The 144179-nt window shown below is 45.8% G+C and overlaps 1 protein-coding gene across 1 annotated transcript; it reads left to right on the top strand.

Moving 5' to 3' along the window:
- Window positions 1-54979: 54979 nt before the first annotated feature.
- On the top strand, window positions 54980-124960 carry TBC1D22B (TBC1 domain family member 22B). Its single transcript, XM_040424067.1, has 13 exons — window positions 54980-55173; window positions 56030-56074; window positions 62546-62820; window positions 66278-66457; window positions 68354-68424; window positions 89284-89412; window positions 89726-89791; window positions 91781-91895; window positions 94604-94710; window positions 101175-101250; window positions 111301-111428; window positions 112261-112356; window positions 124097-124960. The coding sequence occupies exons 1-13, from the start codon at window positions 55121-55123 to the stop codon at window positions 124223-124225; spliced, it is 1470 nt and encodes a 489-aa protein (XP_040280001.1). The 5' UTR covers window positions 54980-55120; the 3' UTR covers window positions 124226-124960.
- Window positions 124961-144179: the final 19219 nt, after the last annotated feature.

The following is a 144179-nucleotide window of genomic DNA, read 5'->3' as shown; positions in this document are numbered from 1 at the left end:
CTCTTCCTCAGAAATCCTGTGCACTATTCCTCAGAACAACTGGCTGTCTTTATCCCTAGGCCCGTATGCCCTAATGCTGGCTTTATCCTTGGTAGCAAACTTCCTCAGGTATATATCCTTGCTTTAGGTAAAATACTTCTGCCCTTCGGCTTACTTGTCTAGCTGGAATACTGGCTCTGCTCTGCTTATGGGAACTTGGTTTCTCAGGAGGCAACTCTTCGCCTGGTGACAAAACTTCTGAGCTAACTCTGGCTCAATCTCCATAGGCTGGCTGGTCTGCACTTGCTAACCACCTGGATGACACTACCCTCTCCTGTCTGGGCCTAACTATATATATTAGGGGTTCCCTAGCTCCCTCTAATGTCTAGGAGGAGGAACTACACCCTAACAGGCCTGATACCCAGATAACACAGGGAAAATACACATAACACATCATATCAATTATAATGATAATATTAACCCTTGTGTAGTGCCCACATTTACCTAGTGGGACACTACATACCCTGTTGCTGTGACGTTGCCCGTTTGTTGTTCAGCAGAGATAGGGTAAAGCCGGAATAAGGCCAGGATCTGGTCTCTAAAGTCCTTCAATTTACGGGCCTCCCCGGAATATCGCGGGAACCAGGGGGCCCCTTAATAATATGGAATGGTCAGTGGCATCAGGCTTGATGTTGCCGCAGCGGCAGGGGCCCTATTATCAGCTGCGTGCACTTCAGAAGGCACATCGGGGGAAGCCTGCCCCGCTTCTTCAGGTGCGGACATAGCGTTGCTAAGGAGGCTATGGAGTGGGTATTGCCCTTTAAGAAACAACGGAGCAGACCGGATCTAAGGTGGATGTACTTCCCCCCGGGTTAAGTCTCTTATCACTAGTGGGGGACTTCCCCCGTCTCTTTGCAAGGATCGGGACCTCCCCGGTTGCGGGTATATGAAGGGGCCGATGAATACGAAAGTTTTTACTTTTTACTCCGGCGATGTTCGGTCCAAATCTAGCGAGATGCGTGGTTACGTCGGATGGGAGTCCCATGCGCAGCGTCAGAAGGTAGGCGCGGCCTCTTGGAGCTCCGGGATTCAAGGTAGGCGGTACCTTCTTTACAGACAGGGCGGCGTTTTTCCTTCTTGCAAGCTGGGCGGTACCTTCTCTTTGTCTTTTTCACGCAAAACGGACACAACAAGGCGCACAAATAATCCAGTCCAACTTAGGCGGCCATCTTTGAGTGTAACGCTCTCTATTCACTGACAGCAAGCGGTGGCTTAAATAAACGGCAAACAGTCCACAGCAATACAATCTTCGCACCGCGATTATTACAGTTCTTTGGCCCAGCGATTTTTTAAATAACAAGTAGGGCTTAGTCACTTTATGGGCAAATAACGGCACACAGTTTATATTCCACAATGGCGCAGGAATGATCAGATCCTGTTCGTGACGCCAAAATATGCAGTACGCAGCCCTGCAGGGTATTGCGATGTGAGGTCATGGTTACTTAGGCAAACGAGGGTTGCTGTGGGTTACTCACAGTTTGTAGGAAGACCCTGGGCAGGCGTACAGCAGTGATGGAGAGGCTGGCACAGAAGTCCTCTGGGGCACTCTCTGTATATAGGGACCAGGTCGGATGGTGGGTGAGGTGCCCTGGATGTTGCAAATATTTAATGTGTTTAGGGCAAGGTCCCTTGAAGGTTTGTGACGCCAGTGCCTGTAACGGTGGCACACCGATTGATAGTGGTAATAAGTGAGGAACACGCTGTTATAGTTAACCAAAACTTCCTTTACTGGAAAACTGTTAACTTTATACAGTCTTTTGTAAGTTCCAGGTAATGCAGCAGGCTTTCACATCAATGGCAGGTACAATGCTCTTTGCAAGATACTCAGAGGGTAAAAACAACACCTACAGACCAGGCTGCACTCTTCCTCAGAACTCCTGGCTGTCTTTATCCCAAGGCCCATATGCCCTTATGCTGGCTTTATCCTTGGTAGCAAACTTCCTCAGATATAGATCCTTGCTTTAGGTAAAATACTTCTGCCCTTCAGCTTACTTGTCTAGCTGGAATACTGGCTCTGCTCTGCTTATGGGAACTTGGTTTCTCAGGAGGCAACTCTTCCCCTGGTGACAAATCTCTGGCTCAATCTCCACAGGCTGGCTGGTCTTCACTTGCTAGTCACCTGGATTACACTACCCTCTCCTGTCTGGGCCTAACTATATATATTACACTACCCTCTCCTGTCTGGGCCTAGACATTAGAGGGAGCTAGGGAACCCCTAACATGTCTGATACCCAGATAACACAGGGAAAATACACATAACACATCATATCAACTATAATGATCATATTAACCCTTGTGTAGTGCCCACATTTACCTAGTGGGACACTACACATGCACATTAACAGGTATGGGTGCCAATCAACAGGTAAGGGTGCGTTTTTGTGTGTGTCAAACAAAGGTCTCAGTTTATGGAAATATTTGTTTGAGGAAAAATTGGCGCTTCTGTGCAAAATGGAATACTGTCCAGCGATTATTAGCAGGCCCAGAACACAAAAGCCTTCTTATATGTTTCTGACAGTATGGCCATATAAACTCCAAGAGTACCCCTCTTTACCCTCTGTCGCAACTTGGGGGAAAGAAGCGGCCACCGACGGAGCTATGCCTTTTTTCTGGTTTTTGCTTTTTGGCCACTGCAATGCAGGCGCAGATCAGTTTATCATCTGCAACTCACCACCTATCATGAGATACCATACCTTTTATGGATTTTTGTAGCTGGCAGAATGAGAATTCGCCTGTTGTCCAATCAAAGTTCTGTGCTATTATGGAATGTACTTAGCACCTCTGCAATTGCTCTACCTGCTCCAGGAATTCAAAAGCAATTTCTAACGCAGAATTTCATTGTAGCTATAAACAATAGTGCTCAGAGACTAGAATACATCCATGCTGACTTCTGTGGCTACAATCCTAACCCTTCCCAGCATTTCTTATCCATTAAAATGACAGCTCTGTTTAACTGCAAAACAAAATGTCTGCCTCCAGAAAATCAATATGGCAGCCTCCATGAAAATTTCAAAAGATGGAACACTGAGCGTGTCACAATGGAATCCTTCAGCATCCATGGATGATGACATCACAATGGACCCTTGCTGTTTTCCTTCCTGGCAGCAGCCATGATCCTTCATTCTTCAGTCAGGTGTGGATCCATGCACATCAACAGGTATGGGTGCCTATCAACAGGTAAGGGTGCGTTTTTGTGTGTGTCAAACAAAGATGTCAGTTTATGGAAATGGCGCTTCTGTGCAAAATGGAATACTGTCCAGACCACAAAAGTCTTCTTATCTGTTTCTGACGGTATGGCCATATAAACTCCAAGAGTACCGATCTATATCCTCTGTCTCAACTTGGGGGAAAGAAGCGGCCACCGACGGAGCTATGCCTTTTCTGGTTTTGCTTTTTGGCCACTGCAATGTAGGTGCAGATCAGTTTATCGTCTGCAACTCACCACCTATCATGAGATACCATACCTTTTATGGATTTTTATAGCTGGCAGAATGAGAATGCGCCTGTTGTCCAATCAAAGTTCTGTGCTATTATGGAATGTACTTAGCACCTCTGCAATTGCTCTACCTGCTCCAGGAATCCAAAAGCAGGTTCTAACGCAGAATTTCATTGTAGCTATAAACAATAGTGCTCAGAGACTAGAATATATCCATGCTGCCTTCTGTGGCTGCAATCCTAACCCTTCCCAGCATTTCTTATCCATTGAAATGACAGCTCTGTTTAACTGCAAAACAAAATGGCTACCTCCAGAAAATCAATATGGCAGCCTCCATGAAAATTTCAAAAGATGGAACACTGAGCGTGTCACAATAGAACCTTTCAGAATCCATGGATGATGACATCACAATGGACCCTTGCTGTTTTCCTTCCTGGCAGCAGCCATGATCCTTCATTCTTCAGTCAGGTGTGGATCCATGCACATCAATAGTGATGAGCGGCAGGGGCAATATTCGAATTCGCGATATTTTGCGAATATTCGCCATATATTCGAGAATTTGCGAATTCATGATATCTAAGCATTATTTTCTTGATTGCGAAAATTCGCATAAAATTTGCCTAAAGAATTCACATATAAATTCGCATGAACTGGTATTTTAAAAAAATTTAATATTCGCATATTCGAATATATTTTGCGATATTCTAAATATTCGCGAATTCTCGAAGTGCTGATATTCGCGATTAAAATTCGCAATTCGAATATTCGTGATCAACACTAGTCACATGTGGTCTCCCCTACGTAAAGCATTTTACACGGGCACCACAGTACATATACTACCCAAAATGAATTACATGTGAGATAGTGTTTGATGTGAAACGTCTCTCCTGTATCAGGATGTGTGAATGTTGACCCTTTCGCCATAAGTTTACAATTCACACATCGCAAACAAGGGAAGCTCTCTGTACGTTTAGTTTTCAAAAAAGTCTGTCTTGCCTGTCCCTTTTGTGGTACCCTTGAGCGCACAATTATATATACATACATATATATATATATATATATATATATATATATATATATATATATATATAACTCTCAAGTTAGAGTACCGTTTATCTCTACCTACACTGAGGGTAGCTATCAGATAGCAGGTGTCATCAAGAAATATTGGCCTATATTGAATAGTAACTTTGGCAATGTGAAAGAATTTGCTGTACCTCCCCTAATGTCATATAGGAGAACTGACAGCCTGAGAGACAAATTGGTCAGAGCAGAGGTAGCTGGAGACAGGACCTCTGTCCAGACCTACATAGGTCGCAGGAAGTATGGATGTTATCCATGCTTAAACTGCGTGAATTGCAGTTATATGCTGAAAGGGGAGAAATTTACGCACCCAATATCAAACACATTGTTTGAAATACGACACTTCCTAACATGTGATAGTTCATTTGTCGTCTATCTTCTGTCTTGTCCCTGCAACCTCCTATACGTTGGGGAAACTACCTGTGACGTGAAGACGAGAACGAACTACCATAGCTACTCCATCCGCCAAAAACGGAGGGACCTTCCTGTGCCTAAGCATTTTGTTGAAGCTGGGCACAGAGAAAAGGACCTTAAGTTCAGGGTGATAGATCACATTCCTCCACTTAAAAGGGGAGGTAACAGGGAGAGATTGTTGAAGCAGCGTGAGATTATGTGGATACACAAGTTACGCTCACTTAAGCCTGACAGCCTTAATGCAGAATGTAGATGGGAATTATGTGGATAGAGAATGTGTTATTTGCTCACCAAGCATGGGGGGTTGTGAATCGTCTTGTCTGGTGGGGAGGATATACAACAGTGCTATTTGGAACCTATTGTATGTTCAGTATTTTTTACACTTTTTCTGTTTGTTTCAAAGATTTTTTGGACAAGCTTAATGACCCTTTGTCTAACATTTGGATGGTGCCGTGTGTGGACCCCCTGAGTACGCTAACAAAGCAGTGACCATCGTATGAAGAACTGGCTGATGCGGCGGGTGTGCTTTTGGACGAGTCACATGGTGCATATTATGATATTTTGACCTGATTTGCACTAACATGAAGGTGGTATTGGAAGCCATGGTATTGGCCTCGAACCAGGATGCCAGATGGCATTGTTTTGGAATACCACATTTTAAGTGCATGTAGATGGGAAGGGTTTGTCCCATTGGAGAAGCACTTGTTTTTCTCTTGGTGTGGGGGATGGCTTAAGGGGGCGCCACTGGTATGTCTGGTTATGGAACCGGGCGCTGGATGTGGCCGTCCCTTGGCCCCCTCACACACCAAGATGAAGGTTGACATGACTACTGTGCACGGTGTGGTCGTCTTGATGCCCCCGCCGTAAGCCGCACTGGGATATTTACCCTGTGTTACCATGGCCACTGACACGCCCCCTTGACGCTGTGCTAGTGCGGGAGTGTCACATGTCCTTTCCCTCCTCCCACCGCCGCTGCGACTGCGGTGCGCTCCACTGGGTGACGGTGCATTCCAGGGAGCATGCGTGGTGACGCGGCTGCGTGCGGAGGTGGGTGAGAGACGTCTGGCGCATGCGCATAGCAGATGGGGGGACGCCAGCGCTGGCTGACTCGGCGGGTCCAAGGGCGGTAAGCTCCATCAGTTTTTAATGTCTGATATTTTAACTCTTAATGTACAGAGCACGTCTGCACTTGACTTATAATATTGGGTGTTGTACTTAAGGGACACTGTTTGTGCATATTAAATTGTAATGTACAAATGAATTGTATATAGATTGTACGATGCTCACTGTCGATTTGTTTTATAGATCATGTATATGAGAAATATTGTTTTGACACTAACATGTAGTATACACAGAATGTCATGTGATGATGCGGTGTATGATGATCATGTGACCCTATTGTTAACATGTGTTTTCACTGATTGCACTGAGTCTGTAATGAATTGTGGGTATATATACCCAATAGTAAGCACTGTTGTATAGCTTGACAAAGGCCTCATTGAGTAGGCCGAAACGTTGCTGGGAATAAAGTTTTGGGGTCGTCACCCTGTCACCAAAAGCTGGAAGTGCTGCCTCGTCATTTGTTGAGTACTTATCGTGGAGGAGAAGCCTACCTCTGTGAGGAATTGCACCCAGTGCACATGGTCTGACTGTGCTGCTGCGGTATTTGTGATTTTATATATATATATTTCAACCCTTCCTCAACAATCCCCCTGTTGTCGGAAATACGACAATATTTCGGGGGGAAGGGTTGAGACATATTTTCCCCCCTCAACCCCATTCTTAGTGATAGTTCGGGAAGAACTGGAGTACACACTGATCCTTAGGTACCTAGACATCACCCATCCTGACTGACTTTTCTCCGACCTGCTCTTCACCATAACCAACTCCTCCATCCACAGGATAACCGTTGTCTCCTTCTCGCGGGAACTTTCTGGACATCTTTTGCTTTGATCGTTTCGGTATCAGCCCCTCCTACTGTACTTCCGGAGCGGCTTGACCCTCGCAGTCTTCAACTTGCCTTTCTTTCAGGTAACAGTCCTCCGGTGTCGGTCACCCCTGATGAGTTTGGAGTGACCACACCCCTCACCATCTCTCGGTATTGCTGCCGATCTTCAGGTGTCGTCGTCGTCCCCCCAAGGAATCTGGAGCGGGTTCACCCTCACAATTTGAGTATCTGACTGCGCCAACTTTCTTTAAGCAAGACCTCCGACATCTCTTGTTTCATATTGATTGAAGGATGGGTGCGGTTCTCCCATGGACAGATAAGTAGGTCTTTACAAGGCAGGTCAGATTTTTCATTAAGTGAGGTGATGTCATGGTACCTAAATTCTAACTGCGGGAAATACCTCCGCCACACTACACATCCAGCCCTTCCCTCATGAACTTCACCTTTCCAGGGTTCAAAGTGGCAAATGGCGAACAGAGGGGGCCTGTCCCTAATCTTATCCCCATTCACACAACATACATCCTATTAACACAGTTCCCCTCCCCCAACCCACCTAGACCAAAGGACATTTATATAAAAAAAGAGAAAATATATATACAATACTATGAAATCTCAGGAAGGCATAGGACGTACCTCCCAAAACCTGAAAATTTTTCTTTTCCGGTTCAATCAATCATGTTCTTTGGATCTTAGGCTTCAGGACTTTGGTAAAATTAAGTCCTGAGCCTCCGGCGGTTGAGTTTGTGAAGTCTCGTCTGGTTCTGGCTTAGTTGGTCCGCTAGTCTCTTGACCCTCCGGTACATCCACCACAGTCCTAGGTACATAAGTCCAACCAGAATCACTATCACCGGGTGTATCAATAAATTAAAGAAAGAGGTTGCCTTAGGGCTGTATCCAAAAAGACTCTCCCACCACAAAATCTTTGAGTCCTTGTCCAAAGCTGTGGCAACCGCAGTAATTTTTGTTCGGTCATGGGTTAGTTGTATGGTGGCCTGTTTCTCCGTCTCCCGAAGATGTTGGATAATTTCTTCCTCTTGGCTGAAATCCAGCAGGAGATGTTTAAGTTCTTTGCCGAAGCCAAGAGGAATCTTTTGGAGCCTCACAGGAACATCGGGGCAAATGTAGAGTCTCTTTTCCAGGGTAATCTGGGTTCTTCCCTGCTGCTCTGCGACGTCCAGACCTAGAACGGGATACAGTACAGTACGCTCTGGGGAGGAGTTCTCCTCTCTCTGTGCAATTAAGTCCATAAATTGCAAACGATCAGTTACCCCCTTGGTACCAACACCAATACCCCTGTCCCAAGTATTTTAAAGAGGATGAGGGTATTGTATTGACCTTCATCTTATAGGTCCCCTCGATGTTCCAACACTGGTGCCCAAGCACCCGATCTCGACTACCCTGACAGAGGATGGCATCCTCTCTCAACCAACATCCGTCAGTGTCAAACAAAGAAGGATGGCCTTCTTCATATGTTAGAACGCTCAAGGGGAGCTGGGGATGAAGTACCATCTGGTTGTACATCATCGTTCCTAGATTGATGGCACTGTATCGCTGTCTGAGGTGACCAGACACGGGTGCCAAGGACGAAGCAGTGCAGGTTAAATTCCGACATCCATGCCACTGAACTACCCACCAGTTGGTATGATTGATGGCAAAAGGAGAGATCAGTGGACTTATCCGCTGACGTAGGTTGAATGGGAAGTGGCCGCTGTGTAAAGTTGAAACAATATGTTTAAGGTTGTCCAAGAGTTCGCTTTGGACCTGCGTACACGCCAGAGAAAGCTGAGCTTGATCCTGCTCCTCCAAGAGACCCACAACTAACCTCCTAAACTTCTCACGTATAGCAGAAGATAGAGAGGTAGTGGCATCTATGTGTGAATACTGCAAACCCTCTAGGACGTGGTTTACATCCAGCTGGGTCTTGAATCCTTCCCCGGCGTGTCGCGCAACCTCTCCAAGCTTACTTCTCAGGACTTCCATATCCATAGTGTTCAGGGCGCCCACTCCCAAAGCACCTCCGCCAAGTACCATAGCCACTAGATCTCTCCTCCCCCTGTTCTTCCTATGTCTGGAGTCATCTTTCCCTACCTCTTGCCCCGCCTCTATCCAGCCTCTCACCATGTCAATTTGGTTCCTAACAAACTCCTCACACCTGTGATCCCAATGGTCAACTCGGAAGTCATCTACGGAAATTATCCAGGTAAACAGGATGAATTTGGCATCCGTGATGATTTTCCAGGGGGATGACAGTTGAGGAGCTATGGGATCTTCCAATTGATGGATGGGGGCGGTGCAAGAGTCCGAATGCGGTTTTACCGGTTAGAGACCTTCTGTATCGTAGGGGACCCTTACCACTATCCCTTGAACGGATACCACTGTTCGTTTTCTCCAGCCTTTAACACTAGCTTCCCTACAGGTTTGGATTTGGACAGATAGACCCACTGAGTAAAGGTCCAACACCCTTAGTCTACTGCCTCGCAAAAAGGCCACTTAAACGAACCATCTATATTGATGTTAATGTCCCGGCCCCGGGGTCTTTCCAATCGGAAGACACATATCTAACCTGGTATTCTTCAGTCATAGCGGTACCATCCATCCACCGTAGGGGTATCCACCCCGTTGCACACCAAATCCCACCTCCAGGGATTAGTGTCCAACATCACCATCTGGGTTTCCTGCTCACAGTGGGCATAGGTGACAAAATAGTATCCTGTCACCTCAGGAACACAGTTGTCTCATGATCATGATCGACCGTATGGATGGAGATCCCTTTAACTGAACATACCTAGGGTCCTTGGCATCGGTCCGTACCTTTAAAACTGTGGCTCGGTATAAGCCTTCCAGTTTTACCGGACCACTCTGATCATTCCAAATGGCCTGACCAGAGTCACTGCAGTTTAACTTTAACATCATTATACTGGTTTGCAGATAATCTGTGGACACATTTTCCTGAACATAACTGGATTCCCTGGTGATAATCATCCTGGAATCCCTCTACATACAATAAGCCTTCAGGGTGCCTTTTACTGGAATGGGCCTATCAAAATATGTCCTCATCCTTAACCTGTCTTGGCTATCCTTCCCCAGGAAGGTAGCTTTCAGGATGTACCAACCGCTGTACTCTGCCCCAGTGACATCTTCGGGACTCAGCATTCCCTCCTTGGTGCACAACACCGTGGTAGTGTTGGTTCTCACTTGCTGGTAAGGGTGCAAGTGTGGGTCCCTAGACACCCATCTTGAGGATTTGATAGGTGTAGGGTCCTGAAAATGTCTGAATTCCTTGAGACAGAGGGCTTGTAAATCATGTTGTATGGCAGACACATTCTCCACCGGGGTATAATGCTGAATTACACCGTTGGCAAAACCCTCTCTCTGGAAACCATATAGATACCACTGGCCCGGTGTAAAGGTGAAATTCTCGTATGGTTCCCGGATTTTGCCACCCAAACATTCCACCATTAAAAGGCCAGGTCCATTAAGTGATATGTTGGCCATACCAATGTTAGTCCCCAGGCCGTCCCCTGAAGAGGCCGATCCTGCCATCAACATGCTTACCATCAGTGTCACAAGCTGGAGACTTATCCCGTTTAGAGGACGCCTAGCTCTTCCCTGGCAATGTGGTCCCATGGCATATCTCCCTCTTGTGTTCTGTAATTAGATGGAGTGTGATAAGTGTAATGGATCCACCATCGACCCACCAAGCCCTCTCCCCCCCCCTTCACCCAACTCTGAATGGAATGCGTTATTGAGTTGGGGAGGCTCGGATGGCCTTGGCCTGGTCGATGTGAATCCACAAGACTTCCTGCTGTCTACGGGATCTCTTTTTGTTGGTTATTGGCCTTAGTACTTTCAGCATAGTGTCTCCCATTACTTCAAGGACCTTGTAGGGTACTTCCCAGTTTGTGTCCCATGGACCAACCCGACGGAAGACTTTCACCATCACCATTTCTCCTACAGCAGGCATTGGTGTTTCCCCCTTTAGATACAGTTTGTGCAACCGTATCGCTGCATGCAGCAGTAACTCCTTCAGGTTTTGTTGAACCTGTTGGAGAAACATGTCTCTGGCGATGGCGTTCTTCGTGGGCTCCGACACTTGGGGTTCGTTAGGCAGACATAAGGGCATCTTACGTCCGGTCATCAGTTCAAACGGGGAGATACCGATAGTGGAGGCCTCGGTGGCTCGAATACCCATTAGCACGGCGGGGAGAGAGATTACCCAAGAGGAACCTCTCTCCAGCAGTGCCTTGGAAAGCCGGGTTTTGATGGTCCGGTTCATCCGCTCCACGATGCCCGCAGACTGAGGGTGGTAAGCCACATGAAACCTTTGCTTTATGTCTAGGATTCCACAAAGCGCTTTCATTACCTTACCCGTGAAATGGGTCCCTCTGTCTGATTCTATCACTCTGGGGATACCCCATCGTGACAGAACCTGTTCCCAGAGAACACGGGCAGTGGTGGCAGCCGAATCGTTGACAGTGGGGATGGCTTCTACCCATTTTGAGAAGACATCCACTATTACCAGTGCGTAACGGCAGTTACGACTTCCGGTTGGCAACGGTCCGATAAAATCAATTTGTATCGCGGACCATGGACCATCAGCAGGAGGAACTCGCTGCAACACCGGCTTCAGGGCTGACGCCCTTGGGTTGACTTGAGCACACACCAGGCACTGTTGAGTAACCTCCTTCACTGTATTGGACATTCCTGGCCAGAACAATTTGTCTCTCAGGAGAGGCAAGAGTTTATTCCGGGCGAGGTGTCCAAACAGTTGGTGGTTCTGCTTGCAGATGCTGCGCGACCACCGGAAGAGGAAGCTGCTGAGTACCGGTATCGTAACACAGGATCCCTTGTTGTACCGACCAGGGATGCTGTGGTGATTTGATGTGTCATTAGAAAAGGATCTTTGGCTTGTTCCTCCTCAAATGACACCGGGCCGTCACTCAGATGGGTTTGCGCTGCAATCCGGTACGTTGGTAGTGGCTCAGTGCCTGGTTCCCGGAGGGTACCAGACACTGCTGCTAGTTTTGCCAGCTCGTCGGCCTTGTTATTACCCGTTATCAAAGGTTTGTTCCCTTTTTGATGCGCCAGGATTTTGATAATGGCTGCTTCCCCCATGTGTGCCATGCCCCACTCCCACAGCTCCTTCAGGACTGACACATGAGCCAGAGGTTTGTTGTGGCTGTCCACAAATCCTCTCCTCTTCCATATGTCAAGGTGCAGGGTGAGGGAGCGAACTACATATGAGCTTTCGCTATATATAGCTCGTTTCCCTGGGGGCTGAAGAAGCAGAGCTTCTTTGACAGCCTCTAGCTCTGCCCACTGTGCTGACATGTGACCCGGTAACCTGACAAGACTCTGGGTACCAGTGGTCTCATCCAGCACAGCAAAACCTGTGACATATTCCCCATCCAGATAGAATCGAGAGCCATCAACAAAGATGACTGTCATCTGGACGCCTGTCAGTCCTGAACATCTGTGGCGAGTCGTCCAGTTCTGGTTGGCCACAGTCATGTTCGGTTCCAGTCATGTTCATCAACTGGGACAGAACATACTTGGCCTTGTAGTCCACCTGCAGATTCCGGTCACTGAGATCCATGATCCATCCCCCGAATCTTTGTTGGGAGACTCCACGGAGAGTATCACAGAGCAAGAGGGCTAACGGAGAATGTGGAGTCTGCATGGTGAGGGGCCGGGAGCCTACAATATGCTCGGTGGTCTTGACGGCATAGTGTAAGGCTGCCAGTTGCTTGGCACATTCATCGAACCCTCATTCGACGGGCGAAAGTAGCCTGGAGAAATATCCCAGCGGTCTGGTCTCATACACTACCTTCTGTAGAAGGACCGCTGAGATAGACTCCATCCCTGCATGAGCCTGTATGGCCATTTCCCCATCCGGATGTGGAGTGGCCAACACAGGCGCCGAGGAGAGATCTCTTTTCAAGGTAGAAAAGGCCTCTTCCTGCGCATCAGACCAACCTTTGATTGACGGTTCTTCTCCTCGGAGGAGCTCATAGAGAGGTTTCGCTTTAGCAGCGAAATCCTCTATGAACTCCGTCATGAAGTTGGCCACCCTAGGAATGACCCGTTGCCAGTCTCATGAGTATGGAGAGACGTCCCTCCTTATCATGAAACTGTCCATTTATTGGTTGCATTCTCCCAGTTACCTCATACCTTTAGTTAAGGTGTGTGGGTAACCACAATTTGAACAACTCCATGCGATATTCCGGAGCCACTGAATATTTGTTACAGTGACCCTCAAAAACATCGCACAAAGTAAACGGATCTACATTGGGATCGTATTTTGGATCTCCTTGCAGATCCGTAACAAGAAGTTTATCCTTTCCATACTGGAATGGTTAGGATAAACCTCTTCCTGTTTTTCCGGACGTGTTGGCGGATTGGAAGTGGAAAATAGCCAACCACTTTCCTCACCCAAACTGTTGTCCTGTTCCTGGAAACGGCTACTATACGTATTGTCCCTGTCTCCTAGTATCTACCACTTCGGATGTATGATCCGCGGGAGACCTTGGCGCAGTCACCGTTGTCTCCCCCTGTGCCGTTCCCGAAACGCAAATCTGTTTCGTGGGCACCATGCAGTTAGTACTAGGCCGTGACAGACTGGAGATCACCTGCCGCAAATCCGCAATGGTTTCTGTTTTTTGCAGCCAGGTCCTCCCCCATCTGAACAATCATGGCATCCGTAGATGCCACATTGTTCCTATACTGATTAATCTCAGTGTACAGTCTGAGTAGCTCTCTGTCCATGTCAGAGCAGAAACTCTCCTTGTCTGAGAGTCTCGAATCTAACACGCAGATTTCTCTGCCCCTCTCGACTGTACACTGGGCCCTCTCTTGCAGTTGAACTTCTAGTGTGTGTAACCTTTTAATGTTATCAATACAACAATTGCAGTGGAAGTTTGCCTTGTCGGACACTTCCTCTGCCTTTCCCGTGTTGACGAGTGTCTCTGTGTGTTATGCCTTCAGGTGTTTGTTAGTCTTGTTAAAGACATTCCTACTGATACAAATCCGGTCGTGAGCGTATGCCTGGTCCAGCAAAGCAGACCATAGCAGCTCAGCGGATTTGTATGTAGTGAGGATAATTGGAATAAAAGTGCTGTGTTTGCTCAAGTGTTGCAGTGTAGAGAAGTTCATACTCACTTTTTGCTAAGCGTCCATCTTCTCGTTGGTGCTGTATTTTGTCCTACGCAGCTGCTTGGAAGAAGTCCTTTTTCTCCCGGATCGCCTCTTCCTGAACAGCCGGACTTATACGCAGCTCCAATGAAGATGGATCTCTTCCAGTGACGTGTCCTCTTCTCCCTTGCAACACTCAAGCGGTGCAGTGACTGTGTAAAGCAAATAGAAAGATATTAGTAATCAGACAGATTATAGAGATTCTCTGCTAGAGATTTTGATCTGCGTTTGGTTCTGTAAGGAAGAATCGCGCTACCTGTCCGAACTATCAGGTCCTAGACGCTCAGAAACCGCTGACCGCGTCTCTCTTGCCTGATAATTCACAGTATAAGCAATCCCTAGCCTCCAGACCAAATACTGATGCAAAATCTACGCAGTGAACCTGGCTCGCCAATGTTAAGGGGGAATATTAATTACCAATATTATGCAAATATCAATAATTAATATTCATAAATAGGAAGAATCGTCTACTGATGACTCCACCTATTTATACCTTAAATAAAGATATCACTATTACTTTCCCTTACACTAATCAAAAAATTCACAGCTAAGACAATATCCCTTCAGAGGGAGTAATAACCACAGGTGGTATATATGTATAATTATTGTAATCACAGGGTTCCTCCTGTTATAAAACGTAGCCTTTATTATAAATCACATGTAAAATAACAAACTCCCACAAACAAAAACACAGAAAAAGAAAAAATACACAAAAACGGCACATCAGGGATATGTACTGTAATGCTCAATGGCAATGAGTCTATTCCTCCGTTGTGATTGAGGACAGAGATATAGGAAGGGTATTGGTTGTTGGTTTGGGCCTATCGCTATATATAGCCCTCTACTTAACAACCCTGCCTATAAATGGAATGGCCGCCCTGATAAGGGTGATCCCGTATTCTGGAACCTCCTGATAGGCCCTAGGCTGACCCTATAATGCTGTTGAGTCCTTAGGTAGTGGCCTATTCTAGGTACACAGAAAAAAAATAAAAAAGAGATTTTTGTGAACTCACCTGTAAAATCTCTTTCTCGCTTTATTCATTGGGGGACACAGGACCGTGGGTATAGCTTGCTGCTGCCACTAGGAGGCGACACTAGGCTGAAAGCTGTTAGCTCCTCCCCTGCAGGCTATACCCCCTCCAGCCTGTAGAGAGCATATCAGTTTGTGCTTCAGCAGTAGGAGAAACAGTACCGAAACAAAAACACAACCAGTAAGGACCACTGCCCAACAAAAAGGACCCACTGGCCCACTGGCCTCATAACAAAAGAAAAAATGGGTGGGTGCTGTGTCCCCCAATGAATAAAGCGAGAAAGAGATTTTACAGGTGAGTTCACAAAAATCTTGTTTTCTCGCTCATATCATTGGGGGACACAGGACCGTGGGACGTCCTAAAGCAGTCCCCGGGGCGGGAAACAACCACTGGCCCAGAAAAAAAACAACTCCCTCATGTAAGACACTACACTGCGGCCTGCAAAACTCTGCGGCCAAGAGCAGCATCCGCCGAGGCGAAAGAATGCACTCGGTAAAATTTTGTGAAGGTGTGTAAAGAGGACCAAGTCGCTGCCTTACACAATTGAGACGCCGAAGCGTGGTGAAGGTGAGCCCAAGAAGCCCCGACCGCCCTGGTAGAGTGAGCCGTGATACCGGGAGGCGGAACCTTGTCCTTGGAGCGGTAGGCCTCGGCAATGGCCGATCTAATCCACCGAGCAATCGTCACCTTGGAGGCTGCCAAACCTTTACGAGGACCTTCCGAGATTACGAACAGGGAGTCCGTGCGTCTAAAGGGGGCCAGCACTGCCAGGTAGATCCGCAAAGCCCGTACCACATCCAGACGGTGGAGGGCCACCTCCCTAGGATGAGAAGGCTCAGGGCACAAAGAGGGCAGAACAATGTCCTCATTAACATGAAACGCCGACACCACCTTCGGAAGGAAGGACGGCACTGTCCGAAGTACTACCTTGTCTTGATGAAACACCAAGAAGGGCTCTTTGCACGAGAGAGCCGCCAGTTCCGACACCCGCCGGATGGAGGTAATTGCCACCAGAAACGCGACCTTCCATGAAAGCATGCGAAGGGAGACTGTTCGCAGAGGTTCAAATGGCTCGGACTGGAGCGCTACCAACACCAGATTCAGGTCCCAGGCATGTAACGGTGGCCGATAAGGGACTGCGGTGTGAGCCACTCCCTGTATGAAGGTCTTGACTGGACCCAACACCGCCAGTGTACGCTGGAAAAAAATGGAAAGAGCAGAAACCTGACCTTTCAGCGAACTCAGAGCTAGTCCCAGCTCTAAACCCGCCTGAAGGAAAGCCAGGGAGGGAAAACTGCCTGGGAGGAAGATCCCTGTCCTCACAGAATTTAAGGAAAGACTTCCACGTCCGATAATAGATTTTGGCGGAGGAGGGCTTCCTAGCCCTAATCATCGTGCGAATGACCGCATCAGAGAAACCTCTTTGCTTCAACAGGAATGTTTCAATAGCCACGCCGTTAAACGAAGCGTATTTAAACCCTGGTGGAAGACTGGGCCCTGTGAGAGCAGGTCGGGCCTGAGTGGAAGTGGCCACGGTACGTCTCCCAGAAGAAGAATGAGCTCTGAGTACCAAGCTCGACGCGGCCAGTCTGGGGCGATCAGAAGCGTCTGAATGCCCTCCATCCTGATTCTGCGTAGGATCCGAGGCAGGAGCGGTAACGGAGGGAACACGTACAGAAACGTAAAGTTGTCCCACGGAGCCACGAGGGCGTCCACGTTGTACGCCATCGGATCTCTTGCGCGAGACAGAAAGCACGGGAGTTTGTGATTTAGCCTGGACCAGATCCACTTCCGGGCGCCCCCACCGGAGACAAAGGTCCTCGAACACCTCCGGATGGAGAGACCACTCCCCGAGTCCACAGTCGTTCGGCTGAGGAAGTCCGCTGTCCAATTGTCCACACCCGGGATGAATATTGCTGAGATCACCGGAACGTGGGCTTCCGCCCACTGCAGAATCCTTGCGGCCTCGTTCATCACCGTCCCGCTGCGAGTCCCCCCTTGGTGGTTGATATAGGCAACTGCTGTGGCGTTGTCCGACTGTATCCTGACCGGACGGCCCTGCAAGTAGGGGGTCCAATGGCAAAGGGAGAGGTAGATGGCCCGGAGCTCCAGTATATTGATAGGCAGTTTGGACTCCGACGGAGACCAAACGCCTTGGGCTGTCCGGATACCAAAGACCCCTCCCCAGCCGCGGAGGCTGGCGTCGGTCGTGACCACCGTCCATGATACTGGGAGGGAGGACTTCCCCGAGGACAGGTGGTCCGGCACCATCCACCAGCCAAGAGCTGCGCGCACGGGCTGAGACAACGAGATCCTGAGGTCCAGAGAATCCCGGGACTTGTCCCAGGAGGACAAAATGAGCCACTGAAAGTCCCTGGTGTGAAATTGGGTGAATGGAATCGCCTCGAAGGAGGCCACCATCAAGCCCAGTACTCGCATGCAGCTGCGAATCGACACCCTGCGGCGCTGGATGAGCAGACGCACCGCCTTCTGAATGTCTGACCTCTTGTCCAGTGGTAGACGCACCACGGCAGCCTCGGAGTCCAGTGTCATGCCCAAGAATCTGATCTGAGTGGTGGGAGACAGGCATGACTTCCTCAGATTGATTATCCACCCGAAGCGAGTGAGGGTGCTCATCGTAATCCGAAGACTCTCTTCGCATTGAGCCGCTGTAGGTGCCTTGACCAAGATGTCGTCCAGATACGGGAGAAGGGTAATGCCTCTGGACCGCAGAATCCCCAGGAGAGGGGCAAGAACCTTTGTAAATACTCGCGGAGCCGTCGCCAGACCGAACGGCAGAGCGACAAACTGGTAATGAGTTGTCTGGATGGCAAATCGAAGGAATCGTTGGTGGGCTGTGGTGATGGGGATGTGGAGATATGCATCCTGGATGTCCAAGGACACCATGTGCTCCCCTTTCACCAGTGAAGCAACCACGGAACGGAGGGACTCCATTCTGAACCTTTGAACCCGCAGATAACGGTTCAACAGTTTGAGGTCCAGCACTGGCCTCACATCGCCCTCCTTCTTGGGGACCACAAACAGGTTGGAATAAAAACCTGTAAACCGCTCCTCCAAGGGAACAGGGGAAATCACCCCCCGTGAGAGAAGTGACTGGACTGCGTGCAAAAGAGCCGCGGCCCGGGTGGGATCCCTGGAGGGCTGGGAGAGGAAGAAGCGGTTGGGAGGAAGAGACCTGAACTCTATTTTGTAGCCCGAGGAGACAACCTCGAGCGCCCATGCGTCCGGAATATGGGCGTGCCAAATCTCCTGAAATAGAAGAAGACGCCCCCCCACCTGTGAGGGTGGGGACAAACCTTCATGCTGAAGGCTGCTTACCTGGGGCTGTGCGAGGCTGCTGAGCCCGCGGACGCCAGGCCTGTTGGGGCTTAAAGGATGGTCCTTTCCGTCGATCCTGATTGGGCGGCCCCGCCGCTGAGGGTGCTGGACGGGTGCCCGAAAACCGGCGAAAGGACTGGTAGCGAGAAGATGAAGTTCTGGACTGAAAAGGCCGCTTTGCCCTGGGTTGGGGCAGATGGGTGCTTTTTCCACCCGTAGCCTCAGAAATAATCTCATCTAGTTTGGACCCAAATAGCCGAGACCCAGAGAACGAGAGCCTCAACAGGGAGCGCTTAGATGAAGAATCAGCTTTCCAGGCCTTGAGCCACAACTCCATGCGGATTGAAGTGGCGAGAGCCGAGGAACGGGCGACCATAGTCCCAGCATCCAGAGCCGCTTCACAGAGATATTTCCCTGCCTGAGAAATTTGGAGTGCTGACGATTGAAGTTCCGCGGGAGGAAGGTCGGACTCTATGTCCTGGTTCAAACGGAGGGACCACTCCGAAACTGCCTTGGCTATCCAGGCAGAGGCGAAAATCGGCCGCAATGCCGAACCGCTCGCTCCTGGAGGGAAGAGCCATCCGCCACCGGTATGGTAGTGAATTTTGCCAAGCGAGCAACCGGTGGGTCCACCTTCGGTGGGGAGGACCATTTGTCCACGGACTCGCGTGGAAAAGGGTAAAGTAGGTCTAGGCGTTTCGGAATAACGAAACGCAAACCTGGCTGGTCCCAAGCCTTCGTGACAACGACAGAAAAATCGTTGTGTAATGGGAACGTTTTGGGGGTCTGTTTCGTACGCAGAAATGACACCCCTTGTTGGCTAGTGGAGGGAAGGTCCTCCTGAACCTGGAAGGTGTCCCTTATTGACGATATCAGGCTATCCACCATGGATGCAATCTGAGAAGAGTGCTCCAGATCCATATCTGCATCCGAATCCCCAAGCTCTCCTTCTGACAGTACGTCGCCTAAAAGGGAGGACGCCTGTGAATGGGAACCAGGAGCAGGGGGGGATGCTGAGGCGTCAGAGGAGGAACGGGTGCCTGCTCTGGGATGCTTACTAGGAAGTCTGCCTCTGGTTTGTGCGCTATGCGACTGTGCGGATTGCGCCGGTGTAGATTTCTCTACCAAACGACCCAGCAATGAAAGGGTGGAATGGGAGATTTTTGAGAGGTCTTCCACTGCCCGTGACAGGGACCTTGCCCAGTCTGGTTCCCCCTGGACAGGCCGCTCCAGGGCTTCTGTGGGCTGTTGTGCCCTAGGGGGATGGCTCTGTGCAGGTTTCTGACATGCAGAGCACAGTGATAGTGACTGACCGCGGGGGAACTTTTCTGAACACAAGGAGCAGGCATAGTAAGTGGTCCTACAGGGTGCCTGGTGAGGGTCAGTGGCCGGGTCAGACATGGTCAAATCTCCTGCTGGATGGGGGTATCGCTTGCCTACCAGTATGGAGGTCCCAGGTCCTGTGTCCTACCCACGCAGCGCCGAGGAAGAATCAGGAAGTTGAACCAGGGCGGGAAAATAAGCCACGCCCCCTTCCAGCCCGGGAAACGGCAGCCTAATGCTGAAGTGGGGAGGCCACGCCCCCCGCTCTGTGAACGGCCCGGGGAGCGCACGTGACCGCTGATGCTGCGGTCAGAATGCCTAATATTCCCCATGTCCCGGCCCTGACCGCAGCAGTACTGGAACCGCTGCGGCTGAAAGGTAATGCCCGGCGCCCTGATACTTCAATTCGATCTCCCCGGTGCATAAGCGCGCTATGCAGCCGCCTCTAATAAATAGACCCGATATGCCGCAGAGCGGGCCGTGCGGCGAGAGAAGTGAGGTTGGAGATCGGGCTGACGGGCTGACATGGCCGAGGAGGGGGGGGGTGGAAGATGGAGGAGGCTCTTCTGCAGCTAGGGGGATGAAGCGGATTACTTACCTGTCTTCATCTGTGTTCTTCACCCTATAATGCATCACCCTCTTGCTGAGGGGAAGCAGGGGAGCGAGGCTGCCCTGGTCCACTTTGTCTTCTTGGGGGAGGCAAGGCGGTGAATTAGGTACACCGGCCAGCCTCCCGGGGATACAGGGACGCAGGCGACCCTGTGCCCCCTTCCAGTATTCTGTGGATTAAAGATAAAAAATAATAAAATCAAAATAAAAAATAAAAAATGCCACCCTGCAAAGGTGAGGTCTGCCTCCTACGACACTAAGCTAAAAACTGATATGCTCTCTCCAGGCTGGAGGGGGTATAGCCTGCAGGGGAGGAGCTAACAGCTTTCAGCCTAGTGTCGCCTCCTAGTGGCAGCAGCACGGTCCTGTGTCCCCCAATGATATGAGCAAGAAAAAAAACTTACAGTACACAGAGCAATGGACCACCACAGCCGTGGATACCATATGTGAAAGTAGACAATTGCTCAAGATGTCTCGTGTTTAGCGATACACCAAAGTTTAATCACATGTGTGATTATCTATATGTACCGTATATGCCGGCGTATAAGACGACTGGGCGTATAAGACGACCCCCAACTTTTACACTGAAAATATAGAGTTTGGGATATACTCGCCGTATAAGACTACCCATTTTTCAACACACAGCAGTACATTACTGCATCCCACCACCATCCCTGGGTACCTCTGCCATCCCTGAATCCCACCACCATCCCTGGGTACCACTGCCATCCCTGCATCCCACCACCATCCCTGCATCCCACCACCATCCCTAGATACCACTGCCATCCCTGCATCCCACCACCATCCCTAGGTACCACCGCCATCCCATGGTATCACCACCATCCCTGCATCCCACCACCTTCCTTGTCCTCCCTCCCTGCCTCCCAGACCCTAAACATGTGCCACCTATACCCTGAACATGTTTTTGTTATGTTATTCTTCATATTCACATTCACATATGCACATCTGCGCCGCACTTAGATACGCCGCACGGAGATCTCGCACATGCGCAGGAGCGAGATGCGAGCGGGCGTGAGGATCCCGTGTATCCACGCTCGCCGCATGAAATCTCGCACATGCGTAGGAGCGAGATGCGAGCGGCCGGGAGGATGGCGGTACAAGGAGCATACAAGGTACAGAGCAGGGGGGAGGCATACAAGGTACAGAGCAGGGGGCGGTATACAAGGTACAGCGCGGGGGGGCATATGCCGTGGGTTACATCGCAGCTCTCAGCTGCTGGGGATACAAGGCAATAGCCCGGGCTCTCTCTGTTGATAATTCGGGCGTCCCGGCACTGCAGCGCCCGCCATACCCGGCGTATAAGACGACCCCCGACTTTTGAGAAGATTTTCATGTGTTAAAAAGTAGTCTTATACGCAGGAATATACAGTATATCATCACATACAAATATCTATGTACATAGTTATATACTACGATGCCAGACACATTTATTAATATAGATGTGATCTTAATATATACACACTTAGCACCTGAATTTGCTGCCTAAAAAATGGTGGCAAACAATCGAGCGCCTAAGTCCCTAAGCGTTTCACCCATATTGATAGCCGGGCTCCTCAGGGGACATTTAGTTTAATATTGTATTCGGCATCAATACTCAATTCAGGATGGCAGAGCAGTCAGCAAGGCCATCGATTATGATAATACAGTTTCAGCTATTTGTAATAAGTAGCCTAGTAGGTCTAATGTATTAGAATAGCTTGTCCTGTCAGACACAAGAGCCGCACATGACGCCTACATGTTAGTTTCTTTTAACTGGGAATACAGTGCATGGAACAGTGACCACCTGGGGTCAAGATACCGGACAACTACCAAGCCATGTCAAAATAAGTAGTCCCAATCAATGCTATTGGTGTAGAGACCTCTAGGAATGGTCACACATATAGTAGTCCCAATCAATGCTATTGGTGTAGAGACCTCTAGGAATGGTCACACATATATAATAGCATGTGTCATTTCATACAAGTAAGGTGATACTACTTGCGTGCCCGGACCACGCTTGGACGATCCCAAACTGTCACTAGGATTTGCAGCGATGCCCCTGCTCATCCATCAATGGCCCATGGGAAGTCTGTAGGGAGCCAAGAGAAAAATAGATAATGTTAGCCAGAGCCTTAATCAAAGTAACTGACCTTTTTCCTATGGAGTCTGCCTCCTACTCGCTTGAGGAACTCACAGTTATTGGTGCCTCACTGGTCCTGTGTGTGAGGTCGCCATCCATAGCATGAGGCCTGATTTAAATAGCCCGCGTTACTTCCTGGTGGGAGGAGCCAGTATCGGCGCTATCACCAGCGTCCGTATCTGTAACTCCCCAAATGGGCGTGAGCCTGTGACGCACGCAGTCCTAAGTCAGCCTGTGCCTTGGTAACAATGCTGTGGCGCCGATCACGTGACCTAGTCGCGTCACTAACTGGAGTCAGAGCGTCCCGTGATGACGTCGCCGGCAACATGCGATCACATGACCTAGCCGCGTCACTATGTGGAATAACCCTGTGGAGTCAGGGCGCCCCGTGATGACGTCGCCGCCGTCATGCAAAGGTGAGGCGGTATTTAGTGACGTGATTCTCATCAGTAGATCCAAGATCCAGTCTGGACGTGCTGTCATACTTATGTATAATAAACAAATATAATCAATAGTCATCCGGGGACATTGCGCTTGCCTCAGTTAATCAGAGCATATAATAATATTCTGTCGGCCGCAATTGTTTAAAGGCATATAATATACTTAGTAGATTAACCCCTCGGCCAGCCAAAGTTCAGTATATAGTAATCTGGCCATAATTACATTAAGGTACACAGTTACAGAGTAGGGAGCCACTGCTAGTAGGGTCAGGCGTTCTGCAGGAGTATTTTAGCTTTTATTTCGATTTCTATGCCATATTACTATGGGCAGAAATATTTTTTCATATTTACATATAAGGAATGGTGAGGACGTACAGTCCAGGAGACGGCTACAGACCCCCCCCCCCCCCCTTCCCAGATTGGCACTGTACTATGGTTTACACCTGTTCCTTTATAGATAATTATATGGTCAGCTATAAAAAGCAGGAGTAATCGATGTTTTCGTTTAGTCCTGATGGTGACATAGTATTTAACATGTGAATCCACTTGGACTCTTTTTGTCTCAAGATGATATCTATGTCCCCTCCCCTAATAGAGTGTTTGATTGTTTCTATCATGGAGAAGCGTATTATTTTCGGATCTGCTCAATGTTGGAGTACAACATGTCTAGACAGTGGTTTATCGCGTTTATTGCGAATGTCACCCACATGTTCAAGTATTCTCTTTTTGAAGGCCCTACACGTTTTCCCAACATATCTCAAACCGCATTTGCATTGGGCCATATAAACCAAGCCAGTTGTGTTACAATTGGCAAAGCTTCGGGCCCTATACACATAATTTTGCTCGGCATTTGTGAATGAATCTCCTACCTCGATGAAAGAACAAGCCTTACATTTTCCACATTTATGGGTGCCTTTTCTCCTATCCGCAAGCCAGGTACTGGGAACCGGGGATGCCTCGAAGTGGCTATGTACTAGTTGATCACCTATGCTGCGTCCATGTCTAAAAGTAATGGAAGGATGTTCCGGGAGAAGGTCTGTCAGATCCGGATCAGACTTTATTAATGACCACTAACGTCCTATTATCTCACGGACCTGATTGGATTCTGTGTCGTATGTACCAATAATCCTTATGACATCTTGTAATGTTCTACTTCTTCCTACAGAATGAATTAATGCTGATCTATCCATGGACCCAGCATGATTCCAGGCCTCATACAGACAGTCATCAGAGTACCCCCTCTGTTTAAAGCGATGAAACAGTACAGAGGCTTGTCTGCTGAATTTGGTTTGATCAGAACAGTTTCTGCGTATTCGCAGAAACTGTCCTTTGGGGATACCCCGTTTCAATGGCTTGGGATGGAAGCTTTCCCATCTGAGTAAGCTGTTTGTTGAAGTTTGCTTACGAAATAATGTGGTTGTTAAGGTATTATTAGTGTTCTTGCTAATATGTAGATCCAGGAAGTTTATGGACCTATATTGTAGCTCACATGTAAAAAAAATAGACCAATATGGTTTACATTTAAGTCCCTCATGAACCCTTTGAAGTCTTCCAGGGTCCCGGACCAAAATAACAGAATGTCGTCGATGAATCTCGACCAGAATGTTATATAGCGGGTCCATTTAGTCATCTCATCCGTGAATACAATGGTGTCCTCCCACCAGCCCAGGAGCAAATTTGCGTAGGTTGGGGCACAAGGGCTCCCCATCGCTGTGCCCCTGAGCTGGTGGTAGAAGCGACCATTGAACACAAAGTAATTGTGGTTCAAAGCAAAATCTAGAAGCCTAATCACAAAGTGGTTGTGGTTCTTAAGATCGGTAGATCTTGTATCTAGAAAATACTTTGTTGCTGCCAGACCTTTGTTGTGTGGAATCGAGGTATATAGGGCTTCCACGTCGATGGAGGCCAGCCATACCCCTGGATCCAAGGTGATACCTTCAATCCGTTTTAACAGGTCGGTTGTGTCACGAAGATACGAAGGTAAGGACATAACAAATGGGCGTAATATCTTGTCAATATAGGTCCCCACGTGTTCCGTTAGACCCCCTATCCCAGATACAATAGGACGACCCTTGAGGGGGACAGTACCTTTGTGGACCTTAGGGAGACAGTAAAAGGTGGCCACCCTAGGATTTGGTGGTCCGAGATAGTCACGTTCCTGTCGATCAATCAGTCTCCCCTCAAGGGCCTCCTGTAGGATCTGGGATAGTCTTTGTATATACATCTGAGTTGGGTCCTGCTTCAGTGGTTCATAACTGGATTTATCACACAAAATGGATAAACACATGTCACAGTACTGTTGGCTGGACATCACCACAACATTTCCCCCCTTATCTGATGGTTTAAAGATAAGTTGCTTGTTAATACTCCAGTTATGTAGAGTTTCCATCTCCTTGGGTGTGTAGTTCTTTTTTCCCACCGTTGGCATGGGTGTGATATTTCCTAGGTCCCGGGTAACTGACATCAGGAATAGATCTATATAAGCCTCACCTAACGTTTTCGGAGGCATTCTGGTGCTTTTATTTTTAAGATTAGTAAATGGACCTTGACCCAGAGGATGGTCATTATCATCCAATAGATCTAGTAGGGCATCAAAGCCCATTAGATCACTTGGTTCTAATCCGAGTTCAAGGCTCCTCTTTTTGTCAGAGGCAAAAAAATCTTGCGCCATCTTAATTTCCTAACAAACAGATGAAGATCTTTTATCCATTCAAATAGTCTAAAACGTGTAGTCGGTACAAATGATAATCCCTTAGTGAGTAATTTTTGTTCCACATCAGATCTATTCCTAACAGATTTAGAATCACAGGTTGAGCTTCCTGTGTGGTTAATATTTTTTGACCAGCTGGGTCTGTGATTGGGTCCGGTCCCTCAGAATATATGTGTTGGAGGGAGGTGGGCCTAAAAAAGGGGGGTGATTGACAGTAGCTGAGGCAGCAGATGATGAGGAAACATCTAGCGAGGTGGCCCCTATTGAGGTCAGTGTTGACCTCTCTGTTTGTTCTGGACCGACAGGTTTCTCTACCCTTGCGGTTGGCAGGGAGGGGGCCTGTGTGCCCCATGATGGCCCAAATTATCGCCAAACTAGCTGCATGCGCCTTACTGAACTAGCTACCGCTAATAAAACACACTACACAGTAGGTACAAATAACACAATATTTATTGCTACCTACGGTACACTAAATAGTGACGCATACAATACACTAACAGTATAGCACTAAAAATACAGTACTAACTACACTACACAATCCCAAACTCCACCCACAAACTTTAACTAACATACACACATACAAGAGCAGCCCACCCTTACTATCACTGGACTATCCCTAGGGGAAAATAAGAAACACACACCTGCAGCAATGAGGGGGTTATTGTACTGCTGCAGTGGCAATAGGGGGGTCAATACAAGGTGCAGGGGACTATGGGTAGCAGGGATTACTGGGATCTGCAAGGGTTAATGCAGGCCACAGATACACCGGGCTGAAGGCTGCTGCAGGGGTACAGCAGGGCAGGGGTACAGGGTTGGCAAGGTAGGGATGAACGCAGGGATAATGGGGTGGAAGGTCAGGGGTTAATAGTTGGTGGGATATTAGGTGGTGGTAATATGGGCAGATAGGGGTTAATAGTTGGTGGGATAGTGGAGTTGAGGTAAGGGAATATGGGAGTGAGTTGAGGTAGGGGAATATGGGCAAGTAGGGGTTAATAGCGTTGGTGGGATAGTGGGGTTGAATACTCAGCCCTCCAGGGGTATGCTCGTTGTGCAGGGGATGATTCTCAGGATGCTCGTCGTCCTGAGGATGATTCTCATGGGGGGGGCGGCTCGGCTCTGCTCCCTGAGTGCAGGGGCCACCGGATATTTATATCCGGTAGCCCGCACTCCCGGGCCGCGCGCGCCACAGGCAAGAACACGTGGGCCGGCACTGTGATATCTTTATTTTCATATAGTACTAGACTACTGGTTGCCTACTCTTGACATGTGTGTACTGATTTATGGCATTAAAATATAACTTTTATTAGTCACTTATTAAATCATAATTAACACTATCTAACCTACTATTAAAACTATCTATTAGAACCTCCAGAGTGCTATATAGCTTGCTAGCTGTACTGTTGTTTTGGTAGCCTGGTAGCGGCACGCTTGCTCCAGTCACTACCTGTTTGTTATTGTATATCAGTATCTGATTTCTCACATACGGAGGTCTATAGAGTCTAAAATCTGTGGGTACTGTGATATGACGTCACCGTGCCAGCCCGTGCGTCCCTGCACGCGCTCTGCCTGGTTGCGCCGCTCGCTGCCAGGCGGGAGAAGCCTTTGATCTCCCGCCTGTAGCTATTTGCATTCCAGGCAGCGCGATAGTAGTCGCGCTCCCGGAATGCGCATAATAGAAGGAGGGGAGGTTTCTCCCTTCTTTCTGTTATGCGTAATTATCTCCAGCAGCGCTGGAGATAATTAAAACAAAGGACTCCGATTCTGTTGAATCAGAGTCCTTTGTAGTCATCAGGATGACCTGACCTTTGTAGTCATCAGTGTGAATGCTTGGGGCACATTCACACCGATGCACCTGGTTCCAGTAATTATAAAGGGGCCTATGGATATGTAGTAAGGGGGCATATAAAGGGGGACAATTCTATAAGGGGACACATATGTATAAAAGGGGGCATTATAAATAAGGGGACACATTCCCCACAGCGCCTGCAATGAGCCCCTGGGGGACACTAAGGACAGATGTGCGCAGAAGCTGGGCACATCTGCGCACATCATCTTATATTAGCGTATGCACATATATTATATATGCATGTACGTGTTCGTATATATATATATATATATATATACACACACACACATATTTTTCAACTATTCACATAAATAATATAGACTGTTAATCGGAGACAGCATAAATATTCAGACGCCCCGTAGTTATAATGTCCTCCTGTAAGCCCCCATTAACTAAAATATCCCTTTGTAGTTACAATACCCCCCTTGTAGAGCCCCAAGTAGTTACAATACCCCCTTGTAGAGCCCAACGTAGTTATAATGCCCCCTCTAGTATCAAAATAGATATAATGCCCCCAATAATTATAATGGCCCTCTGTAGTGCCCCGGTAGTAATTGTAGCTGGCCAGCTAAGACCTGTCCTAGGTTGCTAATATAGCTTGCATGTTTATGCAGCTGGACCTGCCAATAACCTTAATACAGTTCCTATGTTTATGTGTTAGAGACAAAAGCAGAGTTATTTACAGTGACTTCATGTTTTGGATGTCATAACTGTTATATTTTGTGTTCACAGAAGCAGAAAAAGATACTATGCCTTTAAGATTCATTTTATAGTGTAAGGTAAGCTCAGTGACACAGCAGAAACAACAGCATGCATAGTGTTAATCTGTTGTTGCTGGGCAGAAGTCTAGACCAATAACAGCCAGCCTCACACAGGCTGTCTGGGAATTCCCCTAGCAGAAGCTGCTAGAATCATTATTCACCAGAGACAGGATCTAAAGAGACATTTACTCCACTGAGAGCTGTATTTTTATGGGAACAAGAGGCCAAAATTGATATTTAGAACAGTTATATAATGTTCATATTGTAAGTATTGTGATTAGAACTGTATACTGAACCAGTTATATGTGTGTTTACTTACAGTTCCATCAAATTCAATTGCAAATCAAGTTGCAAATACAATTTCAACCATACAATTGCAAATACAAATTGCAAGCATTCAGATTCCATATTGCAATCCAAATTGCATACAACCATACCAGATCATACTCAACCAATCTGCAAATAGTCACTGCTAACTGCATACTGTAAGTAGAACTATTAGTTAGACCTCAGCTATACCTCTCAGAGAGATCATAAAGTGCTTAAATAACTTAAAGTGAGAGTACAGATACTGAAGAAAGAAATATATCCACCATTTTATGTTGAATGACAAGAATGAACAGTTGAACCACCATCTTATGCATTCCGCCATTTTGTGATATCTTTTCAACGCGTGTTTTGTACATGGACTATCTGCTGCGGAGGCGGCAGTGTTATATATGAAGAAAAGTTGAAGTTAATAAAGAAGTTATTTGAAGCATTTGGTGTGCACTTTAAACCTGCTGTTTCCATAGAACGGCGCTAGAGGAATTACAGAGTAATAGACAGTCTGGTTAGACTAAAAATCATAGATATCAAAATTCTTCTAATGCCACAGCGCAAAAGGCACTTCATAATGCTGCGCCTGCCACAGTAATAATAGCCCCCAGTAGTTATAATGACCCTCTGTAGTGCCCCGGTAGTTATAATGACCCACTCTAGGTATTATACCCCCAATCCAGCCTGAGTAGTTATAATGCCACCTGTAGTTATAATTCCCCCTGTACATATAATGCTTCCATATAGTGCATCTAATAATTATAATAGCCCCTATAGTGCTCCCAGTAAATATTTTGGCCCCTACAGTGCCCTAGTAGTTGTAGTGCCCTATCAGTTATAATGGCCCTGTGTACAGCCCCCAGTAGTAATAAATCCCCCTATAGTGCTCCCAATAGACATAATGCCCCATGTAGTGCCCCCAATAATTATAATAGCCCCCTGTTGTTCCCCACTAGTTATAATGCCCCCTGCAATACCTTGAGTAGGTATAATGCCTGCTATAGTGCCCTCATTAGTTATAATGCCCCCTTCTAGTACCCCCAGTAGTTTTAGTGCCCCAATAAGTATAATGTCCCATGATGTGCCACCAATAGGTATAATGCCCCACATAGTACCACCAGTAGGAACAATGCCCCTCTGTAGTGTCCCCAATATTATAGTGCACCCAAGTAGTTACCCAAATACTGTGCCTCCCTATAGTTATAATTCTCCCCAGGTAATGCCCTGTGCCCCAGTAAGCATAATATCCCATTAGGGTCCACAGTATTTATAGAGCCTCCTTGTAGTCATAATGTGCCCCCAGTATCATATTTCCCCAATTCCAGTTTGAGATAAAAAAAAAAAAAAATATATATATATATATATATATATAATACTCACCTGATTGAACACCATGAACAGCCAGCGCAAGTGTACGTGATGCAGTCATCACATTGCTATTGCCTGCGCCATTCTACTCTCTCATAGGCGTCAGCCCTAGTGACCTATTAGAATGAGCGGCAGGGCAGAGAGCCATGTGCACTCCCACATTTCCGTCCATCAGAAGAGCCAACTTCTTTTCCTATAGCACGGATTAGCAACCTTCGGCACTCCAATTGTTCTGAAACTACAATTCCCAGAATTCTCCTTTCACTTCTATAGGAGTTACAAATACAGTCATGTAAGTGTGCATGTTGGGAGTTGTAGATTCACAGCAGCTGGAATGCCAAATGTTGCTGACCCCTGCCCTATAGTGTGCAAGCACAGCCAACACAGCCACCGCTGCTGGATTGCAGGGCATTGCCTCCATGGAAAATTAGCAGTGTATGATGCAATGAAAAAATGTACCCAGCCAGCAAAGGAAGCAATATGGGTAATAACAATACATTAGTAAGTGCCTTGTATTAACTTTCTCTACATAATAAATGCCATTTGCTGAACTGAGACAACCCCTTTAAAGTTTTGGAATGGAAGATGCTGAAAGCAAAGGTTCACATACTTTTGCCACACAGAGACGTGATATTCGATCATTTTCTTCAATAAATGAATGTCCAAATCAAATTTTTTTGACTCATTTGTTTGATTTGGTTGATTTTTATCTACTTTTAGGACTTGTGTGAAAATCTGATGTAGGCCTCTTGCACACGACCGTATGGCTTTTTCAGTATTTTGCGGTCCACAAAAAAAGAATCCGCAAAAAGTACGGATGACGTCCGTGTGCATTCCGTTTTTTGTGGAACGGAACAGCACTATCCTTGTCCGTTATGCGGACAATAATAGGACATGTTCTATCTTTGAACGGAACGGAAAAGCGGAAATATACGGAAAACCTTCAGTTTTTTGGGCGGATCCATTGAAATGAATGGTTCCGTATAAGGAACTTAAACTGACAAAAAAAAAACGTTTGTGTGCAAGAGGCCGTAGTCTTAGGTCAAATTTATGCAGAAATTCTGAAGAGTTCACAAACTTTCAAACATCAATATACTTTATGATGTATATGACTACCGCACATGAATGTTGAGGCCAGTGACTGGCTGCGGTGATGATGTGCAGTAGTCGGTGACATTACTGCGGCAGTGAGTATTGCTTTTTAGTTTTAAAACATTCCATCCAGGTAATTTTTTTTGTGGGTCCCTTTAAATAAGGCTACTTTCACACTTGCGGCAGGACGGATCCGACATGCTGTTCACCATGTCGGATCCGTCCTGCAGCTATTTCGCCGTGCCGCCGCTCCGTCCCCATTGACTATAATGGGGACGGGGGCGGAGCTCCGGCGCAGCACGGCGAAAGCCGCCGGACTAAAAAGCCTGACATGCAGTAATTTTAGTCCGGCGGCCTTTCGCCGTGCACCGCCGTGCTGCGCCGGAGCTCCGCCCCCGTCCCCATTATAGTCAATGGGGACGGAGCGGCGGTCCGGCGAAATAGCCGCAGGACGGATCCGACATGGTGAACAGCCTGTCGGATCCGTCCTGCCGCAAGTGTGAAAGTACCCTAAACAGTGTCAGAAAATTGTGCTAATTCAGCTGTAACACACTTATAAGCGCAATTTAAGGGGTATTTTCATCTCATCTATTCATGGCAGTGAATATAAGGCTACATTCACATGAAAAAATTTGCATTAAAAAGAGACACACTCAGTTTTTTATTGCCATTTTGCATCAGTGTGCATCCATTTTCAGGCAGTGTATCAATTTTTAATGTACATTTTGCAGCAGTTTTTTAACAGTCATTAAAAACAACCATTAAAGGGAATGGGTCACCACATGATCTGCTGTTTAATCCTTTCAGGACCGGGCCATTTTTTCACCTTTCTACCCAGGCCATTTTTTTGCAAATCTGACGTGTCACTTTACCATGTAAAGTGACACATGTCAGATTTTGCATCCAGAGGATAGATCATCAGTTTAAAAAAACTGCAGAACCCCTTTAAGTCACGTCAAGAGATGACATACATGTACGTCATCGGGCGTTAAATCACTTCTTTATGTTTATCTTCATCCTTCAACTTCCTCTTCAAAGAGGGACCAGGAAAAGGGGGTTGTTTAATATAATCATTATAAAACTGGCGGAGGTATATAAGACGCGTAAGAAGACGTGTACCATAACTCCCATCTTTGCGACACTTGGAAACGAGCCCAATGTGTATATACATTCATGCTGCATATATTGATTTACTTTTAATTCCGAGATATTTGGGGTGACAGGCAGTCTCCAAGAGGTAGCAATAAGTTTCCGTGCCACCGTTAAGACCCCCGCCACTACCCAGCGATAAGTGTGCGAAAGGGCCCCCAACCCGAAAGTAAAGATAGTGATGAGGAAGAGGAGAGAGGAAACCCAGCGACCGTAGATAGAAGTTTGAAGACTTCCTTCCAGAAAGGAGATAACATGGGGCAATTCCATCACATGTAGATCGGAGTACCGCTCTCTCTACAAGCCCACCAACAATAGGGGATGTATATAGGATCCATATGTGCTATACAGGCCAGGGTTAGGTACAAACGGAGTTGGATTTTCCAGTTTTGCTCAGCGGAATTGATACAATTGGAGCCAGCCACCGCCCAGTGAAAGGCATCTTGCCATTCTCCAATCGTCCTTTCACAGCCCAGCTTCTCTTCCTATTTCACCATAACACCAGATTTTCTATCCAGAGTGGAGCCTAGGGTTTGATATGCAGTAGAGAGGCCCTTCCCCGGGCTCCTCTGCCTACTAAAGGACCTACAGATCTTAGTGCTCCTAGATGACTGGTCCCACACCTATCTCCTAAACAGAGCCCAGCAAAGTGGTGGCCGGAGGACACCGGTCTGGCCACCACCAAGCGGTCTCCCCATAGAAGTGAATGGGAGCGCACCGCGCATTACCGGCCACCGCTCCCATTTACTTCTATGGGCCCGACAGAAAAAAAGCACTGGCTTGGCTATTTTCGGCGGCCCCATAGAAATGAATGGAGGGCGGCTGCACATGCGCAGTGCACCGTCCACCACTTTTGGGCTCTGTTCTCGATATAGGTGCAGGTCCCAGCCGCCATTTGTTGCCTTTGCAAGACTGCCTATGTCTAGGGTCTGTTCATAATAACTGTCCTATTTGTTTCTCCTAAAAAAATGTTTAATACGCTACTGATCTCTCTATGGTAATGACCACATGGTGACATCTCATAGTCCAGATATTAACAAGTGTGCAACTTTAACCTCTTCAGCCACCATGATGTACCAGTTTGTCACAGTGGCTGAGGTAATGTATGGAGCTGGCTGCTGTAGGGAGCCTACTCGGTAGATACCGGCTTTATCATACAGCAGGCACCCGGCCGCAATGACAGGGAACAGCAATAAAGCTGTCGGTATGACTCTGTAGAAGTAAGGCCTTATTCACAAGTCAGTTATTTGGTCAGTGATTTCCATCAGTGATTTTGAGCTATAACCAGGTGCGGCTCTAAACACAGAACAGGTGCAGATCTTTCCCTTATACCTTATCTCTGTGCAGTCTCCAATCCTGGTTTTGTCCCATAATCACTGATGGAAATCACTGACGTGTGAATAAGGCCTAAGGTGAAGCAGAGGCACACAGCATTATAAATCACAATAATACTGTGCTCTCCTGCAAGTCCAGAACAAAGGGTCACGCTCACACACGGAGTGTGATTTCTGCAATGAACTTTCTTGTGTGAAACAGCCCAAATAGATCTCTATTAGGCCTCTTTCACATGAACATGTGCGCTCCGTGACCGTATTGCGGACCGAATGGGTCCGCAAATCCGGACATGCAGAATCGTGTGGAACCACACCCTACGGAAGCACTGCGGAGTGCTTCCGTGGGGTTTCTTCCCGTACTTCCGTTCTGCAAAAAGATAGAACATGCAACTTGCGGTCCGCAGCAAGGCCACGGGGCGTACATGTTCATGTGCAAGAGGCCTTAGGGTGAATGGGACAAAAAAGATTCCCAAAATTATAGCCCCTTTAAGGGGTTAAAAGTTAAAAATAAGTTTTTACATATAAAACAAAAATCAGGTATTGCCTGTGCAGTGAATGCCGTCATGGAAAAAATTGATACACGATTTGCCATTTTTTACAGATCTTTTCTCCCCCCCCAAAAAAACTGAACAGTGATCAAAAAGTAGTACGTACCACTAAAAACTACAGTTCGTCCAACAAAAAACAAGCCCTCATACAGTTCTGTGGACAGAAATATAAAAAAGTTATGGCTGTCAGAAAATGGCGATGCAAAGATAATTTAGATTTTTTTTCAAAGGTTTTAGTTTTTAAAAAGTAGTAAAACAATAAAACTATACAAATTTGGTATTGTAGGGAAACTGCGAGTTCACAGTTTTTGGTAAACTGCCTGTCTGCTACAGCAGAACATGCTATCTGGAGAGGAGAGAATATTTAAAAGAAGAAAAACTGCTACAAGAGGACATATGGTAGTTTTTAATACAGTGAAGGAGTTTAAGCATGCATGGGATAGGCATAAGGCCATCCTTCATATAAGATAGGGCCAGGGACTATTCATAGGATTCAGATATATTGGGCAGACTAGATGGGCCAAATGGTTCTTATCTGCCGACACATTCTATGTTTCTATGCTGGGTTGGATCTAGCAGAGTCACAATAGCTGTGTAACCCCAGCCCGACGACATAATACATTCAAAAGTGACTGCGCAAGAAAGGAGCTCCGGGCCACTCTCCTTGAGATACTTGACCTATACGTTAGAATATGCAAACATATCATTTACATCGAGCAGTGTCACATAGTGCAAGGAATGTGGTCAGGCTTGTTCTGTGCGAGGTGCATGGTCTACACTTCATGAAAGACATGACGGGACTGTTGCTAGCTGTACACAATATGGGAGTCAGCGCACACCCGGACATCGGAAATACGGGGATGTCACTATGTCTCTGTGTGTACTCTGCACACATACATGTGTCAACACCTGCGCAAACAGCAAATTCTCCAATGTGGCCGTGAATGTGAACCTGGGGCGAGCGGAAAGGGAGGCACAGACTGGTCCGTAGGGACAGTAAAGCTGCTTATTGACGACCACAATATGCCACATATCGTGTATCAAGAATAAGATTCCATCCCATCAGAATAAGGGCTCACGCACATGACTGCTGCCTGTTTTCGGTCTGCAAAACATGGATAACCAGGCGTGTACACTTCGGGCAGAACAGTCCTGTCCTTGTCTGTAATGCGGACAATAATAGGACATGTTCTATTTTTTCTATAAGAAAAAGGAATGTACACTGAGTAAATTCCCTTTTTTATGCGGACTCATTGAAGTGAATGGATCCACATAAAACCTGCAAAAAAAAAAAGTCACGGAATCAAAATACAACTAATACATTTGTGTGCATGAGCCCGCCCGAAAGAAGACAAACGTATAGCAATCAAAACCTTTGTGGAGGATTTCATGGCCTTGTTTGAATGCGGGGGGCATCCCCCCCCCCTCAGGCTTGGTACTAGTTATCCAGCTCCTGTACATAGCCATATTACACCCATCAGAGGTGGAAGTGCCAGTGGAAAAAAGGACAAACCACTACTGAGAGCAATGGTATCTGGTTCAGCAGGATGCTCAAATCAATGCAACAATGTAATAACTACCTTATTTTTCGCCCTATAAGAGCCAGTGGGGGGAAAATGTCCATGCGTCTTATGAGGCGAATGCTAATGAGCGCTTCAATTATGGAAGCACTCATTAGCACCGGGAAGCAGTGAAGGCTCTGTACTCACCGCTTCCTTGTCCTCCGCTCGGCTGTGCAGTGGCTGCGCACAGCGTGCAGGCACTCTGTGACCTCACGCTGTGCGAGCCAGTTTACAGCACAGCCGACAGCAGGAGGATGAAGAGCGCAGGTGGCGAGGAGCGGCGGCGTCCAGGAGCAGGAAGGGTAAGTGGTTTCTTTATTTTATATGTTTTGAGGCTGCTGGGGTCTGAACTGAGAGGCATGGGGGCCGACATTAGAGGCATGGGGCTCTTATCTGAGATCTGATTAGGGGTCATTCACATTGGGGTCTGATCTGAGGTCTGATTAACATTGGAAGTCTGATTGGTGGTCTGACCTGAGGTCTAATGAAAAATATTTTTTTCTTATTTTCCTCCTGTAAAACCTAGGTGCATCTAATGGGCCGGTGCGTCTTAAAGGGCGAAAAATACAGTAGCTCACTCCATTACAAGATTGATGGAGCTGTGTAGTTCCAGTGACAGAGCTACGCCCAAACAGGGGTGCAGGGTATCTGACCACCAGCGAGCAACTAGTGGTGGTCCATCCAGAGGACAGCAGGCCATCACTTGGTAAAAGCTGTATAATCCCATTTGCAAAAAAAAAAAAAAAAGACAAAATCAAGACAAGAGACATTGAGAAAACATTTTACTTTCTACGTTCAACTGAATTACAGGTAATCTTGCTTATATAAAGGAGCTGAAGAGTATATCTGTATGGGAGGGCACTGAGACTTTAAAGCCTATGTACACCTTAGGGGGCAATTTTTATTATTGCATTTTACTCATTTTGGGCTAAAAATTATTTTCTTAAATTGGTTCAGCCATTTCTGAGATGCAAGAGTTAAAGGGAACCTGTCACCATGAAAATGCAAAATAATCCACAGGCAGCACATTATACAGTAGCAGGAGCTGAGCAGTTTGATGTATAATTTTTGGGGGAAAGATTCAGTACAATCTGTATTTCATGCATGTAAACTGTAACTACCATTCTATTTTTATTTGTGTAATGATACTAACCATTTTTGTAATATACTTTAATTACTGAAATTGTACATTTCTATTAGATAAATAGCTCTAAAGTGGCCCATTTTGAGCCTTAGCAATGCCCCTGTCTTCTGTTTACATAACTGTGGAGACTTGCTAGCACTGAATGTGCTATGTAAACAGAAGACAGAGAAGCGTTGCTAAGGCTACTTTCACACTAGCGTTTTTCTTTTCCGGCGCTGAGTTCCGTCCTAGGGGCTCAAATCCGGAAAAGAACTGATCAGTTTTATCCTAATGCATTCTGAATGCATTGTTCAGGATGCATCAGGATATCTTCAGTTCAGTCTTTTTGACTGATCAGGCTTTTCAGAAAACCGTAGCATGTTGTATTTTTACCTCCGGCCAAAAGTCCTGAACTCCGGATCCGGTCTTTTTCCCATTGACTTGCATTAACGCCGTATCCGGCGCCGTCTGTTCAGTCAAACCAGATCCGGCTTTTGCATGTTAAACCTGAAAAATGTGAAAAAAAAGTTAAAGTCCATAAATGGCGGATCCGTTTTTTCCAATGCATTTTTTCATTGTGATCAAAATCCTGATCAGGATTCAAATGTAATCCGTTTTCACAAGTTTTTCCGGATCCGGCGGGCAGTTCCGGTGTCGGAATTGAATGCCGGATTTAAACAACGCTAGTGTGAAAGTAGCCTAAGGCTCAAAATTGGCCACTTTAGAGCTATATATCTAATAGAAATGTGCAATTTCAGTAATTAAAGTATATTACAAAAATGGTTAGAATCACGTGCCCTATACATTACAAAAATAAAAATAGAATGGTAGTTACACTTTAAAGGGAACCTGTCACCTCCAAGCCGCCAGCAGTACCTGCGTGTAGCCAGCAGCGTGTTTACGACGATAATTTTCTTCCTGAAAGGGCAATGCGGCTAAAGCTCAGAAAACGTTCTTTTATCCCCTGCACTTCTCTAGTCATGCTTAAAGTCAAGGGGAGAGGAAGAAAGAAAGAAGCTCAAGGTACCAAAATAATAATTATTAATTAAATAAGTGTTTATTAAATCGAGGACATGATTAAAAACACACATACAGCTGATGCCAAGGACAGGGTGGGTGGAACAGGGAAGGAGAAAACAAGCGCCACCCTGGATGAACACACTGGTCACAAAATACATACAGTAATAACAGTAAAGTCATGAGAGAAGTGTGTATATGAAGTACAATGACCAACTCATGAATCAGGTGTAACAAAGTAAATATTAGATGGTATAAGGTAAGTGAAGATCAGTGAGAAAACCACCCATGGCTATGGTGCATAGTGTGCTGACCGAAATGATAATACAAAAATTATATGGGATCGGCAAAACAATGAATAAAAGCCAAGTGAGAGATCTCAACATCGGCAGCACAAAGCCATGGGAGGGAGACTGTGATCTGAGACTTACCTAGAGTGGACCAAGTGTGGACAGAAAAACCAGGATGGCGCTACCCCAACGCGCGTTTCGGCGTGCCTTCGTCAGGGGGTAACGCCATCACTGTGAACCGGATATTTAAGGTCTCCTTGGACCAATGAGAGAGGCAGCACTTACTCGTCCCCAGGTGTGTTGATGGACTGGCGCGTGCAAATCGACTACTGAAACATCCAGCAACCCCACGGCCGTCGTCCCGTCGACACGCCCACATCACATGACCAAGTCACCTGATCGGGCGGCAATGACGTCAGGACGCTCGGGCGTGAGGCGCCGGAGGCAGCATCGAATGACGCGCGCACGCATCACAGAAGGGGAGGAGGAGCAGGACGTCAGTATAACAAAAAGTGATTCTCGGCAATAAGGTACATAATTACAAACGAAAACAAAATAATACAAGTAGTACCCCAGAAAATGCATCCATGCTATAAAAGCCGAACATCTACTCATCATACAATATAATATCAAGTTCTTATAATTACTCAGCCTATAAATAAGGACATTTTAAAATAAATACATGTGGGCAATAACTCAACGAAATAATAGAAACATAATTGAGATGGACGACAGATCATGATTCAAAAAGTAATAATAATGAAAATAAATATAAAAATAATGATAATAATGATGTAAAAAATAATAATAAATAGGAGCCGAAATACAATTACAATCCATGAGCGAGATAATTACAGTCCATGATAGGGTATAATTGGAAACAAAGGCAAATCATGATTGGAAATATAAATAAATCCAAACCATGATCATGACAGTTAACAAATCAATTATTATATAAAAAGAAAAATCAATGGAGTGACAGACCGCATAATATACATGCCATAACTCAATGTAAACAGTATGCCCTAAGTATGACCATACATGAAAAAGTGCATATATATGGATCTGGAGGAGTTTTTAATACTACATATTTCCTCCAAAGTACAAAAAACACAAGTCCATAGTCAAGTGGAGGATGAATGGAGAATAAAACAAATCTACCCTCCATCGTACATATAAACCAATAGATCTGTAGATCTATAATTGTGAATAAGAACCATGTGAAAATACAAAAAATCAAACTAGTGATAAAGACATGATAATAATGTAAATAAAAATAATAATAAAAAATGAATAGTAGAAAAAATAAAAAAAATAATAATAATAAATGAAATAATAATAAAATAAAAAATGACCTTAGAAAGATCAATAATGCATAATTGACATGATAGACACCATTGCATTACGCAGAATGCAATAGTGAACAAATAATGATGTAAAGCCCTGGGATACGAGCATCAGAGAATCATAATGGTGAATTTAAATACACAATCAATGCCCAAAAGATGTGTATTAGTGTTACTGACAATAGTGAACACCATAAAAATATGTGTATAATATATATAATATAATGAAAATAAACTAAAATGAGGTGACGTGGGGTAAAGTACCCTGAAATAGTGCATGATAAGTGATAGTGAAAACAAGAAAAAAGGAGAAAAGAAAAAGAAAAATAATTAATGGTACGTCAGGCACACTGTAGCAATCTGTCACCATACATAATGGCAATATGATGTCAAAGAAATCCATCAATGCATTTGACAACAGCATAACCAAGACTCCAATGGTGGTAAGGGGCCAAGAAAGGAAAATCCAGTACTATCTTGAATCAAATGAAAAAATGAAGAAAATGACGTCCCTGCAGGGGAATAATAAAGTGCTGAAAAAGGAGACAAGAATACAAAAGGTCAATAAAAATTGTATATTAGTAACACACATGCTGTTAAAAGAAATGATGGGATCCACAGTTGTGGGCCCAGCGGTTACAGAAAAGCAGAAAATCCCAGATTATCATTAAGGCCCCCGGGACGTAGCGTCCCCAGGGTCCAAATCCAGCGGCTCTCACGTTGAGCCAGCCTCTTGGATACACTTCCCGCACGTAAGTCCACCTGGATACAATCAATCCCCTTCACCCTAAGGAGCTTCGGGTTGCACGAATGAAACTCCTTAAAGTGTCTCGCAATAGGTTTGAGGACTTCAGATTCCTTCAATTCCTGTGCATTCAAGATATCCCTCACGTGCTCCCTCACACGGACCCTAAGTTCTCGTGTTGTTAGACCTACATAGATCTTAGGACAGGGACACTGGGCATAATATACCACTCGTGTGCTGGAGCACGTGAGGGATTGGTTAATCTTGAACGTCCTAGTACCAGCAGAATCCACGAAATCAAAAGCACGCTCCATATTGGGACATGCAGCACATCTGCCGCATGGTCTAAAACCAGTCTTGGGATTGCCCTGTCCTGGAAAAAGAGGGGAAAGAGCTGGTTGAAGATAGCCTCTGACCAGATTGTCCCGTAGGGTATTAGCCCTACGTGCTGTGACTAGAGGTCGTGGTGGTAAAAGTTTTTCCAAAACTGGATCAGTCAATAAAATCGACCAATGTGAGCCTAAGCAATTCCTCATTTCATCCCAGTGAGAATGATACTTGCTTATGAATCGGATCTTATTATCGGATATCCTGTCTCCCTTAGTTTGTAAAAGTTGGATCTGTCCCTGGGTCTTGGCCCGCCAGTAGGCCTTTTTGATGGATCGGTGACTGTAGCCTCTCTTGAGGAAACGATCCTCAACACTGAAGATGAGCAACGTGCTCTCCGTGTGTTGGAGGACCTATTAGCAGAACAAGAAGGACCGGCCACCAATGTTACTAATGTAATACCATCAGAGATAAAAAAAAAAGACCTACCTAGGGATTTTTCCTCATTCTTATTACAACTTTTGAAATTTGTACTTACACAGAATTTTTTCTCCTTTAATGGGTCCTTTTTTTTTTGCAGCTCCAGGGAACAGCAATGGGGGCGGCCTGTGCGCCTGCGTACGCCAACCTGTTCCTGGGGTTGTGGGAAAGGTTCCTATTCCTGTCAGACAGACACGTCGTCATGGACCGCGCCATTTTATGGGCGCGGTACATAGACGACGTCTTTATGATCTGGCAGGGAACGGAGGAACAACTTCATGGTTTTTTCAAGCTACTTAACACCAATTCCAGAAATATAAAATTAACCTATACACATCATAGGTATAGGGTGGACTTTCTGGATGTATCTATATTTAGGGACAATGGTGGATATCTTAGGACTGATGTTTTCCGCAAGGAGACATCTGTTAATGCCTACCTGCATGCAACCTCTTTACATACTAAGAATACCATTTCCGCAATTCCCATTGGCCAATTCTTACGCATTCGTCGGATATGTTCCGACGATGCGACTTTTGAAAAACAAGCCAGTGACCTGAGGGATCGTTTCCTCAAGAGAGGCTACAGTCACCGATCCATCAAAAAGGCCTACTGGCAGGCCAAGACCCAGTTCAAGATTAACCAATCCCTCACGTGCTCCAGCACACGAGTGGTATATTATGCCCAGTGTCCCTGTCCTAAGATCTATGTAGGTCTAACAACACGAGAACTTAGGGTCCGTGTGAGGGAGCACGTGAGGGATATCTTGAATGCACAGGAATTGAAGGAATCTGAAGTCCTCAAACCTATTGCGAGACACTTTAAGGAGTTTCATTCGTGCAACCCGAAGCTCCTTAGGGTGAAGGGGATTGATTGTATCCAGGTGGACTTACGTGCGGGAAGTGTATCCAAGAGGCTGGCTCAACGTGAGAGCCGCTGGATTTGGACCCTGGGGACGCTACGTCCCGGGGGCCTTAATGATAATCTGGGATTTTCTGCTTTTCTGTAACCGCTGGGCCCACAACTGTGGATCCCATCATTTCTTTTAACAGCATGTGTGTTACTAATATACAATTTTTATTGACCTTTTGTATTCTTGTCTCCTTTTTCAGCACTTTATTATTCCCCTGCAGGGACGTCATTTTCTTCATTTTTTCATTTGATTCAAGATAGTACTGGATTTTCCTTTCTTGGCCGCTTACCACCATTGGAGTCTTGGTTATGCTGTTGTCAAATGCATTGATGGATTTCTTTGACATCATATTGCCATTATGTATGGTGACAGATTGCTACAGTGTGCCTGACGTACCATTAATTATTTTTCTTTTTCTTTTCTCCTTTTTTCTTGTTTTCACTATCACTTATCATGCACTATTTCAGGGTACTTTACCCCACGTCACCTCATTTTAGTTTATTTTCATTATATTATATATATTATACACATATTTTTATGGTGTTCACTATTGTCAGTAACACTAATACACATCTTTTGGGCATTGATTGTGTATTTAAATTCACCATTATGATTCTCTGATGCTCGTATCCCAGGGCTTTACATCATTATTTGTTCACTATTGCATTCTGCGTAATGCAATGGTGTCTATCATGTCAATTATGCATTATTGATCTTTCTAAGGTCATTTTTTATTTTATTATTATTTCATTTATTATTATAATTTTTTTTATTTTTTCTACTATTCATTTTTTATTATTTTTATTTACATTATTATCATGTCTTTATCGCTAGTTTGATTTTTTGTATTTTTACATGGTTCTTATTCACAATCATAGATCTACGGATCTATTGGTTTATATGTACGATGGAGGGTAGATTTGTTTTATTCTCCATTTATCCTCCACTTGACTATGCACTTGTGTTTTTTGTACTTTGGAGGAAATATGTAGTATTAAAAACTCCTCCAGATCCATATATATGCACTTTTTCATGTATGGTCATACCTAGGGCATACTGTTTACATTGAGTTATGGCATGTATATTATGCGGTCTGTCACTCCATTGATTTTTCTTTTTATATAATAATTGATTTGTTAACTGTCATGATCATGGTTTGGATTTATTTATATTTCCAATCATGATTTGCCTTTGTTTCCAATTATACCCTATCATGGACTGTAATTATCTCGCTCATGGATTGTAATTGTATTTCGGCTCCTATTTATTATTATTTTTTACATCATTATTTTTATATTTATTTTCATTATTATTACTTTTTGAATCATGATCTGTCGTCCATCTCAATTATGTTTCTATTATTTCGTTGAGTTATTGCCCACATGTATTTATTTTAAAATGTCCTTATTTATAGGCTGAGTAATTATAAGAACTTGATATTATATTGTATGATGAGTAGATGTTCGGCTTTTATAGCATGGATGCATTTGCTGGGGTACTACTTGTATTATTTTGTTTTCGTTTGTAATTATATACCTTATTGCCGAGAATCACTTTTTGTTATACTGACGTCCTGCTCCTCCTCCCCTTCTGTGATGCGTGCGCGCGTCATTCGATGCTGCCTCCGGCGCCTCACGCCTGAGCGTCCTGACGTCATTGCCGCCCAATCAGGTGACTTGGTCATGTGATGTGGGCGTGTCGACGGGACGACGGCCGTGGGGTTGCCGGATGTTTCAGTAGTCGATTTGCACGCGCCAGTCCATCAACACACCTGGCGACGACGAGTAAGTGCTGCCTCTCTCATTGGTCCAAGGAGACCTTAAATATCCGGTTCACAGTGATGGCGTTACCCCCTGACGAAGGCACGCCGAAACGCGCGTTGGGGTAGCGCCATCCTGGTTTTTCTGTCCACACTTGGTCCACTCTAGGTAAGTCTCAGATCACAGTCTCCCTCCCATGGCTTTGTGCTGCCGATGTTGAGATCTCTCACTTGGCTTTTATTCATTGTTTTGCCGATCCCATATAATTTTTGTATTATCATTTCGGTCAGCACACTATGCACCATAACCATGGCTGGTTTTCTCACTGATCTTCACTTACCTTATACCATCTAATATTTATTTTGTTACACCTGATTCATGAGTTGGTCATTGTACTTCATATACACACTTCTCTCATGACTTTACTATTATTACTGTATGTATTTTGTGACCAGTGTGTTCATCCAGGGTGGCGCTTGTTTTCTCCTTCCCTGTTCCACCCACCCTGTCCTTGGCATCAGCTGTATGTGTGTTTTTAATCATGTCCTCGATTTAATAAACACTTATTTAATTAATAATTATTATTTTGGTACCTTGAGCTTCTTTCTTTCTTCCTCTGTTATTGTACTCAGAGCTTGTACCGAGTTATCTATATTCGGATATCCCAGCACATTTATACTGTGTAGGCATTGTCCTCCTTGTGTTTCTGGGATATCCGGGGTCTTTTCTCTTTTTCTTCTGATTAAAGTCAAGGGGGCAGCGGCCTCCTTTCTTCAAGTCAAGATAACCATGCCGTATGCATGAGGCCTTATGTGCCCGCATTGCTGGGAAAGATTAAGTTTTACTATATGAAATTACCTTTTAGGAGCAATGGAGCAGTTGCCGATACACCAGTTCTAGAAGCTCTGCTCTCTCTGCAACTATCACACCCTTTCCACTGACAGGACCAGGCAGCGAAAATGTCATCACACCTTCTTACCTATTAAAAGTGCATAAAGCACAGCAGCTGCAGAGAGAGCTGAGCCTCTAGGTGTAATCTTCAGTTGCTCCTAAAGGGTAATTTGCATATATTAAAACTTCATTTTTCTCAGCAATATGGATACACATGAACACGGGACCAACACAGATGCCTTCAGCTGCCAAGTGCGCATGTAACAGGTCAGCCAGTTTCATAGGTACAAAATATGGATACACATGAACACGGGACCAACACAGATGCCTTCAGCTGCCAAGTGCGCATGTAACAGGTCAGCCAGTTTCATAGGTACAAATCTGCTGACAGATGCCCTTTAAATTCCTGCTCATTCTGGGCTTTGAAGTCAAGGGGGTCCTATCAGTGATTGACAGCCTTCCCTCTATGACTGTGTATACCAGTGGTCAGCACTCCAACTGTTGTGAAACTACAATTCCCAGCATGCTCCATCCATTTCTGTGGGAGTTCTGAGAAGAGCACAGCAAATATGCATGCTGGGAGTTGCAGTTTCACAACAGCTGGAGTGCCAGAGGTTGCCTACCCCTGGTGTATACAGAGATAGCTGTCAATCACTGATAGGACGGCCTCCTTGACTTAAAAGCCCAGAATGAGGACAGATATAAAAGTATAAATGACAAGTTATACTAAATCTTTTCCCATTAAACTTTATAGAAATCTGCTCAGCTCCTCTTGCTCAAATAACGTGCTGCCTGCAGATCAGATACCATGTTCAATGTGACAGGTTCCCTGTAAAACACCAGCCTGATTGCAGGCAGTCCCTTCTGTTTTCTGTGAATATGATGGCTCCTGTAGGCTCTTATCTCTGACCTCCTAAACATTATAGCTCAATCCAATATCAAACTGATAAGAGTATGTCTTAATTGTGTTTATGAGGTCAGGGGGGTCAGAGATAAGAGCCACAGAAAGCAGAACGGACTGCCTGCAATCAGACTGGTGTTTTAAAGGGCTTCTGTCAGCCCACTAAACCGTTTTTTTTTTTTTTGTTTACTAATAATCCCTATACTGCGAGCTCTGCATACATAAGTTAAATAATCATTTTGGTTCAGTAGAATTTGATAAAAAGCTATTTTTACTATATGCAAATTACCTTGCTACCAGCAAGTAGGGCGGCTACTTGCTGGTAGCAGCCGCATCCTCCGATCCTAAAGACACCCCCTCCGCATTGTGATTGACAGGGCCAGGGAACGGAATCGTTCTCTGCTGGCCCTGCCTGTTTGCATTCAAAATCTGGCGCCTGCGCCGCGGCCGTACCTATCTTCAATCTGCACAGGCGCACTGAGAGGCGGCCACTCGCTCGGCCGCTCCATCCTCAATGCTCCTGCGCCGATGACGTCACATCTATACCCGGCGCAGGCGCATTGAGGAGCGAGCGGCCGCCTCTGCGCAGATTGAAGATAGGTACGGCCGCGGCGCAGGCGCCAGATATTGAATGCAAACAGGCAGGGCCAGCAGAGAACGATTCCGTTCCCTGGCCCTGTCAATCACAATGCGGAGGGGGCGTCATTAGGATCGGAGGATGCGGCTGCTACCAGCAAGTAGCCGCCCTACTTGCTGGTAGCAAGGTAATTTGCATATTTTAAAAATAGCTTTTTATCAAATTCTACTGAACCAAAATGATTATTTAACCACTTAAGGACCACAGGTTTATACCCCCCTAGTGACCAGGCCCTTTTTTACAAATCGGCACTCCACAACTTTAGCGGTTTATTGCTCGGTCATGCAACTTACCACCCAAATGAATTTTACCTCCTTTTTTTCTCAGTAATAGAGCTTTCATTTGGTGGTATTTCATTGCTGCTGACATTTTTACTTTTTTTGTTATTAATCGAAATTTACTGATTTTTTTGCAAAAAAATGAAATTTTTCACTTTCAGTTGTAAAATTTTGCAAAAAAAAGACATCCATATATAAATTTTTCTCTAAATTTATTATTCTACATGTCTTTGATAAAAAAAAAAAATGTTTGGGTAAAAAAAAAAATGGTTTGGGTAAAAGCTATAGCGTTTACAAACTATGGTACAAAAATGTGCTTTTTGAAGCAGCTCTGACTTTCTGAGCAACTGTCATGTTTCCTGAGGTTCTACAATGCCCAGACAGTAGAAAAACGCCACAAATGACCCCATTTCGGAAAGTAGACACCCTAAGGTATTCGCTGATGGGCATAGTGAGTTCATAGAACTTTTTATTTTTTGTCACAAGTTAGCGGAAAATGATGATTTATTTTTTTCCTTACAAAGTCTCATATTCCACTAACTTGTGACAAAAAATAAAAACTTCCATGAACTCACTATGCCCATCACGAAATACCTTGGGGTGTCTTCTTTCCAAAATGGGGTCACTTGTGGGGTAGTTATACTGCCCTGGCATTCTAGGGGCCCTTATGTGTGGTAAGTAGTTTGAGATCAAAATCTGTAAAAAATGGCCGGTGAAATCCTAAAGGTGCTCTTTGGAATGTGGGCCCCTTTGCCCACCTAGGCTGCAAAAAAGTGTCACACATCTGGTATCGCCGTACTCAGGAGAAGTTGGGCAATGTGTTTTGGGGTGTCTTTTTACATATACTCATGCTGGGTGAGAGAAATATTTTGCCAAAGACAACTTTTCCCATTTTTTTATACAAAGTTGGCATTTGACCGAGATATTTCTCTCACCCAGCATGGGATTGTGTAAAATGACATCCCAAAACACATTCCCCAACTTCTCCTGAGTACGGCGATACCAGATGTGTGACACTTTTTTGCAGCCTAGATGCGCAAAGGGGCCCACATTCCTTTTAGGAGGGCATTTTTAGACATTTGGATCCCAGACTTCTTCTCACGCTTTAGGGCCCCTAAAATGCCAGGGCAGTATAAATACCCCACATGTGACCCCATTTTGGAAAGAAGACACCCCAAGGTATTCAATGAGGGGCATGGCGAGTTCATAGAAATTAAATTTTTTTGCCACAAGTTAGTGGAAATTTATTATTATTTTTTTCCTCACAAAGTCTCCCTTTCCGCTAACTTGGGACAAAAATTTCAATCTTTCATGGACTCAATATGCCCCTCAGCGAATACCTTGGGGTGTCTACTTTCCGAAATGGGATCACATGTGGGGTATTTATACTGCCCTGGCATTTTAGGGGCCCTAAAGCGTGAGAAGAAGTCTGGAATATAAATGTCTAAAAAATTTTACGCATTTGGATTCCGTGAGGGGTATGGTGAGTTCATGTGAGATTTTATTTTTTGACACAAGTTAGTGGAATATGAGACTTTGTAAGAAAAAATTTAAAATTTCCGCTAACTTGGGCCAAAAAAATGTCTGAATGGAGCCTTACAGGGGGGTGATCAATGACAGGGGGGTGATCAGGGAGTCTATATGGGGTGATCACCCCCCTGTCATTGATCACCCCCCCCTGTAAGGCTCCATTCAGACGTCCGTATGTTTTTTACGGATCGGATCCGCAAAACACATACGGACATCTGAATGGAGCCTTACAGGGGGGTGATCAATGACAGGGGGGTGATCAGGGAGTCTATATGGGGTGATCACCCCTGTAAGGCTCCATTCAGATGTCCGTATGTGTTTTGCGGATCCGATCCATGTATCAGTGGATCCATAAAAATCATACGGACGTCTGAATGGAGCCTTACAGGGGGGTGATGAATGACAGGGGGGTGATCAGGGAGTCTATATGGGGTGATCACCCCCCTGTCATTGATCACCCCTCCCTGTAAGGCTCCATTCAGACGTCCGTATGTTTTTTACGGATCCACGGATCGGATCCGCAATACACATACGGACATCTGAATGGAGCCTTACAGGGGGGTGATCAATGACAGGGGGGTGATCAGGGAGTCTATATGGGGTGATCACCCCCCTGTCATTGATCACCCCCCTGTAAGGCTCCATTCAGACGTCCGTATGTGTTTTGCGGATCCACGGATACATGGATCGGATCCGCAAAACACATACGGACATCTGAATGGAGCCTTACAGGGGGGGGTGATCAATGACAGGGGGGTGATCAGGGAGTCTATATGGGGTGATCACCCCTGTAAGGCTCCATTCAGATGTCCGTATGTGTTTTGCGGATCCGATCCATGTATCAGTGGATCCGTAAAAATCATACGGACGTCTGAATGGAGCCTTACAGGGGGGTGATCAATGACAGGGGGGTGATCAGGGAGTCTATATGGGGTGATCACCCCCGTCATTGATCACCCCCCTGTAAGGCTCCATTCAGACGTCCGTATGTGTTTTGCGGATCCGATCCATATATCAGTGGATCCGTAAAAATCATACGGACGTCTGAATGGAGCCTTACAAGGGGGTGATCAATGACAGGGGGGGTGATCAATGACAGGGGGGTGATCAGGGAGTCTATATGGGGTGATCAGGGGTTAATAAGGGGTTAATAAGTGACAGGGGGGGTGTAGTGTAGTGTGGTGCTTGGTGCTACATATTACTGAGCTACCTGTGTCCTCTGGTGGTCGATCCAAACAAAAGGGACCACCAGAGGACCAGGTAGCAGGTATATTAGACGCTGTTATCAAAACAGCGTCTAATATACCTGTTAGGGGTTAAAAAAATCGCATCTCCAGCCTGCCAGCGAACGATCGCCGCTGGCCAGCTGAAGATCCACTCGCTTACCTTCCGATCCTGTGAACGCGCGCGCCTGTGTGCGCGCGTTCACAGGAAATCTCAGCTCACGCGAGATGACGCCAATCGGCGTTAGTGTAGCCTGGGAGCGCCGCAGCAATGACGCCTTTCGGCGTTACGTGTGCGGCAAGAGGTTAACTTATGTATGCAGAGCTCGCAGTATAGGGATTATTAGTAAACAAAAAAAAAAAAAAAACGGTTTAGTGGGGTGACAGAAGCCCTTTAAGGCTACTTTCACACTGGCGTTTTGATTTCCGTTCAGGGCTCTCACAAGCGGTCCAAAACGGATCAGTTTTGCCCTAATGCATTCTGAATAGATAAGGATCTGCTCAGAATGCATCAGTTTGCCTCCGTTCCGTCTCCATTCCACTTTGGAGGCGGACACCAAAACACTGCCTGCAGCGTTTTGATGTCCGTCTGACGAAACTGAGCCAAACTGATCCATCCTGACACACAATGTAAGTCAACGGGGACGGATCCGTTTTAACTGACACAATCTGGCACAATAGAAAACGGATCTGTCCCCCATTGACTTTCAATAGTGTTCAAGACAGATCCGTCTTGGCTAAGAGTTACAGATAATACAAACGGATCCGTTCTAAACAGATGCATGCGGCGGCATGCAGCCTAAGGCCCCTTTCACACAGGCGAGAATTCAGTGCGGGTGCAATGCATGAGGTGAACGTTTTGCACTCGCACTGAATGCAGACCCATTCACTCCAATGGGGCTGTGCACATTAGCGGTGATTTTCACGCATCACTTGTGCGTTGCGTGAAAATCGCAGCATGCTCCTCTTTGTGCGTTTTTCACGCAACGCAGGCCCCATAGAAGTGAATGGGGCTGCGTCAAAATCGCAAGCATCCGCAAGCAAGTGCGGATGCGGTGCGATTTTCATGCATGGTTGCTAGGAGATGATCGGGATTCGGACCCGATCATTATATTATTTTCCCTTATAACATGGTTATAAGAGAAAATAATAGCATTCTTAATACAGAATGCTAAGTAAATTAGGGATGGAGGGGTTAAAAAATTAAACTCGCCTCATCCACTTGTTCGCGAAGCCCGGCTCGTCGTCTTCTTCTTTGAGGACCTGGGAGGAAAAGGACCTTTGGTGACATCACCATGTTGATGGACCATGTGATGAGTGCAGTGACATCACCAAAGGTCCTTTTCCTCCCAGGTCCTCAAAGAAGAAGAAAGAAGGGAAGCCGGGGTTCGCGAACAAGTGGATGAGGCGAGTTTAATTTTTGAACCCCTCCATCCCTAATTTACTTAGCATTCGGTATTAAGAATGCTATTATTTTCCCTTATAACCATGTTATAAGGGAAAATAATAAAATGTACACAACACCGATTCCCAAACCCGAACTCGAGTTCGGGTCTGGGTACCAAACATGCCGATTTTTTTTTTAGACACGCGTGCAAAATGCATTAAAACGCTTTGCACTCACGCAGAAAAGTCACACATTTTCCCGCAACGCCCGTGTGAAAGAGGCCTTAACCTTGCATCACAGAAATAAAAACCAGATGCAAAAACGATTTTCGGCCAACATGAACGAAATGCAATCTTAGGATCAATCAATATCAGATTGGCGGGATTTGCAGCAGCTGCAGTGCGCCGGAAACAGGCACAGATCCTTTCACACCGGAGCTATCGAGTTCCATTGCTCTTCTCTATTGTTGAGCAAAGCGGGTTTGGACTGCTCTATCCGAACCCGATTCATTCCTAATATGAGCTCTGTACAGCATTACAATGTATGGGCTCCGCTGAGGCAATCTTATTATCGCCACCAGTAACGCAAGCAAGACTTGCTTAGTCTAGTGCCTGGACCGCTACAGTTAGGCCACTTGCAGATTAGCATGTGCGGATTTGGTCCGCATGCGTTGTGAATGAAAAATGCGCGATTTCACAAACAAAGCCCTCATCCACACGAACGTTTCGTTTTTTGCGGTCTGCAAATTGCGGATCTGCAAAAAACGGAAGCCACCCATGTGCCTTCCGCTATTTGCGGAACGGAACAGGCGGCCCATTGTAGAAATTCTTATTCTTGTCCGCAAAACGGACAAGAATAGGACAGGTTATATTTTTTTATGCGGGGCTACCTAAAGGAGCAACGGATGCGGACAGCACACGGAGTGCTGTCCGCATCTTTAGCGGCCCCATTGAAGTGAATGGGTCCACACCCGAGCCGCTCAAACTGCGGCTCGGATGTGGACCAGAACAACGGTCGTGTGCGTGAGGTCAAAGTCATTCAGTTTTGTCTGCGATTGCGTTCAGTTTTTATCACATGGGTGCAATGCGATTTAATGCGTTTTGCACACGCGTGATAAAAAAAACTGAAAGTATACAAACATCTCCTAGCAACCATCCGTGAAAAACACATGGCATCCGCACTTGCTTGCAAATGCGATGCAATTTTCACGCAGCTCCATTCACTTCTATGGGGCCAACGTTTCATGAAAATGACAGAATATAGAACATGCTGCGATTTTCACGCAATGCACAAGTGATGCGTGAAAACCAACACACATGTACCATTGAAATGAATGGGTCCGGATTCCGTGCGGGCGCAATCCATTCGCATCACGCATTGCACCCGAGCAGAATACTCACATGTGAAAGGGGCCTTAGTTACTGTGCACACATTAAAGGGGGTTTCCCATCACAGAAAGTGGGGGCATGTCGCTAGGAGAGAGAACGGAATGGGTAAAGGTGGTGGAGGGCACACTGCGCTTGCGCAGCCGCCCTCCATTCATTTCTATGGGGCCGCCGAAAATAGCCAAGTGCTGGCTTGGCTATTTCCGCCAGCCCCATAGAAAGTAATGGGAACGGTGGCGGAGCAAGCGCGGTGTGCTCCCATTCACTTGTATGGGGAGAGCACTTGGCGGTGGCTGGACCCTAAGACCTCCAGCCACCACTCCGCTCTCAGCATAAGGGCTCGTTCACACGACCGTATGTCTTTTTCAGTGTTTTGCGGGCAGTTTTTCCTGGAGCTGTTTCTTTTTTTCAGTAGTGTTTACATTCCGTTTTTCCATACGGCATATACAGTAATTACATAGAAAGAATTGGGCTGGGCATAACATTTTTAATAGATGGTTCAACAAAAACAGAACGGATACAGAAGACATTCCGTATGTGTCCCGTTTTTTTGCGGACCCATTGACTTGAATGGAGCCACGGAATGTGATTTGCAGGCAATAATAGGACATGTTCTATCTTTCAACGGAACGGAAAGCATACGGAGTACATTCCGTTTTTTTTTTGCGGAACCATTGAAATTAATGGTTCCGTATACGGAACGCAAAAAACGGTTGTGTGAACAAGCCCTGAGCCCCGTACCTATCTGACAATGGGGGCATATCCTAGTGATATGCCCCCATTGTCTGTGATGGGAAAACCTCTTTAATGTTTCAAAATCGGAAATTCAGATTTTGAAACATTAATGTATGCGCAGAAACTAACTGTAACGGCCCAGGCACGAGACTAAGCAAGTCTCACTTTACTGGGGGCAATAAGAAGATTGCCTCAGCGGAGCCCATACATTGTAATGCTGTACGGAAAGCATATTAGGATGAATTGGGTCGGACGGAGCAGTCTGAACCTGCTTCGCTCAACACTACTCTTCTCCATTAACGCAGCAGAACAATGAAAATAACGAAAGTGGCGGATTCAGCAAAGCCAATCAGAACTTCCTGACTACGGGGGTCCATTCGGTTTCCATTCATGCATGCAGAACTTTTTTGTCCTGGTTTTGGAGGCCCTAAGCCGAATCTCTAAGGCTGATGTGAACAGGCCTTTACTGCAGCTCTCACCCACGAATAAGACCCCATTCACACAACCATATTTTTGCTTAAAAAAAAATTCGGATCAGACATGGGACCATTCATTTTTATAGGGCCGCAAAAATGCAGACAGCACACCGTGTACTGTCCGCATCCGTAAGTCCTTCTGCAGTCCCACAAAAAAGATAGAACATGTCCTATTAGTGTCCGTTTAGCGGACAACAGGCATAGTTACTAGGCTTGATCATAGATCCAAAATGGATTCGCTCCCATACTTTGGTTTTAATGCTGTATCAGTACAGTATTAAAATGTATTGGCTCCATGGAGCCATTGAAGTTCACTTGGCCCAAGATGTTGGTGAATTCCTACAATATTCATATCTGCATATTAAAAAAATAACGGTTTAAAATAGCAATCTGAAGTGGGTTGTGGTACTGGCTGGTACCTCGGTACCAAAGCCCACTTCAGATTGCCATTTTAAATAGTTTTTTTTAATATGCAGATAAGAACACAATAGGAATTTACTGTAGTCTTGTGCGGGCGAGAACTTTGGCTCCACGGAGCCAATGCGATTTAATGCTGTACAGAAACAGAAGTAATTGAACGAAGCGACTTTGGAGCTAAGATCTGAAGGTCGATTCTCTCATGCCTAATTGTTACAATGGATCAGCAAAATAATAAAAAAAGACCCAACACGGAAAGGGACGTAACACGGACGTCATCTGGATTTTTTGCGGATCTTCAACATACATACGGTCTCAGAATGCACCCTATGAGGGCTGTGACCAGGCACTGATATGGATACCACAGTGTGTATGGGACTGTGCCTGGACGTGGACCGCCCCAGATCTGACATTGATGTATATATAGGCCTGTTAACCCCTAAACATCTTCCACAGCATCCCCCTCACCTCATACATCGTCCGCGGCATCCCCCTCACCTCATACATCTTCCGCGGCATCCCCCTCACCTCATACATCTTCCGCGGCATCCCCCTCACCTCATACATCTTCCGCGGCATCCCCCTCACCTCATACATCTTCCGCGGCATCCCCCTCACCTCATACATCTTCCGCGGCATCCCCCTCACCTCATACATCTTCCGCGGCATCCCCCCCACCTCATACATCTTCCGCGGCATCCCCCTCACCTCATACATCTTCCGCGGCATCCCCCTCACCTCATACATCTTCCGCGGCATCCCCCTCACCTCATACATCTTCCGCGGCATCCCCCTCACCTCATACATCTTCCGCGGCATCCCCCTCACCTCATACATCTTCCGCGGCATCCTCCCCACCTCATACATCTTCCGCGGCATCCTCCACACCTCATACATCTTCCACGGCATCCCCCTCACCTCATACATCTTCCACGGCATCCCCCTCACCTCATACATCTTCCACAGCATCCTCCCCACCTCATACACATCGGGCCACATTTTGATATGTGAGCCTACCACTATACCCTGCTCCCAATGTGTGCCCACTTCCTAGTGCCATCCCATCTGAAAGTCCATTCCAAATGGCAGTGACAAACACAGGCTTGGGGCACTGTATAGCTGATGCCCACACTTTTAAGGGTCTTTTCATCCTCACAACCTCTGTCCACATGGCCTAAGAGGAGGACTCTGTACATCGATATGAATGGCAGCTTCTCTCCGCAATAGCAGCCCTGCCACAGAAGACATTTGAGCTGCTTCCAGAAGGACCGTTTACACTTGGCGATAATGACATACGGGAACCGGTGTTGCATATTTCGAATCTCCCACTCGGCGTGTGTGAAAACGCTCTCCAGCGCCCGGTCACGTGGTGCGCTGGCATCACGGTCATGTGACCAGGACGTCATCAAGGTCCTAGTAGAGGATAGGAACTAGCCGCTACCCTTCTCGTTGGAAGTGACCCGCTAGCATTGCTACTGCTGATTGGCTGCGTCTGGAAGGCGCTGCTGAATTAACCAAGCTGCTGTGGTGGAAGTGGATGAGAGTTTATAACAGGGAGGATCTGACAAGGCCACCGGGATGGCAGAGAATAGGCGGCAGTTCTGGAAGAGAAGTTCCAAACTACCGGGCAGGTTGGTGGAGGCGCAATGGAAAAGTGCTTGTGTAGTGCACACCATGATGCCAGCTGCATGGCACTGACCCTTAATGGTCACCTGGTAAAACCCAGTCTATTGCTGCCTGTCATCGGCCACCTCAGGCTGGGGGAGCTCCATAGAACTGCTGACAAGTCCAAAACATGTCTGCCTCATGACCTCAGCTGTGTGTCCCATATCTACAGAGCTGAGGTTATCAGCTTTCATGAGAAGCAGCGTGCCACTCAGGTCCTGCCCACCTAGTGTTAAGGGGGTACTCCCACCTTAATCATTTTAGCAATATCAACAGGTGCGTGTCCCACCTATGTCCAGAGCGGGGGTCTCCCAACCCCTGCCCCCTGGGGGAGACAGTCACAGGCCACCACAACCAGGCGGAGAATGAATGGCGAGGCGGCCGCACATATGATCCTATCTCTCCATTCACTTCTATGGGAGTCATGGGGAAGAAAAACGCACTTGGTCCCCTCTGTATTCATATTCTCCACCTGGATGTTGTGGCCTGCGGCCACCCACCAGGTAGGTCCCTGTAATTAGTCCATAGATGTATAATGAGGTATACCCCTTTAAGCTAGTTGGTTCTCAAGGTGCCAGCCATGGTGCCCTTGTCTCTATGATAACTGCTCGTTGAATGGACAGCCAGGAGGAGCTTCCTGAAGGGGGCCGGTCAGTCAGTGACCCCCTCCCGTCACCAGACTGATAGAGCCTTCCTGATCAGTGGCCAGCATCCCCAGGCTCGTCTGAACCTCTTCGTTCTCAATATAATAAAATAAGAAGATTTAGCAAAGTACTGAGAATACAATAGTTAATTCTATTTTCTTGCTTTTGGTTTCCTCAGTATCCAACCTGTATATGGAGCCCAGCAGCCACCACTGGAGAAGAGGTGAGATCTCTTGTATTCATGGTCTCATGCTGAGACAGCAGGTTTACTAATCCTGTAGATGGTGTACATTTAAAGGGGGTCTCTGCCTTTTTCTTAGTGATGATCTATCCTTTGGATAGGTCATCAGCATCTGATTGGCAGGACCCCCACTAATCAGCTGTTTGAGAAGGCAGTAGCGTCACGACGTTGGATCACGTAGCCTGGGCGCAGATCAACCCCATTCATGTCATCGTCGTGATGTCACTGGTCTGCGGGAAGCAACTAGTAGGCCACGGCACTACCGCAAGCGCCACTGACTTCTCAAGCAGCTGATCGGCAGGGGTTCCAGGTGTCGGACCCTACCGATCAGATGCTGATGACCTATCCAAAGGATAGATCATCAGTAAGAAAAAGGCCTAGACCCCCTTTAGACTGCCCAATGTTCCAGCAGATTATCGCTAACGAGTGTTCATACGAATGGCAGTGTAAAGGTGCCGCCGATTACCTGATGAATAAGGGAAACGCTTGTTCATCAGGTAATAGGATCGTTTGTGCTGACACCTAAATTGTTGTTTCTCTAGTATCATGGGTTTAGTATAAGTATAAGACCATGGGTTTAGCTGCTGCCACTAGGAGGAGACACCAAGCAAAAAAAGTGTTAGCTCCTCCTCTCAGCTATATCCCTCCTGCAGACACTGAGCTAATCAGTTTTAGCTTAGTGTCTGTAAGAGGCAGACCTCCCTGCTTTGTAGGTCTGCTGATTTTGTTTCTTTTTTCACTGGATCCTGGACAGACTGTCACATTACCCTCCTTCCTTAGGCGGAGTATCGCTCTTCCACCGGATACCATACGTCCGGTTGCATTAACCCCTCAACAGGCAGAGTAATTACTCTACTCTCATACTGGATATTATCTGTCCTGTCAGCTTTCCCCCTTAGTTGCACCGCAATTGCATGTTAAAGATACTGTAGCATTACCCTCTCCCCATTGACGGAGTAGTTGCACAACCAGTAGTGCTTGCACTACCACTGGACACTGTACATCTTTTCGGTTCCCCTCTTTCCGTCAGCGGAGTAATTCCACTACCACTGGAAACTGTTCCTTCTATTACATTATCCGTCTTTCTTGGGTACAGTAATTGCTTCAACATTGTCTACCGCGACTACTCTCATTTGTTCCTTGTTGCATGGCATCCCGTTCCATGGGTGGCCTATTGGCTAGACACGGTACCTACAATCACCTTATCCCCCGTCATAGGTGATATTTTGGCACTACTGCTGGATACTGTGCCTGCTTCACACTACCCCCTTCCTCAGGTAATCTTAGTTTGGATTGGTGTCTTCCAGATCGGCCTGTAACGCTAACAGGCCGTTGGTATACCTCATACCTTTCCTCGTGCCTTGTGTCCCTGTGTGGGGCGATCTCATTTGGTTGATTGTCATTGGCACGCCCTTCGTCCACACTCTTTCCGTAGGTGGAACGTCTGCTCTGATTGCCAGTTTTCTTCCTTCTCAGGTGGAGTGTTGCGCTAGCACCAACTCTTGGCGGCTATTGCTGTTGTCCTCATTTTCAGGGGGGCTCTCTCCTCTGACCCTAGAGGCCATAGTTGTTGCTATCGCCTCCCCCTGTGAGGCAGTCTTTGCGCTGCTCATAGATATTCTGGCTACTCCGGTTCTGTGGCTACTGTGTGAATCTTTCCCAGGGGGAATTTTTGCGTTCCTCCTTCAACTGCAGCTTACATGACGCATGGGCGGGGGACACTACATTTATGGAGTATCGGCCCTGGCATTCCGGCGGTATCTACACAGCATTCCTCCTTCTAGGCATGGTGCCTTCTCGGTAGTTGTAGTTGGGATCGCGTCTACATTTCCTTCTTCCACAGGGGGCACTTTGCTTATGTTCTGCCATGACACGCTGCGGTTGAGGGGTTTTCTCACTTCTGCTGGGCGTTAGTACGTTTTCTGTACCTGGTATACCCTACCAATTTCTATAATGCTATCTTCGCTCCTTGTTCCCTTTACATGTACCGCATTACTACAGTGACAGCATCAGTGTTCCCTCCTTGAAGAGTTTGGGTATGCACTTATTCATTTTGCATATGTGAATTGTCTACATGGCTCCCCTCACCGGGTCGAGCGGTCGTATTGCGCTTGTTGTGACCTCTAAGTGCTGGTTTTCTACTAAGCCGCATCGGCTGCTTCTACTTCTCCCCTTCCGCAGGGCGAGTAGTTGCGCTCCCCCACATACAGTTACTGCCTGCTTGGCCAGTGTTCATAACCATTGGGTTCTTGTATGCCCCCTTTCTGCTGTGGGGTTCCTGTGCAGGTGGTGTTGGTCCTGTTACCAGTTTTTTTTCTGGGACTTTGTGGCGTTCGGGGTCCACACTCCCTGGTTCCTGTCTGCAGCTTCCGATTAGGTCTGCCAGTTTTGGCAGCCTTCCGTGGAGTATCAGACTGCTTCTCTCCTCTCTTGTTCTGGAATTTTTTCTTGTGGGCCATTCTCATGCCTGACTTCCAGGTTCTCTAGCCCTGACTTGTTCGTCATGGTCCCGCTGGAGTGTTCTTCTCTTCTGGCAGTCCGGTATGGTGTGTGGGGCCTTTGCCTTCGGGCATCCCTACTTCTTCCCCCATGGGGGGCAAGTTTTGTCACATCTCATGTTGATTGTAAGCCCTCACGGGCAGGGCCCTCTCTCCTTCTATACCAGTCTGTAACTCGTCTTGTTCATGCTTAGTGCAATTGTCTGTGTTATGTATGTATACCACTTATCATATGTACAGTGCTATGGAATGAATGGCGCTATAATAATAATAATCTGCAGTTCTTTTGGCCCTTGATATCCAGATGCCATTTTCAGTTCGTCTTCTTCCTCTGGATCCAGGCTACGTATTTCTCTCCTGTATCTTCCGCAATTGCTCCGTTGTTTTGGTGACTGTCTTGTCTTCATTCTTGTCCACCTTGTGGATATTCTGTGTGCGCTCCACTTCTTCTGAAGTCTCCTAAGCCATGACTTATATTTCCTGGGCTGTTCTTTCTTCTGCCCAGCAGGAGCCTCTGCGTATTCAGCCGCTCTCTGGCTGGCCTTCCGGGGAATGGGTCTTCCTGTCTCTTTTCAGGGTTCCAGGTGTGTCTTTTCCCCGCATTTTTATGCGGGGCCTTATGACCTGCCTTGGATTTGTTCTGTTCTTGTTCCCTCCCATGGTACTGCTCTTTAACGTCCCCATGGTCTTGTGTGTCCCCCAATGATACAAGCGAGAAAATAGGATTTTTATGTGCTTACCTGTAAAATCCTTTTCTCGCTGAATTCATTAGGGGACACTGCTCCCACCCTGTATGTACATTGCTGGTTCTCCTAGATGGGTCCTTCTGGTTCTTGATGATGACCCATCTCCGGTTTTCTTCCTTTTTATTGTGTTTTGTTGGCTTCTCCTCGCTGCTCGTACGGCTTTTGTACAAACTGATTTAGCTCAGTGTCTGCAGGAGGGATATAGCTGAGGAGGAGGAGCTAACACTTTTATTTGCTTAGTGTCGCCTCCTAGTGGCAGCAGCTATAACCATGGTCTTCTGTGTCTCCCAATGAATTCAGCGAGAAAAGGATTTTACAGGTAAGCACAAAAAATCCTATTTTCCTGGCTGCAGAGACGAGCAATGGGATTAGTGATCGCTGCTCCCCATATTGTCACCCCACTAAACTGTTTTTTTTTTTTTTTGGTTACTTATAATCCCTATACTGCGATTTATGCATACATACTGTAATTAATCATTTTGGTTCAGCAGATTCTGTTAAAAACGTACTTTTAAAATATGCAAATTACCTTGCTACCAGCAAGTAGGGCGGCTACTTGCTGGTAGCAGCCGCATCCTCCTATCCTAAAGACGCCCCCTCCGCATGTTGATTGACAGGGCCAGCGGACGGCATCTTTCTCTGCTGGCCCTGTTTGCATTCAAAATCTGGCGCCTGCGCCGTACCTGTCTTCAGTCGGCGCAGGCGCACTGAGAGGCGGACGCTCCTTCGGCCGCTCCATCCTCAATGCGCCTGCACCGATGAAGTCACATCTACACCCGGCGCAGGCGCATTGAGGAAGGAGCGGCCGAGCGAGCGTCCTCCTCTCAGTGCGCCTGCGCCGACTGAAGACAGGTACGGCGCAGGCGCCAGATTTTGAATGCAAACAGGGCCAGCAGAGAAAGATGCCGTCCGCTGACCCTGTCAATCAACATGCGGAGGGGGCGTCTTTAGGATAGGAGGATGCGGCTGCTACCAGCAAGTAGCCGCCCTACTTGCTGGTAGCAAGGTAATTTGCATATTTTAAAAGTACGTTTTTAACAGAATCTGCTGAACCAAAATGATTAATTACAGTATGTATGCATAAATTGCAGTATAGGGATTATAAGTAACAAAAAAAAAAAAACAGTTTAGTGGGGTGACAGAAGCCCTTTAAGTCAGACTCTGGTCAGGTTATATATAATTTCTCTAAACCTGTATGTACCAAATTGCAGCACACATCTAGGTGCGCTCACATTAGTGAATGGGGCCAATGAACTCAACTCTCTAAGGGCAATTTACAATTTCCACATTTAATCGGCTCCTCTGTATGGTTGGGCGATATCAAAAATATTCCCATGGTAGCGATATTAAGAAAATTATTGCGATAAATGCATATTTAGAAGATAAAACACTCAAACCATGTACTTGTGTTTCAGGTCTTTAATTGTAAAGTATAAAACATTTTACAATTATGCCTGTTACAAGCAGGAATAGGATTTAAAGAAAAAAACTATGGGGGTCATTTATCAGACTAGTGTAAAGTAGAACTGGCTTAGTTGTCCATAGCAACCAATCAGATTCCACCTTTTATTTTGGACAGCTCCTTTGGAAAATGAAAGGTGGAATCTTGATTGGTTGCTATGAACAACTAAGCCAGTTCTACTTTACACCAGTTTGATAAATGACCCCCTATATTTACATAACTTGTTCCTGATGATGGACACTTCCACTGTCCTGTCTTGTCCTCTGGCAGCCAACAACCCTCCAGCCCAGGCATGCTGTCCTATAAAGGCTACAAGGAGACATTATACTGTATGGGGGCTACAAGGAGACATTATACTGTATGGGGGCCACAAGGAGACACTATACTGTATGGGGGCCACAAGGAGACACTATACTGTATGGGGTCCACAAGGAGACACTATACTGTATGGGGTCCACAAGGAGACACTATACTGTATGGGGTCCACAAGGAGACATTATACTGTATGGGGTCTACAAGGAGACCTTATACTGTATGGGGGCCACAAGGAGATATACATTACTATAACGTCTCCTTGTGGCTGCACTGTCCCACACCATGTAATGAGGCCAGGGAGCGAATGGTGAACAGGGCTTTCACTCACCAGCGTCACCCCTCTTAGGGTCCATTCACACGTCTGCAACTGTTTTGCGGTCCTCAAAATGCGGATCCGCAAAACACGGACATCGGCCATGTGCGTTCCGCATTTTGCGTACCGCACATGGCCGGCACTATAATAGAAATTCCTTTTCTTGTCCGTGGCTGCGGACAAGAATAGGACATGTTCTATTTTTTTGCGGGGCCACAGAATGGAAGTGCGGAATGGAATCTGCAAACCAAGGCCTGTCTTATTACAACTTATTTCATGCAAAATAATCTCTTTCCACACATTTTGCTATCTGCAAATCCACCTGTAATGCTGCATTTACATTCAGCGATCGAGCACACAATTGTCGAGAAGGAAGCAGCAATCGGTGCTTGTTAGTGGAGGTGAAGTTGGCATTTACACACGGCGATCGCCTCCGCAGTATGAGGAGGAGCAATGGATACTGCTATCACTCATGTCCGTACAGAATTGTGGTTTCTGGGCAGCAGTCTGCTGATCACACAATCTGCTGCCCAGAAATGATGATTGAGGTATCCGCACCTCACTCGGGTGATCTGCGGCACCCTTCATTCTAGCCATATACAAAATCCTTGTGATGAGGTTCCCCTTTCTCATTCTAGCAGCTTACAGTATCCTCCTGCTTTAAAGCATGTTTTCTAAGTTACAACTATGCTGCCTCCGATGGTGAACATCCCCTTCAAGAGGTGAAACGTTATTACTAATAGTCTCTGCGATTGACTCTCTCTTTAAAAGGGAAATGTCAGATTGAGCATGATATCTGACCTGTGGACCAAATGTTCTAGATGGAGCAGGAGTAGCAGAGCAGATTGATCTCTAGTTTTGTGGGACCAGATTCAGTATGACCTTTAATTGGCTCTCTCTGCTCATTCTGGGTTTAGGAGACCAGTGGGCAGTCCTACGAAGTGATTGACAGCCTTCCCTGTATATGTGTACATACAGAGAGAGCTGTCAATCACTAAGTAGGACCGCCCACTGGACTCCTATGCGGACTCCACCGCATAGAGTAAACCTAACCTTTCTGAATGGTGCCTCTTTACAGGTGATTCAGTGAATTAATTTTATGTTTTTTTTCCCCTGCAGTTTCTCATCCAGTCACCCACGAATACACTTAAGTCATCCGAAAAATAGAAAAGCCTCCAGTTTCCATGAGTTTGCAAGAAGCACAAGTGACGCATGGGATATCGATGATGATGAGAGTGAAGACATTTTACATTCGGTATCCTACCAGGCCCTCAGCCCGAAGATTATTGATACAGAGGTAGAAATCACACCTAACTTTAAAAGGCCTGAAGAAAATTCCAGCCAGACCATTGTGACATCTGCCAGTGAAGACCAGCTACACCGGGTCACTACAGGTGGGAATGGCTGTGCTTTTTTTTTTATATGTTTGAGGTTCTCCCCAAAAAAAAGTCTTTCAACGCCAGATTTGTATATGGATTTCCTGATGGTAACATGTTTTTCCAGTTCTTGTTCTCTGTAGTAAGCAACCTTGAGTCAGGAGTTTTATCCAACCAGATGGTTACAGACACATGCTAGGTTAGAGGAGATCAGGTCATGCAGCAAAGCAACGAAGCTTATATACAATGCTGATTCTTCGTACATATGGTCATTCTTAAGACAAGCATGGAGGTATACCCAGAGACGCTGCGATTCCTCTCTTCTCCTAACTGACTCAATTTGCTGGACTAGGTGTCCTAAGAAATGTTGAAGTGAAGATGTCCTTTCTCATATTGTGGCAAATCCACTCTGCCAGATAGCATTGCATCCCCCACACCCCGTGGTGGAAGGTAGACATGTATACACAGTCTGCACCATGACAGCGGATATTAATATCGACCTGCAGTTGTCAGACCGTGCTTTATACTTATTATGTATTGATGGTGTTTGTGCTGGAGTGCGGTCATTTGGCACAATGTATACAGGGGGCATGTGTATGGGGAAAAACCCCCTCAACAATCCAATTTAAAGGGATTCTGTCACCTGCTTTTACCATTTTAAGCTGGCACCATCGCTATGTTCACTAAAGTACCTTATTTCCAGCAGTCTTCTTTTTACTTATTTTCGTTTTGTAGTTTTGATATAAAAGCGATTTTTATGTTATGCTAATGAGGCTCCAAGGTGCCCAGAGGGGCGTTTTTTCCCTCTCTGGTGCCCAGTGACGCCCCCCTGCAGTGCCCAGCCCGCCTTAATTTGAATTCCAAGGACGCCTCCTGATCCTCAAATAACCTCCCACAGCCCCGGCAAACTGTTCCGCCCCCTCCCCACGTCATAGTCTACCTTATAGAAATGCCCCGTCCTTCTTCCTGTCTGCGGCCAGAAAACTCGCGCAGGCGCAGTACTGCCAGCGGCCTGCGCCTGCGCGATCATCAACCTCCTGAGGGCAACAGCCTCAAAAGTCTCACTGGGCATGCGTCGAGCCCAGTGATGTGACCTGAGCGCTGTTGCCCTCTGGACGTTGATGATCGTGCAGGCCGCAGGCGGTACTGCGCCTGCGCTAGTTTTCTGGCTGCAGACAGGAAGAAGGACAGGGCATTTCTATAAGGTAGACAGACTATGACGTGGGGAGGGGGCGGAACCATTTGCCGGGGCTGTGGGAGGTTATTTGATGATCAGGAGGCGTCCTTGGAATTCAAATTAAGGCGGGCTGGGCACTGCAGGGGGGCGTCACTGGGCTCCGGAGAGTGAAAAAAACGCCCCTCTGGGCACCTTGGACCCTAATTAGCATAACACAAAAATCGCTTTTATATCAAAACTACAAAACGAAAATAAGTAAAAAGAAGACTGCTGGAAATAAGGTACTTTAGTCAACATAGCGATAGTGCCAGCTTAAAATGGTAAAAGCAGGTGACAGAATCCCTTTAAACTATTGTTAGTGCATAAGAACAAAAAATTTCATACTTGCAGTACATAAAGACGTTTTCTAACCCCATGACATTTTTTTGCGAACAGCTGACAATGGTATAACAAAAGGAGGAATACTAACCATACCCTCCCCCTGCCTTTTCCATGCTGACACTTCCCTGGTTCCTGTTCAGTCTCTGTTTGCTAGGCTGCAGTGATGGAGTGTTGACACATGGCCACTGCAGTCAGTAACTGGCTGCAGCAGTGATGTGTTGACACCGCTGAAGTCATAGCTGCAGTTGGCTGCATGTCATTGACACCACATTGCTGGAGCCAGGTGAATATAGACTAGCGAAGGATCAGGGAAACCTTGGCATGAAAGCAGCAGATGGCTGGTTAGGTGAGAGTTTTTTTTTTTATTACTTGTACATTGCCAAATATTGAAAAAGAAATGTCATTGGGTTGGAAAACCACTTTATTTTTTAAAATCCTGTACTGCAATAAAATGTTATTTACGACTCTTTGAAAAAAAGAAGTTTCCAGTTGTATTCTTTATAATAAATTACTTGTATCTTGAGTTCTCAACTTTTCCTAGGCCAGTGACGTCACGTTCATCGGTCACATGGCCTAGATGCAGCTCAGCCCCGTTCATGTGAATGAGGCTGAGCGCGATGCCAAGCACAGTCACTGTACAGTGTATGGCGCTGTGCTTAGTAAGCTGCGAGAATCAGAAGGCACCGGCTGAGACAAACAGGATAGGTCATCAGTATTAAAATCTCAGAAAACCCTTTTAGTTCCCTTTTTGATTATTGCCATTGTGTCATTATCTTGCCAACATCTTTATGTGTACGACCGCCATTAAAGCCGAATGCCCCTTTACACAAGTTAGATAATCGTTTGAAGAAAGGAATCAATTGAGTAGTGTCAGAGCATTGAACGATCATCATTTAGTTTGTCGTTCTTGCGATCACTGATGTAGACATCTAAATCATTGTTTGTCCTTCAGATTTCCACAAGTGGAAATGGGTATCATTTACAGCATTGACGGTGCCACAGTGGCTGGAAATGCAACTGTTTGCCTGGCAAACCAGCTATTACACGATTGCACTTCCACAATACTCTGTCAGAGTTGTCGCTCCATCAAATCCGTTATCTACTCGTCTAAGTGGCTTTAACACTGACCTGTGCTTATGTCAAAGACTTACATCTCCTCCATCTACGGCACCATGTGCTCTGCTCTCATGACACTAGGTCCTTGAAGTGGCAAGTGTCGGAGCTGTGCATGTACCATAGTAGGCAGAGGTACTGCAGGGCTGGAACAAAGCATACAGACTGTTTCTGGTGCCTTTGTCTTAAATAGAACCTGTCGCCATTAAATTCATCGCGATCTGCAGGCAGCATATTATAGAGAAGGAGAAGCTGAGCAGATTGATATATACTTTTGTGGGAAAATATTCAATAAAACTTGTTATTCATACATGTAAATCTTTAGCTTTTTCTGAGCTTACTTGTACATGGGAGCCATCATATCAGTGACTGGTGGCTATCTCTGTATACACTTACACAGAGAATGCTAACAATCATGGATAATAGCCCAATGGGCCGTCTTGAACTCAGACTCTTTTGCAACCAAACTATATATTGGTCTGCTTAGCTCTATAAAAAGCTGCCTTTCGATCACTTTAAAGGGGTTGTGTCAGTTCAGCAAATGGCATTTATCATGTAGAGAAAGTTAATACAAGCCACTTACTAATGTATTGTGATTGTCCATATTGCCTCCTTTGCTGGCTGGATTCATTTTTTCATCACATTATACTCTTGTCGTATCCATGGCTACAACCACCCTATAATCCAGCAGCGGTGGCCCTCAGGCCTGCATATCATCAAGATGGCTGGAACATAAACTTATAAGCTTTGCTGTTTTCCATCTTTTGACCAATGTGTCTAAACTTTTTACAACTTTGCTTCTAGATGCCTCTATGCAGAGGAAGCCATTCCAAAAACTGCAGTCCCATCCCTTCCGCCCTATCATTCCACTGGTTGCCAGGATATCGGATCAGAACGCTTCTGGGGCTCCTTCTGTGACACTCCGTGAGAAAACACGCCTTGAAAAATTCAGACAGCTGCTTTCCTGTTCAAACACAGACCTCGGTGAGATGTTAAGGTCAAAATTCTTATGGAAAAAACTAGGGATCGACCGATTATTCAGGATTTTGAACGTTGTCGGTATCTGCATCTATTTTGCCGATATACCGATAACGTATGGGGAACACAGATCGCGCTGCTGACAGCGCTCTCCGTGTTCCCTCAGCAGCACAGGGGAGAATGAAGCAGTGTCTCCCTCCCCCCGGTGCTGCTGCTGCCACCAATGAGAGGAGGGAGGACAAGAGAAGGGGGAGGGGCTGTGGCCACTGCGCCACCAATGAAGATAAGTCTCTCATTCATTCATATACAGGAGGCGGGAGCTGGCTGCAGAATCACATAGCCGGCTCCCGACCTCTATGAACGATAGCTGCGATCCGCGGTAGTTAACCCCTCAGGTGCCGCGAAACGCAGCTAACGCTCATGGAGGTCAGGAGCCGGCTATGTGATTCTGCAGCCAGCTCCCGCCTCCTGTATATGAATGAATGAGAGAGTTATCTTCATTGGTGGCGCAGTGCACCCCCCCAAACCTCAGTATTAAAACATTGACTATGGAGCCGGCTATGTGATTCACCCTGATAGAGATCTATCAGGGTGAATAGGACAAGGGTTCTAGTCCCTAAGGGGGCTAATAGTTAAAAAACAAAAACACCAAAATATTAGTTATAAATGAAAAAGAAAGATTTACAAGAAAAAAAACTACACGTTAACAATAAACATTCATTTTCAGCAGATTTGTGTAGGAAATTATTTTTTTTCAAAAATGAAAATTCACAGAATATCTGTATAAATTATCGGCTATCGGCCTGAAAGTTCATAGATTATCAGTCGATCCCTAGAAAAAAACTTTACATGGATGCGTTATCGGAAACTTTAGATGATAAGAGATTCTATTTAGGAAGTCATTTGGTCATCTTGGTGGAGAGGGGTTCTTCTGGCTCTGGTAATCTGGGACTGACCACGTATCACATGGTTTCACAGTAAATTGCATGGACGCTGTGCAATACTAGATTCAGCATGACCTCTGATGATACAGAAAATAGCAAAGTCCATTATGTTAAAAGAAAAAACTCTGTGAATATGTGGGAGTCACATAATTATCATCCCTCAGGTGTATTTTCTGTCCTAGTATATTCACATTACTTACAGCCAGTATTTGCTATGATTAGTGTAGTGGATCTTCCTGCAAATGATATAGTGGCAGTTGCGCTAGTAATGTTAGTGTACCCGCTAAGCATTAATTTGATCGGCGGCAGTTAAACAAAAGGCATGGAGTCTACTTATTAACCCCTGCACAGGGATCTGGACCTCACTGCACGGGATCCCCATGTCCCGGTAGTCTTGGAATGGCAGCGCTAGCACAGTGTGTGGGGAAACATAGTCTGGGGCTAGCCAGGAGTCATCAGCTGGTAGCCAAATACATATATGAAATGAATGCCTTTCTCTAGATCCACAGAGAAAAGCAAAAGGAATACCAAGATGAGCAACAAGACCAATAATGGCACTGCCAAATTAGATAGCAAGGTCTGCAAGGACAACGCCTTTATCACCAGGTGGCATCCAGTGGCAGGAGGGCTCTTTTAATAGGCTGTCTGAATCACATTACCTTCTGGCTCCACTTTGCCCTTGAAACCCAGTGCCAACGAGCAGGAGAACTGCAAGGGAGTTTCTGGACAGGAAGAAGGGAGACGGGTGCAAAGCAACTGCACGTCTAAGACAACAAGGAGCAGGATCGCCCACTGAGATGTTTTGCTGGAGCCTGGATGGATGGGCCATGATTACATTTTGCAAAGAAGAGCACTAGTTATTTTTGTTAGCCTTCTCCTTGATACTGCTGCCATCTCACTTTTTGTACGAAAATGGGGTTTGTACCTGCCATTAGTGACAATTTTTTTTTTTCTTCAGATGAGCTAAGAAAATGTAGCTGGCCTGGGATCCCACGAGATGTACGACCCATCACATGGAGACTTCTATCGGTAATTCTACCTCTACTCACATCCCATCTCTCTGACTTATCAGAATTTTTGGATTTCCAGATTTCTTATATTTCTATAGTATAGCTCAAATTCCCCCCAAAAACTTCTTTCTTTGTTCAACTGCCCACAACATAAGATGCACCAAGGTTTTTCATCAGACCCCAGATTAGACCCCCATTCCTCCTCAGACCCCAGATTAGACCCCCATTCCTCCTCAGACCCCAGATTAGACCCCCATTCCTCCTCAGACCCCAGATTAGACCCCCATTCCTCCTCAGATTAGACCCCCATTCCTCCTCAGATTAGACCCCCATTCCTCCTCAGATTAGACCCCCATTCCTCCTCAGATTAGACCCCCATTCCTCCTCAGATTAGACCCCCATTCCTCCTCAGATTAGACCCCCATTCCTCCTCACATTAGACCCCCATTCCTCCTCACATTAGACCCCCATTCCTCCTCACATTAGACCCCCATTCCTCCTCAGATTAAGATTAGACCCCCATTCCTCATCACATTAAGATTAGACCCCCATTCCTCATCACATTAAGATTAGACCCCCATTCCTCATCACATTAGACCCCCATTCCTCATCACACCTCGGACCAGACAGTAAACTAAATAAATTAACTTGCCACTCCTGTACTCACAGTTCCATGGTCTTCTGCCAACACCTCGTTGCACAACGTCAGGTCATAGTGCGCCCTTACGCTGTGCGACTTCAGGTCACAGCGCGAATATCAGGGAGTAGTGAGTACAGCAAGCACAAGGAGCACTGTGTTCACAATAATGGAAGTGCTCACTAGTATTTGCTTCATAAGAAATTCTACCATTTTTTTCCCCACTTTTGGTGGAAAAAGTGCTTCTTATTGTGCTGGAAATTCAGTACATGCTTGGATCCATGTAATATTCTACAGAAAAGTTGATTATCAGTGTTATTAAGGTCCTTGGTGCTTGTTCATTAGCGGGAAGCCTTGGATTTTCCCTACAGTCAAAAATCACTGAAAAAGATAGAAAACATCCTGCATGATATGATAACTCAATATGCCGTCGATCTAATATGACTGGCAATAAGCCCCACTTTATGGGGCTTACATAGTGGAAATCACCCATAAATGACCCATTTTAGAACCTATACCCCTCAAATTATTCAAAACAGATTTTACACACGTTAATTCTTTAGATGTTTCACAGGAATTTATAGGAAAATGGAGGTAAAATTCCAAAATGTATGGGCACACTGCAGGGCTCAGAAGTGAGGAAGTGCCATGTGGTTTTTAGAGGGCAGATTTTGCTGGAATGGTTCTTTGGAACCATGTCACATTTGAAGAGACCCTAAGGTACCTATAGAGTTGAAACCACTAAAAAGTTATGGCTCTGGGAAGTGTCACGGCCTATGGTAAACACTGTGACAGTGTTGCCACACTTGCGATTGCCCGCGGCAACGTGTTGCTGTTAGAGCATGCGGTGGCAGTGTCTTTGCCTTTTGGGTGATTTCCGTGACATAGTTGCCACGCATGCTGTTGCCGGTGGTAACGTGTGGCTTAGTTTGCTTGTGTGTGCACTTCCCCTTTTAAGTGGCTTCCTTCCTCTGTCTAGTGTTGGAAGGGTTAACTCCCTTCCTAGTGTTTTGTGAACACTGGGTTTATGTGTTTGTGGGTGTGGCTGCTTGGGCTATTTAGTCTCTGCTGGAAGCCTGTAGCTGAGTGTTCCTCCAGGCTTAGTGTGTGCTGGTGGTTCACTGCTCCTGGCTTTACCATCTTTACAGTGAGGGCCACCCTTGTGGTCATAGATGTTCTTATGGTGTCTCATGTTTATTGCAGCTATGGGTGTCCTGTGTGGTTTGTGGTGTGTGCTGTGTCCTTTAATGTTGGTGTGGACACCAGCACTTGTGCACGGGTTCCAGTCAGTTTCTGTGGCAGGTAGGTGTGTTATTGGTTTCGCTTACCTGCCATCTCCTTTAGCTGTATGTGTTTCCCTTTTCCTGCTTCTAGGCCTTTAGAGACTCCTGTTCCTCTGTGTTGTGGATGAGCATGTCGTCTCTCCCCTGCTCCTAAGTGAGGGATTTCCAGGGCAACTCAGGATATTAGGTATCCAGGGTATGAGCCGTCCCACCATCAGGGTCCGCTCATACGGTTAGGAGTTAGGCCCCTTTCACTCGGGTGAGTATTCCGCGCGGATGCGATGCATGAGTTGAACGCATTGCACCCGCACTGAATCCCGACCCATTCATTTCTATGGGGCTGTTCACATGAGCGGTGATTTTCACGCGTCACTTGTGCATTGCGTGAAAATCGCAGCATGCTCTATATTCTGCGTTTTTCACGCAACGCAGGCCCCATAGAAGTGAATGGGGTTGCGTGAAAATCGCAAACATCCGCAAGCAAGTGCGGATGCGGTGCGATTTTCACGCACGGTTGCTAGGAGACCAGCGGGATGGAGACCCGATCATTATTATTTCCCCTTATAACATGGTTATAAGGGAAAATAATAGCATTCTGAATACAGAATGCATAGTAAAATAGCGCTGGAGGGGTTAAAAAATAAATAAATTATTTAACTCCGCTTAATTCACTTGATAGCGCAGCCTGGCATCTCCTTCTGTCTTCATCTTAGCTGTGTGCAGGAACAGGACCTGTGGTGACGTCACTCCGGTCATCACATGATCCATCACATGATCTTTTACCATGGTGATGACCGGAGTGACGTCACCACTGGTCCTGTTCCTACAATCGGCAAAGAAGGAGACAGAAGGAGATGCCGGCTGCACGAGCAAGTGGATTAAGGTCAGTTTAATTTTTATTTTTATTTTTTTAACCCCTCCAGCCCTATTGTACTAAGCATTCTGTATTCAGAATGCTATTATTTTCCCTTTATAACCATGTTATAAGGGAAAATAATACAATCTACAGAACACCGATCCCAAGCCCGAACTTCTGTGAAGAAGTTCGGGTTTGGGTACCAAACATGCGCGATTTTTCTCACGCGAGTGCAAAACGCATTACAATGTTTTGCACTCGCGCGCGTTCCCGCAACGCACCCACACATTTTCCTGCAACGCCCGTGTGAAACCAGCCTTAGGGAGAGGATTAGGGATGCAATAGGAGGTGACCTGATCCCGGCGTCCTGGCCTAGTTGCTACCATTATCCTTCTTGCTTTGTATGGTGGGGGGTTTCCCCCACTCCCCGTCGTGACAGGAAGGCAGGGAGCGCAAAAAAACAAACAAAAAAAAACACCGGGGGTGAAAGGGTTAAACACCTCTACGTACTTCTTTTATAGTGCACTTTCCCTTTTTTCAAGTTATGTAAATTAAATTAAATGCTTGCCTCATGACTTCCCATTCCTAACCCCACCTCCCGTTACATGAGTGACAGAATCTAAAGATCCTATCCTCCTCCCAAACTCGCGTCCCAAATCCTGCGCATGTGCAGAACCAGTCACTTCACTTGACTTCTCATCTCACACTGATCATATAATGCATACTGCGCAGCTGCGGTATTTGGAAGAGAAGGGGTGGAGATAAGAAATCATAGAGGGTGTATCTTAGGGTCCATTCACACGTCCGTATCGAATTGCGGATCCGCAATACACCCGGCCTACACCCCCCATAGAACTGCCTATTCTTGTCTGCAATTGCGGACAAGAATAGGACATGTTCTATTTTTTGTGAAGCCACGGACCGGAAGTTCGGGGCCGCGGCACGGAAATGCGGATGCGGACAGCACACAGTGTGCTGTCTGCATCTTTTCTGTCCCCATAGAGAATGAATGGGTCCGCACCTGTTCTGCAAAATTGCGGAACGGATGCGGACCCATTTGCGGATGTGTGAATGGAGCCTCCTTCGTTTGTGGGCATGGCTGCACTCCAAGAGTCAGAGAACGCTGGACTCATCTCTGATGCATGGAGAAGACAGGACTCATCTAAGGAGCATTTACATATATGGCGGAACATTTATTTTAGGTTTTTCTCTGAACTGATAGTTCGTTCAGAGTTGATTTTAAAATCCTTATTAATGTATTAAAGAGTATTTATATAAAAGGGAGTGGATAATTAGGCTTAGAAAGTGATGACAGCTTTTCTTTAAATCTAAGTGTTTGAGGTCAGAAGATCAGAGATAAGAGCTCTACATGAGCAATCAGAGTAAACAGAAAATGACAGTCTGCAAATAGGCTGAAATTTAATCCCTATAATCCCTGACCTGTCACTGTGGTAATAACCTTGGAATGTTTTACATATCCAAGTGATATTAAGCTTGTTTTCTTGTGACATATTGTACTTTATGTTTGTGACAAATTGTAATCAATGTATTTCTCGTACTTTTTTCCATTGGGGGACACAGACCATGGGTATAGCTTAGAGGTATTAGTAGGAGGGACACTATGCAAATATAAAAGAGCTCCTCCTCCTCGGGCTATACCCCCCGACTCCACCAGGAGGAACTCAGTCTTTGCTTAGTGTCTGGTGAAGGAGGTTGACACTTTTTTGATTCGTCTCCCTTTTGTTATTTTTCTTCTAGATGGGGACACAGGTCGGCATGGCGCCTTCCTGGTCCCCCGTGGAGTGCCCGCCGCCGTCTGTTGGACGTTGCCAGGCTGCCTCCATTATCTCTCCAAGAAGGCAAGTGGATCCGGGCTCGACCTGTCAGCTCCGGCATCCCACCAGCTCCTGGGTCACCTGCTGCCACCCTCCACCAGAGCACTGCATTCCTGGGCAAGGAGTCAGAAGTCTGAAGAGGTGCATCCCTGCTGGTCCTGGAGTCGAGGGAGAAGATCTGCAGGAGCAGATAAGTATGAAGCTGCGTCCTCTGTGTCCTCCCTCTCTCCCTCCCTCTCTCCCTCTCTGCACTAAAGACCTATGGGCCTCCTGGGTGAAGGGGATCTGGGTGTCATTGTTTGTTCTGTCTGGGGCGCAAGGGTCTGGAGGCACTTAGCTGGGCAGGAGCCTAATCGGCACTCCGGCTCCTTCCTGCTGCTGCTGAGAAGCTTCTCACACTGAATGGCTGCTCCCCCGCTCCTTTCTGGGTTTGTGGCTTGTGCTGTTGCCTGAACAGTAGGATTTTTCATCACTTTTTGTGAGGGACCATCATGCCTAAGTCCATTAAGACCTCTTCTCAGACCCCAATAGGGTCCTGTATGGAGTGTCTGCTCCCACTTTCGGTCGCTGGTACCTGTGCCTCCTGCCCTACTCCTGGACAGAATCACCCTTCTCCCCCTTCTCTTGCCCAGTCCAGTCTTCTCTTGCCCCAATAGGGTCCTGCCTCCCCCCGGTCACTGCGGAGTCTGCGGCTCCCGCTTGTGCATCTTCCATGTCCAGCGCGGCCGCTGATTTGGCCCTGTTCGCCAAAGCAGCCATGTCTTTTATGGAACGTATGTCCGTTTCCAATCCTGCGGCGCCAACCACTCCGTCCCCTCACAGTGGTTCCCGCAGAGGACGCCTGACTACTAAAAGTCCGCTTCTCCCCCTCGGCTAGAAGTTTGCTCAGACTCCCCTAAAACCCCCCCCCACCCCCCGCCCCCAGGGAGCGCAGGTCTGAAGGGGAATTGCCCGGCTCGGACGAGGTCACGGAGCGGGACCTTCCGCCAAAGCTCTCCACCATGGTGGCTGATCTAGTAACAGCTGTCCGTGTGACACCTTTTAATCTCGAAGGGTATTCTCCTCCTTCCACTAGGAGGGAGTTCGCCCTTTTTCCTCCCAAAAAAACCGGAGGCTGCTGTCTTTCCGGTCCATGAGGAATTTTCGGCGGTCATATCCAGGGCATGGAACCGTCCTAATCAGAAGTTTTGGATACTCTATCCTTTCCCGGCGGAAAGCGTGGAGAAGTGGTCTTCTCCCCCTAGGGTGGATCCCCCGGTAGCCAGGTTAACCAAAAACACGCCCCTCCCTGTCCTGGACGGCTCCTCTCTGCAGGACGCTGTGGACAGGCGCCTAGATTCTTTGGCCAAATCCACATTCTCACTGGCGGACACCTCCCTGCGACCTGCCTTTGCCTCGGCATGGGTGGTCAGGGCTCTCTCAATGTGGCTGCAGCGCCATCACCAGGACCTGGCAGACCAAGGTGCGTCTGCGGAGACACTGGATTTGGTTCTCCAGATGTCTCAGGCCTCCAAATTCCTATGCGAGGCTTCCATGGACATTGGTTCCCTCTTTGCCCGCATTTCGGCCCTCTCGGTCATTCAACGCAGGGAGGTCTGGTTGAAGGTGTGGGACGCTGACGCTTCCTCCAAGCGTTCCCTTGCGAACCTCCCCTTTGAGGGTTCCAGACTTTTTGGGGCTCAACTGGATGAGTTCATCTCTGCCGCTACAGGGGGCAAGAGCACCCATCTTCCCCAGCCTAGGGCTAAGCGCCCCTTTCAGGCGAGGACTTCCGGTTCTTGGTACCAGTCCTTTCGCCGCTTCTCTTCGAACAGGTCGTCGCCTGCTTCCTCTGCAGGAGGGTCACAGATCTCCCGCAAGAAGCCCTCCTTCAAACCCCAGCCTGCCTGGCGCCCGAGGGCACAGTCGACCCGCCCTGCTGCTCCCAAGCAATCTTCTGCATGAAGGGGCGCCCCCACCCCTCATGGTGGGGGGCAGCCTGCTCTCTTATCAGCGGGTTTGGAGGGCTCATGTTCAGGACGCATGGGCTCTAGAGATTGTAACGTCTGGTTACAAGATAGAGTTTGCGTCCAGACCGCCGGAACGTTTTTTCCCCTCTCGCGTTCCAGGGGATCCGACCAGAGCCTCAGACCTCTTACTGGCAGTTTCTTCCCTTCTGGTCCGGGGGGTGATTACCCCCGTTCCCCCAGAGGAACAGGGCACAGGTTTTTATTCAAACCTGTTTGTGGTCCCAAAGAAAGAGTGGTCAGTGCGTCCAATCCTTGACCTAAAACTGCTCAACAAATCTCTACGGGTGCGGAGGTTTCGCATGGAATCCCTCCGCTCCGTTATTGTTTCTCTTCTTCCAGGGGAGTTCCTCGCGTCCGCGGACATCCAGGACGCTTATCTGCATGTTCCGATCGCAGAATCTCACCAACGATTCCTGCGCTTCGCCATTGGGGGTCGTCACTATCAGTTTGTCGCCCTTCCTTTCGGGTTGGCAACCGCCCCTCGAGTCTTCACCAAGATCCTGGCACCGATCATGGCCCTTCTTTGTACCAGGGGCATTCCTTTGCTGCCCTATCTGGACGATATCCTGATAAAAGCCCTCTCGCTTCCGCAGGCCGAGGACAGCGTCCGGATCACTGTTCAGACTCTGGAACAGTTCGGCTGGATAATCAATTTCCCAAAGTCCTCTCTCCTCCCATCCCAGAAGCTCTCCTTCCTGGGGAATATTTTTGGACACCTCGTCCTCCAGAGTGTTCCTGCCACTCTCCAAGTCCTCCCAGATCCAGGGGGCAGTGTCGCATCTACTGCGCTCCCAGTTCCTCTCCATACGGGAATGCATGCGGGTCCTGGGTCTTATGGTGGCCTCTTTCGAGGCCATTCATTATGCCCAGTTTCACACTCGCTTGTTGCAACAGGAGATTCTTTCCCTCTGGGACAAAACCACTTGGGGTCTAGACGATCGCATCCGCTTGTCTCAGCGGGTTCGGGCAGCTCTCCCTTGGTGGCTATCCCCAATGAACCTCAGGTCGGGGAGATCCTTTCTCCTGGACGGTAGTCACCACCGATGCCAGCCTCCTGGGTTGGGGCGGCGTTCTTCAGTCTCGCACGGTTCAGGGGATTTGGTCGGCGGTAGAGTCTCGCCTTCCAATCAACATTCTGGAACTGAGGGCGATTTTCCACTCTCTCTCCCATTGGACCCCTCTTCTTGCGGTCCTCCCGGTGAGGATTCAGTCGGACAATGCCACGGCCGTGGCCTACATCAACCATCAGGGCAGGACCCGCAGCCGGAGGGTGATGCAGGAGGTGACGAGAATTCTGATGTGGGCGGAGTTGCACGTTTTGGTGTTGTCAGCAGTTTACATTCCAGGAGTGGACAACTGGACAGCGGACTTTCTAAGCCGCAACAGGGTGGATCCAGGCGAGTGGTCTCTGCATCCAGAAGTGTTCGAGGAAATCTGCCGCAGATGGGGCCGTCCGGATGTGGACTTGATGGCGTCCAGGCTCAACAACAAGCTCCCAGTGTTCCTGGCTCGCGCCCGAGATCCGAAGGTGTACGGGGTGGACGCCCTGGTGTCTCCGTGGCAGGACTTCAGTCTCCTCTATGTCTTCCCTCCGTTTCCTCTCCTACCGAGGGTTCTACGCAAGATTGAGGCGGAAGGAATCCGGACCGTTCTCATCGCCCCAGAGTGGCTTCGCGTGGTTCTCAGACGTGGCTCGGATGCTGGCAGACACACAATGGCCTCTTCCCGACAGACAGGACCTCCTGTCTCAGGGCCCGCTCTTCCACCAGAATTTACGGTCTCTTCGTTTAACGGCGTGGCTGTTGAAACCGCCATCCTGAAGAAGAGGGGGTTCTCGGATTCAGTGATTAGAACCATGATCAGAGCGAGGAAGTCTGCTTCCTTCCGGATTTACTATCGTACCTGGAAGGCCTTCCTGTTCTTTTGTGAGAGTTCGGGGTTCCCTCCCCTTCGCTTTTCCATCCTCATGGTGCTGTCTTTTCTTCAGTCTGGGCTTGAAAAGGGACTGTCGCTGAGTTCCCTGAAGGGTCAGGTTTCGGCGCTGGCTGTCTTTTTTCAGAAGTCCCTTGCTCTTATGGGTCCTGTGAAGACCTTTCTTCAGGGGGTGGCACATTCGGTTCCTCCATACGTTCCCCCTTTGCCTCCTTGGGATCTCAATTTAATCCTGCGCGCTCTGCAGTCGGCCCCCTTCGACCCTTTGAAGGAGGTTTCTCTGAATTTTCTCACCTGGAAAGTGGTCTTCCTTGTTGCCATAACTTCCATCAGACGGGTGTCGGAGCTGGCCGCTCTTTCCTGTCAGGAGCCTGTTCTGGTTTTCCACCAGGATAAGGTTGTGCTTCGTCCGGTCCCCTCCTTTTTGCCCAAGGTGGTCTCTCCCTTCCACCTTAACAAGGATCTTGTCCTGCCTTCCTTTTGCATTTTTCCGGCTAACCCCAAGGAACGCACTCTGCATTCCCTGGATGTCGTACGGGCCCTAAAGGTGTATCTCGCGGCTACTGCTTCTGTCCGCCGTCCAGATTCCCTCTTTGTGATTCCCGAGGGGCCTCGCAAGGGTCTGGCGGCCTCCAAGGTAACTGTGACGCGATGGATCCGCTCGGCTATTTCCGCGGCTTATCGCGCTCGTGGTAGAGTTCCCCCGGCTAGGATTACCGCTCACTCCACTAGAGCGGTGGGGGCTTCCTGGGCAAGACGCAATCGTGCCTCTGCGTCTCAGCTGTGTAAGGCGGCCACCTGGTCGTCCTTGCATACCTTTTACGAAGTTTTTATCAGTTGCATTCACTGGCTTCGGCTGATGCTGTCTTTGGCCGCAGGGTTTTGCAGGCTGTGGTTCCTGTTTGACCTTTGGACGTTCCTCCTGGCGGTGCTGATATTTTTTCCCACCCCATGGACTGCTTTAGGACGTCCCATGGTCTGTGTCCCCCAATGGAAAAAAGTACGGGAAAAAGAGATTTTTTGTGAAACTCGCCTGTAAAATCTTTTTCTCATCTTTTCCATTGGGGGACACAGCTCCCACCCATTCTGCCTGTTGCAGCAGGGTCTTCAGTTCAGATTTAGCAATTTTCCAAATTTTAAGACATAGTCCTTGCTCATAGAATATTTAATATTTACCGTATGTCACTTTTTTGGGCATCATTGTTCAATTGTCTTTTGATTTTTTTTTTTGTTGGAGCAATTGAAGGCTTTATACAGTAAGTGTAGCATTAATTTTACTATTTTTGAAGAAAAATTCCAAATTCAATTTTTTCTGAACCAATTCAGTTATGAATTGTCTTTGAGAGTCCTTTATATTAGAAACTCAAATTATTCAAAATGGCATTTAGAAAGTTTAACCCTTTAACTGCTTTACGGGAATTAATCTACAATAGAGTTTTCAATTTTAATACTCCAAATGTATTACTCAGATTCTGCATTTTTTAGAAATATCCTATATGTGGCTCTAGAGTGCTACTTGATGGCTCCATTTTGAAAACTACACCTCAAGGAATTAATATAGGGGTCTATTGAGCATTTTAACCCCACAGCTGTTTCATAGAATTTATTAGCATTGGGTCATGAAAATTCACCTGTTAATAATAATAATAATAATAATAATAATAATAATAATAGTAGTATCTAGTTTCAGCATTTTTACAAGGGTAAGGCCTAATGCACATGACCCTAGTTTCGATCTACATCCGATTTCTGCATTCACTTCTTAATAAATAAATGGTGGCATGCTCTTGATCAGGATCCAGGTTGCGTGGATCTTTACGGACCTCAAAACACGGCCGTGTGCACAAGCCCTGAACAGCAGAAAAATCACCCCAAAAATTGTTGCGCAATTTTTTCCAAGTATGGCAGTACCCGATATGTGGTCTTGACCTGCTGTTTAGGCACATGACAGTACTAAGAATGGAAGTGGCGCCTTTTGGCTTTAAAAACACAGATTTTACTGGAATGGTGTTGGGTGCCATATCAAACTGGCAACACCCCTGAGGTACCAGTACAATGGGAATCCCAAGAAATAACCCTATTTTTGAAACTACATCTCCAAGGATTTCAGTTAGGGGTGTATTGCTGGTTTTGACACCACAGGTCAATTTCTTTTCCAATAGTACATTGTTTTAGCTCCAAATAGATAGTGGTTCAATTGCTGGTACGATACTTGGCAGACCCTTTGTAAAGCCCCCAGTGGCGGAGAGAGGGAGCTCCCTCCCTCTGTAAACCACTTAGATGCCGCGGTCACTACTGCATTTAACTTATTTTTGGCTAAAAATCTTATTTTTTTTCATATTGGCCTTTATTAAAAATATTGAGCTGTTGAGTCACAAAGGGTTAACTGTATTTTCTAGCTGTGTGACTGGTACAATTTGTGCCAGTCATCTAAAAAAACCTTCTCTCTGAATTACTAAGAGGTTATAAACACTTATTTAAGCCACATTCTTATTAGTAAGATAAGGGTTGAGCTTTAATGAGTGTTTATAATATCAGAGAGCAGAGATAAGGAGCACGTCTGCTCCTCAGATGACTGAAAAGAGAGCAGCGATAAGGAGCACGTCTGCTCCTCAGATGACGGAAAAGACAAAAAATCCACAGGCAGCTACTAGAGCATCTCAGCTCCGTACACCAAAAAGGATGCCATATTGTTAATAAAGACCAATTTAAAAAATGATATTTAGCTCAAATTAAGTAAAATGCAATAATAAAAAAGGTGTACATAGCCTTTAAAAAGTACCTTTCATGGGCCCAGGCTTTATAAACTACATATCAGGGTATGTAGGGCATACAGCGGGGATCTAATAGCGATTACTATTTTTTCTCAGCGCCGCTCCATTCGCCTGCTGTGGCCCCCGTTAAATTCTCCCGCCCTGTATGCTAATTTTTGCATTGGTACAGGGAGGAGGAGACTGCCCTGTTTCTCAATGGGCTTCTCCTTCTCCCTGACTGTGAGCTGTCCAATCGCAGTGGAGAGCGTCACAGCCAGGGAGAAAAAAAACACCTTACCTTCGGGATAATTTAACGGGGGCCACAGCGGGCGAACAGAGAGGCGCCTAGAAACAATAGTAAGCGCTATTAGATCCCCACTGTATGCCCTACATACCCTGATACTTAGTTTATAAAGTTTGGACCCATGAAAGGTCCTCTTTAAGGGTTTAAACGGCTGGGATTGGCGCTAGCACCAATCTTGGTCATCGCAGCAAAGTGTCAACTGTACATCACGTCTCAGTTCCCGAGTTGCTGTATGGTGAGCTAATGTTCAGCTTGCCTTGCAGTATGTCAGCCAAAACCATTGCCGGGCTGTTCACTAAGGAGTTTTCCTCAAATAAAAAAAAGTCTTAAAACCCATCTCTTCAGACAAGCCTACAACCAGTGACCCTGCTGCCTCTATACCGCCATGACCAGCTTTACCCTCTCCTACTGTGTCCTTCTCCCATACCTTGTAGATTGTAAGCCCTCACGGGCAGGGCCCTCTCTACTTCTATACCAGTTTGTAACTCGTCTTGTTCATGCTTATTGCAATTGTCTGTATTATGTATGTATACCCCTATTCATATGTACAACACTATGGAATGCATGGCGCTTTATGAATATTTTTATTATTTATTATTAAAGAGCCCTGTGCCATGTAAAAAAGTTTACATATTTTGTTATCCTGGTAAACCACTCTGAATGATACATTTCTGATTGCCTAGCTTACCGTATACAGAGTAAACTCGCGGAGAACTGTGTACATCTTTATGCAGTGAGCTAATTCTGTGATGGCAGAAGGTAGCCAGAATCGTAGCATTTTATTTTGTCTACCGTAACAAAGACAAAAGATACAGTTACAAATTACCAGCACAGAACTTTGGACCGCTTTCCTCAGATCTAACCAAACAACATGGCCATTTCTGTGGTAAAGAACCTGTATTGGTTGTCTAGCGGCTCTTCTTTACAGTACAGTGCGGTACTGCTCTTTCTGTGCCAGGATGAGTAGCTTTTATGGATGTCAGATGAGGGCAATCCCGTTTTATTTTTTTCCACACACTGTGTACGGTACAGGACCCTGAAGATTGAAGCTCCTGTCCTCATCAAAGAAAGTTGAGGGACCGCTTGTACTGTGTAAACATAGATTAGACAATACACACCAATAAACAAGTTGGGCAAAATAGAACACCATCTACCCGGGATTGCACACAAGATATCGAAACCCAAAAAATAGCAAAAACCAGGATTTAATAAATCAATATATCTTTATTCCATAATTACAATTAAAAAGAATTTAATCCATGGTGGTACATATAATACGTAAGACCAATGGCCGAAGCAGGGGACATACACGGGCGTAGAGGTAATATACAGTCAGGTCCATAAATATTGGGACATGGACACAATTCTAACATTTTTGGCTCTATACACCACCACAATGGATTTGAAATGAAACGAACAAGATGTGCTTTACCTGCAGACTGTCGGCTTTAATTTGAGGGTATTTACATCCAAATCAGGTGAACAGTGTAGGAATTACAACAGTTTGCATATGTGCCTCCCACTTGTTAAGGGACCAAAAGTAATGGGACAATTGGCTTCTCAGCTGTTCCATGGCCAGGTGTGTGTTAGTCCCTAATTATCCCAATTACATTGAGCAGATAAAAGGTCCAGAGTTAATTTCAAGTGTGCTATTTGCATTTGGAATCTGTTGCTGTCAACTCTCAAGGTGAGTTCCAAAGAGCTGTCACTATCAGTGAAGCAAGCCATCATTAGGCTGAAAAAACAAAACAAACCCATCAGAGAGATAGCAAAAATATTAGGCATGTTCAAAACAACTGTTTTAAAGATTCTTAAAAAGAAGGAACGCACCGGTGAGCTCAGCAACACCAAAAGACCCGGAAGACCACGGAAAACAACTGTGGTGGATGACCAAATAATTATTTCCCTGGTGAAGAAAACACCCTTCACAACTGTTGGCCAGATCAAGAACACTCTCCAGGAAGTAGGTGTATGTGTGTCAAAGTCAACAATCAAGAGAAGACTTCACCAGAGTGAATACAGAGGGTTCACCACAAGATGTAAACCATTGGTGAGCCTCAAAAACAGGAAGGTCAGGAATGTTTGCCAAACATCTAAAAAAGCCTTCACAGTTCTGTTACAACATCCTATGGACAGATAAGACCAAGATCAACTTGTACTAGAGTGATGGGAAGAGAAGAGTATGGAGAAGGAAAGGAACTGCTCATGACCCCAAGCATACCACCTCATCAGTGAATCATGGTGGTGGTAGTGTCATGGCGTGGGCATGTATGGCTGCCAACGGAACTGGTTCTCTTGTATTTATTGATGATGTGGCTGCTGACAAAAGCAGCAGGATGAATTCTGAAGTGTTTCGGGCAATATTATCTGCTCCTATTCAGCCAAATGCTTCAGAACTCATTGGACGGCGCTTCACAGTGCAGATGGACAATGACCCAAAGCATACTGCAAAAGCAACCAAAGAGTTTTTTAAGGGAAAGAAGTGGAATATTATGCAATGGCCAAGTCAATCACCTGACCTGAATCTGATTGAGCATGCATTTCACTTGCTGAAGACAAAACTGAACGGAAAATGCCCCAAAAACAAGCAGGAACTGAAGACAGTTGCAGTAGAGGCCTGGCAGAGCATCACCAGGAATGAAACCCAGTGTCTGTTGATGTCTATGCGTTCCAGACGCCAGGCTGTAATTGACTGCAAAGGATTTGCAACCAAGTATTAAAAAGTGAAAGTTTAATTTATGATTATTATTATGTCCCATTACTTTTGGTTCCTTAACAAGTGGGAGGCACATATGCAAACTGTTATAATTCCTACACCGTTCACCTGATTTGGATGTAAATACCCTCAAATTAAAGCTGACAGTCTGCAGTTAAAGCACATCTTGTTCGTTTCATTTCAAATCCATTGTGGTAGTGTATAGAGCCAAAAATCTTAGAATCATGTCGCTGTCCCAATATTTATGGACCTGACTGTATATTACCTCTACGCCCGTGTATGTCCCCTGCTTCGGCCATTGGTCTTACGTATTATATGTACCACCATGGATTAATTGTCGGGTAGTAAACCTAACCAAATGATCTAAAACTAGAATTGTGACTCATAAAGTGCAAGTGCAGAGAAACTAAACACATAAGCAAAAAAGCATGGGCTCAATAAAAAACGCCCATAAAGTTGCCAGATAAAACAACGTATAGTACAAATCATGAAGTTACCATACCGACCGGAATAACCCTGCACCCCCCCCGGACATAAACAGACATAAAACACCCGTTAAACTAACCAAAGAAATGCTAATACATTGTATTGTCTCCTCGTGCTCTACGCCATTAACCGGAAGTGACAGGGTTGCTTTCCACTCTGCATTAGACAATCTAAATGTGTGAAACAGATCCGACAGGCTATTTTGGCCGGGATCAGCCTGTCGGATCCGTCACTGCCAGCAGGGGCAGATCCAAGTATAGGAGTGATCGTTATGCCATACCTCTTCTCCATACTGAATCATTGTTTGCCGGCAGCAGAGTGCTGATTACACACCACGATCTGCCGCCTGCAAACGATTTTTAAGCCTGTTGAAAGATTTGGATTGCCCGATGAACAAACGTTTGCTCATACATCGGGTAATTGGCAGCAGTAATAGGCCTCATGCACGCTGCCGAGAGCGGTCCGTGTTAACCCGGCCGGGATTCCTTCTGACAGCAGGAGCGCACTGCGTCATTGGTTGCTATGACGCCGTGCGCTTCATGCCGCCGCTGCTGTACAGTGATACACTCGTATACGAGTGTATCACTGTACAGCAGTGGCGGCATGAAGCGCACGGCGTCATGGCAACCAATGACGCCGTGCTCTCATGCTGTCAGAAGGAATCCCGGCCGGGTTACCGCGGAACACGGCCGCGTGCATGAGGCCTTACACTGCCAGATCATCGGTAACCAGCGTTACTACGAACGTTTGTTAGCGATCACTGACCCTCGGCCTGTGTAATACACCAGGTTTATCACACTGGCTGATGCTGAATGATAAATCTGGCGCATCTTTTTACTGTTTACACCACTTATTTGTTGGCTTCTGCCAAAATATACTGCAGGTTTTTGGGGCATTTTTCGGAGCACAATGTCCCATTTTAAGCCATGCCCCTTTCAATGAAGCCGTGCCCTTTTGTCCCAGAAGTTGTAAAAGTCTCTAGAACTGTGTAAAACACATGTATGTAGTGTAAAGCATGTATGCTAGTTTTTGGGCCATTTTGAAATCTCCCCAGTACCCGTCATATGTTGTTCTACAGGTAGTTGTTTCAGTTATATTTGTTTTCTCGCTGGTATCATTGGGGGACACAGGACCGTGGGTATAGCTGCTTGCTGCCACTAGGAGGCGACACTAGGCTGAAAAGTGATAACTCCTCCCCTGCAGGCTGTACCCCCTTCAGCCTGGAGAGAGCATATCCGTTTTTAGCTTAGTGTCGTAGGAGGCAGACCTCCCTGCTTAGCAGGGTGGCTCTTTTACAATTCTGTTTTTATTTTATTTTATTTCTTTAGGTTAAGGGGCACAGATTCGCATGCGTCTGTCTCCCTGGGAGGCTGGCCGGTGTTGCTTGTTCCACCGCCCTGCCTCCCCAAGAAGACAAAGCGTACCAGGGCAGCCTTGCTCCCCTGCTTCCCCCCAGCAAGAGGGCCACCTCCTCTCCAGCCCTTCTCTGCCTGGACCCCTGATGCCTGGTGCCAGCGGTCGTGGGGTGGCCCTGCTGGTACAAGACTAAGGGTGAAGAACACAGATAAAGACAGGTGAGTATTACTGTCCCTCCCTGTCCCCCTCACACATGGCCCCCTTCTTAAGGGGGTAGCGAATCCTCCACCCGTCACCTCAGAATGAAAGGGTTAATCCCATTCCACGGCGGCGGCATCTTATTTTCTGTCTCCCTACCCCTCCCCGATCTAGACATATCAGGACAGGGGACATTCAAGGGGATTCCTCAAAAAACAGGTGCCTTCTGCGCCTTATTCCGGACCCCCCGCTCTCCGACCGACCGGTTGGGCTTCTCGGTCGGCCAAGCGACGCACCTTCTCGGCGGATCCTTCTCGGGCGCATGCTAATGCCGTCCCAGGAGAGCAGGCAGAACGGATACCCTAGTCGGCCGGACGCCGCAAAATCTAGGCCCAGCTTTATTCGGGCCTGCCGATTTATTTCTTTTCTTTTCCCTCCGGCCGCGCTATTTTCTCTTCCGATGGGCTTACGCGGTCAGTGGACACAGACGACCGCATTCCGGACATCGATCCAGGTACGCTGTGTTCTGACTAGCGGTGAGTCCCGTTCGGCCTGCGTGATAACTTAGCCTTCGGCTTTGCGACCTTCTAGGCCGCAACTTCCCCCCTCAGGTTATGGGGGGGGGGGGGCGGGTCCATTTTTCTAGCGCGAATCTCCCCGGGAGCCCGCTGGCTCTGCCCCGGTCCTTGAGCGGCTTAACCCTTCCTGCACAGCCACCTCTTTAAGGCCCCTGTTTACTGTAGGTTTCTATCTGCAGGCACAATGTGCCTTAATATTGCAGTATACAGCCCTTCCTGCCTCCTCTCCATATGAGGCTAGGTCCTCACCAAAAAAATAAAATTATGCGCCATACAGATCCTGCCCTCCTCAGCCCACATCACCACAGGATCACCCTGTCTGGTGTACCAACTGGGCCTGTACCCCATCCCGGACAGTGGAAGAACTGCGCACGAGCGGGCCGAAGCAGGACAGTTATTCAGACTCTGACATGAATCCTGATAATTTTTCCAAGATTACGTCCGTGCTGGCCGTTTCTGGTGTATGCATTACCCCCTTCCTTAGGCGCTATTTACACTTCTACTGGATACAGTGCTTACTTTAGGTATTCCCTCCTTCCTGAGGTGGACTGACCGCACTAGCATTGGTCTCAATGCCAGCCATAGGTGTCCCTCGTTCTGTGAGTGGAATTGCAGTTCCACTGGGCTCAGTATTCTCAGCATACATTAACCTCTTGTATAGGTGGCATTATGGCATTCTCACTGCTGTCGCAGTGTTTACGTACGCATTACCCCCTTACTGGGGTGGGATAATTGCACTTCCCACAGAGTACAGAACTCGTCATATGCAAGTTCCTGCTGGGTGTGTTACCCCCTTCGATGGGTGATGTATTTGCACTACCTCGGGTTACAGTACTTACTGGATATGTTACTCCCTATCATAGGTGGAGTGATTGCACTGCCACTGAGCGCAGTGCTTACCGTAGGCATTTCCCCCCTCCATTGAGTGGGTAATTACACTTCCGTAGATTGCGGTTCTGACTATCGCGCTACCCCCTTCCCAAACCGGGGGATTGCACTACCATTGGTTGCTATTCCATCTCTCATTTGCCATCACATACTTCCTGTGGCATTACCCTCTACAAATGATCCATTAACGGGGGAATCACTATGCATCTTTGCATGCTGTATTTCAACTACGCCACGACTCTAGATGCCTTGGCTTCCTTCACAGGTGGTCTGTGGCAACAGTCGGTACCCGCTGGTGCCTGATATTCTCCATCTAGTGGCATATGGATACTGCCACTGGATACTATGGATACTCCCATATTGTATCCCTCTTTTCTTCCAGCACTGATTGGGGACACAAAAATGTCGACCTTTGTGCTCTCAGGGGGGTCACCCAGCCTTATGTGTCCTAGAGACCCCCCATCCCCATGAGCCTCCACCGTTCAGGTCAGTCACACTGCACAGAATACTGTGATCAAGATCCAGCAAGCAGAATATTCCACTGACTCCGGATGCTTCGTCCACCACTCATCCTTATCTAGGTGAGGGTGTTATGCTGGCACTCTGCAGTGACTACTACAACGAGTTCTGCTTCGCAGGGTAGTCTTCACGCTAGGGCTAGATGCTCGTAATCGCTGTAGTGGGACAGCCCCCCTCAGGTAGGGGTTCTACCCTGGTACTACTTCAGCAGTTGCTCCTGTTCAACGCCCTTTTCAGGTGGAGGGTGTTTAAGGTTAGCTCTACTAACTGGGCCAGCTTGATACCATGACTTCTAGTGGATGTCCTCAGGCCTTCCCCTCATGTCCAAGGGGTGTTTGCGTCACCATTGCATGCTAAGGTTCCTACTGCACAGTTCTTTCGTCAGGTAACGGATTCTTCTAACACGAGAATCGGTGACCTCTACGGTGTGGCCTACTCCTCTTCTGGAGTATGGCGTGAGCATTACTCTTGGGGCTTCCCTTGTATGGCCTCATCTTCAGGTGGAGTGTCACATTACCACTAGATTCTGTAGAGCGCCAGTCTCAGATGGCTGACAACTGTTGTCTTTCTGTCGTCGACTCGGGCGTGGCGATGGCGTAGTTGCCATGGCTGATCAGCACCTACCTTCGAGTGCGTTCTACTGGGTAGCCCAGTCCCTACGGCACTCGTCAACCATTAGATTGCCGTTCTAAGCGGGACTTGGATTCTACTAGTCATGCCGTAACGCCATCGGTGCTACCTCTCTTCAGATATCAGTAATGTCTACGTCACCTCCAGCCAATGGTGATTGTTCTTTCACTGCTCATTCCGGGGGTGGACTGAGAGCCTTCCCAAGTCGGGTAGAGCGGGTGTCTGTCACAACGTCCCCCGCTAGTAGGGATTTCGTCCCTGGAACGGATCACACTTTTCCTTTCCGGTCTCTCCTCGAGTTGAATAACTGATCACCTTATCCTTCTGTCTAGCTGACCAGTAGCCATGAGTTGTACGACTCTGGAAGCCCATCTCTATTTTTTCACGGGCCCAGGGTTCCTCTGGTACGGTGGAGGCGTTGGACGTCGTAATCAAACTTCACCCGGCAAGAGTATTTCTCTCATCTTTTTTCCACTCATCTGCCCTTTCAGGCAGGGTCGCCACTTTGTTAATATATGGTCACTGACGGGGCTTCCCATCACTGGTGGTGCTCACATTGGCTTTACTTTACCTTTCTCGCGAGGTATTGATTCTTTGGCCTGCAGTGGGGCACGCCTGGCTCAGGCGTTTGTTTCTTGGTGGTTTTTCAGGCAGCTTCTCTCACTAGAAATCTCACCACAAGCCTCTACGGCTATAAGGGCATTGGTCTACCAATATTCCGCTCCCTAGGGGGAGTTCTCTTGACCAGAGGTGAATCCTGCGGACTTGGCCTTTTAGTTCTACTTCCACAGTTGCGGCCAGGAGCCAGCTTTTTGGCGTTTTTTTCAGAGTTGATACGTCTTCTTGTACGTACTTTTTTTTTTTTTTTTTCTTTAAGTATGAACATAGGGCAGTGTTCTGTCCAGTATCCTCTTTCTTCGCAGAAGGTGGTCGCCTTTCCACGTCTTCACAGACATGGGTTTCTCTTCTTTCTCCCTCGCATTACACAGACCAAGCTCTCCATCAGTCATGTGATTTGGCCTCTGAGCTTGCTTGTCCATGACTAGCGCTTACCGCCGTACGGACTTCTACCAATTTTTATCCTGGGGTCCTTGTCAAGGGTGACGGCCTCCAAAGGATGTTTTCCAGATATATCCGTTCAACAGTTGCTCGGGCATTCTGCTCTCGGGGTAAGGCAACGCCCTGCTGAGTCTTGGCCCACCCGACCAGCGGTCGGCGCTTCTCGGGTCCATCTCCTTCATGCAGTAGCTTTCCAGTGTGGAAGGCAGTATCTTGGTCTTCCGGGCACACGTTCATCAAGTTTTACCGGGTGCCTTCCTAGGCACCAGCGGATACTGTTCCAGGCAGCAAAGTCTTGCAGGCGGCAGTGAGTTACGCATCCTCGAGGGCGTTTTTCTCCATGGGCATGTGATTTGTTCCCTCCCCGTGAACTGCTTTAGGACGTCCCACGGTCCTTTGTCCCCCAATGATACCAGCGAGAAAACGAGATTTTTGTGAAACTTACCTGTAAAATCTTTTTCTCGCTTAGTTCATTGGGGGACACAGCTCCCACCCAGTAATTTCTGTTTGCCGTAATTGTTGGTGGTTGTGGAGCCAGTATGGCCCCCAGTTCTGGTTTGATCCGACTGGCGTTGGTCAGTTGTTGGTTGTTTACCGTATGTTTGTTTTTGTTTTTTTTGTTTTTTTTTCTCCTACTCCTATTGCTTGGGCACAAACTGGTATGCTCTCTCCAGGCTGAAGGAGGTATAGCCTGCAGGGGAGGAGTTATCACTTTTCAGCCTAGTGTCGCCTCCTAGTGGCAGCAAGCAGCTATACCCACGGTCCTGTTTCCCCCAATGAACTAAGCGAGAAAGATTTTACAGGTGAGTTTCACAAAAATCTTGTTTTACCATTTACAGGGTTATCTTCCTGCTAATACAGAAAGGCGCCAAATGACACTTGAGAGGAAACGTGCAGAATATTTTGGTTTTATTGAACAGTATTATGATTCTCGAAATGAAGAGCATCATCAGGATACATACCGACAGGTACTAATTGTTGACTCTACCTACTGTCCATTGCCATCTCTGTCCCCTCCCTACACACATTGCATGCACAATGCGAACAGCATAGAAGCGTGTCTGTGCAAAAGGGTGTAAGCGTGACTTATGAAGCAGATTCATCCTTATAACTGCTTGCACTGATGCTCTTCTGCTGTCATTTGGTGATTCTTCACTGCAAATAAGAATAGTCTATATTTTATAATGTATGGTTTCTACACAAGGTATATTTATTAACCACATAGATGCGACTCCCCTGCAATGTTTTCATTTCTATAATATCTGCACTTTTGTCTTGTAGATTCATATTGACATACCAAGGACAAATCCTCTAATACCATTGTTTCAGCAACCATTAGTTCAAGAAGTGAGTGTGAACTATTTATTACAATCATACTATTGCAGCCGTTGGAGACAAAAAGTACATATTAGACAAGTTGCTAAAGAGGTTGTCTTGTAAAGGTAGCTCTTGTCCAAATGCCCTATCATGGTATATAGGCATCATAGAAGTGGTTCCCCTTATTAAGTCTCCCCCCTATAAACCAGAATGAGTGATCAACACTTCTTTTTTCAGCATGCTAAAGAAGAGTTGTCCTGCTGTACGAGGGGCGTTCAATAAGTTATCTACCCCAGCATGTTCTGTCGGTGTTAGAGAGCGAAGCTTGTCTGTGCAGGTTGAGGTATGTCTGGATGTGCAACGCACACTAGCAGTTCAGTTTGATGAAAGCACTGGAAGTGACAGGATGGCAAGTGCAGTACATTGCGGGTCTACAAAGAAACTGAGGGATTTGGAACTTTGTTCTGTGATGATATTCCTTAAAAAGGAAGAAAAGCGTAAAGAAATCAATGAAAGGATGATTGCTGTATATGTTGATTATGCACCTTCCTACTACCAAGTAAAGTTTTGGGTCAAGCAGTTTGAATATGACCATCATTCAGGGTGACCTGTCAAAGTATCTTCAGAGGAAATGTGCCGTAAAGTGGAGGCCATGATTCTGGAAAATCTTCGGGTCAAAGTCAGTGTTATAGCTCATGAATTAGGCATTTCAATTGACAGAGTTTCAAGTATCCTTCATGATGTTTTGATGATGTCAATGGTCAGTTCCTGGTGTGTGCCAAGAATGTTGACGCCTGAAAAAACAACTTGTCACCAGCAATTTAGCCAAGAGAATTTAGACATGCTTAGAGAAAATCCAGGAGGCTTCTATTCACTAATTATTACTGGTGATGAAACATTGGTCCACCACCATGACCCCGAGACCAAACAAGAGTCCATGGAATGGAAGCACAAGGGGTCACCAAATCCAAATAAATTTTTTGTGCAGAACATGGCAGCAGATTTTGGGAAAATGAAGGCGTTCTCTTACTAGAATTCATGCCACACAATTCAACAATTACTGGAGACGGCTATGCTTCAACAATGAAGGCAGTATGTGAGGCAATCAAAGAGAAACGCTGTGGGAAGTTGTCAGCAGGTGTGTTTCTGTTTCATGACAATGCATCAGTTCGCAGGTCTTGCAATTCACAAGCTGCTATTAAGGAATGTGGCTTTATGGAGCTTAACCATTCCACCCTACAGTCCAGACCTGGCTGTGATTACTTTCTTTTTTGGAACCTAAAGAAAATTTCTGTGTGAGCAATTATTTTGTGATGATAATGTGGTCAAAGAAGCGGTAGTGGTTCCTGCAGCAGCAAGAAGTCTCTTATTTTAAGGGCATACGATCATTGGAGGCCAGGTGGAATAAGCTCGTTGAAGTCCAGGGGGATTACATTGAAAAGTTCAATTTACTCAGAAAATGTTGATTTCCTATTCAGTCAGATAACTTATTATAAACCCCTCATATGTTGCCATAGGTTTCATCACTAGGAACAGCGCTGAGAGCACAGCCGGTGGCCACACTCTGGTGGCCTCAGTGAACATCTGTTACAGAAACAGTGTTTATATTGTACAAGACTGTCCTCAAAAATGAGGACAGGAATTACTTATGGAAATGAACTCTCCTATATGTAACCTCTTTATTTAGAAATAAAATTCCTATATTGTTAGGTATCTTACGTTTGTCTTTCGAGACACAGTGGGGCCATTTTACTAATACTGTAAAAAAAATAATTTTTTAACTTGTCTTAAACTGCGCCATATTTATCACAGTAGTGGATGTTGGATGATAACTCTGTCACAACTTTAGAACTGTAGGTTGAGCTTTTGGATCATCTGTGGTGCCCTACATGATTACTGATAGCAGAACATTACACTGGTTTACTTTTCTTTCTGCTTATTGATTCATATTGATTGATATATGTATTTTTATACTATTTAAAAAAAACATATGCATTTTATGTGCTCCTCTAATAACAGATCTTTGAGAGAATCTTGTTTATCTGGGCCATCCGGCACCCTGCAAGTGGATATGTCCAGGGAATAAACGATCTCGTCACCCCATTCTTTGTGGTATTTTTGTCTGAGCACGTTGGTGAGGATGTTAATTATCTTTCTCATGCTTGTATGTTTTGTGTTAAAGGTTATGCACTCCTTTGGGCCATTTGTATTGTATTATGGGCTAAAAAAACAAAACACTTTTGCTAAATGTTTATAATTAAAAGCTTTGCACCGTTTTTCTCCTGCAGTTTTCATGTGTTAAAATTCATAGCTAGCTGCTCAGTCCTGTTTTCTGACCGCTCAGTCTTCAGCCCTTTCTGTGTTCTGAACACTTATTCTGATCAAGTCAAATATGATTCTGTCAAACCGAGCTTTTAGACATCTGGTGACCAAGCCGTCGGAGGCATCAAGCAGCTGCTATTTATTGTGATTAGGGATGAAACATCCGAAGTCAATTCACATATAACTTTGTATTAGAATGTATTGGCTCCTGCATGTAAGCTGCAGGAGAAATTGTACAGAATTTTTAATAAAAGCCAATTGCAAAAGTGTTTTAGCCAATAATACTGCCAATACAATGTAAAAATGACCCACCAGAGAAGCTAAACAGCGCAGAAAAGAGGTTTTCCAAGATTCATATGTTGATGACCTATTCCTAGGATAGGTCATCAGTATCTGATCAGTGGGGTCAAACTCCAAGACCCCTGCCGGTCAGCTGTTTGTAGATGCTGCGGCGCTCCAACGAGCACTGCAGCCTCTTCCTAGGCCAGTGATGTCACGTTCATCTATCACACGGCCTATGTGCAGCTCAGCCCTATTCTAGTGAATGGGCCCGAGCTATAGTACTAAGCACAGGCACTATGAATTGTACAGAACGCTGTGGCCTCTGCAAAGGGCTGATCAGCAGGATTGCTAGGGGTCGGATCCCCACTGATGAAATATTGAGCAGAGTTCATTAATATAGGAGTCCTGAAAAACCCCTTTCATAAAAATCTATTAATGTTTGTAGCCCAAAAACATGTAAAATCAATAATGCAAAATGGCTCCAGGGGTCTCCATAACCTTTATCATAGTGTATAAATAAACTATTGAAAAAAAGAGAAAGTTCAGCAGCTCTCACCTGCCCCTCCTTCAGCTGTGAGCACGGATAACCCGAGTCAGGCAACGGGTAATAATATGAAAAAAAGTTGTAGAAATCCAGCTCCACTTTGATAAAGGAAAATAAATTTATTTTGCTTGCGGTAAAATCTCATCCATCAGTTACAAAAATAGCAGTCTTGTCTACGCGTTTCGGGCTACCGAAGACAAATTTCAGGGCTGAAATTTGTCTTTGGTAGCCCGAAACGCGTAGACAAGACTGCTATTTTTGTAACTGATGGATGAGATTTTACCGCAAGCAAAATAAATTTATTTTCCTTTATCAAAGTGGAGCTGGATTTCTACAACTTTTTTTCATAAATAAACTACTGTATGATTTTAAAATCAGTGCATAAGGCTACTTTCACACTAGCGTTCGGGGCTCCGCTTGTGAGTTCCGTTTGAAGGCTCTCACAAGCGGCCCCGAACGGATCCGTACTGCCCCAATGCATTCTGAGTGGATGCGGATCCGCTCAGAATGCATCAGTTTGGCACCGTTTGGCCTCCGCTCCGCTCAGCAGGCGGACACCCGAACGCAGCTTGCAGCGTTTTCGTGTCCGCCTGGCCGTGCGGAGCCAAACATGAGCAGTGCGGTCTCCCCCTCCCTCCCTCCCCAGTATTAAATATGAGCAGTGCGGCCTCCCCCTCCCTCTATTCATTGGTGGCCAGTGCGGATTCAAAGTATTGTGATCAGTGCGGCCTCTCCTCTCGACCCCCCCCCCCCCCCATCATTGGTGGCAGCGGAGAGTACCGATCGGAGTCCCAGTTTAAATCGCTGGGGCTCCGATCGGTTACCATGGCAGCCAAGACGCTATTGCAGTCTTGGCTGCCATGGTTACTTAGCAACAAATAGCAGCATTATACTTACCTGAAGAGCTGCGATCTATGTGACCGGCCGGGAGCTCCTCCTACTGGTAAAGTGACAGGTCTATAGGCAATGCGCCGCACAGACCTGTCACTTTACCAGTAGGAGGAGCTCCCGGCCGGTCACATAGATCGCAGCTCTTCAGGTAAGTATAATGCTGCTATTTGTTGCTGGCCACCAATGAATAGAGGGAGGGGGAGGCCGCACTGCTCATATTTAATACTGGGGAGGGAGGGAGGGTGAGACCGCACTGCTCATATTTAATACTGGGGAGGGAGGGAGGGGGAGACCGCACTGCTCATATTTAATATCCGCACTGGCCACCGATGAATATAGAGGGAGGGGGGCCGCACTGCTTACAATTAATACTGGGGAGGGAGGGGGGGCCCCACTGGCCACCAATAAGTTAAATACAGGAGGGGGGGGGGGGGGGGGTCTGCCCCCTGCTGCCTGGCAGCACCTGCCAGGCAGCAGGGGGCAGTCATGTACACAGTTCTCAGTATATTCTAACTTGAAGCGTCCCCATCACCATGGGAACGCTTCTGTGTTCAGAATATACTGTCGGATCTGAGTTTTCCGAAGTGAAAAATCAGATCTGAAATAAACAGTTATGCAAACGGATCCGTTCTGAACGGATGCAAGCGTTTGCATTATAGGAGCGGATCCGTCTGATGAAACATCAGACGGATCCGCTCCGAACGCTAGTGTGAAAGTAGCCTAAATCGAGCACTTCTTCTCCAAGTGTGCAGTTTTATGTTTATTCTGCACTAACTTGTAGATCTTTTTGCTCATGATTTTAGAAGATGATGTTGAAAACTTTGATGTCAGTACGCTGTTGCCAGAAACATTGAAGAACATTGAAGCAGATAGTTTCTGGTCAATGAGTAAACTGCTAGATGGCATTCAGGTATGTTAGACTATGTATGGTCCATACAATTGGTGCCGTATTATTTTTATTTGCTGATGCTTACTACTGAAATCACAATAGCAATCCATTACTGCTGTCTCGATACATACTGTATGATTTATCATGAAATAACAACTATTTAAATTTTCAACTTCAGTCTTCTGGTAGTACACATCACTATGAAAAATAAGCATCCCGATGGTGGTCACCATTTGTAAAATGTGCTGTTATGTCAGTCACCGGTTATGGAAAAAGGCAACATTATTCAAGTAAATGAGGAAGTTTTTTTCTAAAAATAACTTCCCTTTGAAAAAAAAATCTGCACGGACCACAAGAAACCTAAAGGGGTTGTTTATTAATCCATCATACTCTATTAGGGTATGTGACGATAAGAGAACTGGTCTTCCTATTAAGCAGAGCTGCTCCAAAGAGAAGGGTCTCGTATTGCAGTTATAGCAGTGGGGCTCCTGCCTTACAAAATTGATTACATCCTGGGTCATATATAAATTAATTTTTGAAAGATTTTTTTACCTTTATAATTAAAATATTAAGATCAAAGTAGAGGAAGATATAATGGGATGTATTACTGCTTTCTAGGCTTGACAATATCAGTAAACAAAAATAGTTCTGCTGACACAGACTCGGGCATATGCTGCAAAAGGCACTCCTGATATATATCAGCTCCATTTAAAGGGGTTGTCTCGCCTCATCAAATGGCCCTTATGCTGCTTAAAACATTAATACAAATTACTTACTAATGTTATCCAATTGTCCAAATTGCCCTTTTGTCAGTGTTTATTCTATTTTCCACCCCCTTATAGATTGCTCGTTGTCAGGGGTTACGGCCACCGTTGCAAAGCAACACCAGTGGGGCCACGCTTGCTCACTGTGAAAAAATTGATCCGGCCGCTCTGGTGGCCGGGGTAGCGGAAGTGCATGTGCCGTAGCCCTGGAGCTGTTGTATACAGCTGTTTCACTGATGTCCTCATATCAGCGCCAGCTCGGGAACACGCTTGCAGAGGCGAACTGTGCTAGGATGATGACATCACCTCTTGCCTGTGTGAGCGCGTTCCACATCAATCAAGCTCCTAGCCAATGCCCCCGTACATGGCAGGAAGTTCAGCGGCAGCCCTGAACTTGCAAGGTGAGACAACCCCTTTAAGTCTATGGATATTGTATACTGGGAGCATCTTCTGGTGTATACACGCACAGTGGGACAGATTTACTGATATTGTCTCAACTGAGACAGGCTATCTGAAACTGCACCAGATTTATCACAGTGGCTGCTGCTGGATGATAAATCTGGCGCATCTTTGGACTATACAGTCTAGTATTACACCACTTATTTTTTAGCTTAGTTTAACAATTTTTGGCAAATTGTTTTGGAGCATGATGTCACATCTAAACCAAGCCCTTTCCCACAAAGCCACATTCCTTTACACTACGCCATGGCCTCTTGTCAAGAGTTGCTTAAAGAGGACCTGTTACCACTCAACTGTATTAAACATTTTTCTACACTTTAAAGAGGGCCTGTCACCGCTCCTGACATGTCTGTTTTAATATCTCCATGCATTCCCCATGTAATAACAATTCTGGAGCATCTATTCTTATGGCTCTATGTTGTGCCATTCCTGTATTATTTCTACTAGAAGTTATGAATGGATTGCTATTAGCCTTCAGTAAGGGGACAGAGGGGGGGTAACAAGTTGGGGGGGGGTGTACCTGCACAGTCTGACTCTATCCAATCAGTGCTGCCATTTTTAATCTGTGCAGGTACACCCTCCCAACTTGTTGCCTCCCCTCTGTACCCTTACTGCAGACTGCTAGCAATTATTCAGAACTTCTAGTAGAAATAAAGGATCGGCAGGGATCAGGTAGATATGATAAACACTGAGTGTCTTGCCATATTGTGAGCTCTGTAAAAACATCATAAAGGTGAACAACCCCTTTAAAGGGAACCTGTCGCCTCCAACAAACATCCCAAGCCGGCAGCAGTACCTGAGAGAAGCCAGCAGCATGTTTGTAACGATCATTTCTCGCTCGTAACATTAGGGGACACAGGACTGTGGGTATAGCTGCTTGCTGCCACTAGGAGTCGACACTAGGCTGAAAAGTGATAACTCCTCCCCTGCCGGCTATACCCCCTCCAGCCTGGAGAGAGCATATCCATTTTTAGCTTAGTGTCATAGAATTCAGACCTCCCTGCTTATGCAGGGCGACTTACTTTATTATTTTATCTTTTTCCTTTTAGGTTTGGGGAAACAGAGTCGCCTAGCCACTCTGTCTACCCCGGGAGCAAGGCCGGTGTCGAAATCCCTCACCGCCCGACCTCCCCAAGAAGAAAAGGTGGACCAGGGCAGCCCAGCTCCTCTGCTTCCCGCCAGCCAAGGGGTCACCTGAATCCGGCGAGCTGCTGAAGAGGTGACCCTGCTGGTAATCTGAGGAGGGGCGAAGAGAAGAGGATGAAGATGGGGTGAGTAGTCCGGATTAGGTGAGTATTCTCGGCACCGTCTCCTCCCACACCCCCCACTCCACTACTTTTCTGGCCTCTGGAGACCATGTCTGAGAGGGAGCAAACATAGGGCCTTGGTCCCCTCCCTACTATTTTTAAGTCCACAGCCTCCCCCTATTGCTCCTTAGACCCTGCGGCCTGCACCGATTCTTCACGGCCTGCGGGGTGGGCTCCCGCGGCCAGTAACTACAAACAGGCGCCTTCTGCGCTCCATTCCGGGCTCCCCAGTCGGCCAAGCACCGCACTTCCGCGGCCGGTATACACCCGCAAAATCTAGGCCCCGGCTTCATTTCGGGCCTACCAATTTCTTCTCCGGCCCGCGCTGTTTTCTTCCTGGCCCACGGGGTGGGCTTCCCGGTCGGCCTGCGTAAAAACTTTAGTTCTTCTAGGCCGCAACTTTCGTCCCCAGGTATGGGGGGGCGGGTCCATCTTTCTGGTGCGAATTCTTCCCGGGAGCCCGCTGGCTCCGCCCCCAGTCCTCAAGGCAGTTTAACCCTTCCTGGCCAGCCACCTCTTTGAGGCCGGCACTAGATTACCCTGGGTTTCTATCTGCAGGCAATGTGCCTTAATATTGCAGTATTCAGCCCTTCCTGCCTCTTGTCCATTTGAGGCTAGGTCATCACCAAAAAAATATATATAAAATGTGCGCCCATACAGGTCCTGCACTCCTCAGCCCACATCAACACAGGACCACCCTGGCTGTGTGTACCATACTGGGCCTGTGCCCTATCCCGGATGGTGGAGGATTTCTCACAGTTTCCCAATCTCCATCTGGGGCTGTTTAGTTGATAATGCTCCACCTGCGAAAATTCAGTGGAGGACATCTGAAGGATTCCCAATCCGCCCTCCGGGGCCGTTTGGTTGACAATGCACCACCTGCGCAAATCCAGTGAAGGACATCTGAAGGATTCCCAATCCGCCCTGCGGCGCCGTTTGGTTGATAAAGCACCACCTGCGCAATCCGCTAAGTGGACCTTTAGAAGTTCCATTCCACCCCTGGGGTAGTTTGGTTGTTATATCACCACCGGCGCAGCCTGCAACTGCCATGGGCTAGAGGCTGAGAGGTAGAACTGCGCACGAACAGGCCAGAGCAGGACATAATTACTCCTTGCTCACCTCCGGGGGATCAGTTATTCGGACTCTGACATGAATCCGGTTCAATCTTCCAAGATTGCATCCATGCTAGCCGGCGGTACTGGTGTATGAATTACCCCCTTCCTTAGGCGGTATTTTCACTACTACTGGATACAGTACTTACCTTATGTATTAACTCCTTCCATAGGTGGACTAACAACACTAGCACTGGTCTCGATGCCAGCCATAGGCGTCCCCCGTTCCGTAGGTGGCGGAATTGCAGTTCCACTGGGTACAGTACTGTCAGTTTGCATTAGCCTCTTTTATAGGTGGCATTATGGCATAATCACTACCGTTGCAGTGTTTACCATATGCATTACCCCCTTACTTAGGTGGAGTAATTGCACTTCCCACCGGGTACAGGACTCGTCATATGCAAGTTACTTCTGTGTGCGTTACCCCCTTCCATATGTGATGTACTGGCACTACCTCGGGTTACAGTACTTTCCGTATATGTTACTCCCTGTGGAGTGATTGCACTGCCACTGAGTGCAGTGCTTACCGTAGGCATTACCCCTCCTCCATAGGTGGGGCAATTACACTTCCGTTGGATGCGGTTCTGACTATTGCCTACCTCCTTCCTTAACTGGAGGATTACACTACCACTGGATGCTATTCCATTAGTCATTTTGCCATCACATGCTTCTTGTGGCATTACCCTCTACTAAGCATCTATGCATGCTATAATTCAACTACGCCACGACACTAGATGCCTTGGCTTCCTTCACAGGTGGTCCGTGGCAACAGTTGGTACCCGCTGGTGCCTGGTACTCTCCATCTAATGGCATATGGATACTGCCACTGGATACTATGGCTACTTCCATATTGTATCCTTCTTTTCTTCCGGCACTGGTTGGGGGCACAAAAATGTTGACCTTTGTGCTCTCAGGGGGGTCACCCAGCAACACTTGTGTCCTAGAGACCCCCATCCCAAATGGCTATAAGGGCATTGATCTACCAATTTACCGCTTCCTAGGAGGCGTTCTCTTGACCAGAGGAGGATCCTGCGGACCTGGAATTTTAGTTCTACTTCCAGAGTTGCGGCCAGGAGCCGGCTTTGTCCAAACGACCTGCAGGTCGTTTGGTGGTGTTTCAGTGAGGAACAGGTCCTCCCTCTGGGACGTCGTCGTCTTTTTATTTCGGGGAAGGCGGCATTCCGGGTGGCGGGATCATCCACCCGGTGTTTTTCAGAGTTGATACGCCTTGTTGTACATACTTTTTTCTTTTATCATGAACATAAGGCAGTGCTCCGCCCAGTATCCTCTTTCTTTGCAGAAGGTAGTCGCCCTTCCACGTCATCACAAACATGGATTTCTCTTCTTTCTCCCTCGCATTATGCAGAGCGAGCTCTCCATCAGCCATGTGATTTGGCCTCTGAGGTTTGCTTGTCCATGACTAGCGCTTACCGCCGTACGGACTTTTTTACCAGTTTTTTCCTGGAGGTCCTTGTCAAAGCTTGACGGCCTCTGAGGGATGTTTTCCAGGTATATCTGTTTAACAGTTGCTCGGGTATTCCGCTCCCGGGGTAAGGCACCGCCCAGCGGAGTTTTGGCCCACCCGATCAGCAGTCCGCGCTTCTCTGGTTCATCTCCTCCATGCAGCAGCTTTCCAGTTGTAGAAGGCAGTGTCTTGGTCTTCCGGGCACACGTTCACCAAGTTTTACCGGGTGCCTTCCTAGGCATCGGCGGATGCTGCTCCAGGCAGCAAGGTCTTGCAGGCGGCAGTGGGTTACGCATTCTCGAGGGCGTTTTCCCCATGGGCGTGTGATTTGTTTCACTCCCCGTGGACTGCTTTAGGACGTCCCACAGTCCTGTGTCCCCCAATGATGAAAGCGAGAAAACAAGATTTTTGTGAACTCACCTGTAAAATCGCTTTCTCGCTTAGTTCATTGGGGGACACAGCTCCCACCCAGTGATTTCTGTTTGCCGTAAATGATGGCGGTTGAAGAGCCAGTATGGCCCTCAGTTCTGTTTCGATCCGACTGGCATTGGTCAGTTATTGGTTGTTTACAGTATTTTTATTTTTTTTCTCCTACTCCTATTGCTTGGGCACAAACTGATATGATCTCTCCAGGCTGAAGGGGGTATAGCCTGCAGGAGAGGAGTTATCACTTTTCAGCCTAGTGTCGCCTCCTAGTGGCAGCAAGCAGCTATACCCATGGTCCTGTGTCCCCCAATGAACTAAGTGAGAGAGATTTTACAGGTGAGTTCACAAAAATCTCGTTTTTCTTCCTGTAGACAGATAAAGTAAAAGCTGTAAAAACGTTCTTTAATCCCCTGCCGGCGCGCTTCTCTAGTCAGGCTTGAAGTCCTAGAGGTAACCCTCTTCCCTGCCCCTTCACTGTGATTGACAGCGCTTATGCACGACAGGTTGGCTTTGCCGAACTGCCGGCTGTCAGTCACAGTAAAGGGGCAGGGATGGGGGCGTGGTTACCGTGACTTGAAGCAAGGAGGCCGGTGCCTCTGTGACTTCAAGCCTGACTAGAGAAGCGCGCCGGCAGGGGATTAAAGAACGTTTTTACAGCTTTTGCTTCATCTGCCTGCAGGAAGAAAATGATCGTGACAAACATGCTGCTGGCTACTCACTTGTTGGAGGTGACAGGTTCCCTTTAATAGGCACATAGAGCTCTCTCTGCCATTTTTTGAGGCCATCTACTACTTTGAAACAAACATTCAGCTGCCCTATGAAGTGTTTCAGCTAGAAGATGTCAAACTTTTCTTCCTCAAATTTGACATCTCTTGGGCTCCATTATTTTTTTTAGCACTGCTCCTCATTTAGATGCATCAGCATGATTAACCTGGTTGTTTTTTCTCCTAAGGATAACTACACATTTGCTCAACCTGGAATTCAGAAAAATGTGAAGGCCCTTGAAGAACTTGTGAGCCGAATTGACGGTCTGTTCATATTATTTCTTAGTTACTTGTGAAAAGAACATTTGTCTATATTCAGCTTTATCCCCTTAAGTTGCTTGCACCTCATCTCACATGGTCTAAGGAATTGCATCCCCGTGGGTAAAAAAATCACTAAATAGTTAGGTTGTTTCACACTAGCGGCAGGGAACTCAGACAGGCTGTTCCGGCGGGTGAACAGCATGTCGGATCCGTCCTGCCGCTAGAGCACGCGTGCTCAAGGACTACCGCTCCAGCCCCATTGCCTATAATAGGGGCGGGCCGCAGTTCCGGCGGCAGCACGGCTAACATGCCGAGAGGCGGCCGGAATAAAACTACGCCTGCTTGAATTCCTTGCCGCTAGTGTGAAAGTACCCTTAAAACAGGTATTCCAGTTAAAAGAATTTTACGTTTATTTGTTTATATAATAGGAAATCATACAATTTTCTAATATACACGTCTTTAACCTCCCTGGCGGTATGATTGTCAGGAATTTTGTACCAAAAGTGGTACAATTTTTTGCATAAATATTTTATGGGCACAAATGACAGTAAAATGGCAGGCAAGGGGCACTGTACAGTCATCAAATGTCAGATCTGAGGTTATACATTGTAATCCTCTCAGATTACAATGTATAACCTCTTTTATGTGTGTTTGTCACTTTTTATGTTTATATTTATTAGAATTTCCTGCCCAGTTCCGCTCCCATGTGCAGCTGCTGCTCGCAGGGAGCGGAACCAGGAAGTCAAATGCCGGCCGGTGTTCTGCCAGATCGCTATACCTTGCAAAAAGTCTATACCGGAAGTGACGCGGCTGCACAGGAATCAGCTGGAGGAGGGTGTGCGCGGAGCTGCGCAAGCGCATATCCACTGGCTTAGGAAAGAATCGTTGCAGCGCCGCGATAGAAGTACTTCATGCACCGCACTTGCGCACTTAGGGGTATAGAGATTTTGCAGCGCAAAATGTTGCATCAGATCTCCCTACCACTGAGTGCGCGCGCGCACAAATCATCAGATCCAATCAGGATGAACTGCAACTGATGATTTGTGCTCACTAAGGGGTAGGGAAATCTGATGCAACATTGTGTGCTGCAAAATCTCTATACCCCTAAGTGCGCACGCGCAGTGCACAAAGTACTTCTATCTCGGCGCTGCAACGATTCTTTCCTAAGCCAGTATATGTGCGCTTGCGCAGCGCCGCGCACACCCTCCTCCAGCTGATTCCTGTGCGGCTGCGTCACTTCCGGTATAGACTTTTCACAAGGTATAGAGATCTGGCAGAACACAAGCGGAGGACATCGCCGGCAGAAGGTGAAGGGACTCTGCAATGTTACCCCGAATGTGACTCGGGGTTACCGCTCCTGGCAGCAAAAATTAACCCCGAGTCACGCTGGGGAATACTGTCAGGGAAGTTAAAATTCTGCATACATGCCTTTCTTATATCAGGCAGTTGACCCCGTTCTGCAGAAGGATGGTATAGCCCATATATCAGTCCAGTGTAATGTATCCATGGCATCAGACACACTTTACACCCTGACATTCTATAAGCAGTGTTACATGACATACATCTACTGGGGCAGCACACAGTACACATTCATGTGATAGGTCTGGTGGTGGGATCATTATATTTATTGTTATTACAGTAACTACAACATTGTGTACCTGTCTGTAGTGATTTGTAAAATGGCCGCCCCTCTCTAAGTGATGTCATGTTGTTAATAAAATTTAGTGTAAAAAAAAAAATACAGAGATCTGTTACTACCAAATTAGCTATAATAGTTTGACCCAAGACATATATATAGGCACTTTGTATACTTATTGATAAATAGTCTTTTGGACTAATAATTGCCTTGTTTTTACATATGCCTCTTGTTTATTGTTGTTAAGACAACTTTTATTACATAGTCGATTAAATTGTCTCTTAGGGTACTTTCACACTTGCGGCAGAGTGATCTGGCAAGCAGTTCTGCGTGCAAACGGATAGCATTTGTAGACGGATCCAGATGCGGATCCGTCTTACAAATGCATTGCAAGAACGGATCCCTCTCTCCAGATGTCATCGGGAGTAACGGATCCGTTATATATTTTTTTAAAATTTTTACCGGTCTGCCGGATCCGGCACTAATACATTTCAATGTAAATTATTGCCGGATCTGGCATTCCGGCAACTGATCTGGAATTTTGGACGGAGGTAATACCGCAGCCTGTTCAGTGACTGAACTGATGCATCCTGAACGGATTGCTCTCCATTCAGAATGCATTAGGATAAAACTGATCAGTTCTTTTCCGGTATAGAGCCCTATGACGGAACTCAGTGCCGGAAAAGAAAAATGCTAATGTGAAAGTATTCTTGGGACCTAATAAATCAATTTAAAACTCTCAGTTGTGTTGCATCCTTTTTCTTATTCGTTAAGTAGCAGTTCTTTTCACAGCGCTCCTATTATAGGAGTGGATTGTGGCTGGCTGGTAGCTGCGCGCTGCTACCAGCCTCCCCTATGGTCTAGGTCACTTGCTATTAGTGAATTTAGACCTCCACTTATAACCATAGGATGCTATACTCCTGTTCCTAAAATTCCCTTAAACTCTGACCCCGACATGTTTCAACAGTTACATTGACGTTTTCCTGGGGGATGGACAGTGATTGTTTGGGATGGTTCTTTTAATGCCTCCGAGTCTGACATCACAACATGTGCGCCCCATCACCACGGGCCTACTATTCATATATTAGTCTATAGTTTATTATGGAAATACTTATTGGCTCATATGGACGAGCCTCCTCCTTTCTCTTGTGACGCACTCACCCCTCCGTACCTCCCCTCTGTCAGTCAGCACAGCGCAAGTCTTCGAACTTAGAATGTCCGTCTCCTTCATCTTACTGTGCATGTCCTCAGAGTTAAACCTTACTCATCTCTCTCGTTTAGTTGCACATGTCTGGGGACTTTGGATACAGTCACTTCGTTCCTATCCATTGCGCATGCCTGAAGACTTAGTCTCCACGCTCCTAATACGATATCAACCGCGCATGGCTGGATACTTCATATTAAATAGTGTCGTTTTATGCATTTAGGGATCACACCTTATGTACTCTATTTCACTGACATATTGTATTGTTACTCATGTAAGCCATTATTGTAATGTATTATTCTCCCTTTGTTTAATTATGTAGATTATTCAATTTTACACTCAATCTTAAATTATTTTTATTTTATAATTCTAATAGGAAATTTCCATTAAAATCTATATATTTGCTATAATAATTTTATAAATCTTAAATCATTTTAAATACTATTTCAAAGTATGATTTATTGTACTTTCTTTTATACATGATCATGATGTCAAGACTATCCTCAGATTTCACGGTTACATTTAGTAATCTCAACATGATTTTGTTTACTATAATGTGAATTTACAGTTATGATATTTTTTTTTATTATTATTTTAAAATAGGATTATATACTTCTATTAATTACAGATGGATTCGTTATTCTTGAATCATGAGCTTCATGATCATGTATAACTACTGAATTATGGATTGTCTTGCTTCACTACCTTTCTATATCATGATAAGGGGAGAATTCATTTTATATTCTTATACTTGTATATTGATGTAATTTCAAAACTAATAATCCCTAGACCATCATATTCCTGTAAGGGGCTCTGTGCGCATTATTCCCCAATAATAACCCATGTCTCCATTTTTAATGCATCCATCTATTTATATATATTACCTTTGGGTTTATTTATTTTCTTCAGCCTTCTACTCTTTCTATATTGCTAATCTGTACTCTTTTTAATGTTTTCATAATAACATATCTTTTAGAGGGGAGAGGTAAAGGAGCAGAGGGGAGAAAGAATGGGGGGGTTGGAAAGAAGAAAGGATAACTATTCATAATTATTCATAACCAACCGTCTCCACTTATATGGTTATTTATTTGTGCCATACAGGTCCTAACCTATTGATTTAAGGTTAATGTTTCAGTCTTTGCATTCTCCCTATGCACACTTTCTCATGATGCATTTCCCACGGCATTTAGAGAAATGAGGCAAATGTGAATCCTTCATTGAACCCTCAAGGGGCCAGTCATTTTAAACGGTAGATCCATTTGGTTTCTTCTTGTTGTCGTTTTTTATCTACATCTTCTTGTCTGGGGCCCGGATTTATTCTACTGACGCCCCAAAACCTGAGACTACTCATGTCTCCTTTATGTACATTCTGTACTAAATAGAGCAGTGTCAGCTACTGTGTTAACACTACTCAAATGTTTTGAGATCCGTCTTCTTAGTTCTTGTATGGTTTTACCAATATACAACTTGGGGAATCCGCATTTGATTGCATAGACTACTCCAGTACATTTACAATTAATATATTGTTTGACTTGATATTTTTTATCGTCCACTGGATTTGTGAACTCCTTCGTTGGTATCATTCTATTACAAACGTTGCAGTCACCACAAGGATATGATCCTTTAGTGGACAACCACGTTGTTTTCATCTCTTTTCTATTCCACTGAAAATGTACTAGACTTTCCTTTAAATTTACGCCTCTTCTATATGTAATGGTTGGATTTTGAGGAATCACCTCTTTGAGGTCATCATCAGGATATGCCAATGTCATCTTAGTATTTTTCTTTTCTCATGTTGTACATCAAATGTACCGATACACCGTATTATTTTTCTATTATCGCTGTTTTGTAGATCATTTTGTAAAAGGCTAGTTCTATCAGTGCTTTTCGCTCTCCTATATGCTGTATGTAAAACTTTTTTCGGGTATCCTCTTGCCAGGAATCTTTCATAGAGAAATTCACTCGGTGTTCAATCGGTGTGCAAATTGTGTCCATTGCGGTCCCGGTGATTTGTAAATAATATTTCCCATCCAAAATAAAATAATTATGAGTTAATAAAAATCGTAATAAAGTGAGAACTAAGGAATTGTGTTCGTGAAATTGTATCCCTCTTGTGCTAAGATAATGACTAATTGCTTCCAGTCCTAAATGGTGTTGGATACTGGTATACAATACCTCCACATCGAGGCTTGCAATCATTGTAGTCTCACTAACTTGTATGCCCTGGAGTTTGACGAGAACATCCTTCGTATCTTTAAGATAAGATGAGAGACAGGGTACAAATGGGGACATAACTTGATCAACATAATCACTGATACCTTCACACAGGCTTTGATTCCCTGATACTATGGGTCTTCCTGGGATCAGACTCCCGTTTTTTTATGCAACTTTGGAATGGTCGCTATTGTAGGTCTAGGATTAAATAGAACTTTATATTCCCTCTTACGTTCTTTTGCCGATATCAGTATGTCTTTTAGTTCTTGTGTAAACTTTACAGTTGGATTCTCGCCAGTTGTTTATATGTATTACTATCCTTCAAAATGGCCATCACCATCAACTTATAATCAGTTTTGTCCATTTAGTACTGCGTTCCCCCCTTTATCTGAAGGCTTAATCTCTAAATCGTTGTTATCCATAAGTGCTTGCATTGCCTCTCTTTCCTTTATACTTAAGTTATGTCTGAATGTCGTTTTTCTAGTTTTATTTTTTGGAGATCGACAGTCACTACAAAGGCTTGTATATTTGCATATTTTGTAAAAGGGGGAGTGAATTTTGATTGGGGGGTTAGCGTACTAAATGGCGCACTCGGGGTTATAGGCTCACCTCTATGTTCCTTTTGCAGTTCTAATATTGGTTGGTTTGGATCATTTTCTTTATTTTTGAATTCTTTGCGTAATGCTAGTTTCCGAGCGAATAGATTAATGTCTTTCGCCCACGTAAAAGAATCAAAGTAAGGTGCTGACGTGAATGATAAGCCCTTTCGCATCAAGCTCTTTATGTTCTGGTTTCAGTGTTATATTAGATAAATCTGCATCTCAATATCGCGTTGGTCAGTGGTTATGTTTTTTGCTGATATCCCCACTTGTCCCGGTCCCTGAATGAAATCCCTGGTACTAAAAAAGGTGTTATCGGTGTCATAGTATTGTTTTTTTATTGATGCACCTTGTTTGTTGAGATGACGAAGAATATAAAGAAGAGGTGATTTGCTGGGATGTTTGTCCTTCCTCCCCACTTTGTGCTGCTGCACCTCCATTGTTTAAACTTTTAATTTGTTTGACATTTCGCACCACTGCCTGAATTATAGGTAATTTTTTCTCTGAGGCGGACCAGATCTATTTTTCGCCTTGCTTTTAGTTCTAAGCTTCTGATGGTGCATACTTTCCTCTGATTCTGAAACTTCCGATTCAGAAATATCGGTATAATATGTTCGTTTACGATAGTAAGTGATATAAGGTTGGATGATACTCCAATTAATTGGGTGCGTGGGCAATAGGAGATGGTTCCCAGACCAAATAATAATAAAAATCACAGACTCCTTTGCTCCACTTTGATATTAAGGTGATTGCTTTATTTCAAAGAGCAGTGTTCAGTCAAAATAAACGTTTTTCGGCGGATTAGCCTCCTTCAGTATAACTGGTTGAGCCGCATAGAGGAAAAAAGGGGAGATGAAAAAGTTGTAGATACCCACAGTGGCCCTGGTTGGCTAGCGCTGTAATAGGCTATGGCCTAAATGAAAGGGTGCTACGTTTACGATAGTAGTTATTGGGAGTATTTTTTTGTGTAAATTTGTCCAGTCTCAGTCTCCTTTTTATCTCTTATTTCCGGTGTTTCCTTTCTTTTATTTCTCTTTGTAAACTCTCAAGTTTAGTTTACAAATTCAGAGTGTGTATGGAACACCTGTACCTCCATTTATTTCTTTTTTTCAATTGTAAGGAATTTTTCCCAACAGTCTCTTTTCATACTCTAATAAGTATACTTGCACGCGTAGGGAATTTTCTGTCAACACTGCTTCCCAGCCTTTTATAAACTCTGGATCGTCCTGGTGCGAATTTGGAGTAATATTTATTCGCACACCCCTGTATACTATACTTTGTTGTAGATAGGCTTCCAGACTAGTGATTTCCCAAATGGATCTTGTATACCGTTTGTTTTATTTACTTCCTTGAATAAAAATCATATTGAGATTGCTAAATGTAACCGTGAAATCTGAGGATAGTCTTGACATCATGATCCTGTATAAAAGAAAGTACAATAATCAAATCATACTTTGAAATAGTATTTAAAATGATTTAAGATTTATATAATTATTATAGCAAATATATAGATTTTAATGGAAATTTCCTATTAGAATTATAAAATAAAAATAATTTAAGATTGAGTGTAAAATTGAATAATCTACATAATTAAACAAAGGGAGAATAATACATTACAATAATGGCTTACATGAGTAACGATACAATATGTCAGTGAAATAGAGTACATAAGGTGTGATCCCTAAATGCATAAAACGACACTATTTAATATGAAGAAACCAGCCATGCGCAGTTGATATCATATTAGGAGCGTTGTAGACTAAGTCTTCAGGCATGCGCAATGGATAGGAACGAAGTGATTGTATCCTAAGTCCCCAGACATGTGCAACTAAACGAGAGAGATGAGTAAGGTTTAACTCTGAGGACATGCACAGTAAGATGAAGGAGACGGACATTCTAAGTTCGAAGACTTGCGCTGTGCTGACTGACAGAGGGGAGGTACGGAGGGGTGAGTGCGTCACAAGAGAAAGGAGGAGGCTCGTCCATATGAGCCAATAAGTATTTCCATAATAAACTATAGACTAATATATGAATAGTAGGCCCGTGGTGATGGGGCGCACATGTTGTGATGTCAGACTCGGAGGCATTAAAAGAACCGTCCCGTCGACCACAAACAATCACTGTCCATTCCCCTGAAGACGTCAGTGTAACTGGCGAAACATGTCTGGGGGCAGAGTTTAAGGAAATTTTAGGAACAGGAGCATAGCATCCTATGGTTAGAAGTGGAGGTCTAAATTCACTGATAGCAAGTGACCTAGACCATAGGGGAGGCTGGTAGCAGCGCGCAGCTACCAGCCAGCCGCAATCCACTACTATAATAGGAGCGCTGTGAAAAGAACTGCTACTTAACGAATAAGAAAAAGGATGCAACACAACTGAGAGTTTTAAATAGGTTTATTAGGCAAGAGCCATTTTAATCGACTAAGTAATAAAAGTTAAGTCTTAACAACCATAAACAAGAGGCATATTGTAATTAACAGTTTCTACCCAGACACTGTCTGCTGTGCTGCTGCCGGTAGTAGTACTGTTATACGTTTGGCTTTGGGAGGGCTGAGAGTAAAAAAAATGAAAAAATGGGTTGAAAGGGTTAAGGAGAGGCAAATGCACAGATATAATAAAGGTCTGTGAGCAAAATTTTAAATAGATGTAAATTAGAAAGATGTTTGACATCCTGTTGTCTAAAGAAATAAATGTGATCATTAAAACCACAGTACCGTATTTTTCGCCCTATAAGACGCATCGGCCCATAAGACGCACCTAGGTTTTTGAGGCGGAAAATAAGAAAAAAAATATTTTGAACCAAAAGGTGTGCTTTTGGAGGGCTTTGAACTAATGGTAGCCTGTGAATGATACTATTATGGGGGTCTGTGGCTGGCACTGTTATGGGGGGGTCTGTGGCTGGCACTGTTATGGGGGGGTCTGTGGCTGGCACTGTTATGGGGGGGGTCTGTGGCTGGCACTGTTATGGGGGGGGTCTGTGGCTGGCACTGTTATGGGGGCGTCTGTGGCTGGCACTGTTATGGGGGCGTCTGTGGCTGGCATGACACTGCTATGGGGGGGATCTGTGGATGACAGATAAATAGCATCTTATGCTATTTGACATCCACAGATCCCCCCCCCCCCCCCCCCCATAACAGTGTCAGCCATTGTGAATGACCCCCAATACAGGGGCTGGCATCTACACTAGTTTTTAAATGGCACCGGGGGCCCAGTGCAGTCATTGTATTCCATTGAATCGAGCCCCGCTCACTGTACTAATGGTATCTGTAACTGCAGGCAGACAATGGTTAACTATACATATGTTTTATCCAGCACTGAGCAGCCTGTACTTACGATTATAGCAGGCAGGAGGCTGGGCGAGCGGACTGGCACTGGCAGCGTAACTTCCTCCGTCACGCGCCTGCGCCGCCTGCTTCATTCATAAAGTGGGCGGAGCAGGCACATGACGTAGGAAGTTACGCTGCCAGTGCCCGCCCAGCCTCCTCTCTCCTGCCTCCAGCATCCAGCCTGCTATGATCGTAAGTACAGGCTGCTCAGAGCTGGATCGAACATATGTATAGTTAACCATTGCCTGCCTGCAGTTACAGATACCATTAGTACAGTGAGCGGTGCCCTGTGCAATAGAATACAGTGACTGCACAGGGCCCCGCTGCCATTATAAAACTAAAGGCCGGTCCCCAGCCCCTCCTCGCTGATACACACGCCGGCCGCACTGTGCAGCTTGCGGCCGGCGGTGTATCAGTGTAAAAATGGCAGCTTTCGCCCCATAAGACGCACTGCCATTTTCCTCCCACTTTGGGGGGGGGGGGGGAATAAAGTGCGTCTTATAGGGCGAAAAAATACGGTACCTCTTTAAGCAGAATCTGCTTTTGTAAATGAACCCCTAGAAAAGCATATGGCACATATATAAACAATTTTATAAATTATAGACATTTTGGAAATTGAAGAGAAAACTCCAGTATGTTTACCTCCCTGCCCAACATAAGCCTCTGGGAAGGTTTGACAGCACTTATACTTCTTAAAGCAGGGGGTGGCTATATTCTTAGTCACAACCCACTGGTTGACCCACAGTATTCATTTGAAAATGTAATGACTGCCACCCCCAAGCAAGTACAACTGCGTTTGGGGCTGTTCTGTGGCTCGGTTTGCCTCTCCTACACAGACAGTGTAACGTTCCTTCGAGTGATGCAACATATTCAGGTTGTACTGGCAAGTTAATAGGACATAGGATATATTGTTGAACCACTGCTCTTAATAGGCGGAGACAGCGGTGGCTGGCATGCAGTTGGGGGTTGGCACTGTGGATGGCACGCTGTTGAGAGGATAATCTATAGTTTTAGATTATTTGTGTAGCTTTACATCCCTATTCTCACATTCCTTTATCTTTACTTTTACATTAGGTAAGGTACATAGTCATCTTCGAAAATATGAAGTTGAATATCTCCAATTTGCCTTTCGATGGATGAATAATCTGCTAATGAGGGAACTTCCTTTAAGATGTACTATACGATTGTGGGATACTTACCAGGTACCAAGATTTGTTGCTATGATTTTCATGTGTGTATTGCTCACTGTCCGTACTCTAATTTCCATATGCTTGTTTTTATTCATTCTGGAGACCTTCTTTAAGGGGACATATCACTATCCACCCTGATATGAGCATCAGAGCATTTCATGCTCCGATGCTCTCCTTTACCCTGCACTGAATCGCGCAGGAAAAAATATATTTTTAGGAGATCCGGTGACGTACCAGGTGGGTAAGCTAGGCGGAGGCTTCGCCTAGAAGAGAGCCCGGTGAGGTCACTGACCCTAATGGCCAGGCTTTAGCGCTGATCTAACCTGTAAAAAGGCTAGGGCAGCGCTAAAGCCCTCCTATCAGAGCCGGTGACGTCCCTGGAAACACTGCTAGGCGGAAGCCTCCGCCTAGCAGTGTGCTATTGTACACAAAAAAGCCCTTCACCTGTGCGATCCAGCGCAGGGCAAGGGAGAGCATCGGAGCACGAAATGCCAGGGGGGTCGGAGGGGCGTAGATAGTGATATGTCCGGGTTCAGCTCTAACCCACCAGTTTTGGTAAGTTTGCTACACTATAAGCTATTTCACTCACCCTACATTACTTTTATCATACAGGTTGCTCTTTTTTTGTATGTCTTGTTTCTTTTGGTGGGGGCTCTTATGTTTTTTTTATGTAACACCAATTCCTTTTGTGGTTATGCATAAAAAAAGGTGTCGCATACCACAGTCGAAATATGAGGTGTGATCCATATTTTAACTTTGTATTTGTTATTTAACTATTTTATTGTTCAGGTAGAAGCAAAAACATTTTTCCATATTGGTAACCTGGAATCTTCTGTTTTCACAGGCAGAACCTGAAGGCTTTTCACATTTCCACCTTTATGTTTGTGCCGCTTTTCTAATTAAATGGCGCAAAGAAATTTTAGATGAAGTAGATTTTCAGGTACGTACTGACTGTACCGTTCAGATGGGAAGGTTTGCTTGTTATTTATCTATAAAGTACATACATCACATGTATTTATTGGGTCAGTTAAACTGGTGGAGTCATGAAAAGTGCTTCCAGATGATGAGCCAAATTATCGGCCATGGCATTTGCACTTTAGATACAGTTCCCTCCTCTTCGGTCTACATTACCTTCCCCTGCTCAATGGCAAAGGGGTTTTCCAGTTTAATATAAATAAAGCTTAATCACTCTATAAATTTATAAAAATATATATTTAACATTCCAAATCGCTTCACGTTTTAATTCCTCATTATTTTCAAGTTATTAGTGTGCAGTCAGTGAATTAGAGCGTTCATATTTACATCCAGTCACAGCAGATTTCTCCACAGCCCATCCTATTCTCAGCTGAGAAGTGGGTACATTTGTATGCAGTGTAGGCAATGCTCAGTGATCGTTTTGAGCGAGCATGCTCGGCCGAACTGCTGTTCGGCTCAAGCATCGCTATGCTCGGCACATGGCGGTACTCGGCCGAGTACCGCATGTGCTCAAGCGCCATACTCGAGTCTCATTCCCGCACGTTTTGCGGCTGCTATGCAGTCAATAAACGTGCAGGTAAGTACTGCCCTTACTGTAATGCCAGTAGTCATGTTGGCTACGGGCATTACAGTGATTGGTTGGCCGGAACACGTCATCGCACCCGATGATGCATGTTCGGCTCATTTTGTAGTCAGGGAGAGCTGTGCTTCGGAAGGGACAGAGTGTAGGCAGTCTGATCGCAATCAATTTAGTAGAAAAATGTTTCAAAGACCCAAAAGTCCTTTTAAGGACTATTGTGTGTTGTGGCAGGCTGGCAGTATTTTATAGCTACAGTACAATTATTTTTTTTTTTTTTTTTGCAGCGTTTTCAATAGTTTTTTATATAGAGGGTGTCTGACTAGAGACATCTGTCCAATACCTTCTGTGTGTCAGGGCCTGAAAATGGAGAAATATAACTGAAATCTATTTTCCCTTTTCCATACTTTTATGTACTTTTTCTATATACTGTGCTTGCTGTGAACTGTGACATCCGTGCCACATCTTGTGTGTCAAGCGTGCATATAACATTTAATATGCGCAAGGCGAGCAGTAAAGGACGGGGAAGTGGCCGTGATGCTGATGGTTCACGCAGAGGCCGTGGCCCTGTGCGCATTGAAACTGTGCCTGCTGCCAGAGCACAAGAAAAACAATCATCCACGATACTTAGCTTTATGTCACAGTTTGCAGGGCATCGCAGGACAAAACTCTTGAAGTCAGACCACTGCCACAAGGTGGTCGGTTGGATTGCAGCAGATAATGCTTCCAGTCGGTTAAGCACCACCCTGTCTTCCACGAAGTCCAGTCTCAGTAGCCAAGAGTCTGGTCAAGAGAATCCTCTCCCTGATCCTCCTTCCTCCCACCATGGAGAGTCTGGCAAAACAAGTGATCCCACACTCGGAAAATCCAAGGAGCTTTTTTCATCGCCATTACTTGATTTGGCCCTCTCACCAAGCACACTTGAAGAGGGACATGAGATCTTGTGCCCTGATTCCCAACCTCTTGAGCATCCACAGTCACAAGAACATGACAGTGGGGAACGGCAATTAGTGTTTAATGAGGTGGATGATGATGAGACACAGTTGCCAATGAGTCAACCGCAATTACTGTCTCAAGAGGTTGATGAAGAGGATGAGACACAGTCAATCACTGCGGTTGTGGTTAGGTCAACAAATCAAGAGGATGATCAGAGTGAGGAAGTGGAAAAGGAGGTGGTGGACGATGAGGTCACTGACCCAACCTGGGAAGGTGGAAAGCCAAGCGAGGACAGCTGTATAGAGGGGGAAGGTTCTGCAGCACCGCAACAGACTGGAAGAGGCAGTGGGGTTGCAAAAGGGAGAAGGCAAGCCTCACCAAGTAGGCCCGCAACTGTTCCACGGAGCACCCCCTTGCGTAAATTTCCCTTGCCAAGGGGTAGGTGTTCCGCAGTATGGCGCTTTTTTGAAGAAAGTGCGGACGACAAAAGAATAGAAGTTTGCAACCTGTGCCACACCAAAATGAGCCGGGGTGTGAACACTAGCAACCTCACCACCACCAGCATGATCCACCACATGGCATCCAAGCACCGTAATAAGTGGGACGAACGCCTGGGTCCACAATCTGTGTCTGCGGGTCACACCACTGCCTCCTCTTCCCCTATTGTACGTGCTGACCAATCGCCTGTTGAAGGCGCAGGCGAGGATGCCTCCTGCCCTGCACCTGGACCTTTGCAAGCACCATCAGCGACCACATCCACTTCCCTGTCCCAGTGCAGAGTCCAAATGTCATTACCCCAGGCATTTAAACGAAAGTGCAAATACCCAGCCACCCACATGCCATAGCACTAAATGTGCACCTTTCAAAATTACTGGCCCTGGAAATGTTGCTATTTAAGCTTGTGGACACTGAGGCCTTCCACAGCCTGATGTCTGCGGCCATCCTGCAGTACTCTGTCCCCAGCCGCCTTACACCAACATGTGTCCCGAAACGTCAAACGTGCTTTGACCAACGCAGTTACTGGGAAGGTCCACTTAACCACGGACACATGGACAAGTGCATTTGGCCAAGGACCTTAAATTTCCCTGACGGCACACTGGGTGAATGTTGTGGAGGCCGGGAGCGAGTCGTACCCTGGGATGGCACAGGTGCTACCGAGGATTGCGGGCTCTACGTCGATCAGGGTTTCCGCCAGCACCTACGTTAGTGGCTCCAACCCCCACTTCTTCTCCTTCTCCTCCTCCTCCTCCTCCACTTCCACCTCCAAATTATCCGCGTGCAGCACCAGTCAGCCGGTAGCTGGAAGCAGTGTAGCACTGCAGTGGGGAAGCGTCAACAGGCCGTGCTGAAGCTGATATTCTTAGGGGACAGACAGCACACCGCCGCAAAGCTGTTGCAGGGGATAAGAGACCAGACTGAGCTGTGGCTCTCGCCACTCAACCTAGAACCAGGCATGGTTGTTTGTGATAATGGCCATAACTTGGTGGTGGCTTTGGAGTTCGGAAAGCTCACACACATCCCATGCCTAGCCCACGTCTTAAACTTAGTGTTTCAGCGGTTTCTCAAAACCTACCCCAATTTGCCTGAGCTATTGGTGAAGGTGTGCTTTGTGTGTGCACATTTACGCAAGTCATCGACAGCTTCAGCCGGTCTGTCAACGCTGCAGCAGCGCTTTAACTTGCCAGCTCACCAGCTTTTGTACGACGTGAGCACGCGCTGGAACTCCACGTTCCACATGTTGGCCAGGCTTTGTGAGCAGCAGAGGGCAGTAGTGGAATACCAGCTGAAACATGGTCGTCGCCTTTCCAGTCAGCTTCCGCTAATCAGAAGCGAGGAGTGGGCATGGATGTCTGACCTCTGTGACATTTTAAGAAACTTTGAGTAATCAACACAGATGGTGAGCAGCGATAACGCTATTATCAGCATCACCATCCCACTTCTGTGTCTACTCAAATGCTCGCTGCTCACAATTAAGGATGACTCTTTGCATGTGGAAGAGGTGAAAACGAGGGAAGAAGACATTACACAGGGTGATGGCCAGACCACCCTCCGTCCGTCTTAGTTCGAATTGGACGATAAGGAGGAGGAGCAGGAGACGGTTGCCTCCGCTACAGAGGGTAGTATCCATGGAAGTTTTTTTCCATCTGTTCAGCGTGGGTGGGCAGAAGAGGATGAGGAGATTGAGAGTGATCCTCCTGATAACGACAGCAAAGTCTTGCCTGTTGGTACTCTGGCACACATGGCTGACTTCATGTTAGGCTGCCTTTCCCGCGACCCGCGCGTTACACGCATTTTAGACAACACGGGTTATTGGGTGTTCACCCTTCTCGACTTCCACTACAAAGAACTTCTCATCTCTCATTCTTCAGGTGGAGAGGAGAAGCAAAACGGTGCAATACCAGAAGGTCCTTGTTGAAAAATTGCTCCAAAAATTTCCATCTGACAACGCTGCCGGCAGAGTCCATACTTCCTTGGCCAACCGAGGAGGGGAGACGAGGGGAACACACAGCAGTTCCAACAGAGCCAGGGCAACACTCTCTCCAAGGCCTGGGACAGTTTCATGACACCCCCGCCAGCACCCTCACCCTGATGCGCGGCCTAGTGTCACAAGGAGGGAGAAGTTTTGGAAGATGGTGAAGGAGTACGTAGCAGAACGTGTCGGCGTCCTCAGTGATCCCTCAGTGCCTTACAACTATTGGGTGTCCAAGCTGGACACATAGCACGAACTGGCGCTCTACGCCTTGGAGGTGCTGGCCTGCCCTGCCGTCAGCGTTTTGTCTGAGCGGGTATTTAGTGCTGCTGGTGGCATCATAACAGATAAGCGTATTCGCCTGTCAACTGAAAATGCTGACAGGTTGACGCTTATAAAAATGAACAAGGCCTGGTTTGCCCCAGATTTCTCAACTCCACCAGAAGAAAGCAGATGAACAGAGGCACTTTAAATGTGTTGTTTAATGTACTCAATACACTGTATTCCCATGCACCCCTTCCACCACAAAAAAGGGTATATGGTTAAATCTTCCTTTTCTCATCCTCATCTGTCATCATATCAACATGCTTATTCGTCGCATATATGCCCTCGCATATAATTTTTTACATGGTCAGCTCACCTGCAGGCCCTTGCATATAATGTTTTACAGGGTCAGCTCAACTGCAGGCCCTCGCATATAATGTTTTACAGGGTCAGCTCAACTGCAGGCCCTCGCATATAATGTTTTACAGGGTCAGTTTAACTGCAGGCTCTCGCATATAATGTTTTACAGGGTCAGCTCACCTTCTGATGACAACAGCAAAGTATTGCCTGTTGGTACTCTGGCACACATGGCTGACTTCATGTTTGGCTGCCTTTCTCACGACCCGTGCGTTATACGCATTTTAGACAACACTGATTACTGGGTGTTCACCCTTCTTGAACCCCACTGCAAACTTCTAATCTCTCATTCCTCTGGTGGAGAGGACAAGCAAAATGGTGCTATACCAGAAGGTCCTTGTTGCTCCAATTGCTCCAAAGTTGGATGTGCGATCGCCTAGAAGTTATCTAGAGTCAACAAAGCGGCTGCAGGCCCTCACCTACAAGTCCATCTAAGTTGCCAAGAGTCTGGGCAACACAATCCTCACCATAATGGCACCCTGGGTGAACATTGTGGAGGCACCAGACTTGCCCTCCAATAGATCCTCGTTAATGGACAGTGTACTCATTCCAATAACAGGGCCGCTTAGGAGTGCTGTATTGTTATTTATTAAGAAAAAGGGGGATAGTCAGCACCTCCCAATGCTCAGGTGCACGCTGCCATGGCTGTATAAAAAAAAAGAGGAATGCAGCAGCACCCTGCAAATCAGATGAAATACAATAATGCCATAGTCACAAAAATTATTATAGTGCTAATGCTACGCTTATTTATAAAGTTAAATGCTTGGCAAATCCATTTTGTATAAAACCATCTGAGCCCGTCTGCCGAACATCTAGGTGATCTCTGTAAGACGTGTTCTAACACAAAATACTACCTGTTATGCGCCAAAATGGCCGCTATAAAGTTCAGGAAGTGTTGGATCCACATGCATGCTGGGTCCACTCTGCCTTTTACCATTTTTGGTGCTAAAATGGCCTCCATTACTTACAAGTGATTCAGGTACCAACATGCATGCCGAGCCCACTCCATACCTTTCCTTGTGCCAGACAGCTTCCAATGAATGTAGTGAGAGAAGGCCACAGCTTTATACTGTGACTAATTAAAATCAGCCTATGGGGCAGACAGGCTGATCAGGAGTGCACGACTATCTGGACTGCCACATCTCCAGAATTGTAAAACTGCAAAAAAAAAGGAAGTTAGTCAGCACCTCCCAATGCGTAGGTGCACGCCGCCATGGCTGAAAACAAAAAAAAAAGAGGAATGCAGCAGCACCCTGTTGTTGTTATTTATTGTTACTACCGAGTCGGGAGTGGGTAATTGCCCTTTCTCAGGCTCTATCTCCGGCATCGAACCCTGATTCCCCGTTACCCGTGATCGCCATGGTAGGCACAGAAAAGAACATCGAAAGTTGATAGGGCAGATATCTGAATGGATAGTCGCCGTCACGGGGGTTATTTAGAGTCACCAATGCGGCAGCAGACCATCGCCCCTAATGTTTTAGATGGTCAGATCAGCAAGCCCTTGCTCCAAATGTTTTTGAGTGTCACCAGCAGGCCATTAATAATCATTTTTCAAGGGTGTGTATGATGTCATCCTTTATGTGTAACAAAGGGTGTTTTGGAGTGCCGGTTCCTTGTAATTTTTGGCAGCCCTTTCCCTTAGTGCATAGGCTTTATGAGTCTAGGAGTCCCACTACCTGAACTATTGTACCACAATGTGAATAAGGCCCTCCATTATGTGATATACAGGTTGTATCGGAGTTCCTTTTCCTCTTCTAATTTTTGGCAGCACTTGCACTTTATATACAAGTAAATATACAGTAAAGAATGTTTTTTTCGGTTTTGTGCGTATTATTGTCAGTCTGTAAAAGTGGCGTACTATTCGGACAACCTGGTTCCCAGCAGCGACCTGCGAGTACAAGATGCATCCAGACATCCTCCCCATGCTGTTCCAGAAGCATTTCGGTTGTGTTTCAATAAATTTCTGACATTTTCCTATAAACAAGGCACCCTCCCCTCTTCAGAGCAGGGGGTGCCTGGTTTAATGCTTGGGTTCTCCCATTGACTTCCATTATACTCGGGTGCTCGGTCGAGCACCCGAACATCCCGATGTGTTCGGCCCGAGCACTACGGTGCTCGATTAACACTACTCAATGACTAAGGCTACTTTCACACCTGCGTTAGGTGCGGATCCGTCTGGTATATGCACAGACGGATCCGCACCTATAATGCAAACGCTTGTATCCGTTCAGAACGGATCAGTTTGCATTACCATGAACAATACATTACCATGATAATACAAACCGATCCGTCCTGACTTACATTGAAAGTCAATGGGAGGCGGATCAGTTTTCAATTGCACCATATTGTTTCAGTGAAAACGGATCTGTCCCCTTGACTTGCATTGTAAGTCAGGACGGATCCGTTTGTCTCCGCATCGTCAGGCGGACATCAAAACGCTGCAGGCAGCGTTTTGGTGTCCGCCTCTAGAGCGGAATGGAGGCTGAACGGAGGCAAACTGATACATTCTGAGCGGATCCTTTTCCATTCAGAATGCATTGGGGCTGAACTGATCCGTTTTGGGCCGCTTGTGAGAGCCCTGAAGCGGATCTCACAAGCGGACCCAGAAACGCCAGTGTGAAAGTAGCCTAAGGCTGGCTTCACACCTCTGTTATTTCCGTCATAACAGAACAAAGAAGAACAGTGGTGATGCAGGATCCGTCATAAGAGACAGAAACCAGTGGTGTCCAACACATCTCATTGACTATAATGGGGTCTGATAGATTTCCATCATGGTATCAATCATTTTACTGGATCAAGTAGCACAGTTTGCTGCAATGCAGCATCCAGTGGAGAGGTGAATGAAACCTTGACTACATGAGCAGTTGCACAAATCTCATTGATAGTTTGCTATAATATCAGGCTGTTAATGTCACAAAGTATTAGCTATGTACATATTGTCAGCTTGTGAACGTAAACATTTAAAGGCTGATCAGCTTGGGTGTCGGGAATCTGAGTCCTGCCAATCTCATGTTGTTGATATATCTTGAGGATAGGTCATTGATCTACTAGCACTACACATCCCCTTTAAGCATTAAAGGGATTATCTAATGATTAATGTAAAAAATGAAAGTCAGGCATAATATAGTGTGTGACAATCTCTTTCTAATAAAGCTAGAACCAGCCCTGTTCCCCACATAGATCTAGAAATCTCCCTATTGAATGCTGTGCTAGATTTTATATTCACGCTGGCAGCTTAGGGGTCATGTCTCTTCTCAGGGAGTGGGTCCTTTCTGTTACAGCTTTTTCACTGTAAGGGCTCATTCAGAAGGCCGTATGAAAGAGTCCGCACCCGTTCCGCAATTTGTGCAGAACAGGTGCGGACCCATTAATTTCAAAAGATGGCTCCGCAAAGGATAGAGTGGACAAATATAGACTTTTTCTATTACTGTTGCGGCCATGTGCAGTATGCAAATTTCAGAACGCACACCACGGCCGGTATTCGTGTTTTGCGGATCCACAAAACACTACAGCTGTCTGAATGAGGTCTAACTGTCACGACTTGACCTGACTATTGACAATTTAAGGATGAACTGAACAGGTGTAAATTGGCCATTCAGATTAGGGTAAGTTCACACTTGGGTTGAACGGATCAGGCAGGATGTTCACCAAATCCAGCCAAGCCAGATACTGCCATACCTCACTATTTGCACCAGTTTTTGTCCTGCCGAAACCCAGGACTCATGCCAGAAAGAGTTTGGATCCCATTTTAATCATTGGGATCTGGCCGTGAACGGCAGTATCCAACTGGATCTGGTGAACTCCGACAAGCTGCCAGATCTGTTTAACGCAAGTGTGAACTAGGGCTGCACGATAAATCGAAAAAATAATCGAATCGCGATAATCGGCAAATGCGATTTGGCCGACCCGAAAATGCCGCGATTATATATGAAGGGGCCCCGCGCACATAACTGGCTTTGTGTGTAAAGTATTTTACTAGTGTGTGAAACAATCTCTCTCCTATTGATAACAGGTCCAGCCTCTGTACTCACTGTCACGATGAATGCAATGCACGGCAGCTAGCGGACTGGCCGGCGCGTGACTGACGTCACTTAGTAACGCTCCTGCTTCCTGAAGTGGAAGGAGCGTTACTAAGTGACGTCAGTCACGCGCTGGCCGGCCCGCTCGCTGTAGTGCATTCATCATGACAGTGAGTACAGAGGCTGGACCTGTTATCAATAGGAGAGAGATTGTTTCACACACTAGTAAAATACTTAACACAAAGCCAGTTATGTGCGCAGTTTAGGACATAAGATGCTATATGTCTTATGCTGGCCCCCCTCATGGCCCTATGTGTCATAGCACACATCCCCCATAACACTGTCCTCCACAGATCCCCCACATAACGGCGTCCTCCACAGATCCCCCACATAACGGCGTCCTCCACAGATCCCCCACATAACGGCGTCCTCCACAGATCCCCCACATAACGGCGTCCTCCACAGATCCCCCACAACACAGCGTCCTCCACAGATCCCCCACAACACAGCGTCCTCCACAGATCCCCCACAACACAGCGTCCTCCACAGATCCCCCACAACACAGCGTCCTCCACAGATCCCCCACAACACAGCGTCCTCCACAGATCCCCCACAACACAGCGTCCTCCACAGATCCCCCCACAACACAGCGTCCTCCACAGATCCCCCACAACACAGCGTCATCCCCAGATCCCCCATAACTATGTCATACCCAGCCGCGTCAGCGGCTCATATGGGAAAATCCAAGCAAATAGACCTCTAGCACAATTCCCTTAAAATATTGCATCACACATCTTTATCGCAATTTTTAGGGCCCTAATCGCAATCGCACAAAATTCCCATATCGTGCAGCCCTAGTGTGAACCTACCTTTTAGTAGGTGGACGTGCACATTACTATACAGACTGAACACAAGTGGGCAGCATTATAATGAAGTAAAGAGAATATGTAACAACTAGAGCAGAAAATAAATAACATTTGTTTTTCATGCTGAATTATAGCAAAATAAAATGTGAAATTCACAATCGTTTACTATGAATCTTTTTATTAGAAAAAAAAAAAACACGTTCTAGATTCCCCTTGAGCCTCAAAAGCAATTTGACTCCTCTAATTTCTTGTTAGCATTCACATTGAAGGACAATGCAGCCTGCAATGGCTGATATAAGAGCATAATAGACTGTCTTCAGTAATGCCAAGGTATGGGAACTTTTACATCTATGCTTGTAGGGATTTCTAGTTGCTCTTAGATGCCCAGTCATAATGATACATACATTTTAAGTCAAGGGAAGGTAAAGGGAATGTCTCATGTTCTTTAGTTCCCTGGAGCGCTGCCTTGAAGATACAAATTGCTTTTCTGTATAGGCAGCGCACCAATTTCATGCTTATGTCAATTGTGAAAGAAAAGTCTATACCAGGAAGTGATGGAGCAGAGCCGGAGATGCATACAGAGTGTTATCAGTGCGTATAGTGTTAATATCCTCCTTTTATCTAGGCCTCCTGCAGTAGAATAGAGCTTTTATTAATTACCCCATCATCTAATGATAATGAGATGACTCTGCTCATTCCATCCCAAGCTACAGCAAAGCTAACAAGAGATGCAGAGGAAGCACTACCCTGTTGAGACTGCTCTAGCAACCAGTGTGGAGACTGCAATATTTCAGAACGGTCAAATAAAAAACACCAAAATGTTATTTTATGATGATACATTCTCTTTAAGTAAACTTTAAAGCTGGCCATTTACCTACAATAAACTGTTTAGTTGTATATAAGACTTGCTATGGGAGTTAAAATCACAGGGAAAAAATGTTATCTGTGCTACAATTATTGCAAACTGTTGTGTGTATTCCAGCTTCTCCCGAAATATCATCTTGCACAGTTATTGAAATGTTCAGAGATAGTTGTGGATCAGATGCCTTAATCTCTAAGCTTATGACCAGTGTAAAGGGTTTTCCATCTTAAACATTTATGGCAAACCTACAAGATAAGCCATAAATATCTGGTATTTAAAGGAGTTATGTACCTTTTTGATTACTGATGATTTATCCTGTGGATAGACCATCAGCATCTGACCGGTGGGTGTCCCAGGTGCCAGATAGATCTTCGGTAATAAAAAGGTTCAGGATTCCCACTTTTTCAGTAGAGCTGATCCCAGCTTCACCTTGTGAAGTGTCTACTAGCCACTACCTCCAAATGGAGAATGAAGGAGAGGGAGTACTTGCACAGCTAAGCCATGCTCTATTTATTCTCAGCCAGATGTGGTGGCCGCCAGGTAGGTGTACCACCTTTCAGACATGTTGGTATATTGGGGGGAATTTATCATAGAATGGTGTTTTACACCCGTGTATGATATCCCCTGCGCTGCCAGAGGATGTGCCTTATGTATGATGAGGCTCACACCTAGTCCTACACCTTCGAGCTACTCTTGATTTCACTCTTCTTTTACACCAGAAAACTGGCGTAAAGGAAGATAAATTTGCCAAGGACGTTGGCCCGCCCCCTCTCTCAACATGACACCTTTTTGGGAAAATGACAAGGGCAGCATAGAAACAACACTCGCTCTTAGAGTTAGGAGTAATGATGTTTAAAAAGTTGCAAACCCGAGCTTGCCATTACACCTAGAGGCTCTGTTCTCTCTGCAACTGCTGCACCCTCTGCACTTTGATTGACAGGGCCAAGGAATGTAAGAATCGTCATGTGTGGCCCTGTCAGTCTAGGTGTAACGGCAAGACCCTCATTGCTCCTAGAGGCTCATTTGCATTTTTCTCAGCAATGTGGTACACATGAACATGGAACCAACATAGATGCCTTCAGCTGCCAAGCGCACATGTAACAGGACAGCCAGTTACATAGGTACAAATCTGCTGACAGATGCCTATTAATCATGTACATTAGGACACGTTTTTAGTCCCAGCTGATCCTACCAGAAGAAGACCAACTAAGATTAGTGTAAGTTTTGCACATGCAAGATATCTAGAGGGATGACTTGCAGATGAACAATCCATATCTATTATTTTTACTTTTAGGGATTACTTATGCTGCTCCAGAACCTGCCTACAATTCACTGGGGCAATGAGGAAATCGGCCTCCTCTTGGCAGAAGCATACAGACTGAAATACATGTTTGCAGATGCTCCCAACCACTATCGGCGATGAAACGTATTGTGCTCCACGGCTGGACACTCCAGAAATCCTGCTACCAGGAAGAAGCGTGTACATTTTGCACCAGTGCCTCCTGCATTACTTTTCACTCACTCATTTGGACTTCTTTTAAGCATTTGTGTGTGAGTGCGTAAATATCTATTTAATGAAAAGACTAATGACTGGACCTGTGATCAACCCTGTACAGATTATTTGTATATTAGCAGACTTTCATATGTATATGGATAGAAATGTATATAATTTAAATTTATTTGTAAAATGTGATTCTTTATCTCATTCAAGTATATATGCTTTGTCTTTGTTGAAACCTGTGGCTCCTGTGTAAAATGTGCAAAATTTTAAGGTTATTAACAAAATAATAGTTCAAAGACACTCCTGCAAAAAGCAAACATTTTAAAGCTTTGAATGTTATGTCAGATGCCACCAAACACATGTACCGGGATTCCTCTGTTTCTCTGATGCATCCCCTAGATACTGTTTATTTAGTCCCTAGAATGTGCATAAGAAGTGTATGACCATCACTCAGGGACAGCCAGGAAGAAATAGGGGTAAATGGGAATATTTCAATATTCTTCACTGGAGCAGCACATATCACTGTGCATGGTACTGACCAGGGAGCTTAGCCTTCAGTTTCAGCAACATGGCAGAGGATATGAATAAAAAAAAATAAAAAAAATCTAATTCTGTTTTTATGTACTGTTAGAGGCGCAAACTTGTACTGTGATTTATGTGAGGTACTGCAGTTGTAGATTTGCTGCTACAAGGTGGACTAACAAGTGTCAGTTATGCCGTGGCCTACTCCATTTGTGCTTGTTTGTACCTGTGCTCATAAGGAATCGCCATTGTTTGAAAATCACTGGAAGGACAAGTGAAGAATTCTCCATCGTTATCAGTTCAGGCACTGGAGAATTCAAGCTCAGTAAAGTGCAATTATGGAAAAGCAGTGGATTTAGTTATCAGACTGGAATGCATGCCTTTGTTCATTGACCATCCAACTGTGACAATGAATAAAGTACACACATCTCTACAACTTGAACACATTTCTCTGGATTATGGCACTTACATGTTAATACATGGAAAGAAAATGGATACCAGGCAAAAGCTCAACTGAGCACTGCAATATAAAGGCTTTCTTACCTAAAGCTTTCACAAAGAGTGGCTTTGAGCAGTTCTAATAAAAGATTGGTTATTTCTATGATTTTGCTGTGAAAAATTATTTATTAAGGAATGTTCATGTGTTAAAAATATACACTTTATATCATTATGGTACATACTAGTGCAAATGGAAAGTGAAGCAGTTGCCCTATGGAAACGATCAGGTTTGCAATGTAATGGCATTGGCTCTACTTTACCGTTGCACCAGTTTGAGCCTATCATCAAAATAAAGCACCATAAGTTCCAATGCAGACACCAAATTGTATATTAAAGAGGACCTTTCATCATATTAACTCTAGTCTAATTAGTATCCTACCTTATAGGTGCCCCGCTCTTAGCCAGGGAGAATGAGCTCAAGTTCTCGTGAAAATCTCGAGAACTTGAGCGTGTAGACATCCGGAGCCTTCTCCCTGGCTAAAAGCGGTGCTCTCTGATTGGATGTGCTTGCAGCCATGGAGAAGATAACCACTCTCAGGAGAAATAATAGACTCCGCCTAGTATAACCGAGTTGCTTCATTATAACATGAGGTGGCAAAAAGTAAGGGGCCAAGAGCGGATGAACCTTTAGAAAAAAAAAGTGTGCCAAGCTATCAGTGGGGGCCGCCCTATAAGGTAGGATACTAATTAGACTAGAGTTAAGATGATGAAAGGTCCTCTTTAAGCACTATTCACACTAGCTTCAAGGCCTCTGTTGCTATTCTATCCAAATGGAAAGCATAACTAATCGTAATAAATGCTAATGACTTTAAAAGTCTTGTACTAAAAAAAAAAACACTCACTTTGGTATTCCAGTTCAGACACATAAAGATGCAATACCATAGTGTGGACAAAGTGCCTTTTCTAGGAAAAAAAACACAGCACTTTTCTAATCTGCACAGTGGTGCATGTCCCTGCCTAAGTTTACACTGCTTAATTATATATTGTTACAGGGTTCTTTGTATGCATCGATTTAAAGGGGTTTTCTGAGACTTTTATACTGATGACCTACCCTCTGGATAGGTTATCAGTATCTGATCAGTGGGGGTCCAAACCTGTACATTCATTGGTCACATGGCCTACGCACAGCTTAGCCCCATTGAAGTGAAAGGGGCTGAGCTGTGATACCATGTATAGCCGCTGTACAATGTGCTACTGTGAGCACCAATGCCTTCTCAAACAGCTGATCAGATACTGATTACCTATCCCGAGGATAGCTCATCAGTATAAAAGTCTCAGAAAGAGCATTTGTCATCTTACAGAGCTCTTTATTTTAAAGCCCAGCTAAACATGAGATGGAGTGTAAACGGCCCCTTTGCCATAATGAAGTGCTAACATGCTCCATTTGGATACTACATGGGAGATTAATGGCTTTGTTACTCTGATTAATGTATTCTGTATGCTCTGAAATTCTGCTTTAAAGATAAGATCGATAGGAAGATGATATGTGTTTGCCCAAGATATTGCATTGGTGGAATGTGCTTTTATTTCCAAGTTGCTTTTTTTCTTAACAGGTTATAGCGCACAGAACAGTCACCATTATCACCCTTGCCATTAAAGTCTTTGTAACCTCATTGACCCTTTTTTTTTTTTTACCTTTTTGAATCCTATAAAAAAAAGGTTATCCGTCTTGTGCAACTCCTTACAGCGGAATTACACTGCCTGACTGAGCAGGCAATTATCAGGAAGGGTCCATTCTTCCTGATAATTGCCTGCTCATTAAGAGAGGTAAGAGTTGCATTTACATTAGAGATGAGCAAATTTCTTGAAATTAATTTTGGGTCTTATTCGCCAAATTGTTGAAAAAATTTGACACTGTTACAAATCGATTCTTCCCGAATCCAGTTCTCCTGAAAGTTACTATATAATGCTCTCTGGTCTCCCGGGTCTTATATTTTTTTCTATAAAGACTATGGGACGAGAGATAGCGAGAGCAAAGTATGCCACTCTGGGTTTCTGGAAAAGATATTCAAAGTAGCTTTTCTAAGCCTATCTGATGCTAGCAGATGTAAGATCTGCTAATTTTCATAAATTTTTGTCAAACCCAGAGGAGAGCTGACTGGCTTACAATACTCAAGCATACTCTTTGCCCTCCATAAAGAGAAATAATACCCCAACCAAGGCCTCTCAGACAGCCAAGTACATTTTCTATGAAAAATCTTATGAAAAAGCACTGATTGAACAGTGGTTAAACAAATAAAGGAAAGCTGATCTATGAAAACGCAGGGAGATATTTACAAATATACAGTTAGGTCCATAAATATTGGGACATCGACACAATTCTAACATTTTTGTCTCTATACACCACCACAATAGATTTGAAATGAAACGAACAAGGTGCTTTAACTGCATCTATCAGCTTTAATTTGAGAGTACACTGCTCAAAAAAATAAAGGGAACACAAAAATAACACATCCTAGATCTGAATTAATTAAATATTCTTCTGAAATACTTTGTTCTTTACATAGTTGAATGTGCTGACAACAAAATCACACAAAAATAAAAAAATGGAAATCAAATTTTTCAACCCATGGAGGTCTGGATTTGGAGTCACACTCAAAATTAAAGTGGAAAAACACACTACAGGCTGATCCAACTTTGATGTAATGTCCTTAAAACAAGTCAAAATGAGGCTCAGTAGTGTGTGTGGCCTCCACGTGCCTGTATGACCTCCCTACAATGCCTGTGCATGCTCCTGATGAGGTGGCGGACGGTCTCCTGAGGGATCTCCTCCCAGACCTGGACTAAAGCATGTGCCAACTCCTGGACAGTCTGTGGTGCAACGTGACGGTGGATAGAGTGAGACATGATCTCCCAGATGTGCTCAATTGGATTCAGGTCTGGGGAACGGGCGGGCCAGTCCATAGCATCAATGCCTTCGTCTTGCAGGAACTGCTGACACACTTCAGCCACATGAGGTCTAGCATTGTCTTGCATTAGGAGGAACCCAGGGCCAACCGCACCAGCATATGGTCTCACAAGGGGTCTGAGGATCTCATCTCGGTACCTAATGGCAGTCAGGCTACCTCTGGCGAGCACATGGAGGGCTGTGCGGCCTCCAAAGAAATGCCATCCCACACCATTACTGACCCAATGCCAAATCGGTCATGCTGGAGGATGTTGCAGGCAGCAGAACGCTCTCCACGGCGTCTCCAGACTCTGTCACGTCTGTCACATGTGCTCAGTGTGAACCTGCTTTCATCTGTGAAGAGCACAGGGCGCCAGTGGCGATTTTGCCAATCTTGGTGTTCTCTGGCAAATGCCAAACGTCCTGCACAGTGTTGGGATTCAAGCACAACCCCCACCTGTGGACATCGGGCCCTCATATCACCATCATGGAGTTTCTGACCGTTTGAGCAGACACATGCACATTTGTGGCCTGCTGGAGGTCATTTTGCAGGGCTCTAGCAGTGCTCCTCCTGTTCCTCCTTGCACAAAGGCGGAGGTAGCGGTCCTGCTGCTGGGTTGTTGCCCTCCTACAGCCTCCCCCATGTCTCCTGGTAGCGCCTCCATGCTCTGGACACTACGCTGACAGACACAGCAAACCTTCTTGCCACAGCCTGCATTGATGTGCCATCCTGGATAAGCTGCACTACCTGAGCCACTTGTGTGGGTTGTAGACTCTGTCTCATGCTACCACTAGAGTGAAAGCACCGCCAGCATTCAAAAGTGACCAAAACATCAGCCAGGAAGCATAGGAACTGAGAAGTTGTCTGTGGTCACCACCTGCAGAACCACTCCTTTATTGGGGGTGTCTTGCTAATTGCCTTTAATTTCCACCTGTTGTCTATCCCATTTGTACAACAGCATGTGAAATTGATTGTCACTCAGTGTTGCTTCCTAAGTGGACAGTTTGATTTCACAGAAGTGTGATTGACTTGGAGTTGTGTTGTTTAAGTGTTCCCTTTATTTTTTTGAGCAGTGTATTTGCATCCAAATCTGGTGAACAGTGTAGGAATTACAACAGTTTGCATATGTGCCTCCCACTTGTTAAGGGCCCAAAGTAATGGATCATAATCATAAATCAAACTTTCACTTTTTAATACTTGGTTGCAAATCCTTTGCAGTCAATTACAGCCTGAAGTCTGGAATGCATAGACATCACCAGACGCTGGGTTTCATCCCTGGTGATGCTCTGCCAGGCCACTACTGCAACTGTCTTCAGTTCCTGCTTGTTCTTGGGGCATTTTCCCTTCAGTTTTGTCTTCAGCAAGTGAAATGCATGCTCAATCGGATTCAGGTCAGGTGATTGACTTGGCCATTGCATAACATTCCACTTCTTTCCCTTAAAAAACTCTTTGGTTGCTTTTGCAGTATGCTTTGGGTCATTGTCCATCTGCACTGTGAAGTGCCGTCCAATGAGTTCTGAAGCATTTGGCTGAATATGAGCAGATAATATTGCCCAAAACACTTCAGAATTCATCCTGCTGCTTTTGTCAGCAGTCACATCATCAATAAATACAAGAGAACAAGTTCCATTGGCAGCCATACATGCCCATGCCATGACACTACCACCACCATGCTTCACTGATGAGGTGGTATGCTTAGGATCATGAGCAGTTCATTTCCTTCTCCATACTCTTCTCTTCCCATCACTCTGGTACAAGTTGATCTTGGTCTCATCTGTCCATAGGATGTTGTTCCAGAACTGTGAAGGCTTTTTTAGATGTTGTTTGGCAAACTGTAATCTGGCCTTCCTGTTTTTGAGGCTCACCAATGGTTTACATCTTGTGGTGAACTCTCTGTATTCACTCTTGTGAAGTCTTTTCTTGATTGTTGACTTTGACACACATACACCTACCTCCTGGAGAGTGTTCTTGATCTGGCCAACTGTTGTGAAGGGTGTTTTCTTCACCAGGGAAATAATTTTTTGGTCATCCACCACAGTTGTTTTCCGTGGTCTTCCAGGTCTTTTGGTGTTGCTGAGCTCTTTTTAAGAATGTTCCAAACAGTTATTTTGGCCACGCCTAATGTTTTTGCTATCTCTCTGATTGGTTTGTTTTGTTTTTTCAGCCTAATAATGGCTTGCTTCACTGATGGTAACAGCTCTTTGGATCTCGCCTTGAGAGTTGACAGATTCCAAATGCAAATAGCACACCTGAAATGAACTCTGGACCTTTTATCTGCTCATTGTAATTGGGATAATGAGGTAATAACACACACCTGGCCATGGAACAGCTGAGAAGCCAATTTTCCCATTACCTTTGGTCCCTTAACAAGTGGGAGGCAAATATGCAAACTGTTGTAATTCCTACACTGTTCACTGATTTGGATGTAAATACCCTCAAATTAAATCTGATAGTCTGCAGTTAAAGCACATCTAGTTTGTTTCATTTCAAATTCTTTGTGGTGGTGTATAGAGCCCAAAAAAATTGAAACGTGTCGGTGTCCCAATATTTATGGACCTGACTGTACTGTATACAGAAGTGTATTCGAAAGGAATCGGAAATGTAAAGGGAGGACTTATATTTCTCCTTTCTGCTGAATCCACTTCTGGCTTTGGCTGAAAAACCTTCTAGAAATATTCAGTGTGAAACTACCCTTAGAGAGTTTTACACAGGCTGAGAATCAGAACAATTATCAGGAACAAACATCCATAGGAATGCTCAGTCCTGATAATTGGTCTGTGTAAAAATGATGCTTAAAATCCACATTTGTATGCAGCACATGTCCCTGGGATGTGCTGGCGAAAAACAATGTAACTGTATGGGGATGAACTAACATAGTGACAATCATACATCCCCATACAGTATCCGTAATTGCAGATTTTAAGGGCAGGAAATGATTGGGAATAAACTTTCTCTTTCCCAACCATTGTCCACTCTTTCTGCCCATGGAAAAGGGCTAATCATATGGCCCATACCTTTTACTGGCCAATCTAATGAGAATTCAAGGGGCTATTACATGGGTGAACTAGCATCCATAGGCACCATTTGAGTAAGCCATGTAACAGGAAACAGAAGCCATAACTTATATACAGTCGAGTCCAGGGGCGGACACAGACAGCAGAGTGCCCCTGTACAAAGAATGTGGCTGGGCCCCCTCCACTTCAAGCCAAGTTCTCAACATAGCCAATTCCGTCCTAACATTACTTATAGCCTATACAAAACATACAGGTTAAGGCTACTTTCACACCTGCAGCACTACGCTCCGGCCACCTGATCCGGCAAAGAATGCAAGGAATTGGCCGGACACAAACTCAGGCATGCAGCGGTTTGTGTCCCGCTGATTCTCTGCATTTTTGCCAGATTGTGGCCGGATCTCTGCCAGACCCCATTATGGTTAATGGGGCCGGCGGACATTCTGTCTGCATTCAGCAGTGCTGGAGCATTCCAGCAGGCTGTTCTCTGCTGGCAGAGCCTGCTAGAAACACTAACTTAGCAGGTCCACATACCTCTTACATCCAGTGACGTCTTCTTTGATGTAGATGTTCTCTGTCCTCATCTTCTCCTTTCAGACCACACTGCCATGATGATTTTTTTTCAGTCATCTATTCTCTCTGCAGGGTTTGACAGACAGACATCTTAGTTTCCTAGTTTTCCATCATCCTCCCACCCAGTGCCGTTTCTAGGTAAAATTTCTCTCAGGGCGAGTGTCAAAAAAACTGCTCGATAAAATCATATGAGAAGAGTACTTGCAACCATCTCACCATATATATATATATATATATATATATTTTTTTTTTTTTTTTAATGCAAATTGCAGGTCCACAACACACCCGCCCGGCACCCCTATAGAAATGCCTAGAATAGGACATGTTCTATCTTTTGCGGAGCTGCGGACCCGAAGATCGGGGCCACGCTCCGCAATTGCGGATGCAGACAGCACACTGTGTGCTGTCCGCATCCATTTCATCCCCGTAGAGAATGAATGGGTCCGCACCCGTTCCGCAAAATTGCGGAACGGATGCGGACCCATTTTGAGGACGTGTGAATGGAGCCTAACTCCTACACAGTGTAGAGGTATACTGTATATTGTGTGGCACAGTGTATGTTATGTATGCTATGTGTGTATAACAAACATATTTCACATGAAAACTTACAATTGCTTGGCTCGGCCCTTGGGGATCTCGGACACCACTTCAACACTTGGCTGGGGGCTCAGCGGAGCTGATGTGTTTTATCCTAATGAGAAAGATTTCATAATAAGGATTTGGAGAAGGGGCAGAGGGATAGCATAGCAGGGAGAGTAATATGCTTCTCTCTTCCCCCCCATGGCCCAGTATCATAGTGCCATCTCCCCCCCCCCACAAAAAAAAGTGCCAGTATCAAGGTGCCTCTCCCCCCCCCATGTGCCAGTATCATAGTGCTATCTCCCCCCCCCCAAAAGTGCCAGTATCAAGTGCCTCTCTCCCCCCCCATGTGCCAGTATCAAGTGCCTCTCTCCTTCCCCCATGTGCCAGTATCATAGTGCCATCTCCCCCCCAATGTGCCAGTATCAAGTGCCTCTCTCCTTCCCACCCCCCATGTGCCAGTATCAAGTGCCTCTCTCTTCCCCCCATGTCCCAGTATCATAGTGCCATCTCCCCCCCCCCCAAAAAAAAGTACCAGTATCAAGTGCCTCTCTCCCCCCCATGTGCCAGTATCATAGTGCCAAACCCACCCATGTGCCAGTATCAAGTGCCAACCCCCCCACGTGCCAGTATCAAGTGCCTCTCTCCTCCCCCCCATGTCCCAGTATCAAGTGCCTCTCTCCTTCCGACCATGTGCCAGTATCATAGTGCCAACCCCCCCCATGTGCCAGTATCAGGTGCCAACCCCCCTCCCCCCCATGTGCCAGTATCAGGTGCCTCTCTCCTTCCCCCCCATGTGCCAGTATCATAGTGCTAACCCCCCCCCCCCCCCCCCATGTGCCAGTTTCAGGTGCCAACCCCCCTCCCCCCATGTGCCAGAAGCAAGTGCCTCCCGCTCCATGGCAGTAACAGTCAGGTATTTAAAAAAACACTTATACTCCATGTCAGCGATGCGATGCAGCCTCTTCCTATATGTACATATATGGAGTCAGTGCTTGTGTATTCTAATTTAGCCTGTATTTCAGAAAAGTTTCTGCTGGGATTCGAACCCATGACTTTCTGTATCAGAGGCAAAGCACCTAACCATACGGCCATAAGATCTGCCTTGCTACTGACTGAAAAAATTTGAGACTTTATAGCTGGCTAAGTGTACATCTATACACATGACAGCTGCCCCAACACACCCAGCACTGCTATATCTCTATATGACAGCTGTGCCAGCACACTCAGCTTTGCTATATCTCTATATATGATAGCTGCCCCAACACACCCAGCACTGCTATATCTCTATATGACAGCTGTCCCAGCACACTCAGCTCTGCTATATCTCTATATATGATAGCTGCCCCAGCACACCCAGCTCTGCTACATCTAATACACATGACAGCTGCACCAGCACTCTCAGCTCTACTATATCTCTATATATGACAGCTGCCCCAGCACACCCAGCTCTGCTACATCTAATACACATGACAGCTGCACCAGCACACTCAGCTCTACTATATCTCTATATATGACAGCTGCCCCAGCACACCCAGCTCTGCTACATCTATATATCTCTAAGTATTGCTATACAGTAGAGAGATATAGCAGAGCTGAGTGTGCTGGGGCAGCTGTCATGTGTATAGATGTAGCAGAGCTGGGTGTGTTTGGGCAGCTGTCATGTGTATAGATGTAGCAGATCTGGGTTTGCTGGTGCAGCAGTCATATATAGAGATATAGTAGAGCTGAGTGTGCTGGTGCAGCTGTCATGTGTATTAGATGTAGCAGAGCTGGGTGTGCTGGGGCAGCTATCATATATAGAGATATAGCAGAGCTGAGTGTGCTGGGACAGCTGTCATATAGAGATGTAGCAGTGCTGGGTGTGTTGGGGCAGCTATCATATATAGAGATATAGCAGAGCTGAGTGTGCTGGCACAGCTGTCATATAGAGATATAGCAGTGCTGGGTGTGTTGGGGCAGCTGTCATGTGTATAGATGTACACTTAGCCAGCTATAAAGTCTCATATTTTTTCAGTCAGTAGCAAGGCAGCTTTTATGGCTGTGCGGGTAAATGCTTTGCCTCTGATACTGAAGGTTGTGGGTTCGAGGACACATCTTACCCTCTCCTGAGGTCAGCAATACAAATGACTATACCTTGGATTCGTAAATGCCGGCAGCAGCGCTCATCTCCTTCTGTGCCTTGCCGGCGCCCCCCTTCTGATGGCTGCCCGGCCCGCCCGCCCCAAGAAAAGGCCCTGCTCCCACCTAATCAACACCCCTCTAATATTGTGCCTGCTGTGCTCCATATACAAGTTACACACAGATAGTTCCCCTTCAATAATTATTGGCACACAGTGTCCTAAAAAATAACTGCGCCCAGGAAAGTGTCCCTGACACTAATAGTGTAAACATAATGTTCCCCAAAAATAATTGTGCTAAGCTGATACTGTGCCAGTAACATGGCTCCCTAAAATCCCACCAATAGAAATAATTATCTACCAGACAACACGTAGTAGTAATAGTGCCCCTACAGTAATAATGTCCCCACTGTTTCCCAGAAGTAATAATGCTCCTATTGTGCTCATACTAGTATTCAAGTTCCTCATAGTCCCTCAACTGTAATAAAGCTCACCATAATGCCCCCCGTAGTAATAATTCTCTTTATAACTCTTTGTGTAACAGTAGAAAAATGCCCCCTTATAATGTGCGCCAGTATATACCTCCTCTTAGTGCCCCCAGTTGAGCCAATGTCTTCATAGTATAATTTGCACCAGTATAAAATACTCCTATATCGTGCACCTCGCCTTGTCCTTATGGTGACTGACAATGTGCCAGTATCAAATGCCCCCATAATGTATGCAGGGCCGGCCACCGCGTAGAGCGCACTCTGCCTGGGGGCACCTGCACTCTGGAGTCCGAATCCTACTTGTGATCCATCTGACATCATCTCCTTGACTCCTTCTGTTCTCCTGTACTTGCCGGCCGGATGCGCTGCGAGTGCGAGCATGAGTTTGTTCAGTCACTTCGGGCAGAGCAAGCTCACACACAGCTACTAGACCCTGGTGCATTTAAATCTCATTTAGGCTGTCTTTCAGAAAAGTTTCTCCTGGGATTCAAACTCACAACCTTTCACATCAAAGGCAAGGCATTTACCCACACAGCTATGAAAGCTGTATAGCTAATTGCTTTTTTTAAGCAACTGACTATACAGCTCTCATAGCTGTATGGCTAAATGCCTTGCCTCTGATGTGAAAGGTTGTGAGTTTGAATCCCAGGAGAAACTTTTCTGAAAGTGTTTTTTTTTTTTATATATAAATACCACACTGTTACTTTACTTAATTTTTTTGAGTAACTGGCTATACTGCTCTCATAGTTGTGTGGTAAATGCCTTGCCTCTGATGTGAAAGGTTGTGAGTTCGAATCCCAGGAGAAACTTTTCTGAAAGTGTTTTTTTTTTTTTAAATACCGGACTGTTACTTTACTGCCACGGGGGAGGGGGGGCTATTGGCGCCATGATACTGGCACATGGAGGGGGGAGGAGAGAGGCACTTGATACTGGCACATTAGGGGGGCAGGGGGAGAGGATGGCACTATGATATTAGCACATGGGGGGGCAAGAAATGGACATGAATCATGAGGGGCAGAAATGTGAAATGATGGGGGGGGGGGGCGCCAAAATGTAGATTCGCTTGTGTTGACAAAAATCCTTGCACCGGCCCTGACTTCGGGCGCGCAATCCCGTGAGACCAGTGACCTCCAGAGGTGGTTCTCACGGGATCACGCGCCGAAGACACATGATCTTGGCAAGAGCCAAGGCAATGTGGACCTGGAGCACAGCGAGGAGCAGAACCTGGTGAGCACCCCTGGCAACCGCACTCTGACAACCAGCACTAGGGTGTCAGAGGCTGCAGGACAGTGACTGGCAGCAAGTGTGTACAGGGGTCAGGGCACACCTGCTGCTTGACTAGGGGCCATAGATTCTGACTGGCACAGGGTGCCCAGCAGTGGCACATGGAGCCTAATAGGTGGCACAGACTGTCTAAAGGACTATGAATGGTATAGGGTGCAGGACAGTGCCAGACTGGCAGAGGGCACAAGGCAGCATACTGTTTTATGTTGCCCTGGTGGCACAGGATTTCAGACAGTGGCTGAATGGCGCCTGGCAGTGAATAGGTGGCACTGCTCGTGTTTGGTGTGCCAACCTGCTGAATAGCGCAGAGTGATTGGCATGTGTTAATTCATAGTTTTGATGCCTTCATAGTCATGAAAATAAAGAAAACTCTTTGAATGAGAAGGTGTGTCCAAACTTTTGGTCTGTACTGTACATGACCATAGTCAGACTGGCACAGGGTACGCGACCATAGTTAAATGTTGGATGCAATAGGTGGCTGAAAAAGAGGCGGGTAAAAGGGTGTGGTCAATGGGCGGAGTCAAGGGGCAGAAAAATTTGCTTTTGCCTAGGGTGGCAAAAATCCTTGCACCAGCCCTGAATGTATGCCAGTATAATGTCCCTATATAATGACCCCAATAGTGCTCCTTTTCCCCCATTCTCCATAGTGGCCCCCATGTGTGCCAGTATATGAGATAGGGTCCCCATAGTGCTCCTCCCCCTCCATAGTGCCCCACATGTCTTCTAGTATATAAGATAGGGCCCCCCATAATGTTCTTTCCCCTATAAAGTGCCCCCCATGTGTGCCAGTAACTAAGATAGGGCCCCCATAGTGATCCTTCCCCTCCATAGTGCCCCCCATGTGTGCCAGTAAATAAGGCCCCCATAGTGCTCCTCCCCCTCCATAGTGCCCCCCATGTGTTCTAGTATATAAAATAGGGCCCCGATAGTACTCCCCCCTCGATGGTACCCCCATGTGAGTCAGTATTTAAAATAGGGCCTCCACAGTGCTCCTCCTACTCCTCCATAGAACCGGCTGCACATGCGGTATGTCCGCCCTTGGTCGAGTCACATTTTTATGACCACTTCCTACTTTCTATGTCTGCAGAGCATACCTCATAAAGGAAGTCACGTGTCGTGAGTTGGCTTGCTGAGCATATAAGGTGTGCAATAGGCTGTCTACATACATATCCTTTGTTGCTGAGGGATTATTAGTGATTTTTACAGGCCAAGGGTGGCAGTACTTCTGAAATTGTGCAGTTTGTGAACTTTTCGTGTGCTGTTGTAGTACAAATGTATCATGAGTTGAGAAACCATTGTAAATAAGGCTGCGTTCACACCAGTTATTTGGTCAGTTATTTCCATCAGGTATTGTGAGCTAAAACTAGGTGTGGGTCAAAAAAACACAGAACAGGTGAATATTTTTCTATTATACTTTATTTCTGAATTGGCTTTACTCCTGTTTTTGGCTCAAAATAACTGATCAAATAACTGAAGTGTGAGCCTAAGCGACATGGAAACTGCAGAGCACCATGTACCATTTTTGTGAGAGATCAACGTCAGCTATGAAGGTGCTCAAGGACGGATCAACAGGCTACAGTGGGGCAGCTCACTGCCAAATGAACCAGGGGTCTACCAGACGTGTCTCTAAAACAACAGTTCAGTGAACCCTACTGCGTATGGGGCTCCAAAGCAGACAGATGGTCACTCCAAGCAGAAAAGGCTTCAATTTTCATGGCAGTATCAGAATTGGACCCCCAATGAGCCATAATTTCTACTTCATTGAACGGCTAGACATTGGCATCTCAGGGTGAGAAACATCAGAGAACAAACACCCTGCAACCATTGCTGGATGAATAGAAGCTGGTGGTGGCAGCGTTATGGTCTGAGGAATGTTTTAGTGGCATTCTCTGTGCCCACTCGTCCATGTGGAAGGCACTCTCAACTGGCTGTGAACAGTAATTTTAGTCTTTAAAACTTAGTAATTAATAAGTCTTGCCACAGATTCTTAATGGGATTTAGGTCTGGACGTTGACTGGGCCATTCTAATACATTAATATGCTTTGATCTAAAGCTCTAAACCATTCCATTGTAGCTCTGGCTGTATGTTTGGGGTCGTTGTCCTCCTGGAAGGTGAAACTCGGCCTCAGTCTCAAGTCTTTTGCAGCCTATAACAGGTTTTCCACCAAGATTGTCCTGTATTTAGCTCCATCCATCTTCCCATCAACTCAGAGCAGCTTCTCTGTCCCTGCTGAATAAAAGCATCCCCACAGCATGATGCTGCTACCACCATGTTTCATGGTGGAAATGGTGTGTTTAGGGTGATGTGCAGTGATAGTTTTCCGTCCTACATAGAATTTAGCATTTTGGCCAAAAAGTTCAACTTTGATCTCATCTGACCAGAGCACCTTCCACGTGTTTGCTGTGTCCCCTCCATGGCTTGTGGCAAACTGCAAAAGGAACTTTCTTCTTACCACTCTTCCATAAAGGCCAGATTTGTGGAGTACACGACTAATAGTTGTCCTGTGGACAGATTCTCCCACCAGAGCTGTGGATCTCTGCAGCTTCTCCAGAGTGACAATGGGCCTCTTGGCTGCTTCTCTAATTATTGATCTCCTTGCCTGGGCTGTCAGTTTAGGTGGACAGCCATGTCTTGGAAGGTTTGCAGTTGTGTCATACTGTCACGCTCTAGTGTGGGAGGGAAACCCCACACCGAACATAGGAGGGAAAGGGGAAAGGAAATAAGGCCTAAAAACTAGTGAATAGGGAAGGAAGGTGGACACCTCCTAGTAAAAACCCTAATCAAAGCCCTAACTGACTACCAGTATGAACAGACACCACAGGTAGATGAGTTCATACACAGGAATACCTAAAGTCCTATCTAACCCTAAAGGACCCTGGTACTAATGACAGGAATGAGACATCCTGTTCCTCCCTAAGGCCTAATACAAAACAACAAGGAAATGCAACATTATAGCTTGCTGCTTTTTCCAAGTGCTGATTTTTATAAGTGCATTGGAGATATTCAGGAGACTAACTTAGACTAACTCAGAGCTTTTCCACTGTAGCAGAACTTCAGTGGTGTTTCTAGTGGATACTCAGACACTGTGTTTCAAAACAGCAGAACTTCAGCAGTGTTTCTGGTCGATACTCAGACACTGTGTTTCAAAACATTAGAACTTCAGCAGTGTTTCTGGTGGATACTTAGACACTGTGTTTCAAAACAGCAGAACTTCAGCGGTGTTTCTGGTGGCTACTCAGACACTGTGTTTCAAAACAGGTGAGGAATTTGTTAGACAGGTTATCACTATTGTCTGATTGCAAATGAGCACAGGTGATTAAGGTGTTAAATTTGTTGGGGGAGGAGCCACATAGTATTAGCTTGCCTAATTATAGCTTGCTGCTTTTTCAAAGTGTTGATTTTTATAAGTGCATTGGAGATATTCAGGAGGTAATCTGGAGGTGGATACAATCGAAACAAGTAAGATTTGTTTGTTTATAATCTTTCCCCTCTTTAAAATGGCAGACCTGGTTCTGTGCAGGAATTGTGCTTTATTTCAGGTTCCACTCTTCAGAGGTTTGGATGCTGTCTGATCTGTAGACAGCTCTCCATAATGCAGCAGGAAATTGCATTTTTGAAATCTGAGATTTGTAAATTAACCGTTAAACTCAGGCTGAGAACGTTGCAATGCCACTGCCACAGAGGCCCCCTAGAAATGGAAGATGGGTTACTGCAGGTTCTGGTAGACTGAGAGTTGTTGATAGAAGACATGTCCCACAGTCTGTGGCTCTCCATAATTCATTTGCAGCACTTTCAGAGTGAAAGAGCAAAATTGAGGATGGCTCAAGCACAGTGGGTGAGAAACAATCATCTCCCATGCCTAAAGTATGCAAGACTGCAGCCAAAGACAAAACGGAGAAGGTGAGGACTGATAGTAAGCAGCTGTTGGTGGGCGATTCCATCATAAGAGGTGTGAAGTTTGAGGAAAATTGTGTTGTGAGATGTCTCCCTGGTGCTACCGCTAGCAGGGATAGACGACGGATCCTTAATATTGTTAGGCAAGCAAAGCAGGAAAGGGAGGTGGATGTTATTGTCCATCTTGGGACAAATGATCTGGCTTGCAATGAGGTTTCAAAGGTGAAGGAAGCTTTTCACACACTTGGAAATGATATACGGGAGGTTGCATCAACTGTTTCATTCTCTGCAGTTTTGCCTGTGCATAACCTTCAGCATGACAGGAAGATGCGCATTAAGGAATTAAATGTATGACTTGGTGAATGGTGTCTGAACCAAGGGTTTGGCTTTGTGTCTCATGTTAGCTCTCGTTGGAATGGAAAAGAACTGTAGAAGAAAGATGGTTTGCATCTTTCTCTCAAGGGAACGAATGTCCTCAGTGAACAGTTCCAAGTATTTGCTAAGGACCATTTAAACTAGGAAAGGGGAACAAAAGAGTGATAATCCAGCAGTCCGACTGCCCCCTGGAACAATGCCAGAAGATGCCAGTAGCACAAAGGTTAAGAAATGACAAGCTCAGAGTCTTGTCTACAAATGCTCGCAGTTTAGGGAATAAGATCAATGAACTTGAGGCTATAATGGCATCTGAGAATACAGATTTAGTGGCTGTTACTGAGACGTGGTTCAATGGGAGTAATGACTGGGATATAACAATACCAGGGTTCTCTCTATACAGGAAAGACAGAGAAGGCAAGAAGGGGGAGGGGTGGCCCTGTATGTGAAAGATAGCATGAAATCTAATTTGATACAAGTTAGCGAGACCAATTTAGAGTCAGTTTGGGTTACCTTGCAGCTTGATAATCATAAGGTAACTCGTGTAGGTGTGATATATAGACCACCTAGCCAAGTCAAAGAATTAGATTATCTACTAGTTGAGGAAATTGCTAAAATGACATTGAAGGGGGAAGTTATCATTATGGGAGACTTTAATCTTCCTGATGTAAACTGGAAAACCAAAATAGCTAGTTCTGCCAGGAGTACAGATATTCTAAATTCCCTACTGGGATTATCTCTACAGCAAGTAGTTGAGGAGCCAACCGGAAGGAGGCCATTTTAGATTTAGTATTCACAAATGGGAATTTGGTATCTGATATTACTGTAGGTGAAAGCTTGGGATCTAGTGATCACCAGTTAGTGTGGTTTACTATAAGTACAGTGACTGAGTCACACCACATAAAAACAAAAGTTTTAGATTTTAGAAAAACAGACTTTTCTAAAATTAGATTAGTGGTATACGAGTCCCTATCAGATTGGAACAGTTTCAATGGAGTCCAGGAGAAATGGGACTACTTAAAAGTGGCACTATTGAAGGCAACAGAAAATTGCATTAGGCTTGTCAGTAAAAGCAAAGAAAGGAAGAGACCACTGTGGTACTCAGCAGAAGTGGCCAAAATCATTAAAAACAAAAAGATAGCATTTTGTAATTATACAAAAAAACAAAACGAGGATGACAGGCAAATTTATAAGATTAGGCAGAGAGAGGCCAAACAAGTTATAAGAGCTTTGAAAGCACAGGCAGAAGATAAATTAGCTCAGTCAGTAAAAAAAGGAGATAAGACATTCTTCAGATACATAAATGAAAAAAAGGAAACTAAAACAAGGAATTACCAAATTAAAAACAAAAGAAGGAAGGTATATGGAAGAAGATAAAGAACTAGCTGACTGCTTCAATGAACACTTCTGTTCAGTTTTTACAAAGGAAAATGAAGGAAAAGGACCTCAGTTAGGAAAGAAGACTAATGAATCTTTTGATGCATGTGTCTTTAAGAGGTTTTAAGTCAGCTGTCTAAAATTAATACAAATAAGTCACAGGGGCCTGATGGGATACACCCAAAGCTATTAAAAGAGCTCAGCGGCGAACTAGCAAAACCATTAACAGATTTATTTAACCAATCACTGGCAACAGGAGTCGTCCCAGAAGATTGGAAATTGGCAAATGTTGTGCCCATTCACAAGAAAGGTAGTAGGGAAGAATCGGGCAACTATATGCCAGTAAGCCTGACATCAATAGTGGGGAAATTAATGGAAACCATACTTAAGGAGAGGATTGTGGAACATCTAAAATCCCATGGATTGAAAGATGAAAAACAGCATGGGTTTACTTCAGGGAGATCATGTCAAACTAATCTTATTAATTTTTTTGATTGGGTGACTAAAATAATAGATGGCGGAGGTGCAGTAGACATCGCTTATCTGGACTTTAGTAAGGCTTTTGATACTGTCCCACATAGAAGGCTTATCAATAAATTGCAGTCTTTGTGCTTGGACTCCCATATTGTTGAATGGATTAGGCAGTGGCTGAGGGACAGACAACAGAGGGTTGTAGTCAATGGAGTATATTCAGACCATGGTCTTGTTACCAGTGGGGTACCTCAGGGATCTGTTCTGGGACCCATATTGTTTAATATTTTTATCAGCGAAATTGCAGAAGGCCTCTATGGTAAGGTGTGTCTTTGACACAAAGATTTGTAACAGGGTTGATGTTCCTGGAGGGATACACCAAATGGAAAAGGATTTAGGAAATCTAGAGCAGTGGTTCTCAACCTTTCTAAAGCCGTGACCCCTTAATACAGTTCCTCATGTTGTGGTGACCCCCAACCATTAAATTTTTTTCCTTGCTACGTCATAACTAATTTTGTTACTGTTATGATGACCCACCAAAAACACGCACAGACACCAATACACCAAATGTTAATTCAAATACACAAGTATTCATTCATAACCACAGAACTTTAGCATAAATACAAAATATTTGTAAACCAAATAAATAACTTTAAAATAAATAATAAACAACAAATACCCCCTAATAAATAAATCAGTGGTGCTCACAGTACCCCCCCCCCAAAAAATAAAAATAAAATCAGTGGTGCTCAGGGTACCCCTCAAATAAATAAATCAGTGGTGCTTCAAGTCCCCCCCAAATAAATAAATCAGAAGTGCTCAGGGTCCCCCAAATAAATAAATCAGCGGGGCTTCAGGTCTCCCCCAAATAAATAAATCAGCGGTGCTCAGGGTACCCCCAAATAAATAAATCAGTGGTGCATCAGGTTTCCCCCAAATAAATAAATCAATGGTGCTCAGGGTCCCCCAAATAAATAAATCAGAAGTGCTCAGGGTCCCCCAAATAAATAAATCAGCGGTGCTTCATGTCCCCCCAAATAAATTAAGCCTTGCTCAGCCAAATAATTAAAATAAAATTAGCCAGGCTCAGCCAGGCTCAATTAAATAATTGGTGGCAGTGGTTTTCAGCGGCGGTGTCATTAACGAAAAATCTCGGACCTCAGCAGACAGGCGGCCCGACTTACCCGTCCAGACGTCAGGCTCCTTCAAGCACAGGCAGTGATAGGACATCACTTCCTGTGCGCGAGGATAAGGGGCCGCTGCCGTTGTGCGGGCGACCCACAATAGGAAGCCTCAGGCGACCCCCCGGAAAGGGCCGATCGACCCCCAAAGGGGTCGCAACCCCTAGGTTGAGAACCGCTGATCTAGAGGAATGGTCAAAAATCTGGCAACTAAAATTTAATGTTGATAAGTGCAAGATAATGCACCTGGGGCGTAAAAACCCAAGAGCAGAATATAAAATCAGTGATACAGTACTAACCTCAGTGTCTGACGAAAGGGATTTAGGGGTCATTATTTCAGAAGACTTAAAGGTAGGCAGACAATGTCATAGAGCAGCAGGAAATGCTAGCAGAATGCTTGGGTGTATAGGGAGAGGCATTACCAGTAGAAAGAGGGAGGTGCTCATGCCGCTCTACAGAGCACTAGTGAGACCTCATTTGGAGTATTGTGCGCAGTACTGGAGACCATATCTCCAGAAGGATATTGATACTTTGGAGAGAGTTCAGAGAAGAGCTACTAAACTAGTACATGGATTGCAGGATAAAACTTACCAGGAAAGATTAAAGGACCTTAACAT

Source organism: Bufo bufo, chromosome 3, assembly GCF_905171765.1.
Source record: "Bufo bufo chromosome 3, aBufBuf1.1, whole genome shotgun sequence".
Classification (NCBI taxonomy): Eukaryota; Metazoa; Chordata; class Amphibia; order Anura; family Bufonidae; genus Bufo; species Bufo bufo.
The sequence above is the reverse complement of the archived record's forward strand: the minus strand, read 5'-3'. Positions and strand labels throughout refer to the sequence as shown.

Coding starts and splice junctions, on each gene's coding strand:
- TBC1D22B (XM_040424067.1), top strand. CDS start 55,121: ATGGCAGAGAATAGGCGGCAGTTCTGGAAGAGAAGTTCCAAACTACCG. Junction 66,458..68,353: donor CTGTTCAAACACAGACCTCG/GTGAGATGTTAA, acceptor TTTTTTCTTCAG/ATGAGCTAAGAAAATGTAGC. Junction 94,711..101,174: donor AACTGCTAGATGGCATTCAG/GTATGTTAGACT, acceptor TTTTCTCCTAAG/GATAACTACACATTTGCTCA.